This window comes from Artibeus jamaicensis, unplaced genomic scaffold, assembly GCF_021234435.1.
Source record: "Artibeus jamaicensis isolate MK-2021 breed Jamaican fruit bat unplaced genomic scaffold, CSHL_Jam_final contig_482, whole genome shotgun sequence".
Lineage (NCBI taxonomy): Eukaryota > Metazoa > Chordata > Mammalia > Chiroptera > Phyllostomidae > Artibeus > Artibeus jamaicensis.
Window position 1 is genome coordinate 2,394,925 of NW_026521857.1, and position 144,179 is coordinate 2,539,103.

General features: G+C 37.7%; 1 protein-coding gene across 1 annotated transcript; it reads left to right on the plus strand.

Moving 5' to 3' along the window:
* The first annotated feature begins 45,646 nt into the window (after window positions 1-45,646).
* LOC119051282 (phosphatase and actin regulator 1-like) lies at window positions 45,647-119,204 on the plus strand. Its single transcript, XM_053668229.1, has 3 exons — window positions 45,647-45,749; window positions 81,745-81,891; window positions 119,140-119,204. The coding sequence occupies exons 1-3, from the start codon at window positions 45,647-45,649 to the stop codon at window positions 119,202-119,204; spliced, it is 315 nt and encodes a 104-aa protein (XP_053524204.1).
* The last annotated feature ends 24,975 nt before the right edge of the window (window positions 119,205-144,179 follow it).

A 144,179-nucleotide genomic window follows, 5' to 3' on the forward strand; every position in this document is an offset into this window, starting at 1 on the left:
AGAATTTTGCTTTTAGTCTCTATGTCGTTTAATTCTACTCTTGATCATTTCCTTCCTTCTGCTCCCTCTGGGCTTTGTTGTTGTTCCTCAAATTTTTGCAGGCGTAGGGTTAGGTTGTTTGTTTGAAATGTTTCTATCTTCTTTAGGTAGGCCTGTATCACTATGAACTTCCCTCTCAGGACTGCCTTCACTGTGTCCCACAAGTTTTGCATTGTTGTGAGTTCATTTTTGTTTGTTTCCAGAAACTTTTTCATTTTTCCTTAATTTCATTCTTAACCCATTCATTGTTTAATAGCATGCTATTCAATCTCCATGATTTTGAGTGTTTTGGGGTTTTTTTTTCCTTGGGGTTGGTTTCTAGTTTCAGTCCCTTGTAGTTGAAGAAAATGCTTGATGTGATTTCAATTTTTTAAAATCTGTTGAGGCTTGTTTTGTGTCCTATCATGTGGTCTATCTTTGAAAATATTCCATGTGCATTTGAAAAGAATGTGTATTTAGCTTCTTTGGGATGAAGAGCTCTATATATATCAGTTAAGTCCATTTGATCTAGGGCATTGTTCAATGCCACAATATCTTTGTTCATGTTTTGTTTGGAAGATCTGTCCATTTTTGACAGTGGGGTGTTAAAATCCCCTACTATAATTGTGTTGCTGTCAATATCTTTCTTGGCATCCTCCAAGACTTTCTTTATGTATTTGGGTGCTCCTGTGTTGGGTGTATATACATTTTCAATGCTTATGTCTTCTTGGTGGATTCTTCCCTTGAGTATTATGAAGTGACCTTCTGGATCTCTCTTTATAGCCCTTTTTCTGAAATTCATTTTGTTTGATATGAGTATTGCTACCCTGGCTTTTTTTCTTGGCTGTTTGCTTAGAAAGTTTGTTTCCAGCCTTTCACTTTCAGTCTGTATAGGTCTTTTGTATTGAGGTGGGTCTCTTATAGGTAGCATATTCGTGGCTCATGCTTTCTTATCCATTCAGCAATTCTATGTCTTTTGATTGGAGCATTAATCCATTTACATTTAAGGTTATTATTGATAGGTACTTATTCATTGACATTTTTGTACCTGTGTTCCTCTCTCTGACTCTCTTTTCCTTCCCTTGCTTAAAGCAGTCCCTTTAGCATCTCTTACAGAGCTGGTTTTGTGGAGGTGTATTCTTTTAGACTTCTTTTGTCTTGGAAGCTCATTATTTGGCCTTCTATCGTGATTGAGAGCCTTGCTGGGTAAAGTAGCCTTGGTTGCAAGCCTCTGGTTCTCATTACTTGGAATATTTCTTGTCATTCTCTTCTTGCTTGGAGCATTTCCATTGATAAGTCAATAGTAACCTTATTGGGGCTCCCTTGTATGTTACTTCCAGTTTCTCCCTGCTGCCTTTAAGATTCTCTTTTTGTGTTGGAATTTTCCATTTTAATTATGATGTGTCTTGAAGTGGGCCTCTTTAGGTTCCTCTTGATTGGCACTCTCTGTGTTTCCTGGGTTTGTGCAACTTTTTCTCTCATCAAATTAGGGAAGTTTTCCATTGATAGTTTTTCCAACGTTAGTTTTTCCAACAGGTTTTTTATCCCTTGCTTTTCTTTTACTGGTTTTCCTATTATATGGATATTATTACATTTCATATTGTCCTGCATTTCTCTTAATCCCTCTTCATTCTTTCTGAGCCTCCCTTCCTTTTTTGCTCTTTCTGGGAGTTTTTTCCTACTGTGTCCTCCAGCTCACTGATCTGATCTTCTGCTATAATCGATCCTGTTTTTGATTCCTTCTACTGTGTTCTTCAATTCAGAAATTTCTACTGTATTCTTCATTTCCTCTTGGCCTGTGTGTTGATAGTTTCTATTTCCTTTTTCATGTTGATATAGTTTGCATTGTGTTAATTATAGTTTCCTTACAGTTTCTGGTCATTCTCTGTGTGCTCATGGAGCACCCTGATAACATTGCTTTGATTTCAGTATCTGATAGTTGAGTTGCCTCTATTTCATTTAGCATTTTTTCTGAGACTTTCTCCTTTCTTTTTATTCGGGGATTGTTTGTCTTCCCACTGTTTGTGAGACTCTTCTTGTTAGCCTCAACTTCTTAAATTGACCTGTTCTGGCTCCCTGGGTTTATGGTGTGAACTTCTATAGTAGAATACCTGTGCGATTCAGTGGTGCAATATTCTTGATCTCCTGAGCTCACTGGTCTTGAGCTGTCATTTAAGTTGGCTCTGTGTTTGTCTTTGGGTTTTGACTGTTGTTGGGTCTTTATTTTGTGGGTCCTTCCCACCAGCTGGTTAACTGTGGGTCACTTTGTCCACAATCTCTTGTAGTTTGTTGTGCTGGTGAGGGTAGATTGTTCTGAAGCTGGTTCTTCCATGTGTACAAGGTTTTGAAGATTCTCTCTTGCTCTTGTTCAGTTGTTTGTTCTGGGTGATTTCTCCACTATTTAGTTGTATTTCCAGATAAGTCCAGGATTGAGGTTAGTGTGGCTTCCATTCACTTCTTCACCTTCTTCTCTTGTTATTTGTTGGTGGTTCCTTTGTTGTTGGGTTTACTCTTCCATCAGGTATAATGGTGTTCACAGCTTCCACCTAGTCTTTTTTGTGGTCAGTTGAAGGGAAAGGTAAAATGACTTAAAACAGCAAGAGAATTTTCTATGATATTTATAGTGGTAGCTGGTAGAGAAGAGATAGGATATCCTTTGGCTATGTATAGTATAAACCATGATATTCCACCCAACTAGCCACTTTTTAGTTAGGAGGGAAAGAAAATAAGAAAGCCTCTTGTTGGGAAGGGAAGGATCATGAGTTGGATCTAGAAAGCAGTGAGCTTGTAGAAGGTCAGATTCTGAGGCTAGGTGAAAATAAAAGATAGAAAATAGATGTAGTGTGTGAGAGAATAAAGTTAACCATTGCAGTAGTAATAGAGTTCAGGAAACCATGAAGTGGGCTAAGATCTTGGAGGGGTGTTGTATAGTATTTACAATTGTACGGAACAGCTATTATTTACAATAATAATGGAGCAACAATTGTATGACAGAATCTATGTGATCTGGAAAACAAGAATAGGGAGTATAGGACCTTGAGTAGTGTTCTAATGGAACACAGGTGAAGTGAAGGACAATAAATTAGCAATACACTACATAAGAGAGAATAAGGGAAACTTGTCAAATGATACAATTTAACCAGCCAAGCAAAGAAGACTAAACAGAAAGAAGAGGAATATAAAAATATGATTAAAATAAAAGATGTAAGAATAATGAAAAAATAATAATACAAATATGCAATAACTTGCAGGTTCTCTGTAATAACAAAGTGAAATTTGTCTCAGTGTCTCAGCTGTGGGGATACCCCCTGTTTGGGTCCAACTCTGGTCTTTTCACAGTTCCAGAGTTTTTTTGTCTCATTTGTGGGGATTTAAAAAAGAGAAGAATAAGGGGAAAAGAAGAGGTAAAATTGGAAAGAAAGGATAAAACAAGAAAGAAGGAAAGAGAGGAAAAAGGAGTTGAAAGATAAAAAAACAATAAAAATGAAAAAAGAATTACTTGAAACAAAAAACCTCTTGCTGGTTTCAAACTGGCCAAACCAGTTTTGCTGATCTTGCTGGCTGCAGCAGGCTGAGGATTGATTAGTTTTGCTTTTCTCCCTTCCTGATTCACACTCAGTCAGCCTCCAGCCCAACTCCCCAGCAGCCTGTGGCTTCTCAGGTTCTGCAGGTTCAGGAGCACACTCTTCCCAGGGCTAGCTGGGTGCCTCTCCCCAGGGCTTTGGGTGTGGGCTGGGGGCCTCCTGCAGAGCGCACTCTCCCTGGGTTGCAGGTGTGCGCACTCAGCCAGGCCACCTCTGCTCTGGTCCCTCAGGTTTGGATGTGCTCTCTTCCCAGGGTTATGAGGGTGCTCAGGGCCTTCTGAGCCAGGGTGGGGAGGAGGCCCGAGTAGCTGCTGCAGAAGAATTCCCCAAACTGTCTCTTTTTTCACTTTTTCTTTTTGAGAAATTTCTCCTACTCAATTCTGCCTGCCCCTCCATACAGTGGCAGAGCCTCTCACACAGCCCAATTCTCCAGCCAGACTCAGAACTATCGGGGTCAGGGCCTGTCATGGTCCAACTCCCAACTCTCCACAGCTGGTGTCCGTGGGTGCTCAGAGCCCCTGTGTGTTTGCCACTTAGTCCTTATTCCCCTCTCCATGACTTCAAGTAACCAGGTCTCTTCTAGTGTTGCTCAAACCTTGTTTGGCAGGGGAAGGAGCCATTGACCCAGCTCTCTCCCAAGAACCCTGTGGCAGACCCCAGTGAGCACCCGCCTGGGGCTGCAGCCAGCCTGGTCCCAGGGCCCTTATTGTCCTGAAGCACTCTCCTTACATCTGGTTTTTCAGTGTCCACTACAATTTTTGGTCTCCTATCTTCATAGGAAGTACTGGGGTACTGTTGGCTGCTTGCTCTGTTCCTTCGTAGACTGGCCAGGTGTTTCTCCAGTGTGTAGGGAGAAGTGGAGTCTGCTCCCTCCTACCTCTCTGCCATCTACCCCTACTCTGCAGCTTTTATGTTTTTTATAAATTTTCCATAAAACAAGTCTATATAATGAACTAAGGTAGAACAAACTGACATTTATAAGTCAGTATTTCTAGAATCTGTTCTAAACATTTTGTTTATATTCTTTTTTTATTTTCACCACATCCTATGATTTAGGTCCTATAAATTCTGTTACAGGTCAGAAGACTGAGGCACAAGAATTTTTAGTGCCTCAGGGTTGGCACTAAATTTTTCCACACTCCTATAGAAAGTTAAGTGGTGGATCCTGGAAATACCATTTTTCATGTACAGAAACAATTTTATAAAATTTGACTTCGATATGTTTCTCCCTCTGTTATGTACAATTATGATTAAATTTGAAACATTTTACTCAAAATTATATAGTATAATCTCATTTTTATTAAAATTTATTTTTTTCTAGCTATTTTTCTGAATGTATATATGGGTATACAAAATTTTCAGGCATGTCTCTTACCTAACATTAGAGAAGGTACTTCAGAGAATTAAAGTTTAGGTGATATTTTATTTCTGCTCTATAATTGTGTTGTTTGAATTTATATAATTAGTAGGGCATATAAAATTAATAAAATATTCATTAAAAGTGTCTTAATGTTTCTAAAAAGCATGCTCCTATTGCACCAATACCATAAAATTTTAAGAAATGACTTATAGCACTAGTGCATTCTGTTAGATTCTGTCAACAAGAAAAAAAGAGACGACAAGTGCAGGCAAGGATGGAATGAAGGGAAGCTTTACACTCTTTTGTGGGGAATGTAAACTAGTTCAACCACAGTGGAAACAATAGTGAAGTCCCTCAAAACATTAAGAATAGATCTAACATATCATCCAGCAATTCCACTTCTGAGTATATGACCCGAGGAAAAGATTTCAATAAAATATATGCACTCCCATGCTTAAAGAAGCATTACTCATAGTAGTCAAGACATGGAAACAACCCAAATGCCCATCAGGGGATGGAGAGATAAAAAGATGTGGTGCATATACCTAATGGAGTATCATTCAGTCATCAGAAAAACATCCTCCCATTGGTGACAACATGGCTGGACCTTTAGCACATTATGCTAAGCAAGATAAATCAGAGAAAGACAAGTACTGTATATCTCTTATATGTGGTATCTAAAAAAAGTTAAACCTTTAAAAAACAGAGAGTAAAATTGTGTTTACCAGGGGATGGGGGAGAGGGAAGTGAGTAATGGTGTCTAAGGACACAAATATATGAGTAGTAAATAAGCCATTGAGATCTAATGTATAATATAATGAATAATAGACAATAATATCATACCATAATTATGTAATATTATTAATATGCCTGTATTAACAATCAATACAATACAAAAATATATCAAAGTGACTGTGCACCTTAAACTTACACAATATTTATTCATGCTGTGCACCTTAAACTTACACAATATTTATTCATAAAAATAAATATATAAAGTACTAGTGCTGATTAAGACCTATCTATAGGTAAACTTAATTTTTGTAAAAACAGTCAATTTGCAGTACAACCTGAAAACTGCATGCAATTATGTAACATTAAATACCCTGTGTGTGTGTGGGTGGGTGGGTATAGTGAGACTTGGAAGTATGTTTTTTAAGATATTTATAAAGGTTTAATCTGAATGTTAGGATTTTAGATAATTTTTTCTATTCTTTATTATTTTCAGTTATCATCAAATTATTGACCATAAGCATGTTATTAATTCAACTAAAATTTCAAAGAAATTAAAAAGTTAAAATTTGGGAAATGGTAAAGGCAAAGGGTGCATTTTCATTTGTCCCTTTCATTTCTCTACCCTTGCTCTTCAGCAAATGTGGGTGTTTGGGGTTTTTTTTCCATTACTTTTTTTCCTTTCCTGATGATTGCTTTAAAACCTCTTTTGATTATCCTCTTTGAGATGTAAGACAGCAGGAGACTTTTGGTATGAAATCATTTTGCCTGGGAAGAGGGAAACTGCTCCAGGGTAAGTGGGAGGACAAGAAAAGAACTGATTATTCTTTGACCTGTTGCTACTCAATTAGATGAATTTGACCAGCTGAGGCAAGATTGCCCTAGTAGGCTACTCTGCTTAGGGAACACTTTGTTCTTTCTTTTTTTTCCCTAGACTGATTTAGTCACTTGCTACTTAAAATGTGGTTTCTGAAGACAAGCATAGTTTTCACCTGGGAGCTTATTAGAAATGCTTGGGTACCACCTCAGACCTAACTTATCAAGATCCTAGGTGAATTTAGATGCAGTGAAGCATAAGAATCACTGGCTTGGAGAATGTCATGTTCCTGATTCTTTCTGCTGGTTGGTCAAATGTGAAGCTGCATGGAGGTCAGAGGCTCACTGAAGGTTAAATGGAAAAGCCCCATATTCACAGAGGAGAAACAGGGACTGGCTTAAAGGAAGAACTAACTCGGGCTCCTTGCTGCAAACCACACCCCGGACATATAAATGCTCCACAACCTCCAAAAACACAATTCAGAGATGTAAGTTGACATCTCCAGTTAGGAAATCTAAAAACAGTAACATTTATGTGAGAAATTAGAAAGAAAACACCACAGTACTTCAGTACCTGAATGTTCTGAGTTGCCTCTTCAGGGTGCTGATTTCCAAACTCTTAATATGGTACCTGGCACATAACAAAACACTCAACAGGTACTTATTTCATGTAATAGCAAATAAATTAGATGGCCATAAAACTGAAAGGAAATTAGGACACACAGAGTTTGATGTACCAGCCCAAAGTTGATGCTAGTTAATGTAAATCAGGATTGGCTTAAGCCTTAAGGTCTTCGGATTCCTGTTCTGTGCCCTTTACTTATGTTGTTTTGACTTGTTCCCCTTTTATCTGCTTTTCTAAGTAATAAAACAGATCCAAAGGGAAATTTTAATTATTTGAAGAACTTCCAAAATGATAACTAAAAAAAGTCTCCATCTTTTCCTTTTTGTTAAAATTATCAGGTTAATGGATGCTTCCTTAACATGATTAAATTATGTCAAGCACGCTTGGTGGTGAAACACCAAATTTAGGGGGGGAACCCACTCACAATGAGCAAAAACAAAACTAAAAATCATAGAATACTCCAAAATAAGCTTAATAAATTCAATATAATTCTAGTTAAAACTTCAATAAAAATGCCCTTAGGAGTTGGTAAAATGACTCCTAATTTCATCTGGAAGAATAAACAAGGGAATATAGCCAGTAAAATTCTGGAAGAGAAGAGTAAGTGAGACTTGCCCCCAAGATATTTAAACATTTAAGAGACAGTATATTACTAGTAAATTTAATTTGTAGTTTATATTACATATTAATGATACATTTATAACATTGAATCTTTCAGGCTAAGAGAAGTATGTGTATACCCTTATTAATTTATTAATATATGTTCCTCAGTAGAGTTTCATAATTTTGTTTATATTTAAATCTTCTTCAATTTATCATGGGAACTGTGTTGGTTGTTTACTTGCTGTCCCTCTTTGTGTTGCTGCTAAGGATTTTTTCCAACATTATATTTTCCATTCTCTATAAAAAGCAATTCAATGTTTAGAAATTGAACCTATAAAAATACAGAACTTAAAGAAGTATATGCATAATCTTTTACTGCAGCATGGCTTCAAGTAGCAAACACAGAAGTTTGATAATTATGTTTTATCTATACAGTGACATTCTACAGAGTCATTTCTTAAAACAGCATGTGTGTACAATGAATTAACGTATCATAAAGGAAGAGAAATTAAAAAAAATAGCAAGTAAGGTGCCTCGTTAGTGCAGTAGGTGTCAGTCTCATAAAAAATAGCAAGTAAAATATACCATCTCTGTTTTTAAATATGTGTATATATACACATAGAAATTAATTTGCATTAAATAAATAATGTTTGGCACTTTATTATGGTTTGTATTTCACAAATGAGGAAACTAAGGCCTAAGGATATTAAGTAATTGTCCTAAAATCACACATCATAGATCGGAATCAAACTCAGATACGTCTAATTCCATGCTATTAGCCTTTAACTGAGGTATGGGATTTGTGTGTAGGTATGTGTATATGCAAAAATGTCTGATTTTTGCATATATGCATACACACAAACTTACAATAATTGTCTCTAAGATATCAGATTATAATAATTTTTATTTTCTAATTTAGGCATGTCTACAATATTTATATTTTAATGAAAGCTGTTATTATTTTGTCGCTAGAAAAAATAAAAATGGAATATTTATAATACAACGCTCGGTTATAATCTTATGCGATAGCATGGATGGAAATGGAGAGCATTATGCTGAGTGAAATAAGCCAGGCAGTGAAAGACAAATACCATATGATCTCACCTATAAGTAGAACCTAATCAACAAAACAAACAAGCAAGCAAAATATAACCAGAGACACTGAAATAAAGAACAAACTGACAGTAACCAGAGAAAAGTGGGGAGGGCAAAAGGGGGGAGGGAAAAGGGTTGTCAAGGAACATGTCTAAAGGACACATGGACAAAGCCAAAGTGGGGTAAGATTAGGGTGCAGGTGTGGATGGCTGGGGTAGGGGGGAGTGGTGGAAGGAAAATAGAGACAACTGTACTTTAACAGCAATAAAAAATATTTTAAAAAAATTAAATTAAAAAATGTTGAAAAAAGGTGGGAGAAATGGTTGGATTTGGTGTTTTTCCATCAAGTCCAACTATTTTTGTGTTGCTAATACTCATTAGTTGCAATTATGCTCAGACAATTTTATTGGTTATCTATTAAAATTAAACATATGTGTAAATAAAAAATAAATCAAAGCATTGTGGTTAACTTGAGAGAAAGAAAACAAATGGTTATTTTACTCATTCTTTGACTTTTATCTGAAATGTTTTATGTGCTTCATACCCAGAATAATTTAGCAGGGTGGAAATAGCTTTAAATCACTGTCAAAGATCAATGGTCAGTTCTTTCTGTTAGTATTTTGAGGCAAGAATTTAAAAAATGACCAATATCTAGAATATGGGGGAAAGGCCTTAATATTTTTTACTCTTAAATCCCCATTTAATTAATAAGAATTAAAAAATAAAATTGAAAGTTGGTAGAGTGCACTAAAAATAAGCATTATTATTGAAGTCCACTGCTGAAACAATCAGTGGTTTCACATGCTTTTTCAGTGCAAGAATTTGAATGTCTTTAATGAGAAAAATGAAACTATAGTACATTAAGCCAATTACATGCTGTTTCCAAGTTTCCAGGAAATAAAGCTCATAATGTTTATTTGGGAAGGTAAGTATCTTCCAGGCTGCACCTGCAATATGTCATTAATAATTCCATTATCTTGATTGCTACCAATAAGGAGAATATTGTACAAGTCTAAGGAACATTTCACTACTTCTTCTACTCTCACAATATTCCTGAGATGAGTTTTGAGTTGGCATTTATATTTCCACTTTACAAAGGAGGAACTGACTTCCAAAGAAATTAAATCTCTCACCCAAAGTTATGTCAAATGCCACTCAGACATGTTCTTTTGGAGACTGATAATTCTCCATGAACTGTGGGCTCTGAATTTTGTGTCTACAAATCAGAATATTCATTAGATAGATTACTTTTAAAAATGAAAAGGATTATGTATATTTTCAACTACTTCTAAATGGTATATGCATTCAAGAAGTCACTAAGTAGCATTAAAATGTGAATTTTAAATCCAAGGTGGATGAAATCTAAAGTGTTCATGAGCGAGCATTCTGTGAGGGTAGTGATATCCTAGAGGGTGGATAGATATATGAGAAATTGAATATAGTAAATTCAAAGATAGAATCTTGTCGTGTGTTCAGTGTTTGGTATAACATTTTTAACTTCCTGTACATTTAAAATTTTTCTGCATGTTATAAAAATATAGTAAAATGTTGCAACAAGAAGGCAACTTTTTAAAATGGAGATTTAACCAATATATTTTAGGAACCAAAGTCTTACAAAGCTAGGCTCACAGAATCAACCATATCTACTCAAGAAACACAATTGAAAGAATGCATATAAAAATTGTATTCTAGGGGAATACAATTCTAGGGCTGGGATGGTAGTAAAAGACAGAAAACTGTATTTGAACAACAATTAAATTTTAAAAAGATTAAGAATTTGTATTCTAGAAAGGCATTTGAAACATTATTCCTTGGGGAAATATTGATTTGTGCAAATTGTACTCTAATCTTCCTAATGAAAGCTGAGATAATTTGTTCTTTGCTGAATATTTAAGAAGCATATTTTGTGTTCTGGATAGCTGATTATTAGTGAATTTAATTGCTATCTTTGTCAACAACTAAATAGATATTTAAAAATTATTTTATTTACAAATAATTATAGAAATCTTATCTCTCATTCTTTTTTCAAATTACCTCAGTAAGGACAATTTGAAAAGAAAGAAAAGCAAACATATTTCCTTTAATTGAGTTTGTCTGAGATAATCTTGCCATCAAGTTTACTTACATGGCTCTTTATATGGTGCAGTGGAAAAACACAACTTCTTCTTTCAAGACAAAAAGCTCCAGTAACAGACGGCTGCCAGTGTTGGCTGAATTACCTGCCATTGGTTTCCTCCATTCCACTTGCTTTTGATTTCACAGTTCAAGGACAGAAGGTAAAAATTTAAAAAAAAAATCCTTCAATAGCCCAACGTGTAACTCTCAAGGAAAACTAGTTGAGACAATGTTCTTAAAGAATAAATAACAGCCCTGACTGGGAGGATCAGTTGGTTGGAGTGTTGTCCCACATGCTGAAAGGTTGTGGATTCCCAGGGAGGTATGTGAGAAGCAACCAATCACATCAATGTTTCTCTCCCTTTCTTCTCCCTCCCTTCTTTAAAAAAGAACGGTAACAGTCTTTTTTCAATGCCCTTAGTAACATAGCAGTTTTGATTTTTAAAATATTATAAATTTATTAAAGATATTTTCTCTCTTTAGTTCTATCCACATATACATATAAGCTTAATAAAGGCAGGTAGTCACTGCACTTTATCCTTTCTTGAAACTGGGCTGTAGGAAACCCACCTTTGTTATATTTAAACTACTACAAATAATGTAGGTGAGTTCTATTTGCTCATCGGATGAAAATATTAAAGCTCAGTAGCAATTCTTTGTTAATATTTATATACTGCTCAAGTCCTTTTGATACAGGGTGCAGTCAGGGGGGCCCCCCAAAAAGATTTGGAATGGTGTCTAGAATTCAAAGTGTATAGGAATATTGGAGAGACATATAAGATGTCCTCACCCCTTCCCCCCGCCCCACAGGTGTGAGTTAGAGGGAAGGGACAGTTTTGTACAGCCACAGCCTTGCAGCTAATCCATTGCATTGTCTTTTAACATATCTATAGCCTTTGACAGGTCACTTGGGTATGTTAAATGGCTGTGGCCAGGCTTGGAGCTGGGGGGATGAAGTCACTTCCCCCAAGATGTAACTGGGGGCAGGTCCCCCAAGTTACAGCGCCTGCGTAGGGGCTTGGAGAAAATTGGCTCGAGGACATGGGATGATTACTGCCCAGACTAATGATGGCAGCCAGTAAACGTGTATTAATACAGAAATACTGGCAGGCGTAACTGATCTTGGGAGGAGTCGGAAATAGGGGTACAGAGGAAGATGGGTGCGAGGATTTAAAAGCCAGACGCAGCAGCCATTGAGGGGGAGAGCCACGCAGTTTCAGCAGAGTGAGGACCCCCTCTTGGTGAGGTGAAAGAAGAAAGCCACGTGGTTTTGGCAGAGTGCGGACCCCCTCTTTCCCAGGTGAAAGGGAAAAACCACGCAGCTTTGCCAGAATGGAGATCCCTGCAGCCAGGTGAAGAAGAAAGCCACATGCTTTTGGTGGAGTGCGGACCCCTGCAGCTTTGGTAGAAGAGGCCCATGCGGCTTTGGGGTGCCCCCTTTGGCCGCGGGGCCTGAAAAGCAAGAGAGACTTTGACTGGAACTGGGACTCTCACCAGTGGACCATGAGAGGGTACCACAGTACTTTGGATTAACTCGAGATCCTGCACAGTGACACAGCTGACGGTGCCAGCGGCCTGCAACACAGACGTGTGCTCTTTTCCTGATTTACGGTACCCGGAGTTGGGACAGTGGGAGAAGGGAGCACTGTGTGGGTGTAGGTGTACAACCTAAAGGACTTTGATATTTTAGTGGAGGCATTAGGACTGAATAGCATTAAATAAACATTTTGTTTCCTTTTCACAAATCTCTGGCTTTAAGAGATGTCTTTCCAATTGGCGGCGGACAGAAGAGCCCAGTAGATTTTAGTATTTTGTTTTTGGGAGGGGCTCCTGTTGTATAGCAGTTTTGGGCATCCCTAGGTGGGCCAAATATTGTATTGCCCCTCCCTCAGACCTCTTGTTCGGTAACACTTTTTTTTATTTTTACATGTTTCAGCAGGCTACCTGCCTTGATGTCACTTACTGGTGGGAACAATTCCCTGTTTTAATGACCACTTACATGCTAATTCTCTTCAGAGTAGTTTTGCTGAATTTTTTAACAACTTCTTGAAACCCGAGATTATTTGTGAAAGTTGTTTACTAAGTTATCAAATAATGCCTGTGAGAGATGTAGTTATTGTAATATACTTAGTAATACAGGAAGGATGTCTGGGTTACTGGCATAAAAATATATGAAGGGGAAGTAGCAGAGACTACTGGTCCTTCTCGGGAACCCAGAGAGATAGATGACACAGCAGTGATGAAGGTGGATAGTTCCTAGAACCTAACTAATGTAGCATCAAAGGGAGACCCCTGAAGAGAAGCTGAATCTTTATTGCTCTGTGTATGGGAGAAATGGCAGCAAAAAGCCAGGAAGTAAGGATAGGGAACCCAGTGGGGAGCACTTCTCACTTGTGACCTTTTCTCTTGTCACAGAACAGAAAAACCGTACTTCCAGCTGAACAGCAGGTAAAAGGGTGGATAACCTCAGAGAAAGTCTGGATACTGGGTTGGAAAACAAGGTAATAAAACATGGTGAGATATCCTGGCCAGCCCTCCACATTCCCTTCTCCTCCCACTTTCTTACCTGTTGTGTATTGGCTAGGGCTTAATTGACTTCCCTCTCAGTAACCTGTTTTCTACCACTGCAGGGCTCTCAGGCTGGGTAAGTAGCAACTCCTAATAGCCATGATGTACTCCTTGATTAAGAAGAACAGAAAAAAGTCATATGTAAAACTAATGTACCATGTGTCTCAAGGGAGAGAGGTCACTTTGAAATCTGTTGATTTTTTTTCTCCTCAGTTGGCTCAGGTCCTATGTGTTAAGAAGAGGAAATGTCAGTGCCTCCTGTTTCCTTTGCTGGAGAATCAAAGAGCAGCAAAGTGCCCAGCAGGACCTCCTGGCACAACAATCTCAAGCTGTGCAGAGATTCATCACCAGGCCAATTGCACCAGAGCCAGCTCTGCCATCACCAATGGTGTTTCAAGCAGTTTAAATTATGATCACTCCCCCCAACACACACACCTTCCCACTTCCACCCCAACTCCCAGCCATCTTCCAACATGAGCAGCCCAGACTGAATGAAATACTAGGTGCAAGGAGTTCACTTAAACCTATAACACCCATAGTAACAGGATCCTGGTTCCCAGTGTCAGGTTTAGGAAAGGAGAATAAGTCCTTTGCTCAACAGCAAATGCAGGCTTTAGTCCAAGGGATGGATTAAGAAAGGCTGAAAACACAGTGTACAGAAGAAAAACCAGTAAGGAAAATAGAATGGAATATAATTGTTCACAAAGATTTAAGAGGATGAGTGCAATTTTCCCTTCAATTGTAAAATTGGAAATGTAACCCTGTTTTGAAGACCATCTTCTTTCCCTGGCATATAAGAATAAGGAGGTAGTAGAAATTCTAGAGGGTAATAGTCAAGCATGATAAAGACCCCCATGTGGGTATCCCCTCAGAGGGAGCAACAATAGCACTAGCAATAACCATAGAAAAACAAACAAAAATGGGGTAGACACATGAGAGAGTTAAAATTTGTCCATAAAATGCTCAACCAATAAATATAGCTCCTATGGAGGTTTTAATGAGGATGGCTCTAGTGAGATATGAGGCAGAGTAAGAATAATTAGAAAGAGATATAGGAGGTGACAAGAGGGAAGTATCTGTGAATTGGGACAAATTCAAATTGTAAAAAATTCAAAAATTTTTAAATTTGAGAACATATACTTTGGACAGATAATTTGAAACAGCAGAGATATTACTGAAGAGCAAACAATGTGGATTGAAGAGTATAAGGGGAGAGAGCTAAGGTGAGAGGGCAGAGGAGCAGCATGTGGGGGAGGGAAAGGCACACAAAGCAGGGCAGGGGTATACATGGAAGAAGGGCACAGGGTGGAAGAAAACACATGCAGGCACAACTTTGAAGAGAGAAAGTCTCTGATTCATGATAGTCCAATCACGAGAACGTGATTAATGAAGTGGTAGAGAGTAGTTCATTGTAGTACTGTGTTTTTTTAAATTTTGGCAGAAAAATATAAATTCAAATTATTGAAAGTGATCAGACAAAAATTCAGTAATACAAAATATGTGATCTTATCTTGCTCCAAGCTCTTGTGATCTGAATGTCACCCAGATCCCCAAATCTACTACTATTGCTGCTTTTATTAGTCATCAGTTAAGGTGCTTGGACATCTCTAATTTTATATCATGAGGCAACAAGGCAATTATATATAACTTATTTGTATTTTTTCTCCTCCACAGCTTCTGACCACAAAGGTATATATATATTTTAGTTAAGTTGATTTACCTAAATGTGGATCTCTGGTGACATCATCCCAAGGACCCCAGCTTCACCAATTTATTAGGCTTCCTTCTAATGTTTAATCTAATCCCCGATCCCAGAGGGCAAGAGTAATATGGAGAAAAGGGAGTAACTGGAAAAAGTGCTTCTGCTTTACCCATAACAACTCCAATGCATGTTACTAGAGGGCAATTCTGGGGGCCAGGATATCACTTAGAATAGTATTGCAGTATTGGAAATAGATGACAATGGTCTCTGTTAGGATGGAGGATGGAACAAAGAAAAAGTGATAAATTGGGAAATACTTAGGGGATAACTATAAGGACTAATTGGTTTGAGACAAAAAAGAGAAAGCAAGAGATTTATAGCTAGAGCAAATTGATAAATATGGTGTTGTTACTAACATAAAGAACAAGAAGGAATTAGTGGGTGAGATGATTAATTTAGTTAAGAATACACTGAGTTTGAGGGGCCCAAGAGACATGAAATGGATCTATTCAGTAGGCATTTAGAAATTACATCTGAGACTCACAAGGCAGGTCATCTCTGGAAACACAGACTTTGGAGTTAGCAGAGTTTAACTAGCAATGAAAGCTGTGGAATTATATGAAAACTCCTTGAGCACTATAAGGAGACTGTGGAGTTAGAAGAGCAAAGGGCTATGAGAAACTCTAACATTTCAGAAACTGGTAGAAAGAGGAGCTTAAAAAACTAAAACAGTATGGTAAGGGAAGTGGAAGAAAAATTAAAAGAAGTTTCTGGAATGAAAACTGAGGTAACGGACTTTCATGAGTAACTGGAAGATGGTAGTAGGGAACACAGCAGAAGTTTTTGGATCTTCCCAAATTCTGTTATTAAAAGGAGCTAAAGCGACTAAGTGACAAAACCAAAACATACTGACAACATCTAGAACCAGATTCAGTGACAAGATAGCCTCAAGAACCCTCAAGTACAAGGGTGTGACAATAAACCATTCACAGCCACAGCACCCACATGGATTCAGCATCTGTGTGGGAGAAAGCAGATGGAAGCAAGAGAGCACCCAGCAGAGCTGAGAATAGGAGAACCCCATATAGCCAACAGGAATTCACTGGAAAGTACAGAGGGCCAATTTGAGAACAGCAACTGAAATGGTCAAGTGTTCCCTCACTCTGACACTATTTTCTTCTAAACTGCAAGCAACCACAGTAAGAGGTCTCAAGGAGTTGAAGTAGCCTAGTGCCTCCGAACCTGGGGGATCCAGATAAGAAAAGCAAAATAAAAACTGAGCATATGGCCCTGTCTGGTGTGGCTCAGTGGATTTAGTGCGGGCCTGCGAACCAAAGGATGGTGATTCGATTCCCAGTCAGGGCACATGCCTGGGTTGCAGGCCAGTTCCCAGCAGCAATGCACGAGAGGCAACCATACATTGATGTTTCTCTCCCTCTATCCTTTCATTCCCCTCTAAAGATAAATAAATAATAATAATAATAAAAATCTTTAAAAAAAACTGAGCATATGTAAGAGAGATCTAGCTCAACATAATAGAGGGGAACAAAACAGAATATCTTAGAAAACAGGTCACTGAAATCTTTTAACAACAGGTAATAACAGAAAAGTTCTATAAAATTAGAAAAGCTACCAGAATAATTAATTTGCCATAAAAAAGAGCAATAGAAAATTATCAAGTTTTAATTTTTATAGGTTTTTATAAGATAAAAACAAAAAGCAGAATAACACCCTACAGACAATGAAAGTATGTAAAAAAGATATGTTCAAAAGTTGATCCAAATTAATATATACATATATATAAAATGAACTAAAGGGCATTAAAAATACATTTAAAATGAAAGATAAACATATATAAGAAATAGAACACATCAAATGAAGTGACAGAACTAAAAAATAATTAGAAATAAAAGAAAAAATCATTTTATAAATGAGGTGTAAACTAGAAGGTACAAAAGAGTGAATAAATACAACAGATAATGACTAAGAAGAAATAAAAAATAAAAAGGCAGACATTTTTTAACACAAAAAGAAAGACATTTTTAAAAGGACTCAAAAGAAAGTGACAAATGTTAAAGACAAGGATGATCCAATAAACAGATAATACCAAATAAGAAACAGAAAACCAAAACCAAGGGAACAGAACAAATACTCAAAACTAAAATTTAAGATAATATTTCTAAAATTTAAAAAAAAGATTTGGTGTTACATATGGAAAGAGCACAAGTTTTGGATATAGACCCCAAACAACCAAAAGTAAGACTTATTCTAGAAAAACTGCTGAACTTTAAAGACTTCTAAGAGAAAGAAAATTAATGATCAGATTTTTTTGAACACAAAGTTTTGTACCAGATGAACATGGAATAAAATACTTGAGGTCTTCAAAGAAAGTGACTGTGAACTAAGGATTTTATATACAGAAAAATAGAACATTAAGTACAAAGGGAACAGAAAAAGCTGTTCTAGGAAAGAGTTAAGGAAATAGTGCTTCTGCAAACACTTCCAAAAAATCTAATAAAAGAGGAAGTTTGAACAATCAAGTGACAAGACAAATATTGACTTGAAGACAGGTAATGAGCATTAAATATACAGCAACTTGTACAACTTCCAAAAGGGAGAGAGTTTAGTATGTAATAGTAAATAAATTAACAGTGTAGATATAGTACTGTCATTATGTGGTATGTATGAGGGGATTGGCATAAGCAAACAAAAATTTCTGCCTTAATGATTATAGTTGATGGTAGTAGCATTAGTTTTTATTCTGAGATTGTATGTGTAATATAGGATAGTAGGGTTTCTCAGTCTTGGTACTATTAACATTGTAAACCAAAGAGTTACTTGCTGTGAGGGCTGGTCTTGGGCAGGATCCCTGACCTCTACCTCTTAGATGCCAGTAGCATCAATGCCCAACCCCTTCCAACTGTGACAATCCAAAATGCCCCACCCATTCATAAATGTCCTCTGAGGGAGAAAGATCACCTTTGGTTGAGAACCACATGGATAGTGAATAAAGCAAACAAGCAATCATGGGCTGTTCTGATCATCCCCTGTACACCAGGGTTCTTGGTATAGAGGAAAAGAAATACAGGTTACAGTATATACAGTGAGAACAGAGAGGTTGTAGCACTCAGACTGTAATCTTAAAGTTTTATTTCCCATTTTTTTAAAGGGGGGACTTGCTGGACAAATGCTGGCTCCAGGTTTGGGACAGAAAGTGTGCAAGATGATCCTGGAAAACCTTGACATAGCATATGTCAAAAAACCTAACGTACCAGGGTCATGTCAAAAAGACTCAAGATCTAACTTCGGAAAGGCTCTCACTGGCCAAAGTCCAAGCAATTTAATCTTCAATAAAAATAAGATTTGCAATAGACTGTATATCATGAAATATGTCTTTTAAAGATTTTATTTCTTTATCTTTAGAGAGGAAGGGAAGGAGAGAAGGAGAGAAACATCAATGTGTGGTTGCCTCTCTTGAGTCCCCTGCCAGGAACTGGCCTGCAACCCAGGCATGTGCCTTGACTGGGAATTGAACCACAATCGTGTATTTTGCAGGCCCACGCTCAATCCAGGGACCTATGCCAGCCAGGGCATGAAATATGTTTCAATCCATGAGTTCGTAATAATATTTTAAAACAATAATTGTTTATCTTCAGAAGATGATGTAGAACAAAGTTATTATCTTAAAAATTACAGAGAATATGAATCAAGAATTTATTCATTCTTTCCAAATAGTAGATGAGAGAAAATGTCTTTATACAAGGTTTTCAACTAAAAATTCAAAAGATATGGATCAGAATATCATCACTTTGCAAGCCCCAATGATTTACCACTCTGAGGCATTGAGAATCAATCACTGTTAACAGCACAAAAAGATAAACAACCAGCTATAATGTGCCCCCTGAAAAAAGAACACACTACCACCTGAACTGTTGCCAAAGAAATCAAACCAAGTCTGATCAAGTATCCAGGCTCAGACGCCAATTTGTAAGAAACAGAGAGAGGGCAGAGGAATACACATTCGCCAAAATTCAAATTGTGGGAAAATCTACAGCAAAATGACCAGGGTCCTTTATAGTCAAATTATAAGGGGAAGAAAGAAATTAAGAGAAAAGTAGTTAAACAAAAGACTTGAATAGTTATAGCAAGTATTTTGTTAGTGCACAACACTAAACTATAATGTCTAGGGATGCACAGATGAGAGAGAAAACTATGCAGAAATACTAATTAATGGCTGTTATAAGAGTCAAAATGGAGGTTACTTGTGGAAGGAAAGTCCTCTAGGATGGCAGACATAGTTCTGGTTTTGGCCTTCTGAATGGTGTTTGCCAGAACTTATAATAATTCACTAGGTTATATATTTATTCCCTATGATTTTGTGCAGCTTTATTATTTTACAATGAAGAGGTTAACAGAGATAGAGGGTAGAGGAGTAATTTAAAATCCTCTTCCTTTAGTGACAGTAAAGTCATTTTCTGCCTTTTTGAGACAGTTTCGGTGGAATGATGTAGATGCAAAATATACTGAAGTGGGGTGAAGAGAGAGAAAGAAATGGAAAAGGCAGATATATATAACTCTTTCAAGTAATATGACTTTGAAGGAGAAATGAGATGTAGGAATAGATATAAGGAGATGACTAGAAAATGGAGATAAGAATGTTTAAATACTGGTAGAAAAAAGTTAGCAGAGAAAAAGAGATTGAAGATGCAGTTTAGAGACTGCTAAGGACCAAATCTTGAAAATTTGAGTATCAAAACAAATAATGATAGATAACTCATTTTTTAAAAAATGTAAAATCCATAAGTCCATAGCAATTTGATTAATTGAGGAGAAAGCAAACCTCTTTCTTTAAGTAAAATGTCAACTAATAAGTAGACAGTGAATGATAAAGTTAGAAAATGGCTAATTTTAGGATGCTAAAATTCATGAGTGAGATAGTGATGAGAACAGGGTAGATTAACAGTCTCAAATTATCCCCCCATAAATAATGTGTTAATTACAAACAAAAAATAATAACTTTACAGTAGAGAAATATAGCAGCATCACCTTAACCAAGTGGGCATTACCAATATTGGAACAAATCAACATTATGATCCTCTTGATAAAATGGACTGAAAAAGACACACCATATCTGCTACTTGTATTCCTGACAAAGTAAATAACCTGAATTCTGATTATGAGAAAATAACAAACAAATCCAAATTAAATAACATTCTAATAATTAATTGATGTTTATTTTCTAACATTGCCAAGATCAAAAAAGATTTTTAAATGTGTGAGGAATGATTCCAGATTAAGGAGATTATTGATTCTCAGTCTTTTGGCTAAGATCAAGTGCAGATTAAGTAAATTAAAGAGATATAACAACTAAATGAAAGAGTTATCTGGGATTGAATCCCAGGACAGGAAAATAACTGTCAAGGACATTCATTATTAGGAAAATGATGGAATTTGAACACAGACCATGGATTAAATAATGGTATTATAATCAACGTTAAGCTTTGTGATTTTGATCACTTCACTATGATTATATCAGAAAGCGTCATTGTCCTTAGGAAACATGCCCTGTGGCATTTAGAAGGTAAGAAGTATGCTCTCTTCCCCATGTACTGGAAATGGTTCCTCAAGGAGGGAGAGGGCGAGAAAGAGGGGCAACTGGGGCAAATGTGAACAATTGGTGAATATGGATAAAATGTACTTGGATTTTCTTGCATTATTCCTGCAACATTTTTGTAAGTTTGAAATTACATCAAAAAAGAATTTAAGAGGCAAGTGGAGGAATGACTGATGGAGGGATTGAGGTTACTGAGGAGATGAAAGGGAATCAGATTTAGAGCAGGTGCAGAGGGAGGAGCCTTAGTTTGGAGGAGGACACTTAGGGAAGGAAAAAAGGTGGGTTCTGACATCCACTTCTGTGTTGGTTGAGTGGAGGGAGGAAAGGATAAATTTTTATAATCTTATTAGCAAGAAAGTAAATCTTCATATTACTCTCTTCTAAGTCTGAAATTTGATGAGGAAAAGAGAAAGCATGAGCCTGGAACAGATGGACCATTATGTAGAAGAGGGCATTAATGCATATTTGGATATGCAAAGAAAGGTTTTAGGTTGACTAGAGGAGCACACAGCACAAGCCCACTCCTGTGGACAGCAGGAAGACATATTGGAAGAAAGAAAAGTAGGCAAGGAACAATGTGGGAGGGTCTCACTCTCATTATCACTGGAGAGAGAGCAGTTAGGAAGACAATAAGGCAGTTACTCTCCATTAACACCTAAGCTAGGATGCCTGGTTCTTGTCCTGGTTATGATTTTTCCTTAAGCCAGTTTTCATAGAAAAAGCCTGGAGCTATTTTTTAACTAAGGTGTAAAATGTGTTTCGCCTGCAAATTGCTCATACAACCCTTCACCTTAGTCATTGCTCAGATATAAGACCTATTTGTGGAAAGATGAAATACTATAAAAAATGGTAGAATATTCAAGATACAAACCCATCTCCATAAGTATAGAATAGCATTACTTTCATAGATCTCTATTAAAATGCCCCAAAGAGGCCAATTTAGCCAGGATAGATGCAATGCCCTTTTATTGAAACGTGGATTTTTCTTTCTTTTTATGGCTCAGAATTTTCACCATTACCTCTCTTCAGCTTGTTACAGCAAGGATTCAATCAGTTGCAGTATGTACTATAAAAACTTAAAAACAAATAAATAATTGACCTCCAGAGATATTATTACCCTTATAATGGTAAGACTACTCAGGTGCAAAGTTTAAATGTAATGTTCTCTACACATGGGAGAAGATAAAGCCATCAGAAAAACATTTTTAAATGAGTAAGTGTTTACCCACTCAAAAGAAGTAAAAACCCATTTGTAAAATTTCTGAAATTGAAAATTTTATTGACTGGAAGGCTTATTCAGGTCCTTTGAGGTGAGGGTCTAGATTAATATTCTCAAAATTGCTAATTTGGTGGGTCTTTCTATTGGGAAAATAGAGTGGCCTTTTCTCTTTTGAAGACAGTAATTGCCCTATTGTTCAAAGAATTGCTGTGAAGTCTGTGATTCTGTTCAGAGAAATAAGTGTATGGAGAAAAATTGTGTGTGTGTGTGTGTGTGTCCTTTCAGCCATTCACTGAGAAATCAGAGTGCAGAGAAGCCCGACAGAATAACAAGAACTTGCAGCATCATATTTTAAATTCTAAACATAAAATCATTTATTCACAAGTTACCTAAAATATTTCCTGCTATTTTACAGGACATATGAAGTAAAATACAAGGTAAAATGAAATAAATTCCTCACCAACAGATGATCAGCTTCTTCCAGGTGTCTCAATACTTTTAAAAGATTTTTAAAATAAATTTAGTTTTATGACTTAAAATGTCTTTAAAAATGATTGTGTCAGAATGGTCGACTCTCACATTACCTTACCACCCAAGAAAAATTTTCACACTCTTGTTGATGTTTAATTGTTACTAAATTGTTTGAACTTTGAATGGGGAAGTGAGAAGGGAAGGGCACTCAGTGAGGCAAACAAGGAAGTAGGTTGTATCACTCTGCTTGGAAGTTCTAGTTTCTTATGTGATCTGTAATTGTGAATAAGTTTCTTACTTTCAGGGTAAAAACAATCAGTTTAAAAATATCTGTGTTACAGTAAATAACTCCATAATTACAGCACAGCTTTTTTCCTTTTTGAATATGTTGTTCTTCCTACAAAGATATTTTCTCTACAGTTATAACAATTTATACATTGATTGTTTTTCTGATTATATAAGTTATATTAGGTCAGAGGAATCTGGGAATGCTTGCTTGAGTGACAGCTCCTCTTATTTCCAACTCTCTGATGAGATGACTCAAAAAGTTTGACAAATAACATGTGCTGTGTTAAACAGGAGAGCTGGCCTCACACAGCTGGGCCTCAGGTTCCCAGGAGGTTCCCAGAGGGAGGGGCATCTTTGCACTATGAGGTACACTGCTCATGGAGATGCAGAGAAGGAGATTACAAACTATAGGAAAATTTGCATGGTGGAGGGATGGGGCAAATATATTTCTACTTGATGTAGCCTGAAGACAAATGGGTTTAAACATCACTATTAAAACTATTAAGATAGTAACTGAAAAGAGACATATACATATACTAGAGCTTTCCATTTGTTAAACATTCACTTCTGGATATAACTTTAAATATCTCTATGTGTTTATGAATCACTTTTCCTGTACATTCCATGACTTTTGCCCATTTATCTATTGAGTTATAACTGGTCTTGTATAGTAAGGATATCAATTCTTTTTTTCTCCCACTCTATTTAAGATGTCTCCTAACTATAAGAAACATATTTTTATTTATCAAAATATTCAAGTATGGCCATTTGTCATTATTTTTGTTCTTTTGATATATCAAAAGTTTTCTCCACCTAATTATCTATTAAATATTGACATAAAATATTCTCATTTGAGAACAGGGGAACAGCGACCAGAGGGGAGAGGGGAGGGAATTTCAGGGGAAAAAGGGGAAGGATTTACAGGAGCTAGTATAAAGGACACATGGACAACAACTAAGGGGGGGTGGAAATGGAAGGGAGGTTGGGGGGTACAGGGGGGTGGGCTGGGATGAAAAGACAGAATACTATAGTTGAAAAATAATTAAATTAAAAAGAAAATATTCTCATTTGATGCTTTCATTTATACATTAAATTTTATTTGTTAAAAAATTTTACTTATTTTATTTTTAGAGAGAGGGGAAGGAGAGAGGGAGAGAAACATTAATGTGCGGTTGCCTGTTATGTGCCCCCTACTGGGGACCTGGCCATAACCCAGGCAAGTGCACTGGCAGGGAAGCAAACCAGCAACCATCTGATTCCCATTCCGGCACTCAATCCACTGAGCCACACCAGCCAGGGCTATACATTAATTTTTAAAGCCCATGTGGAATTTGTTTTGTTCTATATGACCAAATAAAGATATAAATAGAAAAATGGCTCATAGCTTCATGTTATAAATAAATAGTATAGTAATGTTTAAGGAACTTATCTAAGAAAAAGAAGATAAGAAAGATGAACAGTGAAAGGACAGCAAACTCACAATTATTAACAATCACACCTAAAACAAAAGCAAATTAAGAGGACAGCTAGATCAGGACTGAACCATAGAAATGAAGATCACATAGAGAGTTAGCAACAGGGGAGTGGGAGAAGGAGAAGGGGGGAGAAGGTACAGAGAATAAGTAGCATAGACAGTAGATAGAAAATAGACAGGGGGAGGGTAAGAATAGCAGGGGAAATACAGAATCTAAAAACTTGTGACAGGTGGACATAAACTAAAAAGGGGGAATGGTGGGGGAGTGGGTGTGCAGGGTGGAGGGGAATGAAGGGGGAAATGAAACAACTGTAATGGCATAATCAATAAAATATATTTAAAAAAGAAAAAATAAATAGTATAGTAATGAATATCATTACCATATATTTTTGCTACTATTTAATTAGTTTCTTATGATAAGGTATCACTCTTCATAACACTAGGCCAAAGTTGTCTATGGCTTTTAACTGTATTCATTTTTAAAACAATTAAATGAATCAGAATACAACCATAATGAATTTTGTTGGCAGTTAATTCTGTAAGAGTTTGTTTTATGTATCTTTACATCCCCTCCCACCCTCAGAAATATTCTGCCACAAACGACTAAGATGTGACCTTGACATTTTATGAAATACTCTGTCAATTTCCTCATGGGAGCACAAAACTAACAGAAAGCATAAACTCATCTCTCCAGAGGCTCTGCAAATGCTACATGAACTTAAATTTTGTGTGTGAAACAGTGATAAGTAAAAAAAGGTAACTAGTATAATGAGTTTAACAATATGGAAAATACCAGATGTGGCAAAAGTAGGTTTACAGTTGTTCATATGGAAAATAATATAGTAATTAAAAATAACATAAGAATAAACTTCATGTTTTATGTGCTCACAACTGTAAACTTACTTCTGCCACACCCTGTATTAATAATATAAATCAGGGAAGCAGGAGGCTATGTTAAGAAAAATGCACATAGATACTAAAATGGTAGGAAGGTAATGAGGGCTGCCCCTTCAGACAAGTCTAGGGGGCACAGGCCACACTGCATTCTGTGTCAGTGGTGCATGCTGGTGTTTGTTCTGCAAAAGTGTGGATCTGTAGGTGATACATTCACCATCGATATCCAACCATGCTTTCGAACAAATGGTTAAGGATAATTTTTACTTTTTCTGTGTATTGTTCTATATTATCAACCATAATTGAGATCAAAGTCTACTACTTTAAATACATATTTGAAAACTACTGACCTAATCATGGCATCTTATAATCCCAAAGAAAACCTGAGCAAAGAGCATTTGAACTGGAAAATAAACTAAACCATTTATTCTGTTTGAAAATTAAACTAAATTAATGATCAATTTAGTTTAAATTCCAGATAAACTTATCTGGAATATATATATTGATAAATATATCAATATAAATTTATCTGGAATTTAAACTAAATAGTCACTAAATAAACAAATTTAGCCACTGGATCATGTGTTTATCAATTCGGTTATTGACCTAACATATATTAAATACTAGTCTCAAGAACTGTATCAGGTAAGCAAAGGCAACCACATTCATCCCTAACTATAATACCACATCATAAATTACAACATCATGTGTTGTAATGCAACATATAATAGAAGGAAAATTGATTTTAGAATTGTTTCTGTCATATAGCAAGTACCCAATAAATATGTATGAATGAATGAAGAATGAGTTTTCAAAACAAAAGTGACATTTGGATCTTATATATAGTTCATTTTATCCACCAGGAATGAGCTTGAAAGAGGGAGGAAATGATGAGGTTTTCTCCAACACTAGAATCAAGCATAAATTGTACACGACAGATACAAAATAACATGTCAGACCTGCTGTAAGTTACATTTGGATCTATGACCATTAAAAAATGGACCACACAGAAAAGCCAACCATACATTTTATAGACAGTCTTACTCTAAGTCAACTAAAATGCAAATTATCTAGCAAATATATACTGTGATGCTCTACTCATTCCTCCTATATATGAAGCACTTGCAGAGCCCCTGGAAAAATGAGTTTATGCTTTCTGTTAGTTTTGTGCTCCCATCAGTGGCGGGAGCCCTGTATTAGAAACTGAGGATAAAAAAAAAGAATTAAATAGTTCTTATTGAAGAAAGCTCACAACCTAGAATGAAATACTTGCTGTCATCATCAGCATCATCATAATCAATAAATACAGTGAATATATCTATAATAAGATAATAAATAACTTAAAAATTTAAGTGTTTTCTGATAATCATTGTCTTTCCCAAACTTTTATATAAAAATATTTTTACGGATATGAGGAAAGCCCATTTTAGATTCAGAAAACATTTACAATGGACCTCAGGAATAAGAGTGCACTACAGAAAATTTCAGAAGACCATGTGGTTACGACACCTGATACATCTAAAAGGCAAGGCTTGAGAAGGAGGTGGTTTTGTTTACTATGGCAAGAAAGGAGAGACACATGATGGAGGCCGGATGAATGTTAGTGAAGGATTTCAGCCAAGTGAATGACAGGCTGTTTGAATTTTAAGGATTCATTCAAGCATCAGTGATGGGAATGGTTTGGAGCTCAGTCTTTCCTTGGGTTCCAGAGACTTCAAAAATCTGTTCAAATAACTGATGAAAAAAAAAGATGAGGCCATGAGAGCAAAAGGTATAAAAGATACATATAAGGTGGAAAATTGACTAAACTTAGTGATTGGTTGGATCTTGCTGGATGGATAAAAAGCAGGAATTTAGGATGATTTTCAACTTTCTAGATGAGATTCCCTGGAAGATGATGTGCTGTTTATAAAAGAAAAAAGAAGAATACAAGAGAAAGAACAGTTTGGAAATATGTAATAATAACAGCTAACATTTATTCAGTGCTAATTCACCATTGTGCCAAACTCTTTGTATTATCTTACACAAAGGTGATTTCTTTTGCAGGCATGATGAGTTTGAGGGGACTGTGCCTATCCAAGAGGACATCCTCATCAGCAGTACCAGATGTGAATCTGCAGCTTAGAAGAGCTAGTTGGTTTAGAGATCAAAATTTGAGAGTGATGAAGATAATAACAGCTAACATTTATTGAGTGTTTGCCTCATGCCAGGACCTGCACTAAGTACTTCATGTCTACTACCCATTTAATTTGCACAACATCCACGTGAGGTAAGAAAAATTTTATTGTTTATTTTAAAAAGGAAAAAATAGGTCTATTAAAACATATTAGTTGACTTACCCAAGGTCACAGAGCTAGCAAACGGCTGAGCCAGAATCTGAATAAAAGACCACATTCTTCTTAAACCTTGAGACTGAAGATCAGAAAAAGAGTTGCTAAAGTGAGAACCCCATGCTGCACTTGGGTTCCCTTGAAAGTACATTCACTCTATTACATTTTTAATCATGCAGTGATGTTCTCCAACCCAGGGAGTAAATGCCAGTGCTGTAGGGTTTACATTTGAAAACTGGGTTTGAAATCCCCTTTGTATGATTTTAGGTGAGTAAGTTTATCCCTGAGAGTGTCTTCCTTTTTTTTCAGTCTGTTAAAGCTGTATAACACCACTCAAAAGCATTTTTTCTAAGAATAAAATGAAATAGATTTACTTGAAGGTGGAGTGAATAGTGAGTACGCACTAAAAGTCTATCATATATTCAGCTCCGTTTAATCTGCAATAGCCTATTTACTTCCAAAAGCAGTCGTTTCGAAATAGCAGGCAACAGAGCAGGTATATGTGTGGGGGGTGGAGACAGGGGGAGATATTGCAGAATAGGATCCTTTTACATCTTTGAAAAATTAACTTGTTCAAGTAAGAGAGACAACAATATTTTTATATACCCTATTTCAAGAATTAAAGTGAATGGGTAATTATGCTTACATTCTAAGTTAGAGAAATATGGGATGTTACAATTTCTTAGGCCAGTTTCCTGTGTCCATAAGCTGTCATGATCATTTCTTTAAAATGTTGCACCAATATAAAAACCATCTGTAGCTATTTTGCATTCACCTGTCATTTGGAATATTATTGCTGTTATTTAATTTTTAAAACATTGAGTGTTATGACTTTATAGATTTTCTTTTTTTGTGTGTGTGTGTTAAGCCCTAGAAAGTTTCTATTTTAGGTAAGGTGACTAACAACACGTGATTAACAACACGTAAAATTCACAAGTTTTATGTATAAGCTATTATTAATTGTGATTTATGATAATCCTCTAAACATGTAAATCTTTTTTTTTAATTTTATTTAGTTATTTTTCAAGTACAGTTTTTTGTCTATTTTTCCCATCCCAGCCTCCCCTGCCCCTTGCTCCCCACCTCCCTCCCATTTCCACCCCCCTTAGTTCTCGTCCCTGTGTCCTTCCTATTTGTGACTTTATAGATTTTCTCAATTTTAAGTGCAGTTTCATTGTACCTTGAAAATGAAATATTTTCCTTAGATGTGCAACTCTAATTGTTTTTATTAAACAAACATTTGACTCCTCAAGGACACAAAGAATGTCTTACAGTTCTTTCACGACATCCATAGGTACCTAGACTGACTTGGAGAGCTTAAGCAACTATTGAATACCAAAACACTTTATATAAATATTTCATAAAAACCATTCTACTTCTAGGTAACTTTTGTGATGACCAAAACACTTTAATTATAACATGATCTGTGCATTTAGAAAAATATTATTAGGATCAGTGCATAACACCCTTTCATATAGTTAAAAACTCCCCAAATTTTTGAAATTTCATTTTATACAGTTGAAACTAACCTGCCAATAAATAAGCTATATGTCTGAGAAATTTGCAGAACCACTTAAAAATACATGGCTTAAGTCTTTCTCCTTTCTTGGAATTGGGTATTATTTATCTGATTGAAAGATAGCCCAATATAAGCAGTACTTTAGAATCAGTCAATACTTCCTTCTCTCCAACTTGATTTCAAAGGCAGAGGCATAAAATTATCATCATACTCTATAATTTAGATATTAATTTTTGACTCATCCTTGACATTATGCTTACACCTACACAGTCTTTTAGTCTTATAAAATGCCACCGTTTCAAGGTTTAGCAAATTGAGACACACAGCTTTGTACCACTAAGAGAAAAATATCTCTCCCTTCTCCTGACATCTTGTCTCTCCCTTTCTCCCAACATACTTAAAATAAGACAACTTTTTATCCTGTCTCTGGTAACTCAAAAAAATGGTTGTCTCAGTTTTCTAAGTTAATTGAAACTCCTGCAAATTAAGAGCTTAATTAGAACTCAAAGGTTTTCTTAAAAATATGCCATTTTTTGTCATCAGTGATACCTTGCAGAAGTTACCTTTACACCATCCTGCTGAACAATAACTAAGGCTTTTATTATTAATAAACTCTAGCGTTATTCTCCCATCATTAAAAAAATCCTATTTGACTGAATTATAATCCTACTGAAAAAATTTTGACTGAATTATAATACTACTGAAAAAATTTTGACTGAAAAAAATCCTATTTGACTGAATTATCCTATTTGACATCCTTATCTTCTAAGGATGATCCTGATGGAGTCTAACATATGAAGCAGGCTTTTAAACTTTTGTGTGCAAAGACATTACCTACAAATCTAAGAAAAATGCAAATTCTATTTCATTAGAATAGAATAGACTATTTCATTAGAATAGACCCCTTGGACGGGGCCTGAGATTCTGCATTTCTAGCAAGCTGCCAGGTGATACAAATGCTGCCCTGTGGAACGCTTCATCTCCTAAGTGATTACACCTATTTGTACTGCCTCAGCTTCCCAATTTGTTGATTAAGAATCCATATCTGTAGGTCTAACTCCTCCCCCTTTTAGTCTCAGATTGTTTATTCCCTTTTAGGCATCTCCAATTGAATGTCTCTAAGACACTTGAAATTCAAAGCGACTCATTCCACTGTCTCAAGTCAAGTCTTCCTTGTATTTTGTCTGGACTTTGTCAATGACCTCTTAACAACTTTCCCTTCCTGGAGTCTAGAAAACAAAGCTGAAATAGAATATCCTTCAAAATATAGTTCCTGCTTACCTCTTTATCGACTGCCAAAATCGGAACCTGTCTTTTGGAGGAGCGCCTCTATCTCCTTATTCTTCCTGAAATAAACTAGGCTCTTCCTTGCTTCCCTGCCTTCCTCAGGCTGCCCCCTCTTCTTCACCTTATCTTCCTGCTTAACAAGGACCTAATAGTTAACTACTGTCAAACAACACCTGCTGTTAAACACTCACTAAAACCCAGGATGAGTTGATAAGATTCCCTCTCCTGTCTCTTTTAAAGCTCTTTTAATTTGCAGTAATTTGTTTTACAACACTTTCCTTTAACAAAATTAGAGCTGCCCCACTGCTTCTGCCCTAGGAAAGGAAACCTTTTTCTTTGTTTTTGTTATTTAAGCACAAATTCTTTTGAATCAACTAAAGAAACTGCAAAATGAATGGGTAGCACTAAGTTGTCACTAACGTTGCTTTCTTTGACTCTAAAAGAATTCAGGTTTGTTCACTCCATTCTTTTGTTCAATAAGCATTTACTTGCTTAAGCTCAAATTGATTGCTTAGTTGCCCTAGACAGCATCAGAGTTAAGAGATGTAGACTCAGCAAAAAGAAAAAATAAATACGTGTATAGTGGGATGAATTCAAATATATATGTGGTGTTTTTTTTTATTAAGTAATGTGGTTGCTTGTCTCTGTATCCTTCACTCCGCAGTCAGCCCCAGATAAAAAGTGTCATATTCATCATCATCGACACCAACAAAACAAACAGAAAAGAGAACAATCACACAAAGAAAAAAAAAACAAAAAAAAAAAAACAACTTCAAGATCCTATCGGAAAAGGTGAGGCAGTTTCAATAGTATTTTTATTTATCATGTTTTACATGGCTTTCCATTCATTGCAGTTTAAACAAAGGCACATTTCTAAGCTAAGTTCTGTAAGGAGAAATTGGAGGCTTTGGTTAAGTGAGCAGAAATAGAACTGACAACCAAAATGTGTCAACATCAATGAGAAGTGACATCAGCAAGTTTGGTGTGCTGTTGCTTTTTAAAAATTTTTTAAAGGTGAGTGGGTGTTTAAAACTTTGAAATGTTTAGAAAGTATTCTCTTCGGCTTATTTTTCTTTATGTAATTTTTAACAATAAAAAGTCCTCCATAAAGATTAGAATACATATTAACACCAACAAATGTGAAAATCACATATCTGGCTAAAAACAGGGGAATCAAGAAAGACTATAGCCATCTCCCAAGAGAAGTATGAGGTCAGTCCAGAAAGTATCCAGCCATGCACTCTGAAAACAGAGATATTTATTGAAGAAGATACAAGATACAAGAAACTTTGTACATAGGATAATGATGCCTCCGTCCCCTTCAAAGTAGGCACTTTGGCACCTCAAACAGTTCTTCCATTGTTCAAATCACTCTGCAAAAGCCTTTGTTAGAATCACCATCAGCTGCTCCATTATATTTTCCTGAATCTCTTCAGCACTCTGAAATCTTTTCCTTTTTAAAGGTGCTTTTAGTTTTGGGAAAAGCCAGAAGTCACAGGGTACAAAATCTGGGTTATAGTGGGGCTGAGTCAATAGATGATTTGATGTTTCAACAAAAACTCTGTTCAAGATGTTATGCATGAACAGGCATGTTGTTGTGATGAAGCTGCCAATCACCAGTTTCCCATAGCTGAGGCCTTCCGAATCATCTGAATAGTTCCCATGGAAGATTGTTCAAGCTTAATGCAAAATTTGGTGCAGATTCTTTGCTCTACTTGCTCAGTCATTTTGAACGCAACAGCCACACAATACACATGCTCATTCAGAGGTGTCTACCACCCCCACTGACTAGTACAGTGAAGTCATCCTTGTTCATGCATGCACATTCCAGTCCACTCTCCTTGACTGCCAGGTTATATTAGTGTTGCATACACCATTCTCATTATATTAACTATGGCTAGACATTTTATGGACAGACCTCATATATTTTGGGAATTATTATAATAATCCCTAGTAATTAGAAGAGAGCTCTGGACCTTGGACCTGACAGTACTGTCTACAGAACTGATTCCCATGGAGTAACATCACCTATCAGTTCCTTATGGACTATTCCATGATGGTCTCCTTGTTGACATCCAAAGGAATTTCAAATGAATTTTTAAGAGAATAGAAAAATGTCAGTTTGTTTTTTAGCATAACAAGTTGAAAACATTCTCAGACAATTTCCTTCCTTTATTCTGCTTAAGATTGCTGATTTTATTACCATAAAATGAATTTATGAGCCCAGAAAAGAATATGTAGGCCGTTCTATCAAAATATTTTATCTCTACTGGTAAATGGCAGTCAGTAAAATTCCCTTTGAAGTAAGTTAATCCCTCTATTCCCTCTGTGTCCAAAGTTCTACTATGTACATGTTTCTATTACGGAGCACTCATGTTTATAGTTATTTTGAGTCTGTTTACTTAAGTAGACTGTGAATTCTTTAAATGAAGAATTTTAATTTTTAATAAATTTTTAATGTTTAGCACCTTGCCAGTGTCTAATGCTGTTGTAGGCCAAAAGTCCACTACCAGCAATTTGGTATTGTTAAACCAATAATTGTTTAATATTTAATAAGTGATTACTCATTCAATTACATTGAATATCCCCTTTTTGATATTGATATCCCCTTTTTATGAAGATTTAATTTTTATATTTTTAGAGAGAGGAGAAGGAAAGGAGAAACAGAAAGAGAGAAACATCAATGTGTGGATGCCTTTTGCATACTCCTTACTGGAGACCTGGCCTGCAACCCAGGCATGTGCTTTGACTGGGAATTGAACTAGTGACCCTATGATTCTCAGGCTGGCACTCGATCCACTGAGCCATGCCAGCCAGGGCTGATATCCCCTTTAACAGAATTAGACTTTTCAAAAGGAAAGTCAGCCTTTACTCTGACTTTCATGTATTACAATGTTTATGAAATGATAGGAAGTATTAATCGGTGAATTTATAGCTTAATATAATGGAGATTTGCCCAGTTTTTCTGGCATAAAAAATTCAGCCCTAATAGTGAGTGAATAAGACCTCTGTGCTTCATTGTATTCCCATAAATGAATTAAAATGTTATAGATTTTTTTAAATATGAGAATGTTTATTCATAGGGAAAGTTTTTTATTAATTGCATGGTTATATTATGTTACATTTTATTATATATAGAATTTTCTCAATATTTCTTAAGAGCAGACAAGTAACTAAAATGGAAAAAAACAAATGAACTCTGGAAGATATGAAATGTTCTTCTATGTTTAAATGAGCTTTGGAGGAAGATACCTCTTTCTGAAGACAACTTCTTACCTGCCAGTAACCTAAAAAAACAAACAAAAAAAGCCAGAATAAAAATTAAATAGGATACAGCCATGTTTGTGTTAGTTGCATTATCCAAGTGATGATATGAAAAATGCTTTATACCATTTAACAATCTATTTCAACAAAAGCTCATTCTATGACACAAGATAACCACATGACTATTCTGAAGGATTATTTTTATCTTTTGATATATATTTCTAACCTACTTCAATAACATTTTGGCTTTGAAACCACTAGATTTTGTCTAAAATCTCAAAAATATACTTTATTTAATGTATCTACCACTTTTTAAGACCAGTATTCAAAATGAGTTGCTGTTGTGAAAAATGATCACAGCAACACTTGCTGCTTTATCTCATGTGGAAGCCTCTCATAGGTTGTCTATGACCAAGAAAAAGAAGTGGTACAAACCCCTTTCAGAGCAATGAAAACACTGTTGGCTGAAGTCAGCCTTTCATTCTGCCAGAGCATTAAAAGAAATAAGGCAGAAAAATGGACATCACAACCAATTATGATATTAATTTTTTCTTGAATTTAAAAAATAATAGTATTGTCCTGGCTGGTGTAGCTCAGTGGATTGAGTGTGGGCCGGTGAACCAGACAATCGAGGTTCAATTCCCAGTCAGGGCGCATGCCTGGGTTGCAGGCCAGTTCCTAGCAGGGGATGCACGAAAGGCAACCGTACATTGATGTTTCTCCTCCTCTCTCCTTCCCTTCCCCTCTAAAGATAAATAAAAATCTTTAAAAAATCACTTAAAAAATAACATTATTGTACTGTTGAGGGTACTGTAAAATAGTGCACTTACTTTGGAAAGCAACTGATCAAAAATTAAAAACAGAATTACCATGTGACCTGGCATTTTGCTCTTGGATATAAACCCTAACGAACTTAGAGCTAGATCTTGAAGAGATATTTGTACACCTATGCTCTTAAGAAGCATTATTTACAATAGCCAAAGGGTAGAAATCACTCGTGTGCCCATCAATGAATGGATAATCAAAATGTGGTATATACAATGGAATATTAGCCTTAAAAAGGAAAGAAATTCTGTCACATACTATAGCATGGATAAACCTGGAAGACATTATAAGAATGAAATAAACCAGTCACAAGGAGACAAATACTCTGATTCCACTTACATGAGTTACCTAGATCAGTCACATTTACAGAGACAGAAAATAGAATGGTGATTGCCAGGAACTGGGGAGAGGGGAACATGGGAAGTTATTAGTGTGTGCAGAATTTCAGTTTTGCAAGAAGAAAAAAGTTTTGTAGATAGATGGTGGTAATGGTTTCACAAAAATGTGAATGTACTTAATGCCACTGAACTATATACTTTTAAGATGGTTAAGATGGTAAGTTTTATGTATGCATATTATATCATAATTACAAACTTTGATGAAAAAAAGCATCACCAAGGAGGCACACTATCCATTGTTCTGGCTTTGAAGTCAGCATGGACACAAAGAGCAGCAGGTAGGCAGCACAATGAATATTTGAAGCAAACACAATAAGGACGCAATGATATAATCCTGGGCCTGACACCCAAACATCCGGGCTTATGCGTGGGTTCTGTGACTTGAGCTCAAAGAACTCAATTCAGTTTTCTAGACTTTGAATCTAATCCCATCTCCAAAATGAAATAATAATCCCACCACTGATTTCCATGTGATGTCATCATGAGAATCAAATGATGACTTTTAAGAAAAATGGTGTTAAGTTGGGAGGTGGGAAGGATCCTACAAAGGGCTTCTTTGCCAGGAAATGCTATCAGTTAATAAACGAGGAAGGTGTAAAATGAGCCATCCGAAGAAGACCTAGTGGGCACTCTTTCCCCCTCTTAGCTGACTGGCCATATGGGAAGGCTGCCTTAAATCTATTTTGGTTTCACACTTTATAACCTATTTATTGTGTGATGACAGACAAGTTACTTAATCTCTTTACACTTTGGTTTTCTCATCTGTTAAATGAAAACAGTAATCAATAATAACGTCAAGGTGTTGAGAGGAAGGTAGATTATGGTGCTTAATATAGTTCACCTTGCTACCAAGATATTTATCAATAGAAACACAGCCTGTTCAAGTACTCAGTGTCAGTGGTTCTCCAATTTTAACGTGCATGTGAATTCCCAGAAGAGGTTGTTTACATGCAGATTCTGAACCAGTAGATCTGGAGTCAGGCCCAAATTCTAAGGTTCTCAAGTGAGCTTCTGCTGCCCCATGGACACACTGAGCAGCAAGACTCTGTACCATGGGTCTCACAGTGTGGTCCACTTTTAAATACTCTGGTCTTACTTTACAAAAAAAGTGGGGAAAGTCAGAGCTTTAATCAGACCCCAATTCTACTGACTTCAGTTCTAGTAATTCTAGATTTGGGGGCAATAAGATACCTTAGACTTAGAGACTTAGTTTAGCATTTTCATCTTACAAGTGAAGGAAAGCACTATGCCTAACATCACAAAGCAACAGATGTGAGATCAACACCTGGGTTTTCAGCTCCCAGTTCTTACATTGACCAGGAATACAGTGATTGAAGACAGAGTCTTAACCCAACACCCTGTAAACATACGTCCTATTTGAGGAATCATGAGGAACAAAGGGACCGTGGCTGGCTCTAGAAAGAAGCCAACAGGGGTAGCATGGTTCATTCTGACTCAGAATGTTCCTCTGAACCTTCCCAAAGTAACAGAGATGAATTACTAGTCCACATTTCATCAATATCTTGAAATTTCAGAAGCATTTTTGCAAAACATCCCAGCCCATCTTTAGTCTGAACACGACTTTTTCCTTGGAAAATTTTTTTTAAAAAAAGCAGTCAAGATCCAAGCTGTCTTTGCTTGGCTTTTGGATCTTTGATTCTCCAGCTTCAGGTTCTCACTCATCCTCCAGGAGAACAGAATCCCTGGAATCCTCCTTGCAGAACAAGCAGTATGGTGACAGCCCACCCCCAGTGCCTATGAGACAGCCAGCGCAAAGGGGGGTCTATCTCCAGACCCATGACTAATCACTCCAGCTTCCTGAGGATGTGTTGTAAGTGTTCCCAGAGCTGCTCTGCAGCCTAGTGGGTGCTTTTTGGCTCTGTCTCACCACATATGTTATCTTCATGGTAGCTGGTCCCAAAAAGGGTTGTAACTCAAGGGAATCTCTTCACAGATTCATGTCTGGCTTTAAAACAAGGAGCTCTCAAACCTGTCAAATCAGGGGAGCAGACAGACGGTGTCTGTATTTGGGGGTACCTTTTCCCTCTGGGTTTGTAAAGGTTTCCTCTGGGAACTCTTCTTCCTTCTACATTCCTGGGTCTCATCGCCTGCATGTTGGAAGCAAATTATGCATCTGGGAAAGAGCCTTTTTCAAGGTGTACAGTTTTGTGAGATTCAGGTTGAATCCATAGGCAGGGAGGCTGCAGGCGGTGGGGGAGGTTTAATGTACACAGCATGTAGCATTAGTTGAATACTTCTGGTTGCCATAGGAATCAGAAGACTTTTGAGTGTAAATCCTAGCTCTTCCGGAGATATGTGAAAGTACGTGATGGTGAATTCTGGATGTTTAGCACTCCTGTCTTTTTAAATCAGGGGCTCTTTTAAAAACGCAGCACAAATGTTTACCCTGCCACAGGAGGATACACTAACCTAAAAAACACGTCCCTCCCAAGACCCTAACAGCTAATGTACATTGACTTCTCCCAATTAGTTTGGGCCCCACAACTTCGAGCTAGTGAAACACAATGTAGTTGTGCTCTTTCCTCCCCATCAGGGATTTGGGAAATACACAAGAAAGCCTGTAACAGCTGGTAACTCACTCAAGGCAATCATCATCAAATTGCTGTGGGATAATATTTAAAAACCAAAAAACTGGCTTAAAAAACAATAGCTCTTGAAACCCTTTTAAAGATTACTTGTCTGAAACGTGGTGGCACCCCCTCTGTCTGTGTTTCCCATATCAGTCCCCTCTCTCATTCTGTTCATGGCTGACTCAAAGTCCTGACATCGAGGGCCAACTTGCATACTCGGCATTAAACACCACACTAAGTTGGGCATCTACCCCTCCCTTCCCCCATTGCCAACTAGACACTGTATGTTTTCATCTAATTTGAAAAACTATGGAGAAATTAAAAGCCCAGCACCTTACCAAAAGTTTCCCAACTGGCATGCCAAGCTGTTGCCGCCTCAGCCCTGGAGAGCTGAGCCCCTCCCAGAAGCTGCCTGCCTCTAGGCACCTTCACTCCTGTACAGAATATGATCCTTTTTAACGTATATGTAATATGATAAAAAAAATTAGAAGAATCAAGGTCAGCTAACTTGTAATTTTCTTCAGAAAAGAAATCAGTCTAGTTTATTGAGCGAGCAATGCCTGGCACATAGTAAATGATAAACAATTATCAGCCAATTAAATAATTATTAATAAATTGTTAGTGACTGGCCATTTCGATGCCATTCATCACCCAATAAATAAAGTGCTTACTCTAGGCCAACCATCTAAATATATTTTCATTTTATTTGGCTGAAGAAAGGAGAAGATGATCTTATCAAAAACAGTGGCCAGCAATGAAGTAATTTAAAAAAAAAGAAAAGTAAATAAAAAAGAAAAATGGTAGCCAAAATTTTACTGTACTTTGTAACTCCTTGTTGCAAACACCTCTCAGGAAAGCAGGGTGGTGAAAAGCATAACAGCTGCCCTTTTGGTGAGGACATCTTGGCACGAATCCTTGACGCTCCCCAACTTTGCCTGGCTCTCCAGAAAAAGCATGCAGAGCTCACCAAAGTCCACCAGCTCTCTGAGAGGGGAAGTAATTAGAGTAACTAACACTCTGGGGGCACTTACTGTGGGCCAAGCACCATTCTACATGAGCCGCACATATTAACTCATTTAATACTCGTATTTGCATCATTAACTATAACACATGTGAAATGCAAACAGGATACAGTGGGATTTCACAGGACCAGCAGTTAATATTTCTTTTTGTTTGTCTTTTTTTGTTTTGTTTGCTTTTATCTGTTTTCCAGGAGGTAATATTTCAACTAATATATAAGACAGATACAGTTGGGGTACATGGATGAGCTGTCTATTCTCCACTCCTTGCATTTGTAAGCTGTTCAAAAATATTTAAATATAATACCTACTTAAATACTTTATGTACATCAGGTTCTGTGTTGTCTACATAGATTATCTTATTTAATTCTTATTTTTATTCCTATTCTCCAGGGAAGAGCACTGAGGTTAGTTTGCTCAGCTAGTAAGCAGCAGAACCATAATTCCCAAGACAATATTTTTAAACCACTTTAACTGCACTGTATTCTCTCCTGAATAATCAGATAACACTTTTCAGTGTTTATTATATGGCAGTGAGGCTAAATATAATAAAAAACTTCTATATACTAATAATAATGTGAGAAATTACAACTCAGTGACTGCCATTATTCTTTCTTAAACATGTCTTTGGATATTTTTAGTCTGTGTTCTGGATTTTTAGGAAGACTAGGAATATTCAGTTCAAATTGTGATTATTTTCAGCCCCCTCCATGACAGTTGAAAACAAATTATAAACAAGCACATAAAGATCTGATGGTAATATGATTTTCTTGTCAGAGGGAATAAGTTAAATATCATTATCTATATTCTCAAATTCATGTTTTAAAAAAGCTACTACTGTCAACCCATATTTCTATCATTAAGTGGCCATTTTCATGTCTTTCTATTAGGGAATTGAGAGTTACAGTAAATAGTTGCTTGAAAATTTCTAATTTCCTACCCAACATCTCTTCACTTCCCTATTTCCAGATCAATTAGATACAGATATAATTCATGAGTAATCTTTCTGCCAAGCAAAGAATTATCCATGTTGTAAGCAAGATCAACTTACTAGACTCCAGCTGGCAGGAAGGTGAAATAACTTTTTGAGCTCTTGTTGAGCTCTGTGAACCAGCCCTTCTACAAAAAGGCAAAAGGATTTTCAGAAGTAGCCAGTAGGCCAGTAGAGCCAAAGGCTTCACTCCTCTCGACTGTGGCCTTTGTCATTCCAGCCAATGGCTACCTCTCTTTACTATGGTTCTCTCCAGTGCAGTTTCAAGAACAGAGGGCTGAATGATTGTGTTTTGAAGATTTTTCCTGCTAACTGAGGATGAGCCAAGGGGAAACTCCTTTCAAATAATGATCTTAAATAAGATTTAGGGGTCTGCCTCTGGTCTTTTAGGGCAGCTTCAATCCCTGTCCAAATTAAGATATTTTTTAATTGAATGCCCTTCTCTGCCAGAGGAGTACCTGGCATCTTATACATAAGTAAGCCCTCAAAATATGACTGCACATTTACATGGAATAAAATTAGGCTCCTCTTCTCTCTGAGACTTGGTTTTTTTTTAGTCCATCTTCCCAACCCTCCAAGCCTTCTTTAGTTTTCCAACTACCATCAAAAACTTCTCACAAGAAATGAATGGAAATTCATGTATTTTAAAGTAAAAGCAACTCATGATGGCTTTAAATATTTCCTATCCCAGGGAGATTGCAATATGAATAAAGCACCAAATAAAATGTTTGTCATACTCCTACCATTTAATGACATGCTTTAATGGGCAAGGAAGAAAAGATTTTTTTTTTGAGTGATGGATTGAAAGGTAAGAGAGTGACTTGCCAAGCAGAGCAATACTAGTGCTATTGAAACACAATTCTGAGGTCAACTATTTGTTTTTATAAATACATAAATATATTTAAATAAATAAATATATTGTTTTTATATGTGTTTAGCAAGCTACTTCTTAAGCAAACATCTTCAATCTAGCTACCTGTAGGGAAACTCACTTTAGATGCAACATGGCTCCAGCAACAAAAATGTCTGGGAAATGTTGATCTCTACTCTCTGTTTAATTCTCTGGGACTGTTTAACTGTCTACAGCCTCAGCCTTGGCTGACAACCCAGAAAACCAGAATGCTGCCTAAAGATGAATGTCCCTTAGGAAGGAGGTTAATGAGGGTACAGAGTGTGATAACTGCCTGATGTTATCTCTTAACTTAAGAACGCATTGTTTTCTGGTAACCTAGAGACTACCCACCATATTTACTATGAACTTCCTATAAAAAGAGACCTCATCCTGGGAGGGGGTGGATTTATTCCCTGCTGGCCACCACTGGGAACAGCAGCTTTGCCACTCTGTTTAAGTTTTTCCTACTAAATCTCTTATGAAATTGAATAAAGCTACATGCCAGTTTTTTGGAGTCAGTCCTGAATTTAGATTTTTGGGGTTATCTGCCAACTCTACCCCACCAAGGGATGCAAAATGTTCTCATACTTTAACAGAGCCTCTAATATTTTAAAATTAAACTAGTTTTTGTTGGGCAAAAAGAAACTTCCCAAAGATTTCATGCATTAGAGAACAGAACTTTATGCATTCCAACACAAATGTAAAACATGGTCTTTTAGGGAGCTCTGCAATTTTTTTTAAAAGGCCATTATGGCAGTTAAACATGTAAAGTTAATTGTAATATTGTCATAACACAAATTTCCTTATCTCCTAGCAAACAGAAAAGCCCAAACGGACTCTGATAAAAGTCAATCCAGTAATGTAAAAAGGGCCAAATTGTGTGACCTTCTTACAAATTATGTGACCTTCTTTCCCAGAACGTTTGGGACTTGTGCTATCCAAGAGAATAAATAAATATACCTCAAAGAAATTAACACAGCTGATATGTTTACTGGTCTTCATAGTTCATCTTGATAGATGCTCCCATTTTGAATTAGTCAAATACTTCTTCCCTTCTCTATATAGACATATCCTTTTACTACCAAAACGAACAGAAACGTATACACATCTCTAGGTCTTGTATTTTTAATAGTCCTATATTGTTTCAGCCTTACAGTTCTAAACCTTCATATTGTAATACCATCAATTAAAAGATAAAATTGTACTTTGGCTTTTTAAAAAATATCCCTAGCTCACTGAGATGTTAACACTGAGTTAACTTTTAGAACTGACGTCTTGAGGATGTTGTGGGCTGAATTGTTCAGTGCTACATAAACATTACTTTGAATACTTGATCCAACCTTGTCTTCTTCTCTGTCTGGTTCTATTATACCTCCAAACAATGGGCCATTATAAATGTTGCTTTTGGTTACAGTTATAAAACAGAATTGAGCTGATCATATTCTGACATTGGCTTTTGAACATTACAATGCTTCCCCACTTAAAAAAATCCCTCATACAGATATTTCTATATATAAGCTACAACAATGTTCCCCAGAGAGTAAAATTATTTTTTTTGAAGACGTAGTTCAGAAACTGGTCAATTTATTTTAAAGAACCCAGTCATTAATTATTTAGCAAAATGAAATCTCTTTTTGCAAGTGGATAATCAATCATCCCCTTTCCAAATACATTTCTTTTTTTGCTAAGTTAACATTTTTCTCTCTGAGTTTTCTTAAATTGTGACCCTTTCACATTATATGTAAGACATTTCAAATTTCTCTTTCTTGGTCAGCTCTCCAGAACTAACTGACCTCTACGCCCATCCCCCAATCCCTGGGAATCAACTCTATTTTTCAAATTTCCAATGTAGTATCTCCTTCAATCACACATTCATTTGTCTTCACCTAAATAATTGGTGTTTGGTGTTTGTCAGTAGATTGCGTATTCTCTTTCTCTGTCTCTCTCTGTCTCTCTCTCTCTCTCTCTCAAATGAGTCATTACAATTCAGTAGAATCACAATAGAGAGTTCAGAACCTCTCGCCCACACCGTACTGTAAGCTAAAGGAACCAGCTTTCTCTTATAAATGTCAAGTGTTCAGCATGTCTCCATTGGGGGCTGAATAGAAATGTAACCTTAGAAAAGTTAAGTTCCTGGATCTGGGCAAAGCTTTGAGCACAGGCATACCTCATTTTATTGTGCTTTGCTTTATTGCACTCCACAAGCATTGCATAGCTTGCTTTTGTTTTTTTATTTTTGTTTATTTTTTACAAATTCAAGGCAAAACCCTCTAACAGTAAAAAGATTATGACTCACTTTATTGTGCTGGTCTTAAATCAAATTCCCATTATCTCCAAGGTATGCCTACATTCTGAGTCCAGAGTTGACTTTTGACTTTTTCTACAAGGGCCTGTATAATTGGTAGTTTCAGCTACCTCCTTCATCGGGCTTAACTCTCTTCAACATCAACTTTGTGTCTAATTGGTTCTGAATAAGTAGAAAAACCCACAAGAAAAAATAGCAGGATTTTTTTTATGTTTGTCTTAGGGTCTGTCAGCATAGCTATGTACATGGAAGGGAAGAGTCTGGTGGTCTCCCTTCCAAGGCATATCAAATGTAACTTCTTTTATTTTAACAACCCAAATAATCCTACACCCTGTCATTCTGGTTACCAATTCTGCTTGGTCAACAAAGGGTACAACGAGGTTGTAAAAAACCCATTAGAGGGCTTATGTTTGGCTATTATTATACCTTTCATGAGCAGATCTCAAGTATTCTGACTAAAAATCCTTACTGAGGTTTGATAGAAGGATATTCAACCAGCATAAGTTCAAGTATCCAACCAAAGCTTTTGGTTTTTGTTTGTTTGTTTGTTTTTTGGTGTTAGGGGTATTTTGCTACATTCAGACAGAGACGAATACATGTGGACAGATTGGTATGATTTGGGCAAAAGATTTGACCAAGCAGTAAGAGGCCGGATGAGGAAGAAAGACAAGGATAAAGGGAAATGGGTGAAATCAAATGTGCACTCTGTATTTAACTCCAGAATATGGCTCACGATTATAATTACCCACCTTGCTTTGCAGCTCAGAATAAAAGTGGCGCTGCACCAAACCCTACCCAAGCAGCGGTCGTGATTAGAAAATACTCCACACCTTGGAGAACCGAGGAGACAGAAGCATAATTTTAAATGCAAATTAAATTGAGGGGGTAGCAGAGAGAACACATAAAAGACAGTAAAACAAAACCTTTCAATTTTCTTAAATTAGCAGTCTAATGTGTTCTAAAGAGCAGTTCCACTCAGATCTTTTTTAGGGGTTGCATTTCATCACAATGTAAAATGGGCAAATCCATCACCTTCCCCTGTTCATGCTCTTGAATTGAGATTGAAGGGAAAATTAGAAGCTGTTCATTTAGGCTTGCAGGCTCAGCATCGTGCACAGCTTCTTTTTATGCTCAGTGTCCTGTTGAAAGCAGCCAACAAGTGCTGGTGAGTACCTGCTAACTTTAAGACTCTTTCTTTTATATATCTTTTTGGCTACCTTTCTTTTGGTGGGGGTTGGGGTGTGGATATGGGAATCTCACAAAAGATTTATGTTATAATGCTTCTTTAGAAAGCTTGGAAATTTCAGACAGCTTTTTAAGCGTCTTCCAGTGACTGATTCACAGAAGGCAAGAGAGTTATTTTCAGCCTAGATGCCGATGGCTGATCTTCGTAATAATTATAACAGGAGAATAGTTAACGTGTGCTAGCTAAAATGACCTTTCCCTACCACCCTAGATAGCATTAGGGTAAGAACTGGTGCCCCCAACAATTTCTAAATAACTTTCTTATCATATTAACTATTTAATCATATAATTTTGTTATCATTACAAGTCAAACTGGGACTTGGGACTATAAAAATAAAATATTAAACCACAAATCGTTATTTTAGTGATTATGACATTTCCCTGCATAAGAGATGGGCGGAGACAGGGGAATGGCAAATGGATCCACGTGACACTGACATGTAGATTTTGATGGGGATGGTTTTCTGCCAAAGTTTTACATAGGAAACTGGTCATTTTCTTCTTTCACAGTGGAGGATACAAAGAGGCTAAGGCTGGCGTCACCTTCTGTTGCTAAGGTAACGTGTTCTGGGCCATTTTATTTGATAAAAGCAAGTCCAGTGGATGGAATACGTTATTCATTGCCATTCTAATAAAAAAATCAAAACTGTTTACTTCCATCGGGAATGTTTAGTGAGATCAAAGACTCTCTGGCTGAAATTGCTCTTGCTTTTATTGCCGGCAGTTGGCCCTTGATATTTGTTTTCTTTTTGCAGTAAGTATGATTTGTTGTTGGGGTACCTTTGGGTATTTATTAAAGTTTCCTCTTACCAGACTTGGTTTCCTAAATTAAAATTGTGCACTGTTAAAAAGAGAAATAGCTGGGTTAGCTTTCTGAGCTTGATTTTAATGACTTTGTCTTGTTGATTTTTCCAAAAGCATCCTGCACAAACAGAATATAGTTCATTTGTGCAAGTGTCAGGGAAAGGCTACATATGCTCGAAAGAACCCAACAGGCAGAATGTTTTCAGTGAAGTATATAAGCTTCCTGACAGACTAGTGCATGATAATATTGTGGGGATCATTGTAACTCTGAAATAATTGTCGCTGCTCTATAGAATTCTTTCTTAAAAGCAGCCTATGTCAGGGACAAACAGGTAATAATCCTGTAGCATTTTATAAAATGTGCTGGAAGGAATCACTATAAAGGAAAGAATTCAAGGCATTTTACAGCAAAGATGTCAGCATGTGTCATAAATGCAAAGCATCTCTAAGTGGAGGCTCTGATTCCCAGGCTATTCTTGCTGCCCAAGGGGAATCAGAACTCTCTAGATCAATTGAGGATCAATATTAAGAAAGGCTGACACTTAATGATGCCATTTATCAGAAATCCCTTCAAATAACAGATAGCATACGAATTTAACTGTATATTTTCCAGTCAGTATACAACAAGGAAAGACTGGTATGCCATCTCTCTTTAGACTGGATCATCTGGTTTTTGTTTTTTTTTCCTGAGTAGAATATATTACTTTAAATGAATGTTAGTTTAATGTGGCATTTTCTCATACAGTAAGAAAGCTCTGTCGAAGCGTGACTTTAGAATTGGATATGCCAGTCGAATAATGGGATATTATAATGGTATAATTTAAATATTCAGTATATATGTAATTATACATTTATATACTGTATATTTAAATTTTTATATGCATGTTCAGGGCTTTAAAAATCTCTTTGACAGGCTAAAATACTGTGAGTTGTTTTCCTCTTTCATAGGTATACAAGTGACGATTTTGTCTTAAAACTCTGTTTTTAAAACATCAAGGATGGATTATCCCAAAATGGACTATTTTCTGGATGTCGAGTCTGCTCATAGACTCTTGGATGTTGAGTCAGCTCAAAGATTCTTCTACAGTCAAGGAGCTCAAGGTAATACATAAAATGGGAGAAAGAGAGAAAAGGTTAAGTTTGAAAGGCATCAAGCATGCTTTTACCCCCGGAAAAAGCTGAGTTTGCGGGCATTGCACTTGAAGAGACCTAGGGCACCCTGACCTATCTGACTGAAATCCAGCTGGATTAGAGGCTCCTGAGATCAGCTTGGAGCTTCCACAGATGCCTTATCTATTTTAGATGAACGCAGCCACTGCCTCAAGGAATTAACTTTGCACATGGGGAACAGTAAGGATCGTGCCTGTTATGAAGTGTTGCTGATGTGTACATTTTTATTTAATATTTCAAGATGGTCAGCTAGGCTCCAGTTTGCTCACTCATCTGTTCAAGAGTACATTTAGAATGTTTTCTCACCACATTAGAGTACAGAAAGAAGCTGGATTGTTTTGTTGGATCTCCTGGGAGGCAGGAGAATTTTTTAGCATATTTTATGTTTTCTCTTTCCCATAGGATAGTTAGGATATTCAGACAAAGCAACTTGATGCTGAGCATATCTCGAATGGTACAGCTGATGTCCTAAGGAGCAAGGCAATGCCTATATTCCTAAATAGAAAAGTAGCTGAATTCTTGGAAGTCACAAGGCAGAGCTGAGAAGGAAATGCTGTTTTGATGTCCTCTACATGGGTTTTACCTCACTCTCAAGCCAATTTCTCATGGCAACTTTGAGGGCTTGCAAGCCTCCTCCTTCTCTGTTTCCATTTTTCCAGGTGTAATACAATCTTCTTAGAGTCAAAAATGATTAGAATTTATCTGGTTTATCTGTTTGGGTCAGTTCACTCATCAGCAGAGCTTAAATTCACTAAGGTGATATGATAGCTAATTTTTCTCACCACCTGGCTGTCTGTAACTAGCATTGCTACTCTCAACCATTTAAAAAGACTTGAAAATGTTACTGAAGTAGGAGAAGGGTAGAGGCTAGCCACAACCTTCAGCATCCTCTGGGTCTGCAAGTAAGAAGATATCAGAAAGAGAATGTGAATGGAAGACACAAGGGAAAGGGGGCTGAGGCAGGGCTCAATCCCATCTTCTGTCCCTTGTTTAAACATTGCTGGGTCCAGGCCATTCAAAATAAATGGGAGACTAATGTTCGATGGTAGAGTCACCCACTTGAGCTGCATAACTTGGCAGAACAAGGGAAAGGAGGTGGCAATTAATTGTAGATAATAAACTTGTCCACTTTGCCTTGCAGTAGAAATAGTTTAAACATTTAAGGAGATTAGGCTTTGGGTTTTTAACGGAAGGAAAAATGCAGGGTGTGGGAGTCTCAGAGGACTCAAGGCAGCTTGGTGGTTGTCAGCAGATGGAGCTGGGGGTGGAGTGGTCAGAATTGTCACCATCAGTGACAGGTTTAGACACCAGAGTTGGAATGACTAGAAAATGTATGGGAGGTGGTAGCATAAGCTACTGCTGCTTTCTGATATGACATTCATTTTAGGGTAATAAGAATGACATTTCAATCAAAGAATTTTGAACTTGTAGTAAGACTGGAGGTTCCTTGAACATCATCTAGGTCTATTTCCAAAAAAATCCCAGACTTCTTAAATCAGAAATCCAGGTGTAAAGCTTAGGAGTTTGAATTTTAAGCAAGAGCTCCAATGATGATGACCCAGCAGGCACACCAGTCTAGGGAACATTTAAGAAACAGTTCATCCAGTCCAGTTTCTCTCTTTCCACCCCAGAACAGGAACACTCTCCTTCATATTAGAGGCAAGATAACACGGTGGTCCAGGGTAACACCCTTAACCCTGACTGCCTACGTTCAAATCCTGGGTCCAACACAGAGAATCTGGGCAAAATAACTTCTTTGATCTTTAGTTCCCTTCCCTGCAAATAATAGTGCCTAACTTATAAGTTGTTAAGTGTATTAATGAGGTAAGATTTCAAGGTGCTTAATTTTTGCAACATAGGAGATGCTATACATAAGCAAATCAATAAAATAAACGTCCCTGGCAAAAGGCCATCTCTCCTCTGTTTGAGATGTCAAAAGAAGCCACTGCCTTTCAAATAAATGTGGGCTGATAAAAATTTAACTTTCTATTTCAGGTAAACTTTTAAAAAATAAATATTAGAGCACAGTGATCATTTCTTGGCCTCATTAAAATGTAACTCAGAGAAAAACTGAAAAATAATGGAAGTTTGTCTTGGTACTCCCTGTCTACCTAGCCTTTCCTTTCATTTGGAAGATAAGAGCCCCTTTCCTTCCAACACCTTATCCAGAGCCCCACCACCGAGGCCTGCTCACCACCAGAGTCTCCTTTCCAGGCCTCCACTGACGCTGTAATGTGGGGTGTCTCATTGCATCACTGCAGCTCCTTCACAGCTGCTTCCTACCACTCAGAACCCATGCCAAAGTCTTCCCTAGATAACAAGGCCTTCAGTCTGATAAATTGCTCCGAGTGAAAGGGCAGAGGCCTGAGGACCAACGGAAGGAGAGCAGCATGGGAGCTGGCTCTTAAGAAAGGTATCTGAGGCAAGTAGGGCCACATGCTGCTGCTGAATCACAAATGCACGGTGGCTCTCTGTTTGGTCAGCCCAACCCAGGAACAGAGGGATGTTAGTAAGGTCAAGTAGCCATATTTTCCTGGTACCTTCTTCTGGAACTTGGGCGACCGAGGACGTGGTCAGCTAAACTGGTGTGTGATGATTACATTTTTTGAGTTGTCTGTCCTAGAGTTCATATAGATATTTCTACAGATTGATCAAGTATTCTTACAGGTACAAATACTTTTAAAGGAGAAAGCAAGAAAATATGAGAGTCTCTCATTTTCCATATTACCATTCTTATACCAACTTATTTACAAATTCATAAACTTCTTGGAAGCCAGCCACTTCTATGTTAATAACATGCAAAATGTTTATCCAAAGCAATACCACCAGGATCATAATATTTTTTACTCTAATAGTTTTTCAATTTTTCTTGTAAGGTGGTAAGAGCCTGTCCCTAAGATGAAATTTTTTTTTTTACCTAGTAAGAACAAGAGGAACACAGAAAGGTGAGAAGGAAAAAAAGCTATTCATTCTAATTTGAAGCTACTTCTTCTAGAAGTCCCAGAGATTTTCAAAAGTCACTTGCCTACTTTGCTGAGTAACATAGCTTGTTATTTTCTCTCACCTTCACTTTTCCTTGGTTTGATCCCAAGGTCAGGAAGATGAGCCCATGTCTCCAGGGATTCTGCTTTAGATATGTGATGTGTTGCCGAGAGCAGAAAAAAGCCCAGAGTCATTTGTTCATCTCTCCTTGGTGAAGGATGCTCTCCTGATTAATCCGGGAGTGTTTTGTCAAGAGTACATTCTGCTCACACAGAGGGAGTTCTTTGAAGGACTCCATTAACTCAAGTGGAGAATTCTGGTGGCTGCAGATACCCATGGCATAAAGGTCAGCCAAGGGTTGACATCACACCACTTTAAACTACCCATCTTTCAGGTTTTGACAATGATATCACACATACTCAACTTCAGACTGTATGATTTATTTTACTGAACAACTGAACTAAGATGAAGTAATAATATCAAATCACAAAATTAGCATCATCATGGGATTTTTCAGGTTGAAATAGATATTACAGATCAGTGATTCTCTTGGTCCCTCCCTAAAGGAAGTGAAACAGAATTTGTGAGGGCCAGACCCAGGTTTCAACACTGTATTTTCAACAAGCAACAGGGTAATTCTGATGAGCACTGATGGTTGGGAACCACCGTTATGGATCATTAATATCTTGCTACTCACAGTGTGGTCCTGGGCTAGCAGCATCAGAGCCTTCATCCAGGAGCTTGTTAGAAATGCAGAATCTAGACCCCCCCCCAAGACCTAAGGAAGAATTATCTGCATTTTAACAAGATTGCTAGGTAATTTATGTTAAAGTTTAAGAAGCAATGATTTGATCCTGTACACATTAGAAATACCAGTGAGCTTTCACAAACTCAAGGCCAGAGTACCACAGCAGACTAATTAAATCAGTCTTTGGGGGGGAGCCTCACACTTGGAAATGTTTGTATCCGTCCTCAGTGATTCAAATGCGCAACCAGAGCTAAGAACCACTGACTTCCCATTTTATAGAAAAGGAAGTTTTAGCACCTCAAGCAGCTCTTCTTACCTGAGTATCTTTATCTACTCAGGTATTTCCTTTTATATGAATCCAAACCACTGGAAAGGTGCAAATGGAGGTTTTTAAAAAAGGTCAGACTCTATGTTTGGTGCTGCACTTTGCATATTCATTATCTTCACTAATCCTGAAAGAAATTTAAGGAAAGAGGAAGTATAACAGTCATTTTGCAGATTAGAAAGACTATACACACACACATATAACACATAGACACAGACTACTGTGGTGATAGCCAGAAGGAAAGGGGTTGGGGTAGGTGGAGGTGGGCAAGTGGGGCTAAATGAAAATGGAAAGAGACCTTGCTTGAGGCAATGGGCACACCATGCAGTGTGCAGATGATATTTTGGTGAGTCACACACTTGAAACCTATATGGTTTTGTGAACCAATGTTGCCCTAATACATTCAACTTTAAATTAAAAGACTATGCACTTAGAAGCATAGCTGTTTGAATTCAAGTATATCTTACTCCAATAACCCCACAAATAATGAAGGTCACAATCAAGACCAACTCACACATCCAGAGATGCTGAAGCTCAGAATGGTCCAGCCACATGCCCAAATCACACAGTTTACAGTGAGAAGGAGAAAATTAGAACCAAATCTCATACCACATGCATCTTTGCCCTTTCCTCTGTGTTAGATTTCTTTTCTCAAAGACCATTCACATCTTTGGACATTTAAATCACCTTCAAAAAGGAAAATACATTAAAAGAGAGAAAATTGACTAAAGTCACCAGGCAATCAAATTTATGACTCCTGCTCACAATCTCCCCTCTTTTATTATTTTAAATAACTCTTGACATTGGAATGCAGTACCACAGTCATTGTGACTTCATCATAATGCATCTTTCCTATCATCTACATTGTCTTGTTCAACAAAGGGAAATGCCAGTTTTGACAACTGATAAATGCCACAGCGAGCAGCTAAGAGTACTTTCAAGATGTTTTTGGAAATAGAGAGGAATTCATTTAACCCCCTTATCAATCATTTTCTCCCCCAACTGCCTCCCAGCTCTGCCTTTAGCCCATCCTGTGAAATCTGTCAGAAGTGCTGGCTTTTCCATCTTCGCTTTGAGTTCAATATACTGGTACTCTAAACCTAAACTCTAAACCTCTGGGACTCCTTAACGGGGCCCCAAGAGACAAAGACATTTTGTAGCAAATAATTATTTGCAAATCAACACAATAGTCATCATTCCTCACAGAATGAGCTCCTGCTATTTTCTTTCTTGTGCTTAATGCAAGACCGAGCCCCAATGTCACTTTCTCTGTGAAGCCTTGCCTAACTTTTTCAGACCTTTCTCCCCCAATATTCTGTTCAGCCTTCATTAGAGCCACTGTGATACTGTATTATTCTGTTTCCATTGTTTATTATGAACTCACATAAATGGTTTCACTTCTCTAAGCCTCAGGGTCCTAATCAAATAGATATAATGCTACCTCTGAATATATAGAAGTTTTCAAGAATTGACTTATTCCTATAAAGTGTTTAGTACATTATTTGCTATTATTGTTCATTGTCAACACTATTATTAATATTTAGGTGTCTGTTACCTAACTTGATCATGACAATCTCCTTGATATCATTGCCTGGGTGCCTATTGTCATCCTGGTACACAGTAGAAGTGTTAAGAGTTATCAGATGTGTCTGTGAAACTGAAGGAATGAAAATGCTTAGATCTGCATTACAAAGAGAGACTTGGGTTTCAGGGAAAGGACTTCCTAAGACCTTCAACAAACTAACATCTTCAGTTGACAATAGAGGCTCTGCTTAAGGCCATAGGGAGGAACAGGTAAAAATAATTTTCAAATACATACAGATGCAGGAAATGGTAGAAAGTCATCAACTCTGCAACATCTCCTATAAAATAGAAGAAAATTTAAAAATCAAAACAACAAGAAAATATAGATGTAGGGAATTGGTAAACTATGGAGGAAAATTAACCTTTAAAATTAATTTCAAGGGGTCCGTGAATAGTACTTTTTTGAGAAGGGATTTTTAATATACAATAGTCTATATTAGGGATTTTAATAGTCTGTGAAGACTGAGTTTTTATTCTGCCTAAAATTAGAATTGTGGAAGAGGTGACCACTCAGTGCTCGCTGTGATAAACCTGAGATCAATTCAAAAGCTGCTCTGCATATGTTCAGGAACTAGCCCTGAGCTGAACCTTAGTTGAAATCATTTTCCCTTCCTTCTTTATATATATACTGCCCATTCTTACCATTCGGGGCTGATTAATCCTCCACCCAGCTACCATTCACATTCCTGTTTCTGAGCAGAGTCAATAAAAGATGACTGCAGTTACCCACCTAAGCCCCACACTGAAGATGTGCACTTTTAGAACCAGTCACTACACACCAGGGCATGGTGTTTCCAGGAGTCTTGCTGACTAGCACCAGGCTATTTTCCTCTTCTGTGTCTGTCCCCCGAGACTTGAATGTCACTGTCATAGATGTGGCTCATATTTGGACTTGCAGTTCTAATTTGCTCCATAAGGGTGAGGGCAGAAACTGTGATTCCAGAGCAACTGGATCCTTCTTTGGGGCAGGATTGCCAATTGGATTATAACCCTTTTCATTCACCAATCTAATGTCTTCCCACTTGCCCCTCAGAATTTGGCTAGGACCAGCACAGCAAAATCAGCCACACCGTCTCTGTCTCTTCATGGCGATGTCCTAACCAAGCAGTTTACATGTAATCATACTGTTTCCCAGAACCTTGCCTCTGAGAAATGCTTCAGATCACACTTTTCTGAAGTTTACAGCCTTGCTTTTATGGTACTCAAGTCATAACCCTCAAGAAATACTTATTTTTTTGCTTTCTGTTTTTCTCTGTAACTCCAGCCAGGAAGCAGCACGCTGTGCTTCACACATGGATGACAAGCTTAACTACCAAGCCTTCCTTCCCAACCTCCCACACACTCCACTTTAGACCTCTAATTGCTCACACCCAAGCTCCTCAAACCAGTATTTAATACAGGGAGCATTTTGTGTGAAGGCAGATCAAAAGGAAAGATATTGTTAAGATAGCCAGCCTGCCAATTCCATCCATATGCAGATTTCCATGAAATCCAACCTTCTATTTCTGAGCGTGTCCTTGGAACAGTACACAAAGTCACAGTCTTAGCACTGACAATTTGTCTGCACACCTCTGCCCCCAGCAAACATCTGCTCTGCCACACATTGTGATTCAGGGCCCATCAGTAAAGTGGGCATGAATGAAGAAAAGAACACAGAGAGGATGAGAGAATGATAGAGAGGAAGAAAATCATATGAAAATACAATGAAATAGTTCCAATCAATTAATAACTCCTACTCTCACATAAGACATACCACAGGGTGGATTAAAGATGCAGCCCACACACAGCCAACGTCAACCATGACCCAAATAGCATAAACAATTAGAAGGTGCTTGGGAAAGAATTCTCACTTCTCATTTGCCCAGCCAAATCTGTTCTGCTCTCCAGCAAATGTTCAGAGCCACCCTCTGTGGCTGACTGAGTTGGCAGAGGCAAGGATAGGGAGTCTAGCACATCCAAATCAGCTCATGGCTAATATCACCTTTAATATTTTAAAGAATATCTCTGTAAACAATCAGACCCACACACTCACACAATATCACTGAATGAATATTGGTGTTAATTTAGATACCAACTCTAGGAATGAATAGAGAGATTATTTTACAGATCTATGTTTTTCTTTCTTTTTTTGTTTTGTTTTCTTTTTTATTATATTTTCCATTACCATTTATCCCCTCTACACCCCTCCCCCTGCAGTCACCACACTGCTGTCCATGTCCATGAGTCCTTTTCCCTTTTGGCTCTGTCCCACTATCCCTTAACCCCCATCCCCACAGCTATCAACCTGCTCTTTATCTATGAGTATGTCTCTATTTTGCTTGTTAGTTCAGTTTGTTCATTAAATTCCACATACAAGAGAAATCATATGGAATTTGTCTTTCTCTGATAGACTTATTTCACTAAGCATAATGCTCTCCAGTACCATCCACAGTGTTGCAAAGGGTAATATTTTTTCTTATTTATGGCCAAGTAGTATTCCATTGTGTAAATGCCCCATAGTTGTTTTATCCACTCATCTGATGATGGACTCTTGGTCTGCTTCCATATCTTGGTTATTGTAAATGATACAGCAGTGAACATAGAGGTGCTTATGTTATTTCTAATTAGTGTTTTGGGTTTCTTCAGCTATAGTCCCAGAAGTGGGATTGCTGGGTCAAAGGAAACCATCAACAAAATAAAAAGACAACCCACAGAATAGGAGAACAAAGTTGCCAATACATCTTTTTGGCAATACATCTTATCAGTGATACATCCCCAATATATTGTTTGCTGATGATAAGGGGTTAGTACATAAAGAACTTATAAAACTCAACACCCCCAAAACTAACAATTTAATTAAAAAAATGGGCAAAGGACCTAAATAGACACTTCTCCAAAGAGGATATACAGACAGCCAATAGACATATGAGAAGGTATTCAATGTCACTTGTCATCAGAGAGATGCAAATTAAAACCACAATGAGATACCACTTTATGCTAGTCAGGATAGCCATTATAAACAAATCAACAAACAAGTGTTGGAGAGGATGTGGAGAAAAAGAAACCCTAGTCCACTGTTGGTGGGATTGCAGACTAGTGCAGCCAGTCTGGAAAACAGTATCGAATTTCCTCAAAATACTAAAAATGAAACTGCCTTTTGATCCACCAATTCCACTGCTGAGATTATATCCTAAGAGACCTGAAACATCAATCCAAAAGAACCTATGCACCCCAGTGTTCAGCAACACAATTTACAATAGCCAAGTGCTGGAAGCAGCCTAAGTGCCCATCAGCAAATAAGTGAATCAAAAAACCACAGTAGATTTACACAATGGAATACTACACAGCAAAGAGAAAGGACCTCCTACATTTAGTGACAGTATGGATGGAACTGGAGAGCATTATGCTAAGTGAAAGAAGCCAGGCAGTGAGGGATAAATACCACATGATCTCACCTTTAACTGGAACCTAATCGACAACAACAAAAAAGCAAACAAAATATAACCAGAGACATTGAAATTAAGAACAATCTAACAATAGGCAGAGGGGAGGAGGAGGAGACAATGGGATAAAGGGTTTTCAGGAACCACTATAAAGGACACATGGACAAACCAAGAGGGAGGGTGGAAGCAAGGGAGGGAGGTGGGTTTGGCTGGGGCTGGGGAAATGGTGGGGGAAAATGCAGACAACTGTAATTGGAGAACAATAAAATAATTTTAAAAAAATGACACTCACTTATTGTAAAGTAAACATTGTTTTACTACATGTGAAGTGGACCATAGAGATTTCTGTATCTTCTCACTATGCATCACTATTTAATAAAGTTCTTTGTGAAAAAGAAAATCACAATGAAATATCACCTCACACCTGTCACAATTGATATCACAAGCAATCAACAAACAAGTGCTGGCAAGGATATAGAGAAAGGGGAACCCTTGTGTACAGTTTGGTGGGAATGCAGGCTAGTGCAGCCACTGTGGAAAGCTGTATGGAGATACCTCTAAATATTAAAGATAAAACTCTCTTTTTTCTCTTTAAAAAAATTTTAATCCTCATCGAAAGATGTGTTTATTGATTTTAGAGAAAGAGGAAGGGAGAGAGAGAGAGAAACATCAATGTGCGAAGGAACATTGATCGGTTGACTCCTGTACAATCCCACAGCCTAAGTATGTGCCCTGATTGGGAACAAAATCAGCAATCTTTTTGGTGTGTGTGATGATGCTCTCACCAACTGAGCCACCCAGCCAGGGCCTATGTATCATTTTTCAATTAATTGAGGGTAAAAGTAAACTGGGGTGATATTAACTGTTCGGAAAAATTTAAAAAATCAACCCCATACAATTATTTTAATTTTTTAATACTTTCAGTCTCTTTCATACACATTCACATTTTACAAAGTTGTGACTATGACATATGAAAAATTGGTGGTGAGAAGAAAATCTCTTCTCTGACTGGCTACAGAATGTCATAGTGTTTTAGGCTTGAACTTCAAAGCAGCACCAGATCCGAATTCAAACCATGATTTCCCCTTTTTAGCCTGTGACATTAGGCAAGTTATTTCATTTCTCTTTGCTTCACTTTTCCCTTTGGAATGCAAATTATAATAAAAAGGGTTCTTAACCCAAAGAGTTATTTTGAGAATAAAATGAAACAAAACAGTATTTCACAAACTACAGTACAATTTATGATTATTCACGTAATACATGATGAACTCTTTTATATTAATAATGTATTTGTGTCATTGTGTTTTAGAAAACATATAAACAAAAACATTAATTGATATAACTAGATTTGATACTTACAGGCTACTGCTTAGAACAAGGGGAAAAATAGGTTGACAAAAGTCCTTCTAAGGAAAGACATTAAGTAAATAATAATGCAGATGACAGATGCAGCAAAATTCATAAAATGATACAGGAATAACTGAAGTGTGGAAACTGATAAATATAAAACACGTAACAAAATGTTATGTATACAATATACGTTTAATAAATGTTAGCTCTTATGGTAATTATATTTTAATTTTGTTAAGCCTCAGAGGAAAATGGCAGGGCTCAGCTTCCCTGACAGACACTCACCCAACCCCTGTCCCATCTCTCCTTTGCTGCAATTTATCCCTAATTCAAATGTCTAAGAGCAGCAATTTTCAACCGATGTGCCACAGCAATTTTTGAAACATGCCACACCTGACTATTCGGTCAGGGCCACTGACCTTTTTGCCCTAAGACTGTCAAATTTTTAAAAATGAAAAGTCAAAACACCAATAGCTGTTCAGTGTGAATGGATCAAAACTATACCTATTTTTCTGCCATATCAGCCAAAAAAATTTTTTTCTGGTGCACTGCAGAATTTTAAAATTAGTTTATGTGTGTCATGAGATAAAAAAAAGTTTGAAAATCTATGGTCTAGACCCTTGGAAATGTGAGATAGTTTTAGCACACAGGAATGAGAAAAAGCAACAAAACTTTGATTTTTTAAATATAAATGCTCACAAATCCCAAAAGAACTTTTTTATCATTCTGATGCTGGAAATTTTCTTTTTTAAACTCTTAAAACTTCAGCTAAACTGTACTGATTTTTTCTGAATTTACAACAAATTCTATTTTATCAGAATATAACTTCCTTATAGTAATTTCAGTATGTCAGTATATTTACCTAGCAAAGATGAAACAGATTTGGGAGAACTCACTTTAAATCATATTTCTCTTCATTTTATAAAAAAATTTTGATTCCCTAAGAAAGACATGGTAGTGTGAAGAAAGTGACATCAGAAATACCTGGAAGATAATTCTAACCCAGACATTAAGCTGCCATGTGACTTGGCTATGCAAATGACTGAACCTCTCTAAGCCTTTGTTTGTCTATTTGCAAAATGACAACATGTGCAGTATTATTATTATAAGGGTAAGGTGACATAAAGTAATAAATTTAGATTAGTAGAGTCTCAATAAATCCTAAAGAATAATAAATTGCCACAATGAGGAAAGAAAAAAAACATTCATTGAGTAACTGTTCTTTGTCTTCAGGAAGCTCAGACAACCTAATACAACAAAAAAGTGTTCAAATAGAAGCAGAAAAAGGACCTACCATATTTTTCAGACTATAAGATGCACCCCCAAATTTGGGGGGAAATAAGGGAGCATCTTATAGTACGAATGTAGCTTGCCTGGCTTGCCGTGGGTGGGGGGCAGCGGTGGAGCGGGGTCACAGGTTATTAAATATTTTACCACATTTTTTTCTTCCAAAATTGTTTTCTTATTTTCCTCCTCTAAAACCTAGGTGTATCTTATGGTTCTAAAAATACAGTAAAAGTGGAAAAAAGGATTTCAGAGAATTTTTCATAGAAGAGTTGATGCGTAAGCTTCATCCTGGAGTTGGAACACAATTAATAGTGGGGCATTCCTTGTGGGTAAAGCTAGCAGAGGATGTATATGTCTCTCTGTAAGCAACTCAATATAACTGGATCATAAAGTACAAGAAAGTTAAGGCAATACCTAAGGCTGCAGAAAAAAATGAGTTCAAGGAAAGGGACCTTGAGCACCAGACTAAAAGTGAGTGAACAAACAAAACAGAAACAGACTCATAGATCCTGAGAATAATGGTTGCCAGGTGGGCTAGGGGGAACGAGGGTTGGGGGACTGGATAAAAAAGATAAAGTGATGAAGATGTATAGACTGTTAGTTATAAAGTGGTCACAGGGATGTAAAGTACAGCATAGTGAATATGGTAAAAAATAAATATTGTAGTAACTATGTATTGTGCCAGGTGAGTATTATATCCCAAGAATCCTAAAACATCAATTTCAAAGAACCTATGCACCACAATGTTCATAGCAGCACAACTTACAATAGCCAAGAGTTGGAAGCAACCTAGGTGCCCATCAGTAAATGAATGGATCAAAAAATTGTGGTACATATACACAATGGAATTCTATGCAGCAGAGAGAAAGAAGGAGCTCCTACCCTTTGCAACAGCACGGATGGAACTGGAAAGCATTATGCTGAGTGAAATAGGCCAGGCATTGAAAGACAAATACCATATGATCTCACCTTTAACAGGAAGCTAAACAACAAAACAAACAAGCAAACAGAATAAAAACAAAGACACCGAAATAGAGAACAAGTGGGCAGTGACCAGAGGGGAGAGGGAAGGGAATTTAAGGGGGAAAAAGGGGGAGGGATTTTGAGGAACAAGTATGAAAGACACAGGGATGAGGACTGGGGGGGAGGAAATGGGAGGGAGGTGGAAAGCACAAGGCGGGGCGGGGGGCTGGGATGGGAGAAATAGACAAAAAACTGTACTTTAAAAATAACTAAATAAAAAAATCTAAAAGAAAAAAAAGAAAATATCATGGGAAACACTTTGTAAACTGTATGATTGTCTAAACACTATGCTGTACACCTGAAACAAAATACAAAATAATACTGAATGTAAACTGTAACTGAAAAAAAGAATTTCCTATTTACAGAAAACAGAGTATTCAAAGGATTTTTAAAGCTGAAGCTGACCTATTTATTACATGTCAGAAACTCATAATCTACAGCCTTTTCCCAGGTGTATTGATCAGAATCTTTGAGAGTCAGGTGTGGTAATCTGAGTTTTTCTTATCTTTTAAGGAGTTGTTTTGTTTTATTTTTGCAGCTCCTGGATGCTTTGGAGCAAATAGTATGAGGTTTGGAATTTGATACCCATTAACTAGTCTGAATCTTCACTTTTATAGATGAAGAAAATAGACCCCAGAGAGATAAATGAATAAATTGGAAGGAAAAGCCAAGCTTATATGCATTTAAAATTCACTATTTGTTAAGCACTAACCATGTGCTGGGAACTCAAACTCAAAATAAACAAATTCCCTGGCCTCAAGGAGTTAACTGTCTAATATGGAGACAGATAAATAAATCAATAATTTCAGTTTCAAAAGGTAAATGCTGGGAAAATGGGAGTTTTGAAAGAGGAGGGCATCCAATAAGACAAAGATATTCTTGTGTGTGCAGTGTGTGTGTGTATGTTGGGGAAAAAGGTAGGTGTGTTTCCAAATTAGTGTCCAAGAGGTCATGACGATGAATCCGCTTTTAAGTTAGACATGGGTAGGAGGGGGGGAAATGTTCTGGGCAGTATGAAATGGCATGTGATAAGGCATGAAAATATTAGGAGTATATTAAAGGAACTGAATATGTTACAGAATGACAGGTGTATTGTAGATATGGGGAAAGACAAGCAAACAGACTAGAATAGCAGGCAAGGCTTTGTAAGTCCAACTAAGGAATTTCAAATTTGATACTGAAACCACTAAAATACCTAACACAGAGGAGATCTGTTGTCAGATCAGTTTTTATCAAGACCACAAATATAGACAACAGATTGGAATGAGTCAGAGTAGGAGCAAAGAGAACCATTCAGAAGCTAGTGCAGTGACCCCAGCTAGAAGTAAAGACGGCCTGAAAAGGGAATTGACAGGGTGAATTTGTCAAGAGAGAGGGAGCTTTGAAATATTTTTTGTAGACATACTGTGGTATGGTGAATAAACAGAGATGAGAAAGGAGTACTTTGAATAATTCCCAAATGTTTCACTTGGCCAAACTGGATGGATAATGAAACTATTCACCAAAGGAGGAAATAGGATGATAAGATGGAGGGAGGAAAAAGTTCAATTCAGTTTAGAATACACTGAATTTGAAGGCCCTATACAATACCCAAGCATAGATTACCAGTAGGAAATGAGTTTTATAGGTGTAAAGCTTGATATGAGATCTTGGAAAACCATCCAAAATATTCTGATTGCCTTGGTAATTCCTAAAATAATTTCACTAATGTGTTTTTTTAATTAATTTTATTTAGTTATTTTTCAAGTACAGTTTTTTTTGTCTATTTTTCCCATCCCAGCCTCCCCCGCCCCTTGCTCCCCACCTCCCTCCCATTTCCACCCCCCTTAGTTCTCGTCCCTGTGTCCTTCCTATTTGTTCCTCCAAATCCTCCCCCTTTTTCCCCTTAACTTCCCTTCCTTCTCCCCTCTGGTCACTGTCCCCTTGTTCTCTATTTCAGTGTCTTTTTTTTTTCTGCTTGCTTGTTTATTTTGTTGTTTAGCTTCCTGTTAAAGGTGAGATCATATGGTATAAATCTTTCGCCTTTCACTAATGTGTTTTTATCTGCTTCTGAATATGTGGTTCCACTGGGCCTTTAATATTCCTTTCATGTTACTTAAAAGATAGGGAGATTGATGAAAAGTTTTCACTGTAAATACACTCATTTCTCCCTAGCCCTAGTACTTAAAACTAATGGTCCATTTGAAATATTTACATGAGTCAAACATTTGAAGTTACCAAGATTATTTCAAATTCTGGCTTGTTTTGTCATAAGAAACAAAATTCTGAGTTAACATTTATGAGATCATTTAAAGAACCCAAGTTTGTTTTATTTTAAGTCTCAATGCAAATCAGTCACTTTACAGAACTATAGGTTGTCACAGAATGTTGCAAAGGAAAATGAAGAGAGAGAGATTTAGCTATGGCTGGCTAAAAATAGACTTTCCTTTTTTTGTGGGGGGAACCTACACAGTAAGATTTTTCTGTTCCATTTAGTTGATTATGCACTCTTTGGTGATTAAACTTGGTAGATGACAGGTAGAGAAAAACTACTTGGCGTAGCCTAATTTAATCCTTGTATCTGGAAAGCAAAGCCACACTCCAAACATCATACTGCAAGACTGATTTTTATATTAGCTCCATATCCTATGCTAGCTCAATAGTCTGGACATGTATAAAAGTTGCAAAATGAAATGTGAATGAGAAGAGGATTCACATTTATATGCTGGGGCTTGGTATTTATTTTCTAATTTAGGTCCTGGAAAAGAAAGTGTGTGAAGTACTTATTATTGTCCCCATTTTACAGAAGTAGTAATTCATGTTTCCAATAATCAAGTAACTTCCCAAGCTGCACACAGCTATTAGAAATGGAGTCAGAATTACAGTCTTGAACCTCTAGATTCTTCTTACTACATTGTAGTACTGTATTATATTGGCGACTATGGCAGTACTAGGAAAAATGTGTGAACATACATGGCTCATTTATTTCCACACATTCAAAGATAGAATGTCTCAGTATTATAAGATACAATGTGGCAATGGAGTTGATTATGTAATTACTTGCACCTTTAAGCTCATCTGCTTAAAGTAATGTTTTACCTTTACCTCTTTGGGAAACTGTCACAATGAGATGATGGGTCTCTGTCCTTTAAGTTGAATTGGAGGGGTCAGGGTGGGAGGAAGTAATCAGCCTAAGTGCTTATGAGAGCTTCTTATGATACTCATAACTTGTTTTTCCTTCCCACTACCAATATAACACATAACAATTATAGACTATCTGGAAAATATAGACAAAAAACAAAAGTCAACTATATTCATCATCTAAAAACTGGTATTTTCATAACCTGCTAAATATTCTTATACTCTTTTTATATACATGGGCACACATACTCACACACATACATGTTATTTTAACCTAAATCAAGCTCCTCAGATTTATTACCTCTAATTTTTTGTCATAACTTTATAAATTAATAAAAATCTTCAAATGTGGTGGCCATCAATTTTAACCAATATAGAAAATAATCAAACACAGTTTGGGCTGAAAAAGAGGTAAACCATGCTTTATTTTGGCCCGAAGAGTGACTTTGCCAGCTGGGTTAACGGTCCTGGATCTGGTCTACTATTGTTTATGAGGCAGAGTCTCTGAGTAATTGCCCGTGATATTATTGCTACCGTCATGCCATCTGTAGACACAGTAGAACGCAAATAAAATACCTACTGAATCTATATTAGGCAGACCTTTCTCTTAGACACATACATTTAGGAATGTTTGTGTTTTCCTCCTATCTACAACCACAATATGTTTTTATTCTTATTATAACCAGATGCAAGACTTTATTATTACATACCAAAAGCAAGTACCCAGATCTTTTTAGTGTTGCATGGACCAGTAGAATTTCTATAGTAATAAAACATTAGAATCAGAAAGGACTTAATTCAACTGGCTCATTTTACAGATGATAAAACTAAGACGTGAAAGAAAGGAAAAGTAGAATTTTGTTTATTAAATACCTAACATGTACCAGAAGCGATGCATGTTTATTTCATTCAATATCACAAACTAGTGAGTTAGATATATAATTGCCCCCAATTTATTAAAAACCAAAGCTCAGTGGAAACATAATAACTATGAAAAGGTGGAGCCAGAATTCAAACATGAGCCTTTCTGACTCAGCCTTCCCCTAAAACATCCTGCTTTTCTAGAAAGAGATGACATATCTAAACTAAATAGCTAGAAGGAGAAAGGCCAAGAGCTATAATTCCATCACCTATTGCCTCTTCTCATGCTCTTATCTCTGTATTCCATGGTTGAATATGAAACTCAGATGGGATTCAAGCCCATGGTCTTTGCCTCTAAGATCATCTTTCAAGTAACAAGGCCCAGCAATGTGCCACACAAAGACATGTTCAGATTTATATCACCCTTTTGTGTGGAGGTGACTTTGCCCTCAAGTCCCCCCATCCACCATGAATGAAAGTAAACACTACCAAGACATGATCTGCTTGGGGGGAGAGGTGGCCAGTTTCTCAGAGGAAAAAGGCCTCGAGTCCCTTCCTTCAGGGGCTTTTATTGGGTTGTAATACACAGGAATACAGAGCATTAAGGATCAAACAGTAGATAGCATTTCAAAGAAATCTGAGGGCTTAGTCTGAGTCAGTGTCTGTCAGGAAAGGCGTTTGCTACCAGAGACAAGCCTAGTTTCCTGTGGCTCGGCATTCCAGAGGTCGCTCACTCAGCCTTAGTCATGGAGGTTAGTTACAATTCCTGAAACCAGGCAGAGTGGTCCCCAACACTTTTGTACATTGAACATGAATTAAAATGATTAGAACCTTTAGATTTTAAAATATGGCTAATTAATTACACCCACCATGTTGAAAATCAATCACGTAGAAAATACAAAATTCAAATGAATAAGGTTTAACATTACCTGAACTATTGAACAAGATTGGGAAACTGACTTGTATATCTTAATCAGGCATGTTCAACATTTAAATAATAGAAAGCTGTTTGGGTTTATGTCCAACTCAGTTCAACATACAAAGCCTGAAATACAGTTTCCTTTCTGCATCTAGTGTGTTTTAACAGCCAGCCTCCAGCCACTCTGCACAGTATCTACTTTAAGAAGCTGAGAAGAAGGAAGCAATGAACATTTGTTGCCCGCCTACCATTTGTCAAGCTCTGTGTTAGGTGTTTTACATTTGTTATATAATATTTTATCCTCCAAAGGCCCAGTGAAATAGTTGATTTTATGTCTAATTTACAGATAAGAAAACTAAAGATCGGAAAGCTCACGTTTCCCCTAAAATCTAAATAAGCACTAAGCTCAGGAATTATGCCAGGGTTTAATTTAACAGTGACGGCCTTACTTGGACCTGGCCAGTAATAACGGTTTTAAAATAATAAATCTCTATTGAGATTTTTGCCAAAGACTACATGGATTACATGTTTGAATTCTCACAGCAACGCTAAGACATATGCTCTGTGTAAGGCCCGTCTTATAGATGTGATAGATGCACAGGAGATTGGTAACTTGCATGAAATCACATATCTATTAAATATGGATTGTGGATACAAACTCAGGAAGGCTAATTAATCTCAAAGCCTGAGCTGTTAACTTTTATTTCATACTCTTTGAATGGATAATAATGATCCACATTATAACGTTTATATATTCATACAAGGTGAAAATTACAATGTACCTGGTAGACAGAGATAAAGAAAAAAAAAGATACTACTTTCTCACAGTTTTTCTGGATTGTGGAAGGGACTAAAAAACTTTAGTTATAGAGGATGGGCAGAGTTTAGACATGCAAAGAGAGGAGCAAGAGGAAAAGAAAGGTTTTCCTGTGAAAAGATTTGTACTGTCATTTGATAACATTTATGTAATTTTTGTTTGGATCATCTGTCTTTTAAATTTTTTTAATTTATTTTTGGAGGAAGGGAAAGGGAGGGAGAAAGAAAGGGAGAGAAATACCCATGGGACAGAGGAACATGTATCAATGGCTTCTCTCACACACCCTGTCTGGCCACCAAACCTACAACCCAGGCATGTGTCCTGACCAGGGACCAAACCAGTAACATTTTGCTTTGTGGGACAACACAAAATCAGCTGAGCCACAACAGTCAAGGCATGGATCTTCTGTCTTAAAATTCGCTAAATGATTCATCAAACTGGTTAATACAGTGGAACCTCAGTTCTGAAACTTAATTCATTCCAGAAAAGTGTTAGAGAAGCCATTGTTCAAAAACTGAATCTTCTTTGTATGTCACCTGAGAGATACATGATTGATCATACAGATATTGGCATTTTAAAAGGGGTGTTAAGTAGAGAATTGAGCCCCAAAGTTTTGTTAGACAACCAAGATATTTTTTTTCTGTGAACAATTTTGTTGAGAAGCAAATTGTTCAAGAACCAAGACATTCAAGAGTCAAGGTTTGACTGTATTTGGATTTTCTGATAAACATAGATGGCATCTAAGCATTCATGGTTGATGTTCTGAGTCCACTGAGAGCCAATTTGCATTACTGATCTAGTGCTGCATATCACATTACCCCAAAATTAGTGGCTTAAAACAGCTAGTATTATCTTGCAGTTTCTGTATGTAAGGAATCAGAGAGCGTCTTGCCTGGGTGGTCCTGGCTCAGAGTCTGAGGTGGAAGTTCAAGACTGCAGTCATCCAAATGCTTGACTGGGACTTCCAAGGTGGCTCACACACATGGTGCTAAGCAGGAAGTCTCAGTTCCTTGACACATGACCCTCTCCTTAGGCTTTTTGGGTGTTGTGATGTCATTGCAGATGGCTTCCGCCAGAACAGGAGACAAAAAGAGAAAGAAAGGCAGAAGTCAGAATGTATTTTATGACCTAGCTTTGAAAGTGACACATCATCATTTGTACCATATTCTACTAGTCACAGAGACCAACCCTGATTCAGCATGGGAGGAGACTTTACAAAGGCATAAATAAAAAGAGTTGGGGACCATTGCAGGACATCCTGGAAGCTGGCTATAACCATACACAAGTTTTTATGGGAGCAGAAAAATTTTTAAGGAAATCGAGAATATGGCTATTATATTTGAACATTTCTTGTTAATATATTTCATACCTTTGTGGGGTTTTTATATTAGGCACAATTTTACACAAATCAAAATGTAGTCCAACTGGGGGAAAAGTCACTATGCCAATTTTGGGTTAGCTATTAAATGGTCTTACATTCATCTTTATTCAGGCATCAATTCAAGGAAAGATAGATATTCAAGCCTTAAAGGAAGAATCAGAGCAAAGTAAATGTTAGATACATATTGTTACAGGAAAGAGGTGGCCAGAGTGCCCAGGCATGGAGCCCTCTCTTCAGTAAGCTACCATCTTTGCAGTATGACTGCACACATTGTGGACCTTCCAATTCCACTAATTTTATTCACAAAGACTATGATGTGAATGGTGCACCCCTGAAGGAGCACAAAATGAAAAATCTAAATTAAGCCAGGAGGGATCCTGTGGAGCTGAATACCAGGGAACAATGGTAAAAGCAAGACAGTCATCCCCTCTCCTTTGTTGACCCCATAAAATTAGTGAGATAGGAGAAAAAATTAATATCAGAAATGTATACAGTGGACAGCTCCTTTAATGACAAATTTACGCAGAGAACACTAAAATGTACCAATAACAATTCCTCAAAGTCTAGGTTCTCTAGCAAAGTAGGCATATATATAGAAAAGAAAAATGTTGCAGTGGCTACACACTAAATTTAGTTGCAATAAAATGTTCAAAGCCTCTGCAGTATATATTTTTAAACCTATTTTAGATATGCAAGTTACCACTGCAATTTTATTGGATTGATATTGTAGTTAGTAGTCATCCTCATCATTTACATTTTGTGTTTTCTACATGAATGATTTTCAAAACATCACTGCAATTAATGACATCTTACTCAGTTTAATTTTGAGGTATAAAGGTTCTTATATTTTTAACTCAGATATGCAAAACACTGACATACATAATTAATTTATCTGCATAGCCAACATTCTTAATCTCTTTGACTCTGTACTCCACTCTCTCCAGCATTCCAATACTTAGTTCATGTTCATGGCTCATACATATAAGTTCTTTGGTTTCTATATTTTTTTTAGGTTTTATTTATTTATCTTTAGAGGGGAAGGGAAGGAGAGAGGGAGAGAAACATCAATGTACGGTTGCCTTTCGTGCATCCCCTACTGGGAACTGGCCTGCAACCCAGGCATGTGCCCTGACTGGGAATCGAACTGTGATTGTCTGGTTCAGAGGCCCGAGCTCAATCCACTGAGCTACACCAGCCAGGGCTTGGCTTCTATATTTCTTATACTATTCTTAACCTTCCCCTGTCTATTTTGTTACTACCATTTGTTTCTTATTCCTTGTAGCTTTCCCCTCATTCTCCCCTTCTCCCTCCCTGCTGATAACCCTCTATGTGACCTCCATTTCTGTGATTCAATTCCTGTTCTAGTTGTTTGCATAGTTTGTTTTTGTTTGTTTATTCGTTTAAGTTCAGTTGTTGATAGTTGTGAGTTTATTGTCATTTTACTGTCATAGTTTTGATATTCTTCTTTCTCTTAGATAAGTCCCTTTAACATTTCATATAATAAGGGCTTGGTGATGATGAACTCCTTTAACTTGACCTTATCTGAGAAGCACTTTACCTGCCCTTCCATTCTAAATGATAGTTTTGCTGGATAGAGTCATCTTGGATGTAGGTCCTTGCCTTTCATGACTTTGAATACTTCTTTCCAGCCCCTTCTTGCCTGCTAGGTTTCTTTTGAGAAATCAGTTGATAGTCTTATGGGAACTCCTTCGTAGGTAACTCTTTCCTTTTCTCTCAATGCTTTGAAGATTCTTTCCTTATGTTTCATCTTGTGTAATTCAATTATGATGTGTCTTGATGTGTTTCTCCTTGCATCCAACTTCTTTGGGACTCTCTGAGCTTCCTGGACTTGCATGCTAATTTCCTTCACCAGATTGGGGAATTTTTTTATCATTCATTTTTCAAATATGTTTTCAATTTGTTGCTCTTCCTCTTCTCTTTTTGGCATTCTTATGATTCCAATGTTGAGATGTTTAAAGTTGTCCTGAAGGTTCCTAAGCCTCTCCTCATTTTTTTGGAATTCTTGCTTCTTCATTCTGTTCTGGTTGAATGTTTATTTCTTCCTTTTGTTCCAAATCATTGATTCGAGTCCTGGTTTCCTTCCCTTCACTGTTGCTTCCTTGTAAATTTTTCTTTATTTTACTTTGAACAGCCTTCACTTCCTTCGTTATTTTGCAACTGTACTCAATCATTTCTATAAGCATCCTGGCCACCAATTTTTTAACCCTGCATCTGATAGGTTGGTGATCTCCTTGTCACTTAGTTCTTTTTCTGGAGTTTTAATCTGTTCTTTCATTTGGGCCATATTTCTTTGTCTCAGAGCCTTACATATTGACCAGGATGAGACAGCCCACTTTGCTGCATTGTGGTGCTGTATGTGGGGGAGAGGCCAGAGAGGGAACAATGCCACTCACTTGGCTCTGACCCCACTTTCAATCAGTTTCCCCACTTTCCACGAGCAGATTGTGTACTTTCAGGTGCTGCCCTGATGCTGGTCCCCAGGTGGGTGGGCTTTCGTATGTTCTGGGATCCCATGAGCCCCTCTAATGGACTCTCAGTGAGCCTGGGAGTTTCTCCCACTGCCAGTGCCACAACCACCACAGCTTTCTACAGCGAGAGGTTTTGAGGCTTCAGTTTCCTTCACTGGAACCCTGGGTTGCATGGTCTGTTTCACTCCCAGTTGTTCCTTATGGATTATCTGCACTGGAATCCCGGCCAGTTGCCACCTTATCATGCGTCAAATGTTTCTTCTTTTACTCCTTGGTTGTTAGACTCCCATACAGTCCAATTTTCTGGGAGTTCTGGTTGTTTTTAAATTGATTGTTACCCTTCTTTTGGTTGTGCAAAGAAATGAAGTATATATCCACCTATACCTCTGTCTTAGCCAGAAGCCCCTAATTGTTTTATTGTATTTTTTCTTTGTGTGTGTGTTTTTGTTTTAGGTTTTGTTGTTGTTAGTTGTTTGTTTTTGAACTTGGCTCTTTATCTGAAATATTTTACTAGGCATTTCTCAAGAATAAGGATAGGACAGTCTTTTCTTATCCTTATCAGCACAGTTGATAACTGCAGTAAATTTAACATTGATGCTTTATTTTTTAAAGATTTTATTTATTAATTTTTTAAAGAAAGGAAGGTAAAGAGAAAGAGAGGGAGAGAAACATCAATGTGTGGTTGCCTCTGGAGCACTCCTAATGGGGACGTGGCCCAGAACCCAGGCATGGGAATGTGCCCTGACTGGGAATCGAACTGGCAACCCATTGGTTTGCAGGCCAGCACTCAGTCCACTGACCCATACCAGCCAGGGCAACATTGACACTTTAATGTGCTCTTAGAATTTCACTTTTTTTCAAGTAATCCAAGAAGGTCATTTACTGTACTTTTTCCCCTGTAGGTAAGGATCCAGTCTAAGGTCCGTTCAATCTGAAAACAGGGTTCAGTACAGAGTCTCATCTAGGGTCAGATATCTTTTCCTTTCTCTTACCTGTAAATTTCAAGAGGCTTAATTTCTCTTTTAGAACACTGACATTTTTTTAAGAGTATAGTTTCTCCTTCCTTGTTTTAATAAACCATTCTTACTTTTGATGTTGTCTCATGTGTTTTTTCCCTCATAGTTTGACTTAGGTTGTGCATTCTAACCTGGAATATCCCAAAGCTGAATTTTAACATCATAGAATTACCCTTATCATCAGAATATCCACCTAGAGTTAGGATCCATTGTTGATTCTTGCTTGATTTTAACCAAGTTGAATGCAAAACAATGATTTTGTAACTCCAGCATGCCCCTGCCCTGAGTGACCAGCCCCAGGCATTCTACTGTAGGCAAGAGTCTGCCTCTCTCCTACATGTACTTAGTTAGATATTTATCCATTTCTTATCAGTTTTATGCATTTATTACTTATTCTGAAAATCACAAACACCTATTACTCATTGTGTATGATTTATTAGGGGACTTAATTGCTTTTTTGCTCCAATTGTCCCAGATTTGGGACAAATAAACCCCTTCCAGCTAGCTCCTGTATTCTTGTCACATGCCCCCTTTTGGGAGAAATAAAATGCTGCCTTGTTTCTGGCATAACAAGGAGCCCACTGTCATCAGTTTTTAAATTTATTCCTCATATATACATTTCCAATCTAATTATTTGTTATTATTAATGCAGCACAGAATGGTGGGAGAAGAATATACAAAAAAAGCAAGGTTACAAGTGATAAATATGATGATAGCCTAGAAATAAAGCCGAGACAGAAAAAAATTTACAGAATTTTAGCATAGTGCAATGGGTACATTTACAAATAAAACTGTGACATAATTTTTACACACAAAGATACAGGGGTGGGCAAAAGTAGGTTAGAGTTGTAATACAAATAAATACAATAATAATAAAAATAGGACAAGAATAAACTGTGTTCATGTAATCACAATTGTAAACCTTTTGCCCATCCCTGTATCTTTGCTTACAAAAATTCTGTAACATTTTTACTTGAAATGTGCAAGTAATCATAACTGCAAAATTTTATTAAAGTAAGCATAATATATTTTTTATTTAGTGGTAAAGAACATATGTAGAGTGGCATGAACTGTTGCAGACCCTGTCCAGCAGAGTCTGCCTGTTGTGGTTTACCGCGAGAATCAATGGACAGGCAACAACAACCCTATGTGGAAAAAGGGAACAGGCATGACTACTCTCCCAAGGGAGAGTGCCTATGGTGCCTCGGTCACTCCCTCAAGAGGGGAGCGCCCCAACGCTTGCCTAGACAGGCTTTTATTGTTTTCCTGGGGTCTTACATCATAGATAGATTTATTATCTATCACATAGAATATTATTGTCAACATTCTAGGTACAATCAAGGAAATAAAAATAACATGCAAAGGGGAATGACAATGAGCTCATTAGCTCTGTCCTTGGGAGAACTCATACAGGCTTTGGATATTACCTTGAAGATAGACAATACACATTTGTTGTTTTAGACCAGGGTGATGGATTTTTAGCAAGAGCAAACCATAACAATCTGTATACATTTTCTAGGCCTGATTCCCATGAGAAAACTTGGTTCGAAGATCTGGCTCCTGCCCACCACTTCACATCTGTAGGTTTTCCATACAGAGCTGAGTCACATTTGCCAGGCTAAGACAAACCGGTCCCCTACAATGAACAAATATAAAATGTATAGCTTCATAAAATTTTACAAAACTAATCACCTTTCTAAAAGGTGTAACTACCACTCAGATTAAGATACAGAATATTTACTACATCCTAAATGGATCCTTTGTGCCCCACCTAGACAATATCTCTCTAGTCAAACTTCTAGCGTTGTATATTAGCTTTCCTTTTTCTTAAACATGTAAGTAGGATATATACATATCTATACAATATATATTCTTTAATGTCTGGCTTCTTATGTTCAATATTATGTCTATAAGAAATTATACATGTTGTTGGTTATAGAAATGGTTTCTTCCTTTTTATTTCACTTTGAACAGCCTTCACTTTTTCCTTTATTTTGCTACCGTACTCAATCATTTCTATGAGCATCCTGGTTACTAGTGTTTTTAACTCTGCATCTGCTAGGTTGGCGATCTCCTTGTTGCTTAGTTCTTTTTATGGAGTTTTTATCTGTTCTTTCATTTGGGCTATATCTGTCTCAGAGTCTTCAGTATTCACTAGGGCAGGACAACCCACTTCAACACAGTATGAAGATATTACACTCATTTTTGTGTATTTTTTGTTAATGGTCATTGAGTTTTAAGTTTGAGGTCATTATGAATAAATCTTGTATGGACATGTTGGTTTATGTTATAGAGTTTATGTGTGTTGCTATGTTTATGTATACATTTGTATAAAAAGTTTTCCAAAGGAGTTTTATAAGTTTTCATTTCTACCAGCAATATATGTGGACTTCAATTCCTCCCCATCCTCGCCAATGCTTGGCATTGAATAATTTACAAGTTTTAGCCAGAGTAGTGATGTGTAATTATATCCCACTGTAGTTTTGGTTTTATTTATTAAATTTAATAAATTAATAAATATATTTATGAAGTTGTTGAATTTTAGAGAGAGAGGAAGTGGGGAAAGAGAGAAAAAACATTGGTTTGTTGTTCGAATTATTTATGCACTTGTTAGTTCTCTGTACATATCTGACCAGAAACCAAGCCAGCAACCCTAGTGTATAGGATAATGCTCTAACCAACTGAGCTAGCTGTCCAGGGCTCAGTAAGGTTTTTATTTGAATTTACCTTTAAGTAATGATGCTAAGCATCATTTCTTATGCCTATTTTACATTTGGATACCTACTTTTATGAAGTTAATATTCAAGTTTTTTTCTACATTTTTTTGTACACGAGGTGAGTTGTCTTTCTTTTTATTAGTGTTTTAGAAGTTCTTGATATATTCTGGTTACAAGTCCTTTGTCACATATAAAATTGAAAATATTTTCTCTCATCTATCACTTGCCTTTCCCTCTTCTAGTGTCTAATCCTTTTTAAAGAGTATATGTAGTTTATATTTACTAACTTGTTGAATATATGAGCAAAAAGAAGTTTGGAGTATTTTTATTATCTTTTTAATGGATATAGGATCTACCATGATTACTCCTGTATGATTCCTGAAATTGGTGATACATATATTATCTATTTTTTCTATGACAATCTTGCTAAAGATTAATCACTTTTATTGATTTTTTTGAAGAATTACTTTTTGTTTTATTTATTTTCTTCTATTGTCTTCATGTTTTTGCTTGCTTTGGGTTTATTTTTTATTTTTTCCTATGTTCCTGAGGTAGAAACTTAGATCATTAATTCTTCCTTTTCTTTTCCCTAACAAAGTGCTATAAATTCCCCTATCAGCTCTATTTTGGCTGCATCCCACATATTTTGTTATGTTGCATTTTTTAATGTTTCTTGTTCGTTTGCTTGGAAAATTTGTTTCCAGCCTTTCACTTTTAGTCTGTGATGGTCTTTTGTCCTGAGGTGGGTCTCTTGTAGGCAGCATATGTGTGGGTCATGCTTTCTTATCCATTCAGCTATTCTGTGTCTTTTGATTGGAGTATTTAATCCATTTACGTTTAAGGTTATTATTGATAAGTACTTATTCATAGCCATTTTGGTACCTGTGTTCCTCTCTTTCTCTTTTCCTTCCTTTCCTTAAAGCAGTCCTTTTATTTTTTCTTGTAGAACTGGTTTGGTGGAAGCATATTCTTTTAGACTTCTTTTGTCTTGAAAGCTCTTTATTTGGCCTTCTATCTTGATTGAGAGCCTTGCTGGGTAAAGTAGCCTTGGTTGTAGGCCTCTGGCTCTCATTACTTGGAATATTTCTCACCATTCTCTTCTTGTTTGGAGTGTTTCCATTGAGAAGTCAGTAGCTAACCTTATTGGGGCTCCCTTGTATGTTACTTCTTTTTTCTCCCTTGCTGCTTTTAAGATTCTCTCTTTGTCTTGGAATTTTTCCATTTTAATGATGATGTGTCTTGAAGTGGGCCTCTTTCGGTTCCTCTTGATTGGGACTCTCTGTGATTCCTGGATTTGTGTGACTTTTTCTCTTATCAAATTAGGGAAATTTTCTCTCATTAGTCTTTCAAATATGTTTTCTATCCCTTGTTCTTCTTCTTCTCCTTCTGGTATTCCTATTATTCAAATATTATTACGTTTCATATTGTCTTGCATTTCTCTTAATCCCTCTTCATTCTTTCTGAGCCTCTTTTCTTTTTCCTGGTCTTTCTGTGAGATGTTTTCTACTTTGTCCTCCAACTCGCTAAGCCAATCTTCTGTCTCATTGACTCTACTTTTAATACTTTCTACTGTGTTCTTCAATTCGGAAATTGTATTCTTCATTTCCTCTTATACCTTGCTAATAATTTCCATTTCCTTTTTCATGTTGATATAGTTCGCGGTGAGATCATTGTAGTTCCCCTGTAGTTTCTGGTAGCTCATTGTGAGCTCCTTGAACTTCCTGATCACCAGTGCTTTGAATTCAATATCTGATAGTTGACTTGCCTCTATGTCATCTAACATTCTTTCTGAGGGTTCCTCTTTTTCTTTCATTTAGGGATTGTTTCTTTGTCTTCCCATTGTTTGTGAGACTCTTCTTGTTAGCCTCAGCTCCTTAGATTGATCTGTTCTGACTCCCCAGGCTTATGGTGTGAACTTCTGTAGTGGAATGCCTGTGAATTTCAGTGGTGCAGTCTCTTTCGGTTATTCTGTCGTTCTCTGCTTCCACCTACTCAAATATGCAGCAACTTGTGGCTTCTCTCCTATAGCAGAGTGAAATTTGTCTCTCTGACTCTACTGTTGGGAAGCCTCTTCTATGGGTCCAGCTCTGGTCTTTTTGTATTTTCTTTTTTTTTTTAAGATTTTATTTATTTATCTTTAGAGGGGAAGGGAAGGAGAGAGGGAGAGAAACATCAATGTACGGTTGCCTTTCATGCATCCCCTGCTGGGAACTGGCCTGCAGGGAACCAGCCTGCAACCCAGGTATGTGCCCTGACTGGGAATAGAACTGCGATTGTCTGGTTTGCAGGCCTGCACTCAATCCACTGAGCTACGCCAGCCAGGGCTCTTTTTGTATTTTCAAGTTGTTTGTGTCTCGTCTGGTTCCTCTGTGACCGTCAAGATTTCTGGTCCCTTATTTTCATATATGCTGAGCAAGTGCTGGCTGCCTGGCTTCTCTTTCACCGATTGGACAGGATTCTCTCCCTTGTGTACAAGGAACTGGAATCTGCTCCGTCCTACTCCATCACCATCTTGCCTTTCTCTCCCTGAATTTTTAAATGTTTCATGATGAGTGGAAGTTCTTTAATGACATCAACATGCCTATTCTTTTTTAAAATTTTATTTATTTATCTTTAGAAGGGAAAGGAAGGAGAGAAGGAGAGAAATATCAATGTATGGTTGCTTCTGGTACATCCCCTGCTGGGAACTGGTCCCTGCTGGAAACTGGCCTGCAATCCAGGCATGTGCCCTCACAGGGAATCGAACTGTGATCTTTTGGTTCATAGGCCCGTGCTCAATCCACTCAGCTACACCAGCCAGGGCAACATGCCTATTCTTTTATGCTTAGTACTTTTCATGTCCTTCATAAAACAAACTCATAAAATAGTCTTTTATGAAAAAATCCTTCTAGAAACTTTATTGTTTACCTTTTACATTTAGGTCATTTGGAATTGAATTTTATGTATAGGGTGAAGTAGAAGTTAAGGTTTATTTTATTCCACCATATGGATATTCAAGTGATTAAACATTATTTGTCAAAAAGCCCATCTTTTCCTCATGATAATCTAATGGAACTCTTGTCATAATCAAGTTACTGATTGTATGTGAGCCTATTTTTAATACATTCTCTATTATCTTCCATTGCTCTATTTACCTTACTTTGTTTTTGAATTCTATACTTTATAAATCTTGATATATTCTCCCATAAATCTTCTAGCTATTTTCTTATTTGTCAATATTATCTTGGCTAGTCTGGTTCTTGTGAATTTTCATATACATTTTTGAATCAGCTTGTTAATTTTAAAAAATCCTGCAATTTTCATTGAAATTTCATTAAATCTATGATCAATCTGAAGAGACTGATTACTTTACAATACCATGTCTTTTCATTTATGAACATGAGCATATATGGACCCCATTTCCCTTTTGTTTATGTCTTAATTTTTTCAGGAATTTTTTATAGTTTTTCATGTAGAAATATTGATCATATTTGTTAGATTTATTCATAGGTATTTGATGGTTTTGATGCTATTGTAAATGATCCTTTTTAAATTACATTTAAAAAATTTTGCTAGTATGTAGAAACAAAAGTGATATTTTACATTGCTATTATGTCCAATGATGTTGTAAAACTCATTCATTTTAAATAGCCTGGATTCTTTTTTTTAAAGATTTTATTTATTTATCTTTAGAGGGAAAGAGAAGGAGAGAGGGAGAGAAATATTAATGTATGGTTGCCTCTCATGGGTCCCCTGCTGGAAACTGGCCTACAACCCAGGCATGTGCCCTGACTGGGAATCGAACCACAATCCTTTGGTTCACAGATCTGTGCTCAATCCACCAAGCTATACCAGCCAGGGCTAAATAGCCTGCATTCTTATGGATTCTGTATGTACACAGTCATAATATATATGACTAATCACAATTTTGTTCTTGTTTTTCAAACATTATACCCTTTTAATTTCTTTTACTTATTGACCTGACCAAGATCTCCAATATAACATTGAACACAAGTGTTGAGAATGGACACGGTTAGGAGGTTTTTGAAAATTTAGGTACTTAGGTATCATCCCCTCAAAATTTAATAGGTCCATGTTGGGGCCTGGAAAATTTACACTTTAAATATTCCAAGCGATATTGATATGTGAGTGTGTTACAAATACAATTTGAATAATATTTTTAAAGAATAAGCTTTATTTTTCTAAAGCATTTTCTTGATTAGAATGGAATATTATAGTCTTCCTTCTTCTTCCATTCTTTTTTATGCCAATGGTGTGTGTATAATATATGATTTATTTGAGCGCTCTATTGTGCTGTGTTTCTTTTTTTGGCTCCAGCTCTGGATATAACATGCATGTAAGGGCGTTCAGTATTAAGAAGTTGACTAACTTTAGAAAGAGAAAGGATAAAAGCCCCTGAGTAAAAAATCATGTTTTTAAAAAAGCAGTCTAAAAACCCCTATATTTTGAAGTTGTTGTGATCACAGTTGAATTCAATTTTTCTATACACACACCCACATCTACACATGTACACACACAAATAATCATATGGGTATTGCCTCATGATAGAAACAGCATGAGAAAAAAGAGATCTGAAGGGTTTACCATTACCTAAAGTAGACTTGAATAATGTGAAATTACTTGAAAGAAGTATGTGGATATCATGTGGTTTCCTAAACATTATTAGTTATAAATCAAAGGAACAATGTATTTTCTTAGATTAAGAGACAAGATACCCCATGGACACTGACTGAAAGAGTAGAGACACAAGAATGACTGCAAATATTCATGGAGTATTAGAACTAGGTAGAGTCTTAAAATCTTAAGATAAGTATATGACCCTCACATTTTTATAGCTGAGGTGACTGAGACTTATCCTGGTAGAGATGCCTCATTCAATGCTAATTGATGGTGGTGGCAATACTGATTCCCACCCCAGGGCTCTTCCCTGATATCACACAGCCAGATAGTTTACAATAGGAGTTAATGTATAAGAAAAGAATCCTACTTAATAAAGAATGTGGAAACATTGGGACAAGCCCACAAAGATAAATCCTTCATATAGGATAAAAGGGAGATAGCAAATGAAATGGGACTGATAATTGAAAACAATCCGATTTCACCTATAAGTGGAACCTAATCAACAAAACAAAAAATAAGCAAAATAGAACCAGAGACTTGGAAATAAAGAACAAACTGACAGTGACCACAGGGGAGAGGGTAGGGGGATAATTGGGGAAAGAAGAGGAAGGAACAAGCAAAGGAACACAAATAAAGGACTTATGAACAATGGGGGGATTGACAATGGGATTGGGGCGGTGAGCAATGAGGAAAGAGGCAGGACAACTGTAACCAAACAACAATAAAAACAATTTTTTAAAGCAATCATTAGAAAGAAATAAGAAAGATGGGAGAAAAGAATGGCAACATGAAAAGAGAATAGAAGACATTAGATGAGACAAAAAGGACAGTAAATTAGGAGAGCCCAAAAATGGGAGGTCATGATCAAAAATGAAAATATGATAAAATGTCCTGATTGGTATAGCTCAGTGAATTAAGTGCCAGCCTGCTAATCAAAGGGTCACGAGTTCAGTTACCAGTCAGGCTACATGCCTGGGTTGCAGGCCAGGTCCCCAGTAGGGGGTATGTGAGAGGCAACCACACATTAATGTTTCTCTCCCTCTCTTTCTCCTCTTTTCCCTCTAAAAATAAGTAAATAAAACCTTTTAAAAAATATGATGAAATAATTCAAGAACATGCAGATAGATGTGGCATTTTATGTTATTTTTAAATTATATATATATAATATTATATATATAAAATATATAATATCCTGGCCAGGTGGCTCAGTTGCTTGGAGCATCATTTTGTGCACCAAAATGTGTGTTCAATTTCTGATTAAGGCACATAACTAGGTTGCAGGTTCAATCCCATTTCTCACATAGATCTGTCCATCGTATCTCTTTTTCTCACAAATCAATGAAAACATCCTTAAGTAAAGATTAAAAATTCTCAGTATCTCTATCTAGAATTATATACATAATAAAATAGTCCATAATGAAATCATATAAAAATGCATTTAAACTACTTTGAAGAAAGGTAAACCTAAAGTGGCAGTAGTATTAAGTTCCTAATCCTCTAAAATGTTAAACAAATAAGAAACAGAAATCCAAAGATGTGCTTCTCTATATGAAGATTCATTAATATGTAAAAATCAAAGAAACACATGGGAAGATAAGGTTGGGCATTCCTGTATTCCTTCAAATGACTTTATTTGCTTATTTTAGAGACACATGAATGATGATGAGACACATCATCATTATTTTAGAGACACATAATGATGAATAAATATATAAGGGGTAGGGAATCCCAAACATTTTAAACAATCAAATCACACTGCATTAATTAAAAAAGGGGGATAGTTTATGCAGTATTCAGAATTGTTTGAGTTTATTTCCTTACTATTTCACTTCCTCAAGAGTCTGAACATAAATGTTGCAATCATAATTTTGGTTTGCAGCCTGATTAGCCATGGCTCATTTGATGAGCCAAATACCCCTGTGGTGCCTCCTGGGATAGGAGGCATCCATTTTTAATCTATGTTTAGCAGAGATAAATGGGACATAGTAATGAGGCAAGTCTCATGGAAAAGTGAGTTTAAAACGTGGTTAGTCAACCAAATGTAGATACTTAGCAAATCAATATGCTGGTTAAGGACACAAGTCTTAAAATCAAATAGATATGGATTTGGCCCCCAATTGAGCTATTCATAGCTATCCACTCTTTTCCCCTCTTCTCTGTCTTCTCCTTTCTCTTCTTTCTCACTTTTCTGCCTTCTTTTATTCAAAAAAATAGATTGACCATTTACTATTTACTGGGTTCATGTCGTAGACTAGTGGGCCAGTTATATCACATTCCTGAGAGAGAACATGAAAAGTTTATAGGAAAGAAATTTGTGGCACCAAGATAAAAAATTGACCCAAATAAAAGAACAGATCAAAACTCCAGAAAAAAAATACAACTAAACAATGAAGAGATAACCAACCTATCAAATGCACAGTTCAAAACACTGGTAATCAGGATGCTCATAGAAATGGTTGAGTATGGTCACAAAATAGAGAAAAAAGTGAAGGCTATGGAAAGTGAAATAAAGGAAAGTGTACAGGAAACCAACAGTGATGGAAAGGAAACCAGGACTCAAATCAATGATTTGGACCAGAAGAAAGAAATAAACATTCAACCAGAACCAAATGAAGAAACAAGAATTCCAAATAATGAGGAGAGGCTTAGGGATCTCCAGGACAACTTTAAAAGTTCCAACATCTGAATCATAGGGGTGCCAAAAGGAGGAGAAGAGCAAGAAATTGAAAACTTATTTGAAAAAATAATGAAGAAGAATTTTCCCAATCTGACAAAGGAAATGGACTTCTAGAAAGTCCAGGAAGCTCAGAGAGTCCCAAAGAAGTTGGACCTGAGGAAGCACATACCAAGGAACATCATAATTACATTACCCAAGATGAAAGATTAGGAGAGAATCTTAAAAGTAGCAAGAGAAAAAGAGATAGTTACCTATACAGGAGTTCCTGAATAGGTTTAATGAACATTAAAATGACAACAAACTCACAAGTATCAACAACCAAACCTAAAAAAAAGACAAAGCAAACAAGCAGAATAATAACAGAATCACAGAAGTGGAGATCACATGGGGAAGCCTCCATATGGAGGGGTGGGGAGAATGGGAGAAAAAGTACAGGGAATAAGTAGCATAAATGGTAGTTACAAAATAGACAGGGGAAAGTTAAGAATAGTATAAGAAATGGATAAGCCAGAGAACTTACTGTATGACCCATGAAAATGAACTAAAGGTTGGGGAAAATGAAGGTGGGAGGGGGTTGCAGGGCAGAGGGGAATAAAGGGGGGAAATGGGACAACTGTAATAGTATAGTCAATAAAATATATTGTTAAGTGTAGGAAAAAATAAACTTGTGGTGTGCAACACAAGCAAAGGTACAACTGCAGAAATAAGCCTGGCTTATTAGGACAACTGCAAGCATACTAGAGGTAAATAATAAATAATTTTGGAAAAATAGGTTGAAATCAGATTGTGAAGGGCCTTGAATGCCAGGATAAGCAATTTCAAGTTATCACCGAGAATTGACTAATGATTAGAAATCAAGTGGTTAGAGAATTAGTATAGTACAGAAAGGCCAAAGGAGATTAATTTCAAGAGGGATAGATTACTACATACTTTGAAGAAGCCAAGAAAGAAATGGATTTAACTTTTAGGAGGGTATTCATGACTTTTAAAATAACTTTGATTAGGAGGTGGAGATAGAAACCAGTTGTAACAATGAAAGGAGGGAATTGAGAGTAAAAAAAAAGAAAATTAAGCCTATGAGGCCAAGAGTTCCACAGGAAAGTTAAACAGAAAGGAAAGTACTAACACGGAAGAGATTAAGGAAGAAGTAATGCTAAGGGCAGATACATTCTTCCTAAGATGAAGAGTTACTACCTATATGTGAAGTAAGGGAGCAATGAAAAGAGATGAAGACGCTAGCTTGCAAGGATACAAGATAAGAGTTAGAACTGATAGCTAAAGTGGAGAGGGAAGTCTTGCAGAGTCAGGGCAGCACTTCCTCTTCTGAAACTGAGGGGCTGACTTAACAGGGGTTTCCTTTGTATCAAGGAGGGAATCAAGGTAACATTTGTCTGTGTACTGGAAGTCGACTCTTATTAGAAAGAACATCAGGCCACAAAAAGTCCAAGTGACTGAAACTGCAGAAAGACAAACATAAAAGAGTTTAGCCCATCAATAGCTTCAGTAGAATTATCAAACCAGAACACTTTCTGAGTCCTTCTGCTCTGTGACACGTGAAAGCAGCAGTGCAAACATTCAAAGAAATGTAAAGTGCCCTTAATCTTCACCCCTACTTCAGAAACAGTGTTACAAGGTTGTAAAGACCGCAGGTCCAATCCAAGAACGATTATCTGTGCTCTAAGTCACCAGATAAAGTTTAAGGTTAAATGAATGGGTTTTTATGTAAAGAAACACATCATAGGAGTTAGTGGTTGTGAAAGAGCCATTCAATTCTTTGTGAACATGTCTATTCTACATTCAAAACATCAACTCCAGGAACTTTACTGCCAAATTGCTCTTAAACCTTGTATACACTTTTCCTCTGCCTTCCATCTCTAGGGTTCAAGGGGGCGAGTAGGGAAATCTTCTGAGAAATCTGATCTGGCTCCATCTCTATTTGAGCTCTGGGTTGGGAAAGAGGGAGCAGAGGGGTATCCTGGGTGCAATGCTCTCCTCCATGGCCACCTGGGACTAGGCTCACACCCCAGGAGTAATAATTCCATGCAAGGAAAGCTGAGGCAGGTACATCTGGCTGGACTAGAGAATCCTGGGGTTAAGGAGACCCTAGTGTACACTTGAAGAGCAGAGTAAGTGCATTTGGCGGGAGAGGGCACAGTGCTGACTGAGCATCTTTGCTTTGGAGTCTTCCCTTTCGCAGTATCTTATCTGTGCCAAGAGCTGGAAACTGGGGCTGCAGGCAGGAGGCAGAGTGTTAGTCCCAGCACTGACCCTTTGCCCTGTGGCAGGGCGAGGACTTAGGGGGAGCCCTGAGAGCCAGCCAAGGACGGCCTGCCTGATCTCTGCTCCAGTCCACAAATCCTTAACGGATTTTCTTTCTCTCCCTTTATCCTTTTCTCTTCTTTGCTCTCTTTCTTTCTCTCTTCCTTTTTCTTCCTTTTCCCCCCTCTTTTTCCCCTCCGTCCCCATCCCCTTCCCTTCCTCTCCCCTCCCCCTCTCCCCTCCCCCTTTCCATGTGTGCGAGCCTCTTCCTTCCCCTCCTCCCCCTTTCCGCCTCTCTCCCTCTCTCTCCATCTCCTTCTCCCTCTCAGCTCGCCGGGCGACCCTGCTTCTGCCTCCCACATTAATGGCGGCATCTTCGGAGGATGATATAGACCGGCGGCCCATCAGAAGAGTCCGCTCCAAGAGCGACACGCCGTACCTCGCAGAGGCCAGGATTTCCTTTAACCTCGGAGCAGGTAAGGACGACCCTCGCTCCTCGCTCTCTCCCCACCACGCTTCCTTCTCTACCTTTCCTCCCGGTCGGCTGGCTCGGCCCCCTGCCCCTCCTTGGTCTCTCTCTCCTGGCGGTGCCCCCACTCCCGCCCTCTTTCTGCCCAGCCCAGCGCGGGCGCTCGCTCACTCGTTCTCTTTGTGTTGCTGGTGTGAAGAGGGTGTGTGTGCGTGCGTTTGTGTGTGTGCGCGCGCGCGTGTGCACACGCGCTGCGGAGGTGAGGGAAGGTAGTACCTGGAACCCTACATTCGCCCAAGAGTCACGTGCGGGCTTTCTCCTTCTTGAAGAGAAGAGAGTGTAGTCACTGATAACAATGACCGTAGGAATAACCAAGAGCTGGGTGCGCTGGCTGTGCGTTCCGCTGGTGAGACTTGCTAGCGAGGCTACTACGGGGTGGGTGGAACTTGTTGGTGACATTGAGACTCTGGTGATTTTGCCGGGTTGATACCACTGCTGTGGTGTTGGAGTGGGGAGAAGGGGGTGGGGTTGACAGCTGGGAACAGGACCTTTTTCTTTGACTAAGCAGTTAGCAAGCAACCATTGTGATCATACTAATAATAACATGGTGTATAGAATACATGTTAGGTGATTGGATGGGGAACTGGTGCTCAAAGTGACTAAGATGAAATTGAGTGAAAAGGGTAATTGAGGTAAAGGAGGGAAGGAGGGAGTGGGAGGGAAGAAGACCAGAGAAGGAAGGAGAGAAGGAAGGAAGTTGGAAGGAAGGAAGGAAGGAAGGAAGGAAGGAAGGAAGGAAGGAAGGAAGGAAGGAAGGAAGGAAGGAAGGAAGGAAGGACAAAGGGACTCAGAGAGTCAAAGTGCTTCAGCTGAGACCTCTCAGGGTTACCTGAGAAGCAAGCACCCACTGTCAGCTGTCCCCACTGCTGCTACTGCTCCAGATTCACAGGCAGGCCACACCCCCAATAACTAGTAGATGGTCACTATCACTGGGAAGAAGTTGTTCACCACTAGCTTCAGAGTGCTGCCTTTTCTGAATGACTCCTAAGCCTCCACCCTAGCTTGCATCTCTTGCTGTTTAGGGTCCCTTGGTGTTCTAGTTACTCCAGTGCAAAAAGAGTGAGGGCATTTCCCTGAAGACCATATTTCAAAGTTAAGTTTTAAAAGCAGGTAGTACATTTTATTCTCTAGGAAACTAAACCCTTGAAAATGAACTAACTCAAAGTGTGTGTGTGTGTGTGTGTGTGTGTGTGTGTGTGTGTTTGCACACACTGCAGCAAAAAGAACCTTCAAATTATGAGCACTTTAAACACTATCAAGAAATTTAGAGCAGGAAAAAAACCCTCTGCATATCATAGAGAAACAAGATGTGCTTGCTAAGTAACCATATCTTTATGACTGGAAGGATGGCAACTGGATGTGCCAAAGTTTCTTAAAGTGTAATTTTTCGTCTTGTGATTTTGGTTTTCTAATCGTATGCTTCCTTGTCACTCCTGAAATGTTGGTCTCTGGATTTGGGGCTGGGGAGAAGAGGACTTCATTGGGGGGGAAGCTTTGGCACTTTCTGTGGTGTGCTGTAATAGCCTACGGTCTCACTTTGGAACTGTTAATCCTCTATGTGTATGCTCCAGATTCAGAGTAATGTTGTGAGGGGTCTTGAAAAGGTCTGAGAGGAGTATTTTCAAGGCTTAAGATTGTGTGTGCAGCCAATGAGATTGGGACTTACTCTGTTGACCCCTTTGCTATCAAACTCTTACTCACTTCCGCTAGCACAGGGGTAAAGGGGCTGAAGTAGCAGTTAGTAAAGGCTGTTTACCCCCCTACTTGTACTTTCACAACAAAAAATAAAGCACTAAAAAAGAGTTTCAAGTTTCAGCTACTACTGACTTACATTGAAACATCTTGTCACCAGATTAAACCCAGTGACTTGCACTCTTTTATTCTGGTTAAATTGCTCTGGAGGCCAGTTAAAAGAACAGACTTTTCTGAAAGAATGTGTCTTCCTTACATCTGGGGAAAAAAGCCAAACAAGCTCCAAGTCCCCTCCATCTGTCCCTAAGAATACTGCTAAAATCAGTGTCCAGGAAGACACCGGTGAAAAGAGAAATGTCGTGGGGAGGATGGTAGTGTATTAAAGGAGGCAGGGCAGTGCCTACTGGAGCTGTCCTTCGTTTAGGGGAGCTGTCCTTCCTTGGTGGTGCTGAACAGGACTTTGTGAAGAGATGTGACTCTAAGCTTGACGGTGGAGGTGGAGGGAGGGATGCTCTGTCTCCCTGATGGAATTCCCCGGGAACCGCGGAAGATCTGGCCACCGAAAACTTTTCTATCCCTGCCCACTTAATGTTTGTCGCCTGTTTACTACGACTCACGCCTACTGCTCCACTGCTCAAATCAGGCGGTTTTGCTCTAATTTTGCGCCGGCTGCTCACTCCCGGAGCTTTATTTTCCAGCTGGTTTCTGGTTGCTTTCCTGACATAGTAAGATCTACTTACAGATGTTCCTGTCCCTGGCGTCTAAAAGTAATTGTAACCCCCAGTTTAAAAAGCAAACAGCCTTGTTTATCTCCTTGAGCAGCAAGTTGTAATTAAACTATTAGTGTCCTTATCACTGTTGCTCAACAGAGGAGCCTGCACACTCTGGTTAAACTACATAATTTGGGCATAGAGAGAATTTTGTCTCCGAACAGCAATTTAAAATCAATTAAGCAAAGAAGCTTTCATCTGCCCTTTCTTCCCACTCCTCTCCTACCCCCGTCACTTATTGTTTAGTCTTTCCAGAAATTTTTTTATTGGTTTAAACTATTTACATTTGGTCTTTGCTTTCTCACATCCACTCATTATATACAAGGCCATGTTGGATGTTTTATAGGTTTAATAATGCTTCAAGGAAATAAATATACATACACTCATTTTACTTGCATATCATGAAATCCTTTGGGATACCAACACCCTTAAGCTAATTTTTACAGTTGTCAAGTAAAGTGAGCCAGGCATTTTAAATACTGATTAATACTTAAGGATTTCTTAACTTTACCCTGTCCCTGATGATACTTGGGAATGTCATATTAGAAATAACTCCATACCTTGAGTGAAGGATACAGTCATTCACCTACAGTCCCAAGTCAGTCAAAGAATAGTATGAAAATGTGGGTCTTTCATAAATTTATGATGTTAATTTTAAGGTTAAGCCTAAATTGAGACAGAGAAAAGCACTTTTTTGAATCATAACTTATTTTTCTGAAAGAGCCCCATTTTTAGGTTTTTAACTTCTACTTGGCATTTAGTATATTATGCAGATATTGATAGATACTTGTTTGCTGAAGATAGTATACCAGTATATGCTACAGAAAATCAGTCCAACGTATTTGCTGAGAGTTATTTAGACACATCAGAATCCATTTAAAATATTGGAAGAGTTTTGAGAATTCCAAATGTTTAAAAGGACATTGTGTGAGAGAAGAGGATGGTCACACTATTAGTAGCAAGTGTTTCTAACTGTGTTCTCACTTAGTAATGAACATCACTGACATTTTGTTTCTATGGGAAACATAAAGCTTCCTCTGCTTTATGAGGTCATTCTTTTACTACATTAAGGGAATGCAATGAAGACTTGCAGCTCAACTGGCAGATATTTTTCTATGGGCCAATATATCCTATTTTTCATTGGATTGATAATACATAGAGCAGTATTCAATACACAGAATGTGCTGAAACTGAAAAGTTCTCTGAAATTACACACTAAAATGGATGAAAGGTTATAGTAAACTGAGGATTTAAGTACATCTAAAATTTCTTAAAGGGATTTCCAAAGAAGGAATACTAATCATCCTGATCATTTAGGATTATTTAAAACACAAACAATACTGGCTATGTTTGAGAAGAATAAGTACTCTTCTGAACATCAGTAAGCTTAACCTTTATTGACACTTCAGAATTGCTTTTTATGCTCAACCTTGGCATACTTATCTTCCTTGGAAGGCTGGAATTTGTTTTAGTTTCTAATGTCACCCAAGTATAGCTGTTTCTTCCATTGGTCTATTCCACTCTTTTAGGCCCACAGAATAATGGCAGTGAAAATTGGTTTGCTCTGGCTACCTTTAAGAATGGATGGGTCAGCCAGATTAAGTTTTAAATTGAATCTCAGGAGATCTCTTTCTTACCTTTCTTGAGGAGAAAGACCTTAATTCCTTAGCTAAATTATGAAGGCCCATGATATTGAGAAGTGATAACCCATAATGTGCTATCATTATTTAGCAATGAGAACAGTTCCTGGGAAAAATTGTGAATGTTGTCATGATGAACTAAGATTGTTTCACCAGCCCTGAATGGTGTAGGTCAGTGGATTGAGCGTGGGCCTGTGAACCAAAGGATTGTGGTTCGAGTCCCAGTCAGGGCACATACCTGAGTTGCAGGCCAGTTCCCAGCAGGTGATGCACGAGAGGCAACCATACATTAATATTTCTCTCCCTCTCTCCTTCCCTTCTCCTCTAAAGATAAATAAATAAAATCTTTAAAAAAGATTGTTTCACCAGCCTAACGGTCTTGGTAAGTCTTCCCCTTTATTTTTTTACTGAAAAATGCCAATGTATCCTTCACAATATTTGTTGTTGGTACTGTTTTCAAATTGAAAGTGAATTACATGGGTCTGGCTTTTATTTCATGGGTCCAAAGTCTTCTTTTAAGTATTGCTCTTACATTAGGTAGCCGTAATATTCAAGGGGCTGACCATGGAGATGACCAGGAGTTCCTACTATGGGGCTTTCTGAGGGTCTGCTCTCCATTTGTACCATTGTTAAAGCTAGCTAACCTGATAATCTCAGTTTGTCATGCATTCAAGTGGTACCCGTGAATACTTCTCCAGATAACATAAATAATATAAACAAACCAGAAGGACATAAGTAATTAACTCTGTGAGGAAATGGGAAGCCCTTTGCTACAAATATATAATCATAAATGTATAACATGTAAACCATGTCATTTTTTCAACAACAGTTTATACATTTACAAGACAAACACAAATTCTGTATTGAGTGGTTAAATTTACTTAGGATATTTTGCCTGGTAATTATTAATTTCTTAGCATCTAAGTACTGTACTTACTATTGTGTTAAGATTAAAGGATAAATTACTTGTTTGTTATGTCTGTATGTGGCCATATTAATTTTTTTAAAATATATTTTATTGATTATGCCATTATAGTTGTCTCATTTTCCCCCCTTCATTCCCCTCCACCCTGCACACCTCCTCCCTCACTATTCCCCCCTTTAGTTTATGTCCATGTGTCACAAGTTCTTTAGCTTCTACATTTCCCATACTGTTCTTGCCCTCCCCCCTGTTTATTTTCTACTTACCATCTATGTTACTTATTCTCTGTACCTTCTCCCCACTTCTCCTCCTCCTACTCCCCTGTTGCTAACCCTCCATGTAATCTCCATTTCTGTGGTTCTTCTCCTAATCTAGCTGTCCTCTTAGTTTGCTTTTGTTTTAGGTGTGGTTGTTAGTAACTGTGAGTTTGCTGTCCTTTCACTATTCATATTTTTATCTTCTTTTTCTTAGATAAGCCCCTTTAACGTTTCCTATAATAAGGGCTTGGTGATGATGAACTCCTTGAATTTGATCTTATCTGAGAAGCACTTTATCTGCCCTTTTATTGTTAATGAAAGCTTTGCTGGATAGAGCAATCTTGGACTTAGATCTTTGGATTTCATGACTTGGAATACTTCTTTCCAGCCCCTTTCTGCATGTAAGGTCTCTTTTGAGAATCAGCTAACAGTCTGATGGGAACTCCTTTGTAGGTGACTGTTCCCTTATCTCTTGCCGCTTCTAGGATTCTCTCCTTCATTTTAATTTTGGCTAATGTAATTATAATGGGCCTTGGTGTGTTCCTTCTTGGGTCCAACTTCTTTGGGACTCTCTGAGCTTCCTGGATTTCCTGCAAGTCTATTACCTTTGCCAGACTGGGAAAGTTCTTTATTATTTGTTCAAATAAGTTTTTCACTTGTTGGTTCTCCTCTTCTCCTTCTGGTACCCCTATAATTCAGATGTTGGAACATTTAAAGATGTCCTGGAGGTTCCTAAGACTCTCCTCATTTTTTTTTAATTCTTGTTTCTTCATTCTTTTTTTTTTGGTCACTTTTTTCTTTCTTCTGGTCCACTCCTTTGATTTTAGTGCAGTTTTCTTCCCATCATTATTGGTTCCCTGTGCATTTTCCTTCATTTCCCTTAATTTAGCCTTCATTTGTTCATCTAATTTGTGACTAAAATCAACCATTTCTGTGAGCATCCTGATCACTACTGTTTTGAACTGTGCATCTGATAGGCTGGCTCTCTCTTGGGTGCTTAGAAGTATTAGCTCTGGGGCTTTGATCTGTTCTTCTTGAGCCATAATGTTTTGGTCTGTTTGCTCCTATTAAGTATGAGGGGTGGAGCCCTAGGTGTTCACCAGGGTAGGGCAACCCAGGTCGCTGGGTTGTGACACTCTATGTGGGGGCAGTCAAAGAGGGACAATGGCATTTGCTCTGCTCTCTTTGGGACTTCAGTATCCTTTGTTGCTTCCCACAAGCAAATTGGGCACTTCTGGTGCTGGTTCACAGATGTGTGGGCTTGTGCACCCTCCAGGACCCTGTGGGTCTCTCCAATGAACTCTCTGTGAGCCTGGGAGCCTCTCCCGGCACCTTGACCCCTAAAAGTTTTTTCAGTTGGTGCTTTTAGGCTTTAATTCCCTTCACTGGGGCCCTGGTTTGCACTGTCTATCTCACTGCTTGCTCCTTTGCCTGGTTTATCTGAGCGTGAATGTGTGACTGTGGTCAGCCAGCCACCTTGCGCCTCACTAGGTCTGCCCCTTGCCACCCCATGCCTGGGATCTGCTAACCTCCACCTGCATGCCTGGGTCAGTGAAGCCACATTTTCCTGCAAGACCCCTCTCCACCAGCCACTGACTCCACCCCTCTTACAAGTCTGGCTGAATGGTTTGTTGTTGTCAGATTTTTGTACAGTTCAATTTTCTGTCTGTTTTGGTTGCGTTTTTGATACTAAATCTTTGTTGTCTTTAAACTTGGTGTGCGAGGAGGCACAGTGTTTCCACCTATGCTTCCATATTCCATATTATTTAATTTCATGAAAAACCACAGTGGTGTTTTTTAGATAGGGAATGTGAGGCAAGAATCAGAACTTTGTTTTAATGCATCCTTTCCACTAAGACAGTGGACAAGTCATTTAACCTTTGGGATTTGATTTTCTCAGCTTTAAGAAGGATTTGGAATTTAAAATCTCTCTCTCTCTTTGTTAAGTTTATTTTTATTGTTGACACTATTATTGATGTCCCCATTTTCTTCCCCTTTGTCCACCTCTATTCAGCCCAGCACTTCCTCCTCTCCGGCCATCACCACACTGTTTTCTGTGTCTATGGGTTATGCATATATGTTCTTTGACTTAATAAGGTAAACAGGGGAACATACATTGTAACCAGCATGTTATGTTATGCAAACAAAAAAGGCTTGAAAGAACTATTAACAGATATAATATTTTTCTCACTGTATGATATAACAAGAACTCTAGAAGTTTTATATTTTGTTTAATCACTTTACCCCACCCACTTTGGTAGGTGATAAAATGAATATGATTTTAGAGGGGGAAGGGGTGCCATGTCAATATTTTAATTGCTTTAATTTACATCTTTTTTTATATAATGAAGGATACTTAAATGAAAGACAAAATCAACTTTATGGCCTTATTCAATGATGGTGGATTCACATGATTTTGAAGGACAATAGTAATCATCTCTTTTGCAAGTGGTTAATCAACATTTATGAAGGCAAATGTTATGTAAATGCCTGTAGGTTTTCTATTCATCTCCCACATATGTATACTCTAAACTAACAATTTAGCAGCAGAATCTTTGAACAGTAGATATTTGGGCTGTAATGGTAGACATGAAGATTTAATACATAATTTGGTTTGAAACTACACTGAAATTTATCAATGTGGTAATGTGCCATTTTTAGACATGGAAAACCCATTATTTCTGGATCTCTACTAATCTAACAACAAAGTTGGTTTAATATCCAATCATGGCTTAATCAAAAGTATAAGAAGAGCTTTGTTATATTTGAATTTATACCTTATTCCATCTGGGGCCTATTTTAGGGGTTTGGGGGGAGAAAGGTGAGAAGAAATAATATAATAATGTAAATTCACTCAACAAATAAGAAAAGTTTAAATGTATATTTAGACACTTAGGATACATTAATGGTCAAAGCAACTTCTTACCCTCATACATTTTACCTTCTATGAGTAGGTTATAGGCAATAAAATAATATAATATTTAAGTACATTGTATAGTATTTTAAGTATTAAAGCAAAAATAAAGAAAGCAAGCTAAGGGTATAAGGCATATGGAAGCAAAGAAAGGAGTGGATTTCAGAATAGGCAACATTGAGAAGAGAGAATTTGAGCAAAGTTCTCCAGAGTAGGTGAGGGAGTAAGCAATGCCAATATGGATGCAAGACAGAGTGGGAGAGAGCTGAGGGCAAACAAGTATAAAGGCCCTAAATCAGGACTGTTCCAGGTATGTTCAAGACTTGTCAAAGAGCCCAATGCGGCTAGAGAGGAGTAAGCAGAGGAGGAAATTCATGAGCGAATGGGGACCAGATCATAGACAGAGTGTGGAACAATGCAGAGACTTTAGCATGATAGTAATGCAATCTGAAAGAGATTTTAAAAGGATTACTGGGGCTGCTGTGTTAAGAATAGACTATAATGGGGCAATGAGGAAGTAGATAAACTGACTGCAAAGATATTACAGCAACCCAGAGAACTGGTGGTGACTAGGCAGCATTCTATCACAGAAGCAGTGGGAAGTGAACAGATTATTGTGTGAATAAGCTTTCATGATGGATTGAAGTAGGGTTGTAAGAGAAGAGGAGCAGGGAGTAAGTACCTTAAAGGTTTGGCCAGAGCAACCAGAAGTACAGAAAGGCTCTTTTGGGGCATGCATAGGGGGATGGTCAGAAGTTCAAATATGGACATGTCAAGTGTGAGATGTCTATTAGACATCCAATTGGAGGTACCAAATAAGCAGTTATACAAGTCTAAGGTTAAAAATGAGGTCTTGTCCAGAAATAAATGGTTGAGTTGTCAACAGATAAACAGATACAGAGCATTTATTAACATCTACTGTGCCAAGGGTTTTAGAAGAATTTGCTCATTATTTTTTCATAATAACCCTATGAGATTGACACTATTATTACTATCTTTATTTTATCCATATAGAAACTAAATCACAAAGAGATTAAATAACTTAGCAGAGGTAATATAGCTAAGAGGAATAAGAAGAAATTTTATAAAATCTATATTTTTAATGTACATTTTTAAAGATTTTATTTATTTATCTTTAGAGGGGAAGGGAAGGAGAGAGGGAGAGAAATATCAATGTATTTCTTTTGTGCATCCTCTGCTTGGAACTGGCCTGCAACCCAGGCATGTGCCCCGACTGGGAATCAAACCACAATCCTTTGGTTCGCAGGCCCACACTCAATCCACTGAGCTACACCAGCCAGGGCTAATGTACATTATTTATTACAATAAAGCAAGCTTATAGTATCAGCTTTGTTATGAGATCAGATTTTCAGCTGCATATGGCTTAGGGAAAAAAAAGAGATGGAACTAGGAATGCATTCTAGCTCAGTATTTTAAAGAAAGTATTTGGTTAGGATTCATAGTATGTGAGAAGTGCACTTTGTATCCCCTGACATAACACACATACATATTTATAATTGGAATAAAATACAGTTGACCACTAAACAACATGGGATTATGGGTGCCTACCCCCTGTGTAGTCAAAAATCTGTGTTTTATCTTTGACCCCCCAAAACTTAACTACTAATATAGTCTTACAGATAACAGAAACAGTTGATTAACACATTCTCTGTGTTATATGTATTACATAATGTATTTCCACAATAAAGTAAGCTAGAGAGAAATTAAAGAAGCAAAAGATGAAAGAAAATTATAAGAAATAGAAAGTACATTTAGAGTACTGTACATGTTTATTTTTAAAAATCTGCCTGTAAGTGGCCATGTACAGTTCAAACCTGTGTTGTTCAAGGGCCAACTGTATTTCTCAAAATATCTTTATAAGGTGCAAAGTTACTCTGATGCTTTCTATGATATCCTGCCTCATCCCTTTCCACTCCATTCTATTCTAACATATTTTAGTCATAAAATGCTAATTATGATCCATCTAAATGATTTTATAATCCATATATTTTTTTACAACCTATAATTTAAAAAACACTACCTAATTGGTAGTTTCTAAGGGCTAATTTTGAATTCAGAAAAGGTATTTACAAGGGAACCCCACTTTAGCACTTCTACTATTCCCCTAAGAGAAATTCATTCTCTTATGTGGGCATGACTCAAGGTCAAAGAGAAAAATCCCAGAGTCAGGGCCAGATTAGCTTTTGGGTACAGTAGGCACAGAGCCCAGGTGCACAATACATATAGATGCCCATGAAATCTTATAATTTCTTTAAAGTCAGATAAATAAATAATTATAATTCAGCCTGGTGTGTATTTGGTTTTATACCAATACAGTTATAAAATATAGCTTTTAATAACTTTTTGTGGTAAAAGTAGCCTACAAAAGAAAAAGTGCCTAGAACCCACACAAGTTATATAGTGCAGCCCAATAAAGGGTAGGAAGAGGAGCAGTGAGAAAGAATTCTCTTTTTTGGAGTAGTGTAATAACTATGAGGATATACTCTTGAACCAGGTGAAATGGGTTTGAATCCCTACTTTTTTTCCCCTGCATCTTATCTCTGTGACCTTGGGCAAGTCATTAAATCTCTCCCTGCCTCAGTTTTCTCACCTATAAAATGGCCCTTGTAATGGTGAAAGCATCTGGAGGTTTCTTTTGAAGAAGTAATTTATTAAACACAAAAGAACTTAGAATAATGCTGGGGACAGAATGAATATTCATTATACAGAATGGAGAATGAACTCCATTGTGCTTCTATGTTCTATCTTCCAAAATACAACCAAAAATGCCGTTCTAGTCATCACATCTTAGAAGACCAAGGGAGCTACAAATTCAGAAACTATTACATAAGAAATGTATTTTCTTAGTTAAATTTCACCCCATTCAATCTTTCTTGCATATGCTACAGAGTAAGTATGACCAGCCCAAAATGAGAAAGGAAGTTACCCTCAGACTCTGAGAAAGAAGCTAAGAAAATGGACATTAAGAATAGTTTATCCTCTGCCTCAACTTGAAAGGATCAACCTTGAAATATCTTGTGCAAATGGCCACATAAAGAATAACCTATTGGACTTTCCAATGATTGTCTGAACTTGGAGGAGGTGTTGTGAACAGAGGGAATAAAAAGAAGAATAAAAAAAGATATAGGGAGAAACAGAGAGAGACTAAGAGGGAAGGGGGAAGAGAGAAATCACAACTTTTTAGTTTGAGAAGCCATCTGTATAAGTCAGGAAAGTACATAAAGTCTAAGTCTGCTACTTATGAGCTGAATCATCTCTCTGACTCTTAGAAACCTGTAGCATGCCAATAGCACTGCATAATTTTCAAAGTTACTTTGAGGACCAAATGTGAAAATGCTTTGCCAACAGCCAAGAAACAGATGTGATTTGGGTGAATGGGGCAGCTTTATATGTCTAGCTCTGTCACAAATAAGGTACAAAGAAGGAAAATGTGAAAGATACACTAATTTTACCTAAAATGATGCCTTTCTCATGACCAAACATTTAACACAGGCTATTAGTTCAGAAAAACTTAATACAGCATATACCAATTTATAAATTTAGGCTATGTTGATGCTTCCACTATCAACTCTCATCATCATATGAAATGTGCTCATCTTAGGGTGTTATTATCCATCCAAAAGGGACAAAGGGCTTGAGTTTTTATGAGCATTTGAGAATTGCAGAAACATTTAACTTCTTAGTGCAGTCCCAGCCTCACCTCACCTCAACTTTTCACTTGATAACAGTCTTCAAGAAGGTAATGGTACTGCAACCTAGAATTGCTGGTCAACACCTTGTGGGGCATCCATCCAACTTGTCCTGAGACAGACACTCAGCCAATTAACCAGATGCACCTTTCTTTTTTGACAATGCCTTCCCTTTTCTTTACTGTCCCCCTCTTTCCCCAACTGAATGCTGTACTTATTCGTTTTGACTTTAAGAAAACACAACCAGAAATTTCAGGCAACACCTTCATTTCTGAGAGAAAAAGTGGCTTGGATGTCCCTTGTGCATGTGCAGAAGTCTAGGGCTGTTTATTACCTACCATTAAAACCATAGAATTACACAGTTTGCACAGCTGTGGAGCCAGCTGCCCTGCATTCACTCCAGACCTCACACCATGCTGCCTTCCAGCAACATCCTGGCTATAGCTGCTCATGACTCTGGCTGGTATAAGCTAAGAAGCAACTATTTCAATGGGAAAGGTGCCTTCTGTCAGCAGTTGCAGCATAGTACTCAGAGATGCCTTATGTGCAAAAAATCTAGAAACACTTTTTTCACATTCAGTTTGTTCAACTAAGAGAACAGGCAGAAACAAAATTATTAGTGATTAGCTTTTTTTGTCATCAACTTTTACAGTTTGGAGGCTCTTGAGCTATGGATTTTATTCACATAAATCCAAATATTTTCAATCAATAGCTGGGTCTGGAGCTGTGATGAGTAATGCAGACAACACCAAATTTGGGTTAATCACAGATTCCTCATTATACACAATTTTTGATACCACAATATTCATGAGCGCATTTTACTGCATTTTGACATAAAATATTTGGTTAGCAGACCTGAAGCAAATTAAATGTTTGATACCATGTTACAATTTTACAGAATTTCACAATGACTAAATCTTTTTTCCTGTTTTAAAATGCCTGAGGTAGTTTTTCTTTACCTTCTCGTGTAAGAAGTTCACGTTATATATTCAGAAATAAATCATTAGTGTGGTTCTGACATTTTACCCAAAGGTGACACCTATACTTCACATACCACTCAATTCTCACCACAAAGATCCTCCCTGTTTTATGAAGCAACTGGACAGCATGGTCACTGTTCACGATGCTCTAAATGGTGCTAGCTTGGTTTGTTGTTCAGTTGACTTGAAAATTCTTTGTTTCTCTAAGTTTATTCATATCTTTGCATGTATTGTTCAGGTCATATACTTTCAAGTATCTTAAGAATATTCATATTTCTGGAGATAGGAATCCAGAGATTTGGAGATTTGAATCCAGAGATTCAAATATCTGAAGATATTTCTGGTTTGTTGTTATTTTTATTGTCCACCAAAATCTGAGTCAAATTATGTCACCATTTGTCTCATAGAATGGCTACCACAAAACCAGAAGTGTGTGTTGAGCCCGAGACAACTAGAACCATCTATAAAAATTATACTAGCTCAACCCAAAGTAAGCTCAACTCAGCCTTAAACTCACTTCATTGGCCTCTTGGTTACAGCTCATATAATATGATACATATGAACAATTTCTGCTCTAAAGTTACCTCATAAGGAAATATATCACCTACAGCATCCTTTCATAAACCCAATTGTAGGAGCAATTCAGCAGAGTTATAGCTACTGAGATCTGTGTTCTATCTCCTCCTTTGTTCAACTTATTAAGAACACTGAAGTAGAGATATTGAAGTGGAAAGGAAACAATGACTAAATCTAGCCAACACAGAAAGGCTGGTACAATTACTCAGACATAATGCTAGTTCTCTTTTATTGGTCTGTTTCTGTTTTCATTTATTATAGGTGATTTGTCCTAAGAGAAACTATAAACAGGATACAAATATATTTTCAATATCGTACTAACATATTTGCACAAAATTGTACACAATTCATTTAAAAGTATTAGTTGGCTATTTAATTTAAGTTCAATCATCATACTGCTTTGATAAGTAAGATCTTTGGTGGCAAGTGTCAGAGAGGAAAATAGGAATTACAATTAATAAAATACATTGTTAATTAATAGTTAATAAAAATATATTGATGGGGAAAAATAATCCAATTGTAAAAGATATAATTTCTTTTAACCTTATACCAAGACTAGATGATGTTGATATTAAATTTGTTATCCCACACACTGTTGGAAAGAAACCACGTATGTTACAATAAAAAGGCCTAGAAAAGGACAAAGCAGATCAGTAGATGTTAAGGTTCAAATAAAGTCTTTTTTTCAGCCAAGACTTATAACAAACATTCATCAAAGCCCTCCTGCTGATGTGCTCAACATGTATACAACAATGAATTAAGAACCCCTTTTCCCTACAACCTCTCCAACATTTGTTGTTTGTTGCTTTGTTTAGGATAGCCATCCTGACTGGTGTAAAGTGGTAACTCATTGTGGTTTTAACTTCCCCCCCCCCCCCCCCCCCCCCGTGCTCCCCACCTCTCTCCCATTTCCACCCCCCTTAGTTCTCGTCCCTGTGTCCTTCCTATTTGTTCCTCCCAATCCCTCCTCCTTTTTCCCCTTAAATTCCCTTCCCTCTCCTCTCTGGTCACTGTCCCCTTGTTCTCTATTTCAGTGTCTTTGTTTTTTTTCTGCTTGCTTGTTTGTTTTGTTGTTTAGCTTCCTGTTAAAGGTGAGATCATATGGTATTTGTCTTTCAACACCTGGCCTTTTCACTCAGCATAATGCTTTCCAGTTCCATCCATGTTGTTGCAAAGGGCAGGAGCTCCTTCTTTCTCTCTGCTGCATAGAATTCCATTGTGTATATGTACCACAATTTTTTGATCCATTCATTTACTGATAGGCATCAAATAAAAAAAACATGTATATAACAATTTCAACAATAACTAAATCTATCAGCTGGAACATCAACATCTACTGGACACCAAAATTTCTAGGGGAAGAGATCATGTTGGCCTTATTCATACCTGATTCCTCAGTGCCTAGCATAGGGCATGGTCCATAAGAAGTACTCAAAAAGTATTTGTCAGGGGAAGAAATGTTATCAGTCAGGGCTGTGGCCCTTTGCTATTAGTCCATATTTGTACAAAACTTGTTATATTTCTTTTTCATATTTTTAAAAGAACTTTAATTTTTCATTTTTTAATTTTTTATTGAGATATTAACATAAATTGTATAAGTTCAAAGCATCCAACATGTTGATAAAAGGACCTTATTTTTTAAGATCAGTTTTAGGTTAACAACAGAATTGAAAGGAAGGCACAGAGATTTTCCATAAGTCTTCTTCCCCCTCACATACATAGCCTCACCCAACATCAACACCCACCACCTGATTGGTGCACTTATTATAGGTGATGAACCTATACTGACATATTATTATCCCCAAATTCCATATGTGACCTTGGGATTCACTCTCAGTGTTGTACTTTCTATGGATTTGGTCAAATGTATGACATGTATCCATCACCATAGTATCATACAGTGTATTTTCACTGTCTTAAAAATCCTTTGAGATCTGCTTATTCATCTGCCCCTCCCTCCAAGCCCCAACAGCCACTGATCCTTATAGTTTTTACTGTCCTTATAGTTTTACCTTTCCCAGAATGTCATATAATTGGAATCATACAGTATGTAGCCTGTATGTAGTGAAAAAAGATTGGCTTCTTTCACTTATGCAACTTCAAGTTTCATTTTTGTCTTCTCTTGGCTTGACAGCCCATTTCTTTTAGGTGCTAAGTAGCATTGCATTGTTTCTATATATCACAGTTTATCGATTAACCTAATGAAGGGCATCTTGGTTATTTCCAAGTTTTGGCAATTATGAATAAAGTGGATATATACATCTCTGTATATGTTTTTGTGGAGACATAGACTTTCTTTTTATCTTTGTTGTATTTTTTCCATTACCATTTAATCCTCTTGTGTCCCCTCTCTTGTCCATGTCATGAGACCTTCTTCTTTTTTGCTCAGTCCCTCACTCTCCACCCCCAACCTCCACTAGCTGTTATCCTGCTCTTCATCTATGAATCTGTTCCATTTTATTTGTTAGTTTATTTTTCATTTCTTTTGAGTATATGCAAAGGAGTATAATTGCTGGATCATATGGTAGGAATATGTTTAGTTTTGTAAGAAAACACCAAACTGTCAAGAGAGTGGATATACTATTTTTCATTTCTACCAGCAATAAATGAGAGTTCTTCCTCTTCATTTTTTAGTAAAAAATGTCTATAAACATTTTCCACATACCTGGTTCTTACTTTTTTCTAACAATTTCTGTAGGCAGAAGCTTTAGAGCAAGTGACAAACTGATCCCCTTCAAGCTGTCTTTTCTTTTTGAGCTGAACTATTGGAACTGACATCATTGTGACAAGATCATAGGAGCCTCCCATTTTATATATTTCTGAAAATAACACCTAAATTTTATAAAAATAAATCTTACTGAAATAGAAATAATATGCCCCATGTTGGAGGCCATCTTTTATCTCCAAGCTCTTAAGGCGTGACCTTGGACTCAATGGAATTTTTTCTTAAATTCTGGAGTCATAGTCAGGCTGCCTTAAAATTTAGTGACTTCAGTGATTCTCAAGAAATGAAAAAAGAAGTGAGAGAGAAATTCCCCGGAATCTAGACATTTAGAAGTAGCTTAGTTCCCAAAGTGTGCTACAGTCAGCAGTTCATATAGGTTTGTGAGAGCTGACTGGGCACACCTCTTCCCAATTCCATATTCCGGTCATCACTTAAAATTGGCCATGAATGGAGTATTAACACTGTGGAAATCAGCAATCACTACTACAAATTAGGAGTTTTTTGAGAAAGCTGGTTTCACAGAGTTGAGGCATACATGTTTTACTAGATGTTAAAAATATTAAAAAGAAGGTATCAACCAATTTAATTTGACAACTTAACATTCGGATGTTATCTACTGTAAAGGATCTAGGAATATGCTTATAGGTAAAATTATTATTGCTTTATTGTTATTTTAATATGGAAAAATCAATATAGCTAACAAAGAATATGAGCATGTCTATTGAAAATATGCTGGCATCTTTAGAATAGATATAAGTATGTATGATACTATTTAATACTTTATCATAGAAAACATTTTATCACTTTATATTGTATTTTGGATACTCATGAAGGTGAAAGTGGATTTGTTTTTGCAGCTCGCTCAGTACTAAGATTAAGCTAGTCAGCATTCCAACATGCTATGCAGCATTTCCACCTTTCTCATCTAATGCTACTGTAATATATTAACTTTGGGATATAGTTTCAATCAAATAAATAGTGAATCAATTGTAATTGATTCACCCCATACCACTCTTGCCAACTGCAAAAGTACATTAAAAACTTTTTTCTTTTATTAATTCTAGAGAGAGGTGAAGGGAGGGAGAATGAAAGGTAGAGAAACATCAGTTGATTCCCTGGGCCCAGATTGGGGGACTGAACCTGCAACCCAGGCATGTGCTCCAACTGGGAATTGAACCAATGATCCTTATAGGATGATGCCCAACCAACTGAGCCACACCAGAAAGAGCTGTAAAGATGCATCTTAAAGCAAGAAAATAACAGCTATTTAGGATTCTCCCAGCTTATCTGTCCTTAGCAGAATTGCTTAACAACATAAAAATTAATTTTTTTAAATTTAATCACGTGTATGCCTTCCAAAGAGAGATTTGTAAAATTATATTTCAATATCTGTAGGTCACACATATTTTACAAATAGTGGAGAAAAGATTTTTTGTTGTTATTGTTGTCTGAATAGTTTTTTAACTTAAAATAAATGAAGCTGTAGATAAAATGAGCTTCCTAGAGGAGCACCTGACTTGCTACAGGGAGTCTGAACTACCTCCTTTACACTCTTTTCGATTTCTTTTTAAAATGCGATTCAACTAACAATCATAAAGGAGTACACGTGTATACACTATGAAACCAAGTTAGGATTTTGCATTTATTCATAAGGGTGGTATAAAGTGATAAATGAAAATATTTGCTCTCTTGGTATGTTTTAAAACTCTAGTTCAATTCCAGGCATTCTGACATAGACAAGAAAATGTATAAAGGGATTCAGAATGAGAGGTCATTAATTAAGAAAACGGCCTAAAGATGAAAATTCTAAAAAACTTCAAGACAAACTTAAAAGGCATTAATATATCATATTTGAATTGCTTTAACATATCCTAGCTGAATACATGAATAGCAGAAAGTGTCAATGTGAGTAGCCTATATATTATTGCATAATGGGCTTGACATTTTCTTTAATGTAGAAAAAGGAGACTTGGTGCATTGGGACAAGAGTTTTATCAGCTGAGAACTGGAATTTCCTAATTTTGACAACTTTGATAGGATTGAGTACAACATCATCTCTTTCTATAGGGACAATTATTTAGAATGCTTTCAAACCCTTTTCATAGAACACATCCTGGGAAGAACAATCACCGCCATCAAACCCCTGTTGGACAAAATTTCTGCAGAAAAGATTGGGTTTTTACCTCTTTATGGTCTTGGTAGGGTGAACTAGTGTGGAGGGCCAGAAAAAATTTTTTCACCTTCATTCCCTTTTTGATAAAGGGCCAAGTTCCGTTCTTGGCTTGGGTTGGGGTCTGCGGGTTAGACCATGGACTGTGGTGTCCAGACCCTGGGTTTGCCTCCAACCTCTAGCCTTTCCTAAATATAGGAACGTGAATTAGTTGCCGAGCTGTGCCTTTCTTCCTTTTCAATAAATCAGAGATAATAACATCATTTCTTGTATAGTTGTGAGGATTAGATAAGGCAATTTTCATATGTGTGAAGTTATTAAAGAGTTTCTGATACACAAGCACTCAGCAAATGTTCACTGATATTATTAGTAGGAACTGCTGGCCCATTCAGCCCAGGACGCTAATAAGCTTTAGAGACTCAGCACCTGCTGGGAGAAGAGCAGCAGACAGACTCCAAGAGCAAAGCCAGCTGGCTCAGCAGTGAGATCCCTCTGAATTGATGCTTTCGCTTTGCTCCTTCTTCTGCACAAAATCTGCTTAGAGGCTCAGAAGAAAACCTCTTAACCCCCTAGAACGAGTCTCGGTTGAAGTGGCCTGCCCCAAGCCATTAGTCAGGCTGTAACTAAGCAGATTCGAGATTCAAAGCACTTTTAGGTAACAGAATTTCTAGGGTTAAGTGTATAACTCAGTAGACAGGTAAAAGATGTGACATACTAATGTTGAGTCATTTATAATTGTAACTGCTTGAGATGATTATGCAATTGGAAATGTCACAGGACATGGGAAGCATGGTGTGAATGAGTGAACATTCTGGTCCTCTTGTCCTTTCATTTGCAAAGCCCCCAGGTGTGTCCTCCCACTGTGGGTCCTCTTAAACCTGGTTTCTCAATGATCCCATAAGGATGAGAGTGGAACCAGAGTTCTAGGTATTAATAGAGATAGTTCACCTCATGCTGCTGTTCAGCATCCCTTACACCCAGGGGTGAGAGTGAATCAGAGTTCTAGGTATTAATAGAGCTAGTTCAACTCGTGCCTCTGTTCAGCATCCCTTACCCTCAGACCTTGTGCTAGGCACTAGCAACACAAAGGTATGTGAGCCTAGTTCTCAGGAGCCTGAGTCTGCTTGGGTGGAAGGATAGTAAATAGATGGCTCCAATTCAAAGTGGCAGTACTTATAATCAAGGCACAGACAATGAAAGGACCACTGGGTACAATGAAGAGACCAGCCCTGCCTGGGAGAGGTGGGAAATCTGGACTGAGGAGGATACTTGAGCTGGTCCTCTGAGGGTTAGAAGGATTTTTCCCACAGACAAAGAAATCATGAGTTTTGGGTAGTACGGACATTTTGATGATGGAACTGGAAAGCATTATGCTGAGTGAAATAGCCAGGCGGTGAAAGACAAATATCATATGATCTCACCTTTAACAGGAAGCTAAACAATAAAACAAACAAGCTAGCAAAATAAAAACAATGACACTGAAATAGAGAACAGGGGGACAGCAACCAGAGGGGGTAGGGGAGGGAATTTCAGGGGGAAAAGGGGAAGGATTTACAGGAACTAGTATAAAGGACACATGGACAATAACTAGGGCAGTGGAAATGGGAGGGAGGTGGGGGCATGGGGGGTGGGCTGGGATGGGAGTAAAAGACAGAATACTGTAGTTGAAAAATAATTAAATAAAAAATATAAATAAAACATTATTACATAACAAAAAGAAAGAAATTATGAGTTGAGGCACATAAGGGAAGGGTTTCAGAGACTGATGGGCATTCCAACCAGAGGAAACACTGCTAAAAATGCATTTAGGGGAGAGGGGAGGGAATTTCAGGGGAAAAGGGAAAGGGTTTACAGGAACAAGTATAAAGGACACATGGACAAAAGCTGGGGTAGAAATGGGAGGGAGGTGGGGAGGGCTGAGGGGTAGGCTGAGAAGGGGTAAAAGATAGAAAACTGTACTTGAACAACAACTAAAATAAAATCATTTAAAAAATGCATTTAGCATTTGCATTACTCTGGTTTACCGAGATTTTATACATGCGATTGTATATTATCTGCAATCAGTGGACTTGCCATGGACATGGGTGCCATGAAGGTGTTCTGACCAGAGAGAAGATAGCTATGAAAGGTGACTGACTGTGAGGACAGACACCAATGCTCTAACAGCCAACAGAAAGTAGAACCCCACCCAGTAGCACCCCAGGATCCAGTTGGGGCTCATGGTGAAGGTTGTGCTCAAGTCAGTCAGGCTTAGACAGTGAGTGGTATACCCCAGGAAGACAGGAAGGAGTGTGTGTGAAGGCATGAAGGCACATCGAATGGACACACCACAAAGAGCAGGAACAGTGGTGGGACTGGAGCACACAGTGTGAGCAGAGAAATGCAGAGAGGAGGTTGCATAGAAAATAGGTTATACAGAGCCTCATTTGATATGCAGCAACAGTGAGGAAGATGGATTAGAGAAGGCCAATACTGGAGGCAATGAGGGATGCACTTTACTTTATCTTAAGCATTAGGAGAGACATGACAGAGGTCTGAGCTGGGGGAGTAATAACAGTAATAAAAAATGACTTAGCATCAAGGTATTTTAAAAGATGGACTAGCCAGAACCTAGCAACCAATTCACTATGACAGGTAAGAAGAGAGATGGAGGACCTCTGTATTTCTTCCTTGGCTAACTAAGTTTTATTTACCAATTCTGGGAACAGAGAATGGGGGAAATACTTATGGGACAAGTTAATGAGTTTATAAGTCAGTTGGGGGTACCTGAGAGACATCCTAGGGGAAGATCCATAAAGAAGTGAATTCATGGGCCAGGAACTAGGGAGACATGTAAGATCTAGATCAAACATTCTTGTTCAGTGTATCATCAGTGATTGCATGTGCCAAAGTATAGCTATCCTCAACATTGTGTTAGTTTTAGGTGTACGATATGATGATTTGATACATGTATATGCAAAATGATTACCACAATAAAGTTAGTGAACCTTCTTCAGCATCTCCTTCATACCTTGAGTGAATGTTAAAAAGCCCTATACTGGGGAAACCATGGCCAGAGACAGAAGAGAATTGGGAAGGAACCCCTAGGAGCATCCATTTTAGAGGAGTGCAGAGAGCTGGCACTAGCTGCTGAAGAACAGGACAGAGGAGAAACAAGAGCAGGGTAGGGGAGGAGGGATTTTCTAGGGAAATAAAATGGCCAGGAGGTTCCCATGCAGTGGAGAGACCCAAGGAGAATATAACTATGGTCCTCGTTTTTAGTGCTTTTGCCAAAGCTCAGTGACAGTGAGTAGAAGGGTGAATAAAGGTGAGAAAATGGGGACATGAAGTATTGATTCCTCAGTCAAGGGTACTCACTGGCTAAGAAAGAAAGGTGAGAACAAGTACCCTAGCTAGCCAGAGTGGGGAAAGCATCAAAAGAGATTTTGTTTTGTTTTGTTTTGTTTTGTTTTGTTTTTCAGTTACGCACACAGGTCTGTCTAATCTGATATCCCTGGTTAAGTTTAAAACTCCCCAAATAAGTGATCATATTCCCTATAGCACTGGGCACAGTCCAGATGCTAATTCAGGACATCAACACCCACATAGGGAATTTTGTCACAGAATTATTCAAATGTTAATTTATATGTGCACCAATTTAAAATATCATTGCTTAACAAATTTGCAAATATGCATATATACTTGTTTCATAAACAGAGGTAGTAGATTTTGTGAAGTCAACGAACAATGACAAATCTATGGAAGATATTGATTCAATCGACAATTATCCTCTTCCTCTGGAGGTTTTCTTTTATCTAGACTTATTTTTTGAAGTAGAAAGATTTTTCTATGGTTTTTAAAATACATTTATTTATTTATTTATTTTTAGACAGAGGGGAGGGGAGGGAGAAAGGGAAGCACCAATGAATGGTTGCCTCTCGAGCACCCCCTACTGGGGACCTCGCCCAAACCCAGGCATGTGCCTTGACTGGGAATCGAACCAGTGACACTTTGGTTCGACGGCTGGCACTCAGTCCACTGAGCCACACCAGCCAGGGCATATCTAGACTTATTTTAAAGTGTGACAAGATATTTTGTGCCCACTTTTCTCAGCTCAGTGGCCTTTCTCCTACATTTATCTGTTAAATAACATTTTCTACATCATAGTGCTTGGCTTATATGTTTCCTGTAGTATGTTTGACTTTTTGGGGGGGCAAGCGTAAGTGGTACTTGGGGATGGATCTCATTGTTCTCGAATGTCAGGCAAACATATTTGCTAATTAAGCTAAAACTTTAAATCAACTTTTTCAGGGTAACAACTTGTCAATCAAAGATACCATTGTACCATGGCTCTTACATTGAAAGGTGTATGTTGGTGTATACTGGGTGAAGTTTGCCATCCAGAACGCAATAGTCCACACTTAGTTTTTGTTTGCACTAGAATGGGTTGCTTAAGGCCAAAAAAGTATCAGAACTGATTACAGATCATAGCAAATGGACTCTATCTTCAATTCCCATTTTTAACTTGAACTTATACCAAATCTGGTAGGACTTCCAGACACTTATATAAAGTTACCATATGGACATGATAAGAAAGAGACCTTTAAATAAGAAAAATATGTCCTTCAAAATAATGAAAAGAGTACAGCAATCTGGTGAACTGATTGAAGACAGAATGAACAAGGCTCTCTTTAGTATAAGTTTGAAAGTGGTCAATAGTGTGCAGTGGTATCTCTAAAGTTAAATAGAAACTAAAAGATGTTTAGACATCCAAATAAAAAGACTGTTTATCTCAGCAGCTAAATTCTGTTTCATGCCAAGTCTTCTCAAGGGTGTGCAACGACTGAAGTTTCATACCCGGGAGTTGGGCTTTGTGCGTGCATGGGGAAGGAGTGCCCTGCAGCAGCTCGGTAGTTGAAGAGGTGCTGTATCAAATGGTTCTGTTGTTCCCCCTTAACTTCCAGCGACGATAACTTGTACCATGCAGCCTCACACAACTCACTAGTGTATTTTTCAGACTTACACAATTTCTCACTTTCCTAGAGGGACAGGAAATATTACTATTTTTATGACCTTGTTTTAAATCAAATATTTCAAAAACACATATCTCAAACTAGCCCCAAAACCATGTGCAATAAAACCAGAATGCTGTTAATGTCATGTCTGAATTTTAATATAAAACTTCAAATTTCACAAATCTTATAATATCTGAGCTCTGAATATTTCCTTCAGGCTTCCACTTGGCATTTAAAAAAAACCCTTTAAAACCACATGGACATTTCACTTTGCCAGAATATCTACTTCTCATATAATGCTTTAAAATATTAAACTTTAAAACATCCAATTTTGTCACATTCCAAGAGTCAGAAATCTGTTTTTGTTCTGTGAGTTCATTTTTCCTTCTTTCCACTTCTAGGCTAGAAGTCACTTGTGTTGATTAGCCATTTTGTGTTGATTAGTTCATTGATTACATAGTCAAATTTACTGCCCCCCCCAAATGCATTCTAAATAGCAAAACCATTTTTCTCTTAGAAATTTTGCTTAATACTTTTACTCTGGAAAATTAAAGAGTATGGACAGAAGCAAAGGACCACAGAAAGCAGTGGTGGGTGAAAAGAGAGGTGCTCAACTGTAAGGTGAGAGCTAATAAAATTTGAAGTACGTGGCAATGCTGTTTCTTCCACATCAGACAGGTCCATATTTATTACTGGAAATACTCTGTATTTTATACTTACATATATTTTTGGCATTATTAGCTATCTTTGTGCATATTATTCATGATTAATGTTTGCATAATCCCTTACATTTCACAAAGTGCTCTCAGTTCTTTCAATTGCAAGGTAAGCTCCCTAGGACCCAGAAGCATGTCTGTATCTCCCTGACACTTCACAGAGATTTGAATTTGTTCAAATCAACGACTTCTTCCAGCCTTTAGGTATCTGGGACCTTAAATGCAACATCATACCCATAGATACAGACCTATTACACCTGATACATTTCCGTAGAGGCTGTTAGGTTGGAGTCGCTCAAGAAACAGGACAGATGCAGCCAGCTAAGGAAAACAAGGTTTATTAGTGGGGAAGAAGAGGGAAAGTGGGACAAACAAACAAGCAAAATACAACCAAAGACAATGAAGTAGAGAACAGGCTGATGGTGACCAGAGGAGAGAAGGGAGGAAATTTCAGGGGAAAAGCAAAAGGGTTTGCAGGAACCTGTATAAAGGACACATGGACAAAACCAAGCGGGGTCGGGGGGTGTGGAAATAGAAAAGAGGAGGGGAGGGCTGGGGAGGTGGACTGGGATGAGAGTAAAGAACAGAAAACTGTACTTGGACAATGATTAAAATAAAATAAATTTCTTTAAAAAAGAGGGAAAGTGGAGCCAACCAAGGTAGGTTGGAACTCATTTAGTCATTCCTAGGTCAGGGTTTTTAAGCAAAGGGTATCAGAGTTTAATTGGCTAGAGCTGGTTGCTGGGTGCAGGCTCAAATGAAAGTTGCATCCTGTTATGCTGGATAGGCTGACCCCAGACCCTAATCTTCATCTGTTTTTCCTGGGTAGAAAAGCTGCAGGCAGCTTCCCACGGTGTGATTATCTAGCCTGGTGGTTTTCCATTCCTCCTAGCCCTGCCTAGGTCCGTCAGAGGCTTTTAGAAAGAGGTACTGCCTTTAACATCAAACCTAGTTTAGTTCCCCCAAATGGTAAGCCATTTCCAAATAAAGTAAGGGAAGATATTCTTAAGAACTTCCTGAGTCACTTTTAGAATGTGCCTACAGCTGAAGGACCCATGACTTTATTTTTTTCAAGGACACTTCACAGTTAAGAAGTGCTGAAGAGATGAGGGTACCAGCAAAAGCCTCTGGGCCTCATGAGCCAGCCCATTAAATGGATGAGCAAAGGAAATTTCCAGGGACCTCACTGTTTTCTCTCTCTATGACCGACCTTGTATCTCTTAATCTTTCCTACACATTAATCACCTAGGGACTTGCATGCTATATCACATCTTATCCAATTACCAAAATAATAAGATTTCTAATATTTGTAACCTTATAATAAATCGGTGTTCTGCTCCTGAAAAAAGCACCCAAGGAAATGACATCTTATCTTTTTTAAAAGTTAAAATAAGTATCTTAATTTTAAGAAAATTAGAGGAAGTTGGATCTGGCCATCTGCACCAACATAGTTAGCCAGTAATATTGTGACTACAGTATGCAGATGTAAATCTACTTGCATTCATTCAACTTATTAATCATGTAATGTAACGTGATTGTACAGCATCACTTACCTTTTAAATCTGTACTATGATGGCAGAAGCTAATGCTGAGACACTTCATTTATATTTAATTGCTAGATAACAAATTAATATCAATGTTGTGGGTTTTTAAGACCCATGGTGGTGGAGAAAATATGCAAATTCATGTGACATGCAAAATGGGATAAAATGCAATTTGTACACATGGGAATCCAAGAGCAGGTGGTTCTTTTGCTCTAACTCTAGTGAATTTTATAGAAACTTGGTATTTGAAGAACTTGGAGTCCAAGATTCTCTCCTGTCTGGAACATGCTGGGCTACCAGACTTACTTGCCCCAGGAATTCATAGAAGACAAGAGGTTCTCTACCATTTTCATAGATTCTGGGATTAATTAATTAATTATTTATGTTAAAATCAATTAAAACTAAATAATTAAAAATAACTACTTTATTCAGCAATCATTTATTAAATCCTCACTCTATGCTGGAAGGTGGAAATGTGATGCTGATGAACATAACAGCCATATCCCCTGTTCTAATGGGTCTTAGGATCTTAAAGGTCACCACAGTCTGAACATTCAAGTGATATTTGAAAAAAAACTAAAGATCATTTTTGTTTAAAGTGCATATACAACATTTTAACCAAATAAACAAAAGGGGTTTTTCTACATCTTTTGGCTATAAATGTTTATTTATTCTTTATATGTATCCATGTCAAGAGAAGAAATATTGGTAATATAGCCAAACTGTCTTTATTTTCTTTTTCCTGTTTACTTACAGATGATAGAAAAGAGTGATAATTTCTTTTGTTGTCTTAACACACTCCTCATTAACATTTACAAGTTTAAGTTAGTTCAAAGTAAGAAAACAATCTTTCTACTTCTGCTGATAAAGCTTACTCTCTGAAGACGGAATCAGTATTTCAGCACCTTCTGGTAAGGCAGGTGCTCAATCACGTCCACCAGCTGATGCGTGTGGTGGCCTTGGCCATCTGCACGCCCATCCTGAAAAGGTTTCCACTCAGCTTTGGAAGTGGGAGGGTTCTCACTGGGCAGATATGAACTCAGGTTCCAGGGAAAATCAGAAATGCCTTGTGCACGTTATAATCCATTCTGTGGCCCTATATTTGGAGCTTCACATATTCTGGGTAAAACCCCACCCACATATTAAATAGAGTTATTTAACCAAATAGGATGTATTATTTTAAATTGTGATTTTATTTTCATTAATCTTTTGTGCTGTAAGAAACCTCAAGTACTACTTATGTAACCAAATTGGTGTTTACTTTCTCCTTGTACACTCACAGCTTAAGGAAAAAAATATATCAGACTGTATAGACTAAAACTGAAGATTCTTAGATTTCTTAGAAAAGGAAGAAAACTAAGTAGGGTCCTTTTCATTATACATAGCCTGTTACAAAAACATCATCTTTAAACCAAAAAAGTAAGTTATGACATACACTTTGTACCAAAATAGCCAGTAGGTTTCCAGAGTAATAACTGCCATTTAATTTTTAGTAAAAGCAGTCATTTTTAAGGTGAGAAATTTTTTAACAACCCTATTAAAATGTGCACATAACATTTGTATTTAATATTTATTGGGTGATGGAAATGAAGAATGGAGTCATACACAAATGTTTGTTCTTCATTCAATACAATCGTACTTGCATATGTGTGAAGAATAATAGCTTGAACATATTAGAGATGTACTCAGATTACAGTTAATAACGGGCATACACACACAGATGGGATGGTTTCTTGTAATAATTCCATGGTCCTGCAGTAGTTCAAAAAGCATGGATGTTATGTGGAAGGAAAAAGAGAGTTTCCCAAGGTTCAGTGATGTATGAATCTTTTTAAAAGAAAAAATGTGACTGGACCCCTGGAATTGACTTAAATTATTTTTGTTATGTTCATATGCAACATAATGAACATGTTAAATCTGTACCTAAGCAAAACTGCTTATAAACTTCTTACGCTCAGAGCTCTTGTACAACCATAAAATCAAAACAAATTAGCAATAAAATACAGGCTACAAAATCAATTACAATTAAATTAACAAAACTAATTTAATGTGGCAAAACCATGTTGTTTTTCTTAAATTACCACTCAAAACATGAATGTGGTATCAACTACTATGGCAACAAGGCTTGTGATTTCAGCATTGTCTGTATGTTTCAAGTTTGAGTGATAGTTTTCTGGTAGAACAGAGTAAAGACTTCACTTTTTCTTTGGATTTACTTGGTGCAAAAAATTATTTACTATCAAGTTCCTCCTATAGTTGTCATTAGTATGATTTGTTGCAATTGCAAAAAGGGTTACATTAATTTTTTTAGATTATTATCTGAATAAAGTCATAAAATCAAATCCATTCCTGTAGAGAATTTGCAGAAAATGTAAAAACATGTCCGAGCATCACCCCATCCCCCACCCTTTTGGCTGGTTTGCAGTCAGTGCTCTGGGAGGTCGTAACACTTGTTCTTAACCTGAACTAAGTGAAAGGGTAGTCTGTAATAATAATACAGAAGTTTGAAACTCAGCAATACACAGCATTTAAATGCATAGTTTTATTTTTCTACACAGTAACTTGCAGGTTCATTACTGACCCTTATTGTTCTTGTGTGCCAGTTAGAAAAAGGTACCCTTCTCAGCAGACACAGCCCCACTGCAGGGCCAGACAGACAGGACATCAGCCCCACCTGCCCTGACGAGGTGCCTTCAGGCTGTGACAACCTCTAAACTGTACATGGCCTGCCCAGTATATTAAAAAGTTAAGGAAGCAAGTTTCTTCTGCTTCATTTTCCAAAGAAAGACATCCTGACTCTCAAATTGACTCATTAGCTCAGTTAAGCCTTTTTGTAATGTCATATTTACTTCAGTTAATTAAAGCAAATGCACTGGGAGATCGTCCCTGCAGTTTCCCTCCGGAAATTATTCCTGGTGACCTCATCTTAAATAATGGGCACTTTCTACCCATAAGTTCCATTTCCACTTATTTCCCTAATTTTATTTCACTTTTTCCCATTTCTTTTTCCATTTGATATAATTGGCCAAGTAGCCAAACCCTAATTTCTAGTCCTCCTGACACTTCTTGATTAGCTTTTGTTTATTAAAAATATAATTATCTTGCTATATGCAATATTGTGATTTACAAGAAATATTTAATACTCTGTTTTCTCTTCAGATCATATAAATTATTTTGCCTTTTACAAGAAATATTTATTTGGTCATTCAGATGTGATGATAATTTATTTTCATTTATTCTCATATTTGGTGTTCATTATGGGTTCCTGGCTCACAGCTTCTAAAACCCTTAGAATTTGCTGTCCAGCCACCAAAGGGTGGTTTTTTATTATGTTAATGAGGTGACTTTAAAAAACTGCAGGTAAAGGGTGGGGCCTGGCTGCCAGGTGAGCCATCCTTGTGATTCAAGAAATGGAACTTTGGGTCCCACCATTTGGAAAGACAGAAAGGCTGGAAATGGAATCATTTAATAGTCAACAATTTAATCCATCATGCCTATGTAGGGAAGTCTACATACAAACTCGAAAGGACAGAGTTCAGACAGCTTTCAGGTTAGTGAACTCATGGATAGTTGGAGAGAGTGACATGTTCAAAGAGAGCATGGGAGCTCCAAAACCCTTCTCACATACCTTCCCCTATGCATCTCAATCTCTCTCTCTCTCCCTGACCCAACCCCAGTCTCTCAAGGGAGGGAGAAAGAGAGAGAGAGAGAGAAAGGTGGATCGCTTGCCTCTCATAAGCACCTCAACCAGGGACCAAACCCTCAACTTAGGCATGTTTCCTGACCAGGAATAGAATCAGCAATCTTTTCCTTTGTGGGATTGTTACCGAACAACAAGAGGTCGGAGGGAGGGGCAATACAATATTTGGCCCACCTAGGGATGCCCAAAACTGCTATACAACAGGGGCCCCTCCCAAAAACAGAATACTAATATCTACTGGGCCCTTCTGTCCGCCGCCAATTGGAAAGACATCTCTTAATGCCAGAGATTTGTGAAAAGGAAACAAAATGTTTATTTAATGCTATTCAGGCCTAATGCCACCACTAAAATATCAAAGTCCTTTAGGGTATACACCTACACCCACACAGCGCTCCTTTCTCCCACTGTCCCAACTCCGGGTACCGTAAATCAGGAAAAGAGCACACGTCCCTTTTTCAGGCCGCTGGCACCGTCAGCTGTGTCACCGTGCAGGCAGGATCTCGAGTTAATCCAAAGTACTGCGGTACCCTCTCACGGTCCACTGGCAAGAGTCCTTTGTACCCAGTTCCAGTCAAAGTCTCTCTTGCTTTTCAGGCCCCGCGGCCAAAGGGGGCACCCCAAAGCCGCATGGGCCTCTTCTACCAAAGCTGCAGGGGTCTGCACTCCACCAAAAGCATGTGGCTTTCTTCTTCACCTGGCTACAGGGATCTCCATTCTGGCAAAGCTGCGTGGTTCTTCCCTTTCACCTGGGAAAGAGGGGGTCCGCACCCTGCCAAAACCAGGTGGCTCCCTCTTTCACCTCACCAAGAGGGGGTCCTCACTCTGCTGAAACCGCGTGGCTCTCTCTTCATCTGGCCAAGCGGGGACCCTTCATGTCCTAGAGCCAGTCTTTTCCAAGCTCCCACACAGGTACTTCTCACTCAGGAACGCAGCCCCTAGTTACATCCTCCTGAGTCCCAGCCCTTCTCACTCCGGAGAGCAGCCCCTAGTTCCCATCTTGAGTCCCTGCCACAACCTTCTCCCTCAGGAGTGCAGACCTTGATTACATCCTCCTGAGTCCCCCAAGTTCCATTCTCAGTCCCCGCTAGTTCCATCTTGAGTTCCCAAGCTACTCCCTTCTTCCTGGCTCCAAACTTGGCCACTGCTATTTAACATATCTATGAAACCAGTTAAAGGTTATAGATATGTTAAATAACCATTCCTCCAGAGATTAGCTCCAAAACTGTTGCTATGCAAAACAGCTCTCAATGGCCCTGCTCCATTCATCCCTTCCCCCTGGGGCGGGGGGGCGGTGAGGACATCTTATATGTCTCTCCAATATTCCTATACACTTTGAATTCTGGACACTATTCCAAATCTTTTTGGGGGCCCCCCTGGCTGCACCCTGTATCAGGATGATGCCCAACCAACTGAGCCATACTGAGGTCAGGGTATTCTATGCATACCTTCCATCTGGGTGTTCATCTGTATTCTTTATCATATCTTTTTGCAATAAATCAGTATTTCAATAAGTAAAACAGTTCTCTGAGTTCCATGAGCTACTCTAGTAAATAAATCAAACCTAGGGGAAGGGCAGTCATGGGAACCTTTGGTTTATAGCCAGTGGATCAGAAGTACAAGTGAAAAAAAAAAAAGAAGTACAAGTGAACCTGGACTTGGCCTAAAATTGAGGAAGGGGGCATTTTTGTAGGACTGGGCCTTTAACTTGTGGAATATGATGCTATCTCTGGGTAAGTAGTGTCAGAATTGAATTGTTTTGTTGTTGCTGGGACCCAAACATTTGGGTCCATATTCCTGCAAGAACTGGCCCAAAAGAAACATATTGATGCCCGTGGAAATCAGGTTTTTCCATGGGATTGTGAGAAAAGAATTTCATGGATCCACACAAGGGACACTGTAGTATGGCAAAGTTTATTTGGGTGGAAATATGCCCCTGGGTTTCCAATGTCCCATCTCTTTCCATCCTGCCTTGGAAAAGGTCTGACCACATCTCTAACAAGGCCCAAATAAAAGCCAGTGTTCAGAGTTTCTGTTTCACATTAAAACTTAGTCCATTGGGACCTACGTGGTCTGCTCTGGGCCCACACAGCTGCTAAACCCACATGGTTGCATGTCTTTCTAGGCAAGAGAGAGAGTGGCAAGAAGCAACAGAGTGAGTGTGGAACACCAAGAAAGAGACACACACACAGATAGAGAAAACACGTCTTTGTTCCCCTGGGATTATAACCAGGAGCTTTTTCAAAACAACCGATCAATTTCCCAAGCTTTCATGGCTTTATGATGGGTCCACCCACTAGTTAGACAGAAAGGCCTCTGTGGTCAACATACTCCCCTGCTCCTCCCTACAATCTGGTTCCACAGGGCAGACAGTGCTCCTGGGGAGATTTCCTGTGCTGCTGGGATTAAATCTCTTCAGCAACAGTTCTCTAGAGTGTGTGAATGAGTCTGTAAACGCTGTAGCTTCCTGGCTAAGCAAGCAGGCTCATGCTCCCCAGTTTATTAAGCTCAGTGTCTACTTCCCATTGCTGTCTTATTAATAACTAGTTAACTACCTATAGTAATAGTATGAGCAAGAGTTTGCAGTACTGAAATATGGTGTGTTAGAGAACTAGTCAATCCAGAGTACAGGGAGCTAATGTTCTAAAGACCCAACTCCTGATGGCATGTAGGTTACAGATTATATAAGGCAAAATCACCTTAAGCTAAAGGTTCAGGGTCATGCTGGAAGATGATTGGTCAGAGGTGAGAGTAATAAGTCATTTTTTCAGGTCTTGAGGTCTAGCATTCCTCTGTCTGGAGTCATGGGAAAGTAAGTAGCCAGGGGGTCATTCTACCTTAGGGCTCAGGAGCTGAAATACAACTCAGGACAAGATGTTATATTTAGCTTACAAAACTCCAGAACTTTTGAACATTAGTCAGGTCCAGGCTATGGTCTTCTACAGCCTTGGGAATTGCTGATTATTCAGGGAAGGGCTAGATCTACGAGGGGGAGAGAGAGAGAGAGAGAGAGAGAGAGAGAGAGAGAGAGAGAGAGAGATGATTTCTAGAGCTAGGATTTAAAGTTTATTTAATTTCAGTGTCATAGTTAAATTTTAGGGCACTTACTGTTGTCCTGACATTGCTTGTTGGCATGACGGAGCCCCATTTCCCACATTGGAAGTGGTTATCAGAACTACCAATGTACTCTATGATCAGGACTAGAAAGAAATATTTTTACTTTCTTCTATGGCAGTGTTTCTTGGCAGCAATACAGGGATATATATAGAGAGAGGGGGAGTATAGGAATTAGACATTGAACTTAAAAGAAATATATAAATATTTCTCACTATATACTGGTACATAGCTTAGTTTAAATAATTTTTTTAAATATAGAACATTTTAAATGGAATACATCTTGGAGAATTATGCAATACTGTTTTATTACTATTAGTCACTGAACTTTTAAATGCCATCTTAAGGTAATTTCTTAATTTGCAGGTCCTTGAGAAAGTCCATCCCACTCTATTTGTATTTTCATCCCACTCTAGCCCAGGGAGAAGGAGGGATGAGAGAAATTTATAAAGAACCTGTGGCAGAGAACTCTGAGAAGACACCTGAAGTAGAAATTGGGAAGCATAAAAGGATTTTGGGTTTCAAAAACTTGACTATATTTTAGTGTAATTGTTATTGTTTTTTAAATATTTAAAATCTTTAACAGGTGTATGTTTAATATAAAAGATAGAGCAATGGAAACATTCCACTGTTGTATGCGTGTGTGTGTGTGTGTGTGTGTGTGTGTGTGTGTGTGTGTGTGAGAGAGAGAGAGAGAGAGTCATTCCATTTTGTTTGTGTGCATGCAGAAGAAACTTTATATATGAGCATCAGGGTCTGATTTACATAAATAGATAATTTCTGTTATGTGATTGTCAGCTTCTATAATAAATCCCCTTTTCTCTGTCAGTCAGATGCAGTAGTATTTTGCAGAGGCAGTTTTACTGAGTGTATGATGGCCATTTATCATCACAGGGTGAATCTTTGCCAGGTACCTGCAGAAAAAACAGAGCACTGGAAGCTGTTCTAAAGAGTTAAAACCTTGACTATATCCCTGGTACCTCTATTTGCATCCATAATGACCCCTTCTGGGCAGGCCAATAAACTAGGCCTTGCTCAAGACAGGGACTTTTATGTGCTGTCTTCCTGGTGTTTGCATAGTCATTAAGGTCATCAAAGCATATGGAAGCAAAAGTTGTAGAAAGTGATTTCTGAAACCCTAAAAACTTATATAGATCTTCCATGGATAATTTCTGAAGTACTACAGTGCAAACTGATCCCATGCTTTATTCCTGTCATCCCCTCTGCAACTGATTGTTTTGGAGGACAGATGAACTGGGGAAAGGATGGGGAGAAACATATTTCTGCTCTATTTCCTTTGCCCTTGCTATGGGAGGCTGCCAGAGGACCTTTACCACAATTTGGCATTGACACTCTTCTCAGTCAAATTGCTGGAAGTCACTCAAAAACTAAAATTCTTCACTAAAACTACAAATGTGGAGGCCTTGCATTCATTGTCACTCTCCTAGGGGGGACAGGGGACTTAAAGAGGGGAAATTAATGAATTCTTTAACTGTTTTGGAGTTCCTACTATGTTCTGCACACAGACCTGGTGGCTAGTGCTACTGCATCTTCCCTGTCTTGCCTCCCACGTTCTGCATCTGGGATGATTCTGGCTTCCCTGTGAGTCCCCGGCTCTGTGATAGCTTTAGGATGGAGAATCCAGACCCTTTGTGCACCTGCTGTTGATGATAAACTTTATGATTGTTATGAATTCCACCTGTACATGAGCCTCTTGTAATGAAACTATTTTCAAATCAATGCTCACTCTAGTAAAAAAGTGTTCGTGCTTTTTAAATGTTTGGCAAGCTCTTTTCTGAGTGGGCCCATAAGGATTCTAAAATCCTTATGGGTTGCCCTGTTCAAAAGAACATTTTCATCAAGCGTGCCTCTTCTTAGCTAGGCTTTTCATTTATTAGGAAGAGAAAAGCACAGTTTGGTCATCTCAGTTCGTGGGAGATTATTTTAAAGAAAAGCACATCCATGGCGGGCAGACCTCTCCTGGCTGTCCGATGTCAGTCACCATCTGCACACCTTTGTGGTGGGCCTTCCAGGACCCAGGCGGCTCTTTCCCATCTCATCGCCACTTTAGCAGCAAGAATGATTGTGAATCTTCTTCCTGGTGCTCCGCTTCTGGCCATCTCTACTTCCTGGAGGAAGGTGGGGTGGTAAATTCTTATTTTTATCTCATTATTAACTGACTATTTATTTCAAAGTCCCAAGTAAAAGAATGTGTTTGTTCCAACAAGTGAATATTGACTCTGGTGGGGCTGGGCTTTCACACCGAGTCATCTCATAGGTTTCTGGTCATCCCGAGGGTTGGCAGTCAGGTACCCTTTCTTAAACCAGTTCATGATCTGGAGGTTTAAATCATGGCACAGAACAGGAACCCTCACACAGCATACCAGCTAGGGCTGCTTTCTCCACCAGTGCTCAGGGAGCACATCAGAGGTGGCAAGTACCATGACTGACCTTCCAGTGTCATGTCAGGTCAGAGGAAGACTCTCTCCAGGAACAAAACGTAATCAGCTTGTGTTTCTAACTTGGTTTCTGAGTCTGTTTCTAATGTGGAGATAGTCTTCGTTTCTGCATATAGATTTGTAACAATGAGATATGGCTAAGGTTGTTCCTTAAAAACATTGAAAAACATAATTTTTTCCTACCTAAATCTTTAAATCTAGTATTTTACTTTTTGTGAGCTTAGACTGTGGTGCCACGTGGGAAAATAGAAAAAAATAGTAATAACAATTTAAAAGAACTAAAAAGAAATGTGTTTAGCTTTAGAGAATGTTGTTAAGGCTGGATAGTGGCCAGCAACAGAATTTATAAAGAGGACTATTATTAATTAGACAAGAAGAGTAACAGAGAAACAGAAAATAATAATTCTCGTGGCACCCTAATGATAGGAAATGATGGGCTCTGTAGTTATCAAAAGAAAAATTACTCAGTAGACACAGTAATTATCATAGGGCCTATTCTTTTATAAAACATGCATCTACCTTGAAACTCAATTGGCAAATAGAGAGGGGGAAAGTAAATATTTATGTTCAACCTGTGTTGTTTTCGAAGTCAAATATTTACAGTGCTCAGTTATGAATGTTGCTTATAAACTATTGTACCTGCAATCAATTTAGCCATGTTTTAGGCAAGACAAGTGGAACACTTTCAGTTTACATATGTTATGAGAACATTAGAGCTGTGGATTGAAAATGGATTGAAAAGGAAAGACTGTCTACAGCCTATTGTTTTGCTTGTGTATCACTTGATCAATATCAGGAACCCTGGTTTCAAGTCTTCTTGGTGTCTTGTCATCTCCCTGCATCCATTGCCCAGGTGGGTTACACCAAATGCTTTGTGCTGTGCACCCTGGAAGGTAACTAGGAAAAAACTGATCAGAACCCATGTGGGTGCCCAATGCCTCACATTTACAAAAACCAGATCCACCTCAGATTAGTCTTGGTTCAATATATAAGAATTACACTTAATGACATTAATTTTTAATGTGCTTATTGAAAGGCATATTTATTTGCTCTCTTTGTGCTTGCAACATATGGAGCACCATGACAGCTAAGGGGCAATAGTTAGGTAATAAAAGCATAGAGAGAATGAATGGGCTTCACCTATGTTCTTAGGACAGTGTGATAGCTTTGTTTTGTTACAGTCCAAACTATGTGGATTTTTCAGTGTAAAAACATGTATTTATAGAGTGCCATTATGCATTTGTGGTTTTGATTAGCAAATCCATTGTGGATTTCAAAATAGTATTTTTATCCTGCAGGAGCTTTTTAAAAAAGATTTTATTTATTTATTTTTAGAGAGAAGGGAAAGGAGAAAGAAAGGGAGAGAAACACTGATGTGTGAGAGATACATCTATCAATTGCCTCTCACACACCCATGACTGGCCACCTGGCCTGCGACCCAGGCACGTGCCCTGACTGGAAATTGAACCAGCAACCTTTTGGTTTGTAGACCAGCACTCAATCCACTGAGCCATACCAGACAGGGCAGCTTTTAGGAGCTTTTGATCAAATTTTGGAGAAAGGCAATCATACAAATCATAGTTACCCCAGGAATTAACATTTATTACATGTTAGATGCTTCACATATATTTATAACCATTATACAAAATATTGTAAATTATTGTCTCATTTTCACAATGAAAAAATTAGAAGTCAGGGAGTTATGTGACAAACTTAAAGCCAAATATAGGATTCAAATTCAGGTTATCTGAGTTTAAATCCATATTATTCTACTATATCATGTTAAATAAATAAAAAGGTAAAATAATAAATAACAGTTATGTAAGATAATTGCTCCAGAAATTCAGAGGAAGATCAACAAAAGAGGTCAGTTAGTTCTATGGTTGCTTGATAACACCTATGGAAGATGTATATGCTAGAATGCACATACACCCATGATGATATATACACAAGCATACACAGGCATATAGACATACATACAAGTGATAATAAACAAGCACATGTATATATGTATGTATTATATATATATTAAAGAGAATAAGAATAAAATAAAATCCCCCTAGGATTTTATAATCTAAGAAGAAATACAGGACATACCACGGGAAAAAAAGATGCATTCATCAGAGCTGACACATAGACAAGCATGGAACCTTATCAATGGTAATTGCCATCAGGTGGAAGAAGCTACTGTGTCCACCTGCCCTTGTCTCCATTGCTGTTCCATGGCAGAGCTGTTACATAGGGTAATAAATGTAGGTGTGCATTAGTTTGACAAATACATAAGGGTAGACAGTGTTTTTTCTTGTTTTGCTCAGGAAGAAAACCGCAGATGGCAGTTACACCTCGTGCCTGGCTGTCTCGCAGCAATGTGCAAGAGTAGTGCAGGGCTGACTAATCACCGAGGACTGCCAGGTTTGGTGCCGAAAGCGGCATAAAAACAGAAGGAAGATTCCGGGTTCTTTCCTTGTGTTGAAACAGTATTTTTGCAATGCACTGAATCAAGACTCTACGTAGTTTGTTAGAATACACTTTGTTTCCTTTGCCAGTATGGTATTATTCACTTCTTTATGTTACTTTATATATTAAATATATTTTTGTCATTTATATCATGTACTACTCATCATTACTTCTTTTATTTGTTCATTCATTCATTCAACAAATATGTATAGAATATTAGTTTGACTGCAAGGTAATGGTGTACACTTCACTAATTAGACCTACCCCATTGGTCATGTTTACTTGATATTCCTGAAGGGAATTCTTTCTTGACAAGAACCCTTCAAAGGTCAAGGGCTGTACTTTACTGATAACAGCATATAGTTTTGACATTTTAAACTGCTAGTCAAAGGGAAAATAAAAATTGTTCTTAATGTAATGTTTCACTCTGCCTTTGGGCACTCAAAAAAGTATCAACATGGTGATAAGAAAGACTGCATGTTCTTCTCAAGTAAATGGGAACTTTGTTATAGTAGTCTGGCTACATAGCCTTGAGTGTGTTAACTATAATGCAAAGCTCAATTATAAAGGAATGTGTCTGGTTTTCTTAGGTTATTCATAAACTGATGGTAAACCAAAACCAGCAGCTTTTAATTTTTTTGCTGTGTTTGTGTGCCCATATGTGTGTGTGTTTGAGCAATGCCAAAATTATAAATTCATAGCTTCCTAAGGAATGACTCTTTTGAATAAAACAAATAATTTTTAGTTAATCAATTTTGTTATTTTGATGTTTTGTTAACAATTTCAATGCAACAACTGTAGAGATCAATACGTCCAGAGTGTAATGTTTGCTACATGATTTTGCCTAAGGTTCAGAAATCAGTATTCAAGTAAGAGAGAACAGAAGGGGGAAAAATTGAATGCCATGTCTCTGGAAATTGTCACTCATTAGTAGCCATACTTATTTGGAATTTTAAGTGTCAAGGAAGCTAGAGATCTAGAAGTTACTGTTCTGAATTGAGTTCAAAGTGACAGGTATTTCTGGAGTATAAGAGTAAAGTCCTTCAATGCCTACCATCATCAATCCTGACGAAAGCAGTAATTTTTTTGTTTCTTCTCCTACTTTAGAAGCACTTAGCTAAGCCCCAGTGACAGAAAAGCCATATATTTGAAATTGTAGTCATGTTTAAAAATACCCATCTATAAAATTGCATGTTTTATAACTCCCAAGTTAAATCACGTGTGGGAGTGTCTTTTGGGAAACAGGGTGGATGGACATTATGCCCTATCATCCTTACCTGGAGGAAAATTACAAGTTTTGTATAAACTCAGAGAAGTTAGGAAATAAGCTGTTAAGACATGGATGTAGCACTGCCAAGGAAAATATTTCAGTTAGTGAGCAATTGAAAATTACTTTCCAACTGACTGAAAAAGAGATGGCTTGAATGGACAGTTCTTGTAGAACACTAGCATAGCAGAGAGCTGAGAGATAACTCTCTCATACTGTGGGTGAGGACAACTATGACAGGAGAAGTCATGAGACTGATCAAGTGTTGATACTCGCCTTCACTGCTAGGCCAGAACAACTGGCCAGTTTCTTACACTAATAATATAGTCTTTTTAATTTGAATGTGTTGATGCTATTATTGTAGGTTAGAATTCAGTACTTATGCAACTAAAATCAGGTATAAAACATGAGAACTTTGAATTTTGACTTAAACTCTATATAATTAAAATCTGTCTATAGAAAAAATACTTCCTTTGAAAAGACACCAATATTCATCCATGACTTGAATATGAAAGAGAGAAAAGTCTTTTGTGGGCAAATCTTACATATTTAAGACCAAGACTGGAAAAATTCCAATATATCCTGAGCAAATGGTTTTCCAGAATACCAATAACAGGAACAGTCAAAGATATATGTGGGAGTTTATGCCAACTTATCTTTTACACAAAGGTTATGAAGGCAATGGGGAAAAAGCTGAGTTTGGTCCTAATTTACAGTAGGCTTCCCTAACAGGCTGGCAGATGCTGCTCAGAATCAGTCCCATGTCAGGCTGTGATCAAATGCTAAATCAGAATGCTGCTCCATGAAGGATTCTGGCAGGAACAAGACTGGCGTGCTGACCTGTGGAGTCCCATGGCCTTTTATCAATTGCTCTGCTGTACCCAGAGTGACCTTTCTCCACTGGAGCTAACATCTCAGGAAGAGTAAGGAGTGAATCTTGAAGACCTCGGCTGCCACCTCTACCCTGGCCCAAGCCTGGCATCCAAGAGGGCATTGGGTCTATTAACAGCAAACTCGGGCAAACTACATGAGAGAAACGGATGGCTGCTGAAGACACAGCTTCCCTCCCCACGTTCCCCACTACTTCAGGTGCAACTGGTCTTATTTTCAAGTTGTACTGTCTCACAAGATGTGGACTTCGCAAAAATGAAACCCCTTCTCTTGTTTGCAGAAACAAAAATCTAGAGACTGTTGGGAAGAGAGAAACACTATTTTGTCAGAGTTATTTTTTGAGATTTTTAACAAATTAGCAATGTTATTCAAAACTATATACTTAAAATGTTTTTCCTCACCCAAGGGTATGTATATTAATTTGAGAGAGAGAAAGAAGAGAGAGAAATAGACAGAAAGAGAAACACTGGTTGTGAGAGAGAAACGCTGATCAGCTGCCTCCCACACGTGCCCCAACTGGAAGCTAACGCACAGCCTATGTGTGTGTGATGACCAGGAAATGAACCCAAGTCCTTTTTGCAGACTGGACAATGCTCCAACCAACTGAGCTACTTGGCCAGGGCCAAAATCACATATTTTCCATGAAGAGCCTATGGGGGTGATGGAAAGGAAGGCAATATAATAAATGAGAGGATTTCATCAGTATATACAATATATTGGGCTCTTGATTTTCTATGAAATTTTATTTCATGTTGATACACTGTTCTGATTTTAAAATGGAATAAGATACCAACATTAATTTCATATTTGTTGTTATTCTTACCTATCAAAATATTAATAAAGTGAGGATTAGTTAATTTATGTGGGAATATAAAATAATCTGACAGAGAACAGTGGCCAAGGCCATTTTGGATGCCCATTGTGCTTATAATAATCTCGTATTTGTTTATAAGAACCAAAATAATCTAAAGCATTGTTTCTGCCTTCTAGGAACTAATAATTTGGGGGAAAGATAAAATATAGAACAGAAGAGTAGAGTAAAAATTAGAGGCAGAATTTGATTGAATGTCGAATAAGGGCATAGAAAATAAATGTTAAAGCACACCTTCAGGGACAGGAGGGATAACAGGAATTGGATATTGAAAGAAAGATGGGAATTGGAGAGGTAAGAGTATTTGGAGAAAAAAGGAAGAAGTTATTTAAGAACCGAACAGCTGTATTACTTGTCTCTCTGAGGTTCTTTGCATAATACACACCACCTTTTGTTTGTTCTTCTTTGTTAATATTTACTGTCCCTAATTCTTCTCTTCCCATTTCCTCTTAAATCACTCAGGTCCACATTTTTGTCTTCACACTTTACTATTGGTGCTTTTGCTGGGACCACTAACACCTTCCATCTTAGTCAATATAAAGTTCAATTCTTATCTTTTGTCTTTCTAGACCTGTCAGGACCATCTGGCACCATAGGAACCACCCCCAGGCCCCTTCTGCTATTGGCATACTTGCCTCACGTGCCTGGCTTCCAGAACAGCCCCTTCTCCTGGTTTCCCTGGAAGTCACTGATGACTTTCAGTTTCCTTTCACAGCCCTCATCCTGTCCCTGATCTGTTAATACTAGACTGTCTCAGCTAGGTCTTTGGTCCTCTCTTCCATATCTGTATCTCCTTTCTTGGAGATCTCATCTGGTTTCAGGATTTTTAATGTTATCCATGCAGAGAAAATTCTAAATTTATTTTCTGAGACCAGACTACTGTCCCAAACTTTTTGTATTACTTTTGGACATGTCTACCTAACCACCCAACAAGCGTCCAAAAAGGAACTCTTCATATATTCCCATTAAAACCTTCTCCATCCTCAGACTTTCTATCCCAGTTAATGGCTTCTCCATCGTTCTGGTTTTAGTTTTAGGAACTTTGCAATCATTCTTGACTTTTTCTTTCTCCCATCATTTACATCTTGAAATGCTGTTGGCTCTTCTTTGAAAGTATTTCTAGTATCTGACTATATCTTGCCATTTCCACTGCTACCATCTGGCTCATGCCCCCCTTGTATCTCTTCTAATTTATTCCAATAGCTTTTCCAATCTTCACCCAAGTAAGTCCCCATTGCTACTTTTCCCCACTGGAAATCTACTCTCAAAACAGAAGCCAGAGTGATCTTTTAAAATAAAAGGTCATGTCATCCCTCTGCTCAAAACCTTCTATTGCTTCCCACTTTTTTTTTAGAGTAAAAGCCAAAATCCTTCCAATGACCTTCAAGGCCTTTCATAACCTAGGATCCTATCTCCTCTGCTTGCATTTTCTAGAACTGTCCTGTTCCCTCTCTGATACAGCCACAACAGCCTCCCTTCTTTTCTCAAACACACTGATGAGCTCCTGCCTCACAGCCTTTTTGCTGTCTGTTCCTGTGCTTGCGTTACTCTCCCTCAGATATCACACGGCTCTATCCCTCATTTCCTTCCAGTTCTTGCATAGGCGTCACTCATCCCAGTGAGGCCTCCTCTAACCACTCCATTTTTAATTGCAAACTACTTGCCCACTCCTAGCACTCTTACTTTTATATTGTTCGTCATCTCTCTCCCTGATAAAATGCAAGGTCCATAAGAGCAGTGATTCTTGTCTGTTTTCTTCAGTGATAAAGACTACATAGCATGTGCTCAGTGGATATTTGCTGAATGAATGAACAGATACTGACCATGGCTAGCTTGTGGAAAAGAGGATATTATTGGAAGTACATGGCATGGGTCAAAGAACCTAAAGGAAAGTGGTGAACTAGGCTTTGAGAAAAACTGGAACCATTCTCCCCAGGTCCCCACCATCAGGCTAAATAATGGGCTCCATTTGGATCTAGGTTGATATTCCAGAAAGAAAGCTTCTGATTGGCCTAGATTGGTCACCTGCCTGACACTTCACCAGGGGAGGGTGGGAAAAACGTTCTATCAAAATTGGATCAAATGGGGAAAGACCAATTCCTCACTTTAAAATTAATGTACTGTTATTTCTTAAAAAGGAGATGAATAATGAGCAGACAGACACATTTGACAGCCTATTTAGTACTCATTCAAACAACATTGAGTACAAACTATATGTCATGCATTGGGCTGCACAAATCAAGGTGCATGGAGGTACAAACAGTCTTGTACAAATTAGGTGTAAGACAATACCTAACCTGAAGGGACACAGAAAAGTGAGTGACTGCTTTTTTTTTCTGTGGAGAGGAAGAAGTAAGTGAATGTTTTAGTAGACATGGAGATATTTTATTGGAGAGGATCTCAACAGTCTCATTCTTCAGCTCTCCTTCCTCCAGTTGCTAAAGTGATGCTTAATTGGAGCTCCTCTCATGGCAGTTTGATGCATTTGCTCTTGTTCTGTCCCTGGAATGGAGAGATGTACTAAGACATTAGATCAGTCCAAATATCCAGAAATGAATGAGATCACAGGAACTTGCTGCTGATATCACTTCTCCACAAATGAAGTAACCAGAGCAAAGCTTTACAGTGAAGTATGAACATGGTGTTCTCAGACCAAAGTCCAGAGAACAGAACGTTGGCAAAATAAGGTGCATGCCCAGTTCCCTTAGGAAACAGACAGAGGAGGGAAGCAGCAGTGCACTGACAGGTAGGGCGTCAAGCTGTCAGCTTGAGTTTCTTTGACTCTCTAAGACTCACTTCTAAAGGGGGAATGATAATGCACCAGAGTCATAACCTTTATTCACAAGATTGAATGAGTACACGAGTTGCTGTGCATAGAACAACTAGCACAGTGCCCCACACAAAATAAGCAGCTGTTAAATGTTCATTTTTTCAATGCATTTGCCTAAACACATCTCTGTCCATCTTTTCCAGCTTCTGCTACAGGTATAGCAATGACCAAAACAACAACAAAAAGCCTTTCTCTGGGAGTTACACCATAGTAGGAAATGCGGACAAAAATTACATTTTTCATGATATGCAGGTGGTAATAAGGGTCATGAAGAAAAATAAAGCCAGGGAAAAAAGGGATAGAAAGTAACAAAGTAGAGATGGGTGATAGTTTAATGAAGGATGGTTAAGGTAGGTCTCTCTGATAATGTAGCACTTGAATAGAGACCCAAAAGTATCTGTATGTACATATATGAAAGTAGTCTTGGGTGTATGCATAAATTTATATATTTACATATGTATATATTACATATTTGCATATTTGCATCATAGGTTATGCTTAGAAATGAGAATGAAGATTTCTGACATCCTGAAAAAATTAAATATACAGAATAATTTTTATTACTGAGAAAACTTAAATACAAACTCAAATATTCAAAAAGTCAAAAGCTGCAGACATCACATTCATGCACATATATTTCCAAGCTATCTGTGGTTATAAAAATTTTAATATTTTGTGTTTGAGAAATTAGTCTGTGACAATCATGTTCTTCCAACACTTGGTGAGAATCCTAAAATTTTAACTTGAGCTAAAATTCTTTTGGACATTGAGGCTTTTTAGACTTCATTAAAATAGAATGCAAGATTTAGGAATATTAAATAGAACTGTACATTTTTTAGCTTGATATTCCCACTATATTTGTACCTTTAATATAAGCTTTTTTCAAGGAGCAATCAAAGACATTTTGAAGCTTTAACTTGACTACACCCACATGTTTGCTATTTTCGGCAAGTTCCCTCTTAGTCAAAGACATTGCTTAGATTTTAGATTTTTTTGCTTCCAGTCAAGTTCATGAGATTTGTCATTTTCATTTTATCTTCCAAGTTGTACTTCCCTCCCCAAGGTCATTATCAACTTTTCCCCCATATTAAAAGCAAAGGACAATTATTGGGGATCATTCACCTTAGGGGTTTCATTCTCAAGTACTCAAACATGAGATTATTAAGTCAGTATTTCATGACTGCTTTTTAAAATCAATGTTGAACATACATCAAGTGTTTTCTTATTTGGGAGTTGGCAAGTTGGCAACCATCCCCACCAGTACTGATTCTAGTTTTATTGGGTTATAAAATCTTATAACTGCAAAGCAGATTTGTTGTGTTTGGCATGTATGATTGGCATTTTTTAAAGAAAGATACTTGGAGAGGGACAAGACTTAACAGAATAGAATATTGCAGGATTTCAGTTCCCTTATCTTTTCTCCATTCTTTTTGTATATCAAGTGAACATAAAGAAAATTTTAATATAATGTTGTTTTTTATGCTTCAAGATTTAATAGAAAATGCAACATTACAGAGAAAAAAACATTTTTATGAAAATTTGGGGTAGAAGATTTCTCATGCCTGAACTCTAGTTTTCTTAGGAAATCAAAAGCAGAAAAATGGAGTGGCTTTTTAAAGTTAATATAGTGATAGAAGCCACATCAGAATCTGGGATTTGTGATTACCAACCTAGTGGTGTTTCAACCATAACATTCTATTTTCCAAAGGCAAGGGGAAAACTTTAGAACATAAATCATCTTTTCTAAGATATACTCACATTTTTGTTTTCTTAGTTAAGGCCTTATCAAATTTCCCAAGTAATCTATATCACCCTCCCAAAGCTTCCTCTAAAACTACTCTATGTGAGTTACTAATTTTTTAAAGTTTTATTTATTTATCTTTAGAGGGTAAAGGGAAGGAGAGAGGGAGAGAAGTATCAGTGTATAGTTGCCTCTCGTGCATCACCTGCTGGGACCTGGCCGGCAACCCAAGCATGTGCCCTGACTGGGAATCGAACCGTGATTCTTTGGTTTGCAGGCCAGTGCTCAATCCACTGAGCTACACCAGCCAGGGCATGAGTTACTAATTTGAGTGAGAGTATACAGTGTGAATTCATGTGAACCAGAAATAAATTTAATCCAAAGAATTCACTGTGCACCAACAAAATGCCAAGCACCATGCTAAGTCCTGGAGATATACAGATAAATAAGATGGAAAGGGCAGTGTTTGAAGTCAGAGGGCCTTGGGTTTGGATCTGGCTCAGCTATGTAACAGCTGGGTAGCCTTAGAAAATTAACTTAGCTTCCCTGAGCCTCACCCCACTTGGCCTACTTGGAACATGACACTTTGTAGAATGCCTAACCCACCTCACATATAGTAAACCCTAAATGTGAGCTTCCCTCCCATTTATTTAACACTTAGATTAATCAATGTAGTAAAAGACCAAACTAAACAGATGACAATGACAAAATTTGATAATAGTGAGTTACTTCTGAAGTGCTTAGGGCATCCTTGCTCTATCCTTAAGGAAGGAATCGGGAGAGAAAAACGGAGAAGGTGTTTGAATGAGGAGTGACATTTGCCAGGCTGACAGGGTAAGGAGGAAAATTCCAGACCCAGGAACTGCCCAAGTGGATCACAAGCCTGGATGTGTTGGGTATCAGACAGCACTGTTCAACAGAAATAGACAAAACTTTAAATCTTCTGATAGCCACATTTTTAAAGTAGAAGGAACAGTGGAAATTAATTTGATATTGTATTTTGCTTAGGTATATATCTAAAATAGTATCATGTCAGCATATTAATACAAAAATAGTGAAATATTTTATGTCCTTTTCTTCCATTCTAAGCTTTTAAAAAATTATTGTTTTTTAAATTTTTTTAAAAATTACAGTTTACATTCAATGTTATTTTGTATTAGATTCAGGTATATAGCATAGTGGTTAGACAATCATATACTGTACAAAGTGGCCCTCCCAACTAGCACCAAATACAGCTTTTGAAATCTGATGTGTGTCTCATGCAGCACACTTCAATTCACATGAGCCACATTTAAAGCGCTCAATAGTAAAAAAAAAAAAGTGCTCAATAGTTACATGTGGCTAGTGGTTACGATAGTGGACAAGATAGATATAGACATGTGGGTGTGAAGAAACTTGAGGATTAAAGAGGGGGGAGATTAAAGAGGAAGCCAGGGACCAATGATAGAAGGTCTTGTAGGCTGAACTGTGAAAATGAACTTGACATTTTTAAGTAGGAGAATTATATAACCAGACCTGTAATTTATAAAGATCACTTTGTTGGGGGTGGAGGGGGGGCATGAAAGATGGCCTATCACTTAGGAAGCTGTCACAAATTATCTAGATAGACTACCATTTCTTAAACTTCAGTGTGCTCATGGATAATCTGAGGATCTTGTTAAGATGGTGATTCTGATTTTCTAGATCTGGGTGCAGCCTGAGGTTCTGCATCTCTAACAAGCTCTTGGATGATGTTAATGCCACTAGTCCGTAGAGCACCCTTTGAGTATCAAGGATAAAAACTAATAAGTAATGTAAGGGGTTATTTTATCTAGAGAGAAAGGGGAAACCCTAGTTAATAATAAAAATATAAACAAATAACATGTGCACTTTATTGTCTAGAATTAACTACTTATCACTTTGAAAGTCACCTTTCTCTGATAACTAGTTGTGTCAATTAAGAATTCATATGACATCCATTTTCCTGCATTTGAATTTTTCCAGTTTTTGAGAAAACTCATTTATTTATGTTAAAAGAATAAAGACATTTTGACCACAAACTGCCTGTGATTTAATGTTCCTAGGAAAACCATTTTGATTCACAAATAATGTGAAAACCACAGGACTATGACAAAACTACCCATGCAAAGGCTGGATATATGATTCACTGATCCTAATATTTGGCTTAGGTAACATGTAACCAGGTGATGGGGGAGCAAAAGGAAGGAGGATGGCAATAAAAGTAGCACATTTCCATTGTGTCCATGTTGATTAAACAATTTGGGAGAGGTCTGTTCATATATATAGAGAGAGTAACTCATTGTTTTTGAAGTTTATTTTATTTTATATACTTTTCATTGTTCTTCTTTACAAAGGACAATGTAAATCAGCCCACTGCATTGACTTTCTGCCATTCTCTCTCTCTTTCTTTCTCTTTATTTTTCTTTCTTTCTTTTTTCTTTCTTTCTTTTTATTTCAAGAGTATAATTTTTTCAGGAAAATTCTTGATGAAAAACTGTCTTCCCTTAACCAGAATTTATATTTTAGAAAAATGAATCTTCAAGTTTTTGAAGAAACATGAATTATTGTCCTCAAAATTTATTAAAGATCCCCCAATGACTCTTGGCCATTCAGTGAATTTAACTAAATAAAGAATTAAAATTTTAAATTAGAAGAATTGCAGTATTTATATCTGTATTCCTTGGAAATCCAAAGATTTAAACTGTATAACTTACATAAACTTTGGAAAGGTCAACATAGCTGTTTTGGTTTTCCCTCAATTAAATTGAAAAAATGGGAAAATAGGAAAAAGAGCAGCATTTAGGAGATTAATGGGATGGGGATATTTAATTTCTGTCATTTGTAAATGTATGCTTTTTCATTCACAATATTTTTAGTATTTTCTGAGTTCAATAAGCATTTGTATGCATTTTAGTTTATAGCAGTTATGTATAAAACCCAATTTAGACAGCTGTTGGGAGGGTTAGGTGAGGGGTAGAGGGATTGAGCAAAAAAGAGATAAAAACTCATGGACCCAGACAATAGTATGGTGATTGCTGGGGTGCAGAGCAAGGAGGGAGGTGAGGGAGGAGGTGAGGGAGGATATGAGGGAATAAATGGTGATGGACAGAGACTTTCTCTGGGTTGCTGAACACACAATCAAGTGTACAGATGATGTCTTGTAAAATTGTGCACCTGAAACGTGCATACTTTCCTTAAACAGTGTTATCCCAATAAATTCAATTAAAATAAATAAAACTCAATTTGGATTAAAACACTTTGTGCAAAAGGTTTTTTCTTTTCCCAAGTCATGTCACATGGAAGATTGCTTAAGGGCTAGGACTATCTGATATGTTGGTTTCTCATGAGACCTAATGCCCAGCACAGACTCTGAACTGACAGCAGTGTCAGCCTGTTGACTGAAGAACAGCATAATTTTTAATAGAGAAAGATACATCTTTATGTTGCCTCTGCACAATAAATCACTGGGGAGCCTAGATTTGCAGACACATGGTATTCATTTTTTTTCTCATCTTTGATTTTTTAGGTCAGATTTCCAATGTACCTTCTCAGAATTGGTGCCCAAAGTTCACACAAATACCTAAAGACAGAAGTGAGGTAGGAGGAGTAGCATCCTAGAAAAGAACTTTCACTGGGCTTCATGGCAAGTGAACAGTAGAGGTGCTGCAAGGCTAGACATGGGCAAAGTTTAAGCAGAAGTGAGAAAAAGGCAACTACCATCTGTGTTTGCCCATGTGTTCCAGATGCTGGTTTAGATGCTTCTGAAAAATTCTCATGTGCTCTGCATACCAACACCCAAGAGCAGTTATCAACACTGCCATTTTGCAGAAGAGAAAATTGAGAGAAAAACACTCACTCGTGAGCACGAGGTATTTCAGTGGAAGAGCCAGACCCTAGGCCTGATATATCAAACTCAGGAAAGTGCAGAAAAACCCTAGCTGTGAGTGTGTATTTGTGTGAGAGAGAGACACAGAGAAAGAGAAAGAAAGAGAGAAAGAGAGAGAAGAAGAAGGAGGAGGAGACAAAGGAGAAGAAGAAAAGGAGAGGGAAGAAAGAAGGGTGAGTAGTGACTGAAGAACTCCAATTGGAGAGAACAGAAATGACCTTGCAATACCTAAGGCCTTCCAGGAGTAATAGAAATGACTAGCCTAGGGTTTGCACAATAGATATAGTAAGACAGATTGATTAAATAAAAACTCACTGAAAATTCTATAGCATCCAGCTTGAAAACAGCGAAAGGGCAACCAGGCACTTCCAGTAGCCCATGGGTAAAGGGTGTATAACAGAGGTCAACAACCAAAAATAAATACATTCATGGACTGCTATTGTGTAGTCATTCAAGAACAAGTACCTTCATTGAATTTTGAGTCCGGTAATCAGTGAATTTGTCATCCACTGGCCCTTCGTAGGTAGTTCACCACAGTGACTCTAACCATGAAACATGCAAGAGAAAGGTAATTCACTCATTACTTCGTTCAATAAATTCTTTGACCATCTTCTCCATAATATTTTGGAGCGTACAGAGTGGGAAATGGGAAGAGTAATAATAATGCAAGAGAACAATTTAATTGCCTTGGAGGAGAATATATCGAAGCAGTAGATGTGCAGTGGAAAGCAGTCTTAAGCTTTACCCCCATGGCCAGGGATACCCTGGTCCTCCTCCGATCACTGTTGCACCAACCTCTTCTTAGACCCCTCTCTTCCTCCCTCAACACACTGCAGCTACACTGGCCTTTCTCTCTGTCAATATATCAAGCTCATTCTTACCTGGGGCCTTTGTACCATCTATTCTCTCCACCTAGAACACTCCCTCCTTCAGTGATCACAGATCACTTCATCAAAAGATTATTCTTGGCCTTGGACGGCCAGCTCAGCTTGTTAGATCATCTTCCTAATACGTACACCAATATGCCAAGGTTGTGGGTTTAATCTCCAGTCAGAGCATGTACAAGAAGCAACTAATGAATGCAAAAATAAGTGGAACAACAAATCAATGTTTCTCTCTTTCTCTCCTCATTTCCCCCCTTTCCTCTCTCTCTCTCTCTCTCTCTCTCTCTCTCTAAAGTCAGTAAAATAAAAAATTATGTTAACCAGGTGACTACATTTTTAAATTATTTTATTGTTGTTCAATCAGATGACCATATTTAAAGTGACCTCGTCCTCCTTCCCTCAGTTTTTATTACATCTTTACGACACACTGCATTGCATAATGCCATTTTTGTTTGTTTTCATGGTTATTTTTTGGACTGTCCATGCCTCTCTCACCCAAATACAGGCACAGGCACAATTATACTAAGTGCCATAAAGGAAGGGATTTGGGTTAGTTGCTCTATTTAATCTTTGTGTCTGCCTTAGCAGAGTTACATCAATAAATATTCATTGAATGAGTGAGAGAAAGAGAAAGGGAAGAAGACGGGAAGGGAGGAAGAAGGAGAAGGGAAGGGAGATTTCCCTGAAGAGACCTGAGAAGTTTTAGTGGGTGTTTTTTTAAATAAATCCAGCAAAGTAGGGAGAAGGCTACCATATATAACAGATGCCAGTGAAATAATGGTGGAGATAAAGTTGAGAAGTAGAAAGTACCACTGCCTGAGATGGTAAGGAAAATCTAGGGAAAGAGGTGAGAAGTTATTTGAGATTGCAAAAGATTGTCATGATTCAACAAAGGACATTCTAGGCTCAGGCACAACCCCAGTGTCACTCCTGATTAACTCAAGTAAATAAAGTGTTATAACACAAGTGACTTCAAGTAACAAATGACCAATTCAAAGCCAGTGCTTAGGTGAGTGCTCCAACAGCTTACTTCTTAAGGTTTTTCATAAACAGTGCACATCTTCTTTTCTAATTAGGGGAGGGGCGACTTGTCCTGTATACTTTGGATGGTCACCTAAAGGTCAGTGTATCAAAAAGGGAGCTGGTTCTAATGCTGAGCTAATTTTTGGAGCATGCCTTTCTACTATCTTGTATTTTTTTTATGTGTAATCAGCATGTGCACCATGGCAGGTTTTCTGAAGAAATTCACATGGTTTCAAAATGTCAACAGTTTTTGGCCCATTCCAGAGTCTGTACGGTGGCAGTTGTTGTACTCTGTTCTTTTATTCTAATTGGTAGCTTATTCCAAAAAATATTCCACCAGTTCCACTCAGAAAGATATTCAGATTCTTACCACTTAAAATTGCTTTCTTTTCTTTCCTTCATGAAGATCCCCAGGTAGCAATTTGAAGCATTTCATTGATTTAAGGTTATGTCAATTTGTGAAAAGGCTGAGTAATGTCTTTTAAATGCCATGTTCTACCATAGTCACTTTTGGAAAAAGGAATATTCATTTTTTAATTTGACCCTTCTTGGGATCATGCTTGGTACAATATGATTTACTTCAGTTTTTCTTAAATCACCTACATAAAAGATTCATAAAGGATCTGCACCAGTGTGATATTTCAATGCTGGAGTGTGGTGAAAGGTGAGGCTATGTGTCCAGCTGAGGCCACACTACAGCTGACACTTATTTGGAGAGAATTCAACTTCATGTCTTTCTATCTGACAACTGTGTAATACCACCTAATCTAACTTTCAAAGCTAGAAACAGTTATTAGGTCTTCAAAATATTTCTCATAATTTCTTTTCTGAATGAGTATAACTATGATGTCATCTTGCTATGACTAGAAAGCATCTCATCAATGCTCTAATACTTATCAACATTAGAAAAGTTTCCACAGGAAATTAAAAACTACATTTCTTTTGTACGTGGACAAGAGATCCAAGAAAAAGGCACCTACTTCTTCTAACTCAGATTAATTACTAGAAACTGATATGTTACAAATGTCTGATGTGTCAGTAATCTTGATGGTTCTAGCAAAGTAGTACTGCAGTGTGGTTAGACTTCCTGATTATCAAGTATCAGTTTTCCTCATCAGGTAACCTGAGTTCAATATGACCTTGAAAACAATAAAGGAAAGGGAATTTTGATAAAATTCTTTATAGACAAACTTTTGTCCAAGTGGCCATTTTTGCTGAAAGACAGAGGAAAAAGGTAGCAGAAGATGATGCTGGTGAAAATGGTAAGAATACTCAGACCTCATTCCACTCTAATGCTATAGTGTGTTATACTATTTTGCAGTTGACAAAAAAGTTTTCACATACATTACTTACTTTAATCCTTCCATTAACACGGTGTGCAAGTTTTAAAACATGTTTATTGTACCCATTTTATTGGTGAACACATCGACACCAAAAAAAAATGGACAACAGACACAGCACTAGAACCTGGTCTCTGACCTCCAAGACCAAGTTCTTTGCATTGCTCCATCAAGAAGGAACAAAGAGCAATTGTGTAAGCTAGAAGAAAGGGCAAAAAACCCTTAAAACTGCTTAATTTTACCATCTTCAGGCTTGATGTTTATTCTTTTCTTGCTTAGAATGCATTAAGGGGATATAAATCTCTGCAGTTAATTTTTTATTCAAGGTACTATTATTCCGTATCTTGTTCCAAAGTGTGAGCATCTCACCAACAATGTACAACACAAGAAGAAAATAGGAACTAGGGAAAACATCAGGGAGACTGACTTGATCTTTTTGGTATTTTGTGCCTACAGCACACTTTCCCTAGCCTCAAGTTGAACAAATTGATTTTATGTCTCATCGCATGCCGTTGCTTTTTCTTTTAAAGTTAGCACAGTGATTCCTAATTTTAATATGGGTAGTTCATTAGGGAAGTCATAACAAAGAGAAAGAGTTGTTCTATTTAGAACATACCAAATTAAAGAAGTTTAAAAGTCAGTTTACATAGTTCATTTCCAGGGACCCTACTAGCTCTCAGTTTTTAAGTAGTGAGTTGTGCCAATATTTTTTTATTTTAAAAAAATTAATGAATTTATTGGGGTGACATTAGTTAATAAAATTATATAGGTTTCAGGTGTATAGTTCTATAGTACAGCATCTGTATACTGTACTGTGTGTGTACAACCCTAAGTCAAGACTCCTTCCATCACCATTTATCCCCTTTTTACCTTCTACCTCCCTCCACTCCTTTTTTCCTCTGGTAATCATCATTCTGTTGTATGTATCTATGATATTTTTTATTTGTTTAATCTCTTCATCTTTTTTGCCTAGATGCCCCCAAACCCTCTCCCCTCTAATAGCTGTCAGATTGTTTTCTGTATCTATAAGTCTGTCTCTATTTTCTATTAGTTTATTATGTTCATTAGATTCCACATGTAAGTGAAATCATATGGTAGTTGTCTTTCTTTGAGTGGCTTATTTCACTTTGGATAATAGTCTCCAGGTTGATCCATGCTATCAAAAAAGTGAAGATTTCCATCTTTTTTGATAGCTATGTAGTACTCCATTGTGTAAATGCACCACTGCTTTTTTATCCATTCATCTACTGATGGACACTTAGGCTGTTTCCAAATCTTGGTTATTATAAATAACACTGCAGTGAACATAGGGGTGCTTATGTTCTTCTGAATCAGTGTTTCAGGTTTCTTTGGATATAGTTTCAGAAGTGGAATTGCTAGGACATAAGGCAGTTCTGTTTTTTTATTTTTTAATATATTTTATTGATTATGCTATTACAGTTGTCCCATTCCCCCCACCCTTTATTCTCCTCCACCCTGCACACCCCTCCCATCCACATTTTCCCCCTTAGTTCATGTCCATGGGTCGTACAAATAAGTTCTTTGGCTTCTACATTTCCTATATTATTCTTAACCTCCCCCTATTTTCTACCTGTCATTTATTTTACTTATTCCCTGTACATTTCCCCCCTCTCTCCCCCTCTCACTCCCCTGATGATAACCCTCCATGCGATCTCCATTTCTGTGGTTCTGTTCCTGTTGTAGTTGTTTGCTTAGTTTGTTTTTGTTTGTTTGTTTTAAGTTTGGTTGTTGATAGTTGTGAGTTTGTTGTCATTTTACTGTTCATAGTTTTGACATTTTTCTTTTTCTTACATAAGTCCCATTAATATTTTATATAATAAGGGCGAGTGATGATGAACTCTTTTTCTTGACCTTATCTGGGAAGCACCTTATCTGCCCTTCTGCTCTAAAATGATAGCTTAGCTGGATAGAGTAATCTCGGATGCAGATCCTTGCCTTTCATGACTTCAAATACTTCTTTCCAGCCCTTTCTTGCCTGCAAGGTTTCTTTTGAGAAATCAGCTGAAAACTCCTTTATAGGTAACTGTCTCCTTTTCTCTTGCTGCTTTTAGGATTCTCTCTTTATATTTAATCTTGGGTAACTTAATGATGATATGCCTTGGTGTGTTCCTCCTTGGCTACAACTTTTTTGGGACTCTCTGAGCTTCCTGGACTTCCCTGAAGTTTATTTCCTTTTCCAGATTAGGGAAGTTGTCCTTCATTATTTGTTCAAATAAGTTTTCAATTTCTTGCCCTTCCTCTTCTCCTTCTGGCACCCCTATAATTCAGACATTGGAACATTTAAAGTTGTCCTGGAGGTTCCTAAGCCTCTCCTCCTTTTCTTGAATTCTTCTTTCTTCATTCTTTTCTGGTTGAATGTTTCTTTCTTCCTTCTGGTCCACACCATTGATTAGAGTCCCAATTTTCTTCCCATCACTATTGGTTCCCTGTACATTTTCCTTTATTTAACTTAGCATTGCCTTCATTTTTTCATCTAATTTGTGACCAAATTCAACCAATCTCCTGAGCATCCTGATTACCAGTGTTTTGAACTGTGCATCTGATAGGTTGGCTATCCCTTCGTTGCTTAGTTGTATTTTTTCTGGAGCTTTCATCTGTTCTTTCATTTGGGTAATTTTTTTTGTCTTGGCATACATGCTACGAATAAGGGGTAGAGCCTCAGGTGTTCATCAGGGCAGGGCAACCCATGTAGCTGTTTTGTGATGCTATATGTGGGGAAGGGGTCAAGTGGGAACAATGGCTCTTGCTCTGCTCCCTGCCAGATTTCAGTCACTTCCCCCACTACCCACAAGCAAAGTGGGCCCTTCTGGCGCTGATTCCTGTGTGGGTTGGCTTGTGTATGTTCTAGGACCCTATCGGTCTCTCCAGTGAACTCTCCTGTGAGACTGGGAGTTTCTTCCACTGCCGCCTCAACCCCCACAGTGTTTTCAATTGGTGGTTTGAGGCTTTATTTACCCACACTGGGACCCTGGGTTGCAAGGTCTGTCTCACTCCCCAGGTATTCCTCCTGGTTTATCAGCACATGAATGTGGGACTGCTTGCTCCACCTGCTGCCACCTTGTGAGTCCACCAGCTGCAGCTTTGCCCACCCGGCTCCACAATCCACCCCTTCACTGGGTCCACCAGCTACCACTTTGCCTGCCCTAGTCCTCCACTGCCACTTTGCTGTAAGTCCTTGCCACCTGGTTGCCCATCTCCACCCTTCCTACTGGTCTGGATGGATGTTTCTTCTTTAACTCCATAGTTGTTGGACTTCCATACAGTTCAATTTTTTGTCAGTTCTGGTTGTTTTTTATTTTTAAATTGTTGTCCTTCATTTGGTTGTGTGAGGAAGCACAGTGTGTCTACCTACGCCTGCATCTTGGCTGGAAGTCCTGTTTTTGAATTTTTTATTGTGTTTTTTCTTTACCATTTATCTTCGTTATACCTTCTTCCACCTTCACCCAGTCCACTTCATTCCCCTACATCTCCACCAATGATGCACAAGAATTCGCTTTTCTCTGCATCTTTGTCAATAGTCCTTGTTTGTTGATGTATTGATGATAGCCATTCTGACAGGTATGAGGTGATATTTCATTGTAGTTTTAATTTGCATTTCTCTGATCATTAGGGCCCTTGAGCTTCTTTTCATATGTGTGTTGGCCATCCGTATGTCCTCTTTGGAAAGATATCTATTCAAGCCCATTTTTAATTGGATCGTTTGGGGTTATTGTTTTTTTTTAGTGTTGAGATTTATAAGTTCCTTATAAATTTTGGATATTAACCCCTTATCAGATGTTTTGTTGGTGAAAATATTCTCCCATTCAGTGCATTGGCTTTACATATTTTAATGATTTCCTTTGACTATTATATATTTTTAAATAATGTAAATTTATTGGAAAGGTAATATACAGCAATTATGCACTGGGGTTCATTGGGGCCTTTGATTGTTTAAAAAATCTATTTTACTGATTATGCTATTACAGTTTTCCCATCTCCCCCTTATTTCCCTCTGTCCTGCAACCCTCTCCTCACCCACAATTCCCCCCTTAGTTCATGTCAATGGGTCATATATATAAGGTCTTTGGGTTCTCCATTTCCTATACTATTCTTAACCTCCCCCTTCCACCTTCCCCTGTCTATTTTGTACCTATCATTTATGCTTCTCATTCCCTGTACCTTTGCCCCATCCTTCCCCCTTCCCCTCCACGCTGATAACCCTCCATGCAATCTCCATTTCTGTGATTCTGTTTCTGTTCCAACCGTTTGCTGAATTTGTTTTTGTTTTTAGGTTCAGTTGTTGATAGTTGTGAGTCTGTTGTCCTTTTACTGTTCATAGTTTTTGATCTTCTTCCTTTTCTTAGATAAGTACCTTTAACATTTTATATAATAAGGGCTTGGTGATGATGAACTCCTTTAACTTGACCTTATCTGGGAAGCACTTTATATGCCCTTCCATTCTAAATGATAGCTTTGCTGGATAGAGTCATCTTGGATATATAGTTCCTTGCCTTTCAAGACTTTGAATACTTCTTTCCAGTCCCTTCTTGCCTATAAGGTTTCTTTTGAGAAATCAGCTGAGAGTCTTATGGAAACTCCTATAAAGGAATTCTGCTGCTTTTAAGATTCTTTCCTTATCTTTCATCTTGGGTAATGTAATTGTGATGTGCCTTGGTGTGTGCTTTCTTGGGTCCAATTTCTTTGAGACTCTTTGAGCTTTGTGCATTGCCCAGAAGTCTATTTCCTTTGCCATATTGGGAAAGTTCTTCTTCATTATTTTTTCAAATAGGTTTTCAATTTCTTGCTCTTTCCCTTCTCCTCTGTGACCCCTATGATTCCAATGTCAAAATGCTTAAAGTGGTCCTGGAGGTTCCTAAGCCTCTCTCTTTTTTTTCAATTCTTGTTTCTTCATTCTGTTCTGGTCCAATGCTTCCTTCTTCCTTCTTCTTCAAATCATTGATTCAAGTCCCAGTTTCCCTCCCTTAACTGTTGATTCCCTGTACATTTCTCCATTTCACTTTGTAGAGCCTTCACTTTTTCCTCCATTTTGGGACCATACTCAACAATTTCTGTGAGCATCCTGATTACCAGTGTTTTGAATTCTGCATTTGATAGGTTGGCTATCTCTTCATAGCTTGGTTCTATTTCTGGAGCTTTGATCTGTTATTTTATTTGGGCTATATTTTTTGTCTGGCACAGCTGTTAAGTTATAAGGGGTAGAGCCTTAGGTATTCACTAGGGTGGGGCAACCCACATTGCTGTGTTGTGGCACTGTATGTAGGGGAGTGTCACAGAGGGAACAATGCCACTTGCTTGGCTCTTGGCTAGCTTTCAGTCACTTCTCCCACTACCCAAAAGTAAACTGGGCCCTTCTGGCACTGATTCCTGGGTGGGTGGGCTTGTGTACATTCTAGGGCCCTGTGGGTCTCTTCAACAACCTATCCTGTGAGGCTGGGAGTGTCTCCCACTGTCACAACACCCACAGGTTTTTACCATCGGAGGTTTTGAGGCTTCATTTCCCTGTGCTGGAACCCTGGACTGCATGGTGTGTCTCACTCCCCAGTTATTCTTCCTGGTTATCCACAAACAAGTTTGGTACCACCTGGTCTGCCAGCCACTGACTCGCCCACCCGATCCTCCTGCTGCTGCTTTGCCATCTGCTCCAGCTGCCAGTCTCAGCCCCTCCTACCAGCCTAAATGAATGTTTCTTCTTTAACTCCTTGTCTCGGACTTTCATATAGTTTGATTTTTCTGGCAGTTCTGGGTTTTTTTTTTTAATTTGTTATTTTCCTTCTTTTGGTTGTACAAGGAAGCAAAGTCTATCTACCTACACCTCTATCTTGGTGAGAAGTCTCATGGCCCTTGATTTTTGTATTGAAAATGCTGAAGCTAAAGACAAGTATAACAATGTGCCTTAATTTAATAATTTGTATTGGTACATTAATTGGAGAAAGATTTTTCAGCATGCTAATACATATTCATAATTGTCTAGAGGGGAGAATCTACAAAGGACTGAAAAGAGCAGTACAAATGATTCATGGGAAAACACAATCTTACTTGGCAATAAAGCTCAATCATGTATGTCAAATTAGTAAGGTGATCAACAGGACTGTAGGATTGATAGTCGGGTCAGCAGTGCTGGCATCGCATGCCCCTTATACCAGACGTTGGCAGACTTTACCTACCCTACCACATACGGCCTGGGCATCTCATTCTCATAGAGAATGTAGGCAATGGAGAATGAGTTCAGAAATCAGCCACAAAAATATAGGAATTCAGATGTAAGAATAAAACTAAAAAAGAAAAGAATACCCTCACTGCTTTGCTGAATGGCAGAGGGGGAGGAATGAATTGCAAAGAAGGAGCTAAGAAGTCTGTAGAAGTTTAGGAAGGAAGCATTTAACAGAATCTTAGAATTTTAAAACTTAGGAAGGAAGCATTTAGCAGAATCTTAGAATTTTAAAGCTGTAAGTCATGTTAAAGATCATCTGGAGATTTGGTCGGAATTAATGAGGCTAAATTAAGCTAGAGGAACAAGATAAAGATCAAGAAAAATCTTGTGCAAATGAGAACTATTTAATAAAGCTTTATTAGCAAAGTAGAAACTCTGCCTAAGTTCTTTCAGAATATCTTAGAGTATGAAAATATGAGATCCTTTTCCAATTCTTTTATTTATATGAATCAAGAATTTAGACTGGGAAATTACTTAATAAATTGTTGTCAGATCCAGCCTTTGGTTTCCAGATCAGCATTACTCATAACATATTGGCAGCCTCATTTAATCAAATTTATGGAATTGCATAAAGGAAATATAATTTCAGCCCCTTACTACAAGTGCCAAGACAAAAAAAATGGCCCAAATTACAGAACAGATCAAAGCTCCAGAAAAAAATACAACTAAGTAACGAAGAAATAGCCAACCTATCAGATGCAGAATTCAAAACACTGGTAATCAGGATGCTCACAAAATTGGCTGAGTATGGTCACAAAATAGAGGGAAAAAATGAAGGCTATTAAAAGTGAAATAAGTGAAAATAAACAGGGAACTAACAGTGTCAGGGAGGAAACCAGACTCAAATCAATGGTTTGTATCAGAAGGAAGAAATGAACATTCAACCATAACAGAATGAAGAAACAAGAATTTTTTAGAGAGAGGTGTAGGAACCTCCAGGACCACTTTAAATGTTTGAACATCGGAATCATAGGGATGCCAGAAGGAGAAGGGAAGAGCAAGAAATTGAAAACCTATTTGAAAACATAATGAAGAACTTTCCCAGTCTGGCAAAGGAAATAGACTTCCAGGAAGTGCAGAAAGCTCAGAAAGTCCCAAAGAAGTTGGACCTGAGAAAGTACACCCCAAGGCACATCATAATTACATTACCCAAGATGAAAGATAAGGAAAGAATCTTAAAAGCAGAAAGAGAAAAGGAAATAGCTCCCGACAAAGGAGCTCTCATTAGACTCTCCGCTGATTTCTCAAAAGAAACCACACAGGCAAGAAAGGGCTGGAAAGAAGTATTCAAAGTCATGTAAGGCAAGAACCTACATCCAAGATTACTCTATCCAGGTAAGCTATCATTTTAGAGCAGAAGGGCAGATAAAATGCTTCCCAGATAAGGTAAAAAAAGAGTTCATCATCACTCAGCCCTTATTATATAAAATATTAAAGGGACTTATGTAAGAAAAAGAAGAATGTCAAAACTATAAACAGTAAAATGACAACAAACTCACAACTATCAACAACCAAACTTAAAACAAACTAATCAAACAGCTACAACAGGAACAGAATCACAGAAATGGAGATCGCATGGAGGGTTATCATCAGGGGAGTGAGAGGGGGAGAGAGGGAGGAAAGGTACAGGGAATAAGTAGCATAAATGGTAGGTAGGAAATAGACAAGGGGAGGTTAAGAATCGTGTAAGAAATATAGAAGCCAAAGAACTTATGTGTCAACTAACGGACTTGAAGTAAAGGGGGGGTGTTTGGGTGGGAGGGGGTGTGCAGGGTGGAGGGGAATAAAGGGGGGAAATGAGACAACTGTAACAGCATAATTAATAAAATATATTAAAAAGAAAAAGGAAGGAAGGAAATATAATTTCTAGGTTCTGTTGCGATAATCTAACTTCACACAACCCTTTGAATTTATATATCCCTCTATCATAGGGAAATGAGCTCTATATTATTTTATATAATTGGATTAAAAGTTGTATAGCCAGTTAATATCAGAGATAATAGATACTAACTTCTACCTATGCTCTTCTATTTCAAGCTTAACATATTTATTGATGAAAATAAAGATTTTTAGTCCTTATTAGTTTGTAGTTCTCATTGACAACTTACAATAATATAAGAGAAAAGAATAGTTGGGTAAAAAAGACTACGTATAAAACTAATCATTTTTACGTGCCAGCAAATGAAAATAGAAGCTGATAATGAAGCAAATTTTCTTTAAAATACTTGTGTATATAAGCATCAAAAGAGAAACAATTTTAGAGATAACCTGCCTGATCCAAGTGATTCAAAGACATTTGGAAAGAATTTATGTTATTTCACTGAATCCAAATGCTGTCACTTGTAGGATACACTGATATTTTATCTGCTATCAAAAAGAAAGAAAAGCCCTGGCTGGTGTAGCTCATTGGATTGAGTGGGGGCCTGCAAACCAAAGGATCGCAGTTCGATTCCCAGTCAGGGCACATGCCTGGGTTGCAGGCCAGTTCCCAGCAGGGGACCCACAAGAGGCAACCATACATTGATATTTCTCTCCCTTTCTCCTTCCTTTCCCCTCTAAAGATAAATAAATAAAATCTTAAAAGAAAGAGAGAGAGAAAGAAAGAAAGAAAGAAAGAAAGAAAGAAAGAAAGAAAGAAAATAGAACCAATGAATCCATGACACGTCTTTTCTTATCTCATTAATTAAAAGGTACATAATTCTGTCTTAAATGTTTATTTTTTAATAAAATGCTCATAGCAGAATTGATTAAATAAGTTTTTAACTTAAACACATCAGGCATTGATTACCTGTAAACTCAATGTTGACATCCAACATCCCACCATTTTATACCGAAAGGAAAAAATTTTTTAAGTGTTTGTCTTCTTTTATTAAGAGAAAATAAATTCAGTTTATTCCTGCTTTTGGATGACAAGAGTGGCAAAATAAAAATCTTATGTGAAGATAACTTATATATGTAGCTTTTTAAGGCAGAGGAGACACATTCCATTGTATTATGATACTGAGTATACATGTTAAAAGATCAGGCCACCCTTTCAAATTTGTGTATGAAATGGTAATCTGCTGACAAGTTGCACTGTCTTACCTGTGCTCTGCTGAAGTGTGCTTCTGTTTGGCCCCATGATTTTATTACTTCTCTGTGTGTTTGCTTATTTGAAAGTGTATGTGTCAATACCGCTGCACTCAGTAATTCACAGAACTGGGGCCTTTGAGTCAATCGTAGAAGCTAATTTAGGACCTAAGCACTGGGAGGGGACCTAAGCACTGGGAGGGGACCTAAGCACTGGGAGGGGACCTGGCAAGATTTATAGCTATGATCTGGCTTTTCCATTTCTCCTCTTCCACCCTTTACACCTGCACCACTAACTTTGCTCAGGAAAGGGGAAGGAGAAAGACAATTAAGAAAGGAGAGTGGACTGGGAAACCTCCTCCAGCAGGTTGGGCCTTCCTAAAGGAACAGGATGAAGTGAAGATCATAAAAACATGCTAACCATGCCACCCTCAGGCAGCTCCACTGAGCACTTAAGTGTAAAATGTATTTTAATAAATAGGAAAAAGAACAATAGTCCTGTCTATTCATACTAACAAATGCTAAAAGTACCTAGAATCCGACCATGTTTTTTTTCTAAATCCTTCTAAATTGTACTCTAATGCAGACGTGCTAATTCAGAATGTCTCTACTTTGGTACTGTTGCCATTTGGGCTGGATAATTATTTGTTGGAAGGAGCAGGTACTGTCCTGTGTATTGTAGGATGTTTAGCAGCATCATTTCTTCTGCACACTAGATGCCCCTCCCAGTAGAGCCCCTCCCCCAACTGTGACAAGCAAAAATATCTCCAGATGTTGCCAAATGCCCTCTAGGAGGCAAAATTGCAACTCTTCCTCCTTCCTTTCCCACTTCACTCCATTTGAGAAATACTGCTCTAATCTCTT

Excerpts from the sequence above, each read along its gene's own strand:
- LOC119051282 (XM_053668229.1), top strand. The coding sequence starts at position 45,647 with ATGGATTATCCCAAAATGGACTATTTTCTGGATGTCGAGTCTGCTCAT. Across the intron at positions 45,750-81,744 it reads CTACAGTCAAGGAGCTCAAG|CTCGCCGGGCGACCCTGCTT; the intron begins GTAATACATAAA and ends TCTCCCTCTCAG. Across the intron at positions 81,892-119,139 it reads TTCCTTTAACCTCGGAGCAG|GAAGAAAACCGCAGATGGCA; the intron begins GTAAGGACGACC and ends TGTTTTGCTCAG.